At 43.2% G+C, this 144,179-nt stretch overlaps 2 protein-coding genes and 1 long non-coding RNA gene across 5 annotated transcripts in view; 2 read left to right on the forward strand and 1 right to left on the reverse strand.

The window, feature by feature from the left end:
- Positions 1-16,024: 16,024 nt before the first annotated feature.
- On the reverse strand, positions 16,025-56,496 carry Fgf9 (fibroblast growth factor 9). Its single transcript, XM_052733083.1, has 3 exons — positions 55,390-56,496; positions 45,232-45,335; positions 16,025-17,840 (listed from the first exon to the last, which is right to left on the reverse strand). Exons 1-3 carry the CDS (start codon positions 55,664-55,666, stop codon positions 17,595-17,597), a joined length of 627 nt encoding a protein of 208 aa, XP_052589043.1. The 5' UTR covers positions 55,667-56,496; the 3' UTR covers positions 16,025-17,594.
- Positions 51,883-78,452, forward strand: LOC128107326 (uncharacterized). Of its 2 annotated transcripts, XR_008217046.1 has the most exons (5): positions 51,883-52,405; positions 68,560-69,293; positions 71,184-71,462; positions 75,194-75,630; positions 76,892-78,452. It is a non-coding gene; the product is annotated as an uncharacterized LOC128107326 (long non-coding RNA). The 2 variants fall into 2 exon arrangements; XR_008217045.1 differs by having other exon boundaries at positions 75,194-78,452.
- Positions 78,453-118,807: 40,355 nt separating this feature from the next.
- Micu2 (mitochondrial calcium uptake 2) overlaps positions 118,808-144,179 on the forward strand; it is a 112,574-nt gene continuing 87,202 nt past the window's right edge. For both annotated transcript variants that reach the window (XM_052733086.1, XM_052733085.1), the window contains exon 1: positions 118,808-119,038. In XM_052733086.1, the coding sequence (XP_052589046.1) occupies positions 118,823-119,038 (216 nt within the window). In that variant the 5' untranslated portion in view covers positions 118,808-118,822. The remainder of the gene's footprint in view (positions 119,039-144,179) is intronic.

Consider the following 144,179-nt stretch of genomic DNA (forward strand, 5'->3'; position numbering starts at 1 on the left):
AGTTGAGGTTCCTCTTTGCAGATGACCTGAGCTCATGTCAAGTTGACAAAAAACTAACCAGCACAAGCCCTCATAAGGCTGCTAGATTGTATGTGAATATCTTTAAGTGGTGTGGTGTGATGTCACATGGTATATAAGCTGCAGAACCTACTCTCCCATCTCAAATAGGAAAAAAGGCTAAGAAGAAATAAAAAGAACTCAATAGTGTAATCTCACTATTAAGGATTTGTAGGAGGCATTATTTACTTGTTTGTATGGTGTGTGTCTGTGTCTGTGTGTGTGTGTGTGTGTGTGTGTGTGTGTGTGTGTGTGTGAATGTGGGTGTGGATGGGCCACAGTACATGTGGGTGGTCAGAAAGCAGGTGTTGAACCCTGCTTTCTATCTTGTTTGAGACAGACTTTCTCTGCTGTGGTTCTGCTGGGTATACCAGCTGTCCCTTGAGCTGCTGAGGATTCTGCTGCCTCTACCTCCCATCTCTCCAAATATCTAGGGTTACAGACACTCTAGATATAAGTCCAGCTTTTACATGGGTTCTAGGGATTTGAACTCAGACCCTCCCACTTGTGCAGCAAGCACGTTACCCACTGAGCCATTTTCCCTGACCCTTTATTTTTTTAATTGACAAATAAAAATCCGCATTGTAAAACATGTTATTGTTAACTGTATATACACTGCAGAACAGTTAAGTCAAGCTCATTAACATGTGCACGGCCTTGGTTATTCTGTGACAAGGACACTTACCTCTCCTGTAGTTTTCAAGTACACAATACATTGGCAACTACAGTCACCTCCCAAGAGATCTCCTGAACTGAAAGTTTGTGTCTTCCCACAACATCCCCCCCCAGTCCCTCCACCCTAACTCTTGGCAATCACATCCTGTGCCCTACTTCTGAATCTGCTGTCTTTGCCATTGTTTGTTTCTCTCCCCTTTGAGTCCAGAGCAGCTGGGCTGGATGCTCTACCACAGGTGGGCTCCCTCAAATACTCATTTAAGGATCTTCCTGCTCCTATCTCTACTGTCTCTGCAGCCCTTTGGACACTGGGCTTCACTTGCATGGACAAAGTAGAGTCTCAAAGGCCTTTTGTGCACCATGGCCTGGCTACCTAGCAGATGGAGAAAGGAAAGGCTGCCCCTAAGCCTGCAGTCTTTCCTTGGGGAGTCAAGTGATAAATTTTAACAGTTGGGAGTATCCTCAGGAGTCCTGAACTGTCTACCTGAGCATGCCTTCTCTGCATAGAAGAAAGAATAAGAAATAAATAAGAAAGGGAGCTGGAGAGATTTGGAATTGTGAGCAGAAGGGAGAGGAGAGCATGTTACTGGGACAAAACCAGTGTAGATTGAAAAGCCAGGCTTTGAAGGGGACTGTCTCTTATTCCAGTGTAAACTGAACTAAATTGAGTCACTTCTCTTGTCTAAATTATTTTTACAATTAAGAGAAAAAGAACTAGGTATGGTATTGCAAACCTTTCATCCCAACCTTAGGGAGGCAGGGGCAGGAGGATCTCTGTGAATTTGAGGCCAGCCACCCTGGTCAACACAGTGAGTTGACTCTGTCTCCAGAGAAGGAAAGGAAAGTGAAGGAGGCTAAGACTGAGACATTGCATCTCCTCTCTGGAATGGGATGAAGGTAAACAATACTGTGCCCACCCTAAGAGGCGATGCAGCTTACAAATGACCCCTGTACTCTACATTTGACTACCGGGCAATTGGGAGCGCCACCCAGAAATCCATGTTGATCCAGGTAAAATGCCAGATGGGACTTTCCCTGTGGAGGAGGCTTAGTGGGTAGCATGCCTCTGATACGGTAATACCTCATAAAAGAGAAAAGCTAGGGCCAGCTCGGGAAACCAACATAAAGCCAGATGTAGCATGAACTAGCTAGTTTATTATCTACAACTGAGAAAATCCGCTCCTTATGTCATTTCAAGGACTTGGGTGTCAGGTGTGTAAGATAACGGGCATCTGATGAGCAGTAATAACAAGCCAGGCACTATTCAAAACGCTTTGCACATCTTCATTTACTTGATCTGAAAAAAACAACCCCAACAGAAATAAGGAGGGAGGAGCAAGATGAGATTTTGAGGGAAGTAATTTCAACCCCAGCCTCAAAATTAGAAGAAGTGGTGGAGCTCAGATTCAAATCTAGGTGACCTGATTACACACCTGCTTTTCAAACACTGTGCCAAAAACACCTGGTGGAGAGAGGATGCTCCACAAATGGGCATGGATGACATTTTGTTACATGCACTATCCTTATACACTGCTGCCGGGTAGATCTTTACCAGTCAGCGTCCCAAAGGCAAATGGACATTCTCTGCCCAGATGTGAATTAGCACCAACACGAGTGATTCTTATCTTAATGACCTCAGATCTTTTAAGTAGCTCCAACATGCCTGAGCAGGTCATTAATAAAGCCTGTGGTCTCCAGTTGATAGTAAGTACAATACTACATACTTCACGGCAGGAAACAGCTCGGCTGATCCACTTGCCGCCTTTCCGTGAAGTTCTCTACTCCCCGTTGTAGAAGCGAAACTGAGGCTTTGGTCAGACCGCCTCACTTTTGCACATAACTTGTTGGGGGAGTGTTTTGAACTTTGAGTTTAGACCTCCAGTCCTAGATGTCTACCGAGTCACTGCGTCATCTACTGTACTAATTGTCACCACCCATCGACGCCACAGCAAGTGTCTGAATTCTTGCGTGTGCTTTAAATGTTTAGTGCCCAAGACTGGTTGGACGGTTTATAATTTGTTCCTACACTTGTTACATGGCCCTTAATATAGTTCCTTGAGTATGCTCAGAACCATGGGGTGTGGTTCCCAATTTAGCTTCCTGACTGTCCCGTGTTTCTGAGATATAAACAGCTAATGGGGCATTTTGAAGCTTCACTGCTGTTCTGAACTAAAAATATGGAACTATTACAAAGCATTTCGGAGAGATGCCCTACTTGATGTCTCTCGGGTGCTTTCCTTTCTTGTTAGATTTTTCTCCTACTTCCACGCATCTGTTATCCCGTGCTGTGTGTCAAGCCGCTTTGTCCTGTGAAAGGGCTGCGTTGGTTTTTCTGTTGCCAAGACCAAATACTTAACAAAAAGCAGCTCCAGGGAGGAAGGATTTAATTTGCCTCGAATTTTGAAAGGATACAGTCCAGTGTGGAGGGAAAGGCACCAAGTGTGCTGCTGGGATCCCTTACCTTCTCTGGTCTTAGTAGAACAGGAGGCAGTCTTGGGACAGGAAGTGGGGCCAGGCGCAAAGCCCACCCCTGTAGCAGGCTTTCTTTTTGGCCACCAACCACCTCCCAAATCCAGACACGGAGACTTAATATTAGTTATGAATGCTCGGCCTTATCTTATGCTTGTCCCACTAGCTCTTATAATTTAATTTAACCTGTTTCTCTTCATCTCCATTTTGCCTAGGGGTTTTTTATCTTTCTGTCATTCTGTATGTCCTACTCCGTGTCTGTCGGTCTGTCTGGCCCTAAGCGTCTCCCTCTCTTTCTCCCTCATTCTCTTCCTCTTCCTCTTCCTCTTCCTCTTCCTCTTCCTCTTCCTCTTCCTCTTCCTCCCTCCCTCCCTCCCTCCCCCTCTCTCTCTCTCTCTCTCTCTCTCTCTCTCTCTCTCTCTCTCTCTCTCTCTCCCCTAGATTCCTCCTCCTATTTATTCTCTCTGCCCAACTGCCCTGCCTACTGCCTAGCTATTGGCCATTTAGCATTTTATTAGACCAATCAGGTGCCTTAGGCAGGCAAGGTAAAACAGCAACACGTCTTTACATAGTTAAACAAATGCAGCATAAACAAATGCAACACACCTTTACATAGTTAAAGTAATAGTCTATTCTACAACACACCCCTACCGACTCATTTTCACCAGTGAGTCTCCACCTCTGAATGGGTCCGCAGCCATCTATAACACTGCAAGTTATGGAGCAAGTGTTCAAACCTGAGCCTATGGGGGATGTTCACATTTAAGCCATAATCCTCAGTTTCCCAGAAGGCAAATGGGACTGGAATCTGGGTGAGAGGCTGTCAGGAGAGACTTTCCCTTGGCCCTGTTCATCCTCGTCTTCTGGCAGACTTCTCTGGTCTGCAGAGGTAAAGTGCAGGAAAGAGTGCTCAGAGGTGTGCACCCCGATGCTGTGTCCCTTCTTCTGACTCCTCTCTTTCACTCCTACTTAGCAAACTTCAGTCCTCAACAGAAAACACTAGGCTGCAGCCCTTAGAAAATGGAGACCATTATCTATTTGGATTCCCTGACCCACCAGATCCCATGAGCATCCATTGCCTCATCCATGTCATGGCTCCAGATAGTTGATCTTGGTTGGTTTTGTTTTAATCACTTTATACCATATTTTCTGATTTGTTCTCAGGGAATAAACTAGTACTCAATAAACTGCGTGTGAGTGTGTACTTGATGGACATGATATATTTATGCACCTGATAAATCAAACATACACATCACCAGCAAGCTTCCCTCTCCCCTTGGGTGACCCTTTCTCCTACGTATCCTGCTTGCCCCCAGGAAACCACTGATCTTTTGGGAACTCTACATTGGCTTCCAAAACAGCCAGTGTCCACTCTTTTCTCTGGCTTCTTCCTTCACTACAATTGTCTAAAACGTCATCTTTGCCGAGCCGTGTCAAACTGTGCGGGTACACTGCGGTTCCCCATTCTTTCCCATGGAGTGTGCACTGGGTTCTTGCAGCTTCTGCCCATTACAAAGACAGGCGCATCTTTGTACGGTACAGGCTTTGGATTCGATTAGGTGCTTATGTAAGAGTGTTGTGGCCAAATCACTTGGGAGTCTTAAGACTCTGTCAGATGTCTTCTGAGGAAGTTGTATGTTTTCCATTCCCACCAGCTGTGTATGAGAGCTCCAGTTCCTGATCCGCACACTTAGTATAGTCAAGGATTTCAGCTTTAGCTGTTTTTCGGACTGTGCTTGGTTTGTATTCCCTGGTGAGGCTGAGTGGCGTTTTCAGTGCCTCAGGCCCTTGAATGCTCCTTGGAGAAGCATCTGTTCAAACTTCTGTCTCAGGTTTTCACGGAGCTGTTTGTTTTCTTGAGTTCAGAGAGCTTTGCCCACACTTTGAATATAAGCCTTTATCAGATTCCACACCTACTACAACTCTGTGACTTCTTTGGGGGACCTTGGGGGGTGGGGTTGGCTTCTGCTTAACTGGCTTTTGTTGGTGTTTTAGGCTATTCTAGATCTGCATTTTCTATGAATTCAAGAATCAGAATTTTTGTGGGAGGGGTTCCCTCATGCCACCACATTCCTGTGGAGGTCAAAGGACAACTTTCTGGAGTCAGTTCTCTCATCCACCGTGTGAGTCCTAGGGATCCAACTCAGGTCCTTAGGCGAGTTGGCAAGCCTTTGCCTACTGAGCCATCTTGCTGGCTCAGACCCGGTCTTTTTAAGCTCTACAGATTGAGATGGAGCAGAAGAGGAGGGAATAGGAGGGGTAGGAGGGGGTGGGATGGATGGGGTGGAAGAGGAGGGGGATGGAATGAGATGGGGTGGGAGAGGAGAGGAGGGGATGGGATGAAAACGGAATAAGCTGAAAAATCCTTGTGAGCATTAGCCTGGGCTTGCCTTGGGTCTTGGTTTGTGGGAAGTTAATATTACAGCCACCTGTGAGTGTAGTATATGCAGACATTGCTCTTGAATATCTTGTCACTTTTGTCCCTAAGTACTTCACATTTTTCATCTTTCTAAATGATGTTCTTACGTCAATATGTGATAATAAGATGTAGAAGTGAATCTTATTAACACAACAGTTTTGCACATTACTTTTGCACACTGCAACCTTGATGGACTCGTTTTTTTAATTATAGTAGCTTCTCTGTAGATTTGGTCGTGTTTTCTGTAGTCATTTCCCAGGACAGCTCCTCTTCAGACTTTCTGCAGTTTCCTTTGCCAGTGTCCCTACCCCACTAGACTGGATGGGGGTGTCTCCAGCTAAGCAGAAGTATTGAGAGTAGCCATCTTGTCTTGTTCCTGAGACTAGTGCACTCAGCATTTCCTAATTATAACGTAGCCATAGTCTGCCCTCAGAGGCCCTTTATGGGTGACAGAAGTTTCTTTCTATTCCTAATCTGTGGGAGTTTTATCAGAAATTAGTTAGATTATGTGAAATGCTTTTTACATCTTTGTTGTGATGATAATATGGTATTTGATAACAAAGCAAATTAACATTGCTTTGATTTGTTTTATAAAATCAATGGTAAATTCTTAATATAAACCCATCTGAAAATAAACCCCATTCGAATATATTTTCTCCTTTGTAAGTGATGTTGGACTTAACTTGTTAAAATTATGTACAGAATCTTTGTATATATGAATTTGAACTATGGTGGAATATGGTTTTCTGATTTGTATAGTGTCTCATTTAATTTCAAAAGTGATATTCCTGAGTGATATTTATTTTTATTTTTTTACTTCTATTTTATTTTATGTGTATGAATAGTTATGCCAGAACATGTATCTGTGTACCATGTACATGCCTGGTGCCTGAAGAGTCCAGAAAATGATGTCAGCTCCCCTGGAGGTGGAGTTACAGCTGCTATGTGTGTGCTGAGAATGGAACCCGGATCCTCTAAAAGAGCAGCCATTGCTCTTAACCACTGAGCCATCTCTCCAGTCAACCATTTCTTTTCTTTAAACTTTTAGAAAATGTTACCAATGTTGTCTTCTAAACTTAGAGGAGTTGGGGGGATTATTTTAATTAAAATTTGATTCTGTAATAAAAATACTTTGATATTTATATTACGTATTTCTCTTTGAATGAGCTTTGGTATTTGGTAGTTTGTGAGTTTTGAAGAATTCTCCATTTATACAACTTGTTGAATGTGCTAAATATGATACATTGGCGTCAATTATCCTTAATATCCCTTTATTCTTACATCTTACATCAGCTCGTCACCTCTGGCTTTATTTTGTATTTGTAATATGACTTCTTTCTTGTTTTCCTAATCAGTGTATGGGAATTACCCATCTACCTTTCTGATAAGTGAATTCTGTTGTCAAGACATGAATCCCTTTAAATGTGTTGCAAGGTGTGTTATGGCCCACAATATGTTGGCAAACGTTTTGCCTTCACTTGGCAGAACACTCTAGAAATGTGAGGTGGGTGATGTCTTTAACAGTGTTGTGCAAGCCTCCTGTGTTCTTAATGATTTGTTATTATCTCCTCATTCTAGCAATTACTGGAAGGTTATGGATTCTCAAATTTTACCTGTTTCTTCTTGAGTTTTTTCACATTCAACTCACATACGTGAAAGCTTCGTTTATTAGGTGTTTATTAGATTGTTAAATCTGCTGAACAAAACCATTACCATCACAAAATCACCTTACTTATCCCCGGTAATATTTTTCACCATAAAATCAACCATGTTTTGTATTAATGTAGCCACAACTGTTCTCCTTTGATGATGCTAGCGTGTTTTTTACTCTGAAACTATCAGTGTGTTTATATTTGAAGTGTCATCTCTTGTCACCTCTCTCCTCTCTCATTCTCTCCCTCTCTCTTCTTTCTTTTCCCGGGGGCTCAAATTACATCTACATTAAGCCACTTGAAGTTGACATTGCTTTTTGAGTTCTGTTCCATCCTATAGAAATTCCTTTTCTCTGTGTCTTTCATTTTACATAGTCCTCTGTTGGAATTTTGAGAATATTCTGCTTTCCTTTACTATATCTACTTTGCTGGTAATCTCTTCTAGTGTCTCTCACACACACACACACACACACACACACACACACACACACACACACACACACTGTTGTTTTCATCTCTGGAAATCTAATTTGCATCTTTTCCCATACTTTTGTATCTCTGATACTTTAGAAATGTGAAATGCAGTTGTACCTGTTTTTATGCCTTTTTTCTACTTATTTGAATGTCTTTGTAGTTGTAAGTCAGGTTGGATTGACTTCTGATTTTGTGTCTGTTCTTTATTGTGGCTTGTATTTTCTTGTCTCTTTGAATGGCTGGTGACTTTTTACTGGATGCCAGACTGTGTGTTTGTGTGTACCTCCTGGGTGCTGTGTATTTTTTTTATTTCTATAAATATTATTGAGCTTTGTTTGAAGATGAATATAAGTGACTTCAAAATAGTTTGATCTTTTTTAGTATTGCTTTAAAAATACCTTAGGTGAGACTGCCACAGGGCTTAGGCTAGGGCTGATGACACCCCACAGCTGAGGCATGACCTCCCCTCCTCTAGTACGCTGTGACTTTTGAAGTTTTCCAGCCTGTCTGGTAGGAACAGGAACTATTCCTGGATGGCGGTTCTGTCTCAATCCTCAGACACTTTTCCAATATTCATACACTAATCAGTATGCAGCCCCTTTCGAGAACGTAGTAAACTAATCAAACATATTTATAAATTGCCAGACATTTGTCACATGCTCCCTAATATAGCTCTTTGAGTATGCTTAGGGCTATTGGGTGTGGTTCCTGAATAAGACAGCCTCATGACAAGCTGTCACATGTTTCTGGGATAAAAACGGTCACACAGGAATTCTGAAACTTAACTGCTGTTCTGAACTAAAAATACAGAGCTAATCATTACAAATATCCAAAATGTAAAGTGCACCACGTTGACTTCATGGATGTTTCCTTTTTCAGAGAAATATTACAACTCAAAGTTCAACCAAGAAGTAACTTCTTGGGGGCAACAGTGCACGCTCAGTTGAATGGCAATCCAAAGAAGACTCCCAAAGGGCCCAGACCATCATTCACAATAGTCGTATGAATGGGATTGTTAGACTTTAAACTGTATTCCAGGCCAGGCCTCTGCCCAGGAGAGAAGTGGTATTTAGCATAAAAGAGACAGGAAACTCATGATGGTTAGTTCATGACACTTCCACAGGAGGTCGGCACAAGCAAATATCTGCGTGAGCACAAGTCTGTCGGCTCACGCAGATATTTACATTGCATTGAAAATAAATTTAATAGCTTTTTCTACTTTCATAATCCTGGAGTGTAAAATGTGTATATATGTGTATTTCTGGCTGAACAAAATAATAAATTTTAACAAAAACTTCTCTTTACTTGATTTTTGATCAAATATAAGTCACACATTGAATATAATATACATGTTGGGTAATGATCTAAAACTTAAGACTCAGTTATTGGTGAATTTCCATGTAATGTGTCAAATGTAATCAATGACTACAAATAATTATTTTTATTATCCAAGCTTCAGTAAAATGTTGTTTGTAGTATATTTGTTTATTATTATTAGTGTGTGTGTGAGAGAGACAGGGGAGAGAGAAAGAGGGAGAGATGGAGGGAGTGCGTGTGCCACTGTATAAATGTAAAGGTCAGAGGAAAATTGTGGGTAGTTGGTTCTCTCCTTCCAACTTTACATGGTGTGGTAGTCTGAATGAGAATGGCCCTCATAGGTTCTTAACTTGAATGCTTGGTCCCCAGTTGGTGGAACTGTTTGGGAAGGATAGGAGGTGTGTCCTTGTTGGAGGAGGTGTATCACTGGGGATGAGAGTTGAGGTTTCAATAGACTTCCATCATTCTCAGTGTGCTCTCTCTGCCTCCTACTTGCAGATCAAGATGTGAGCTCTCCGCTGTTCTACACCCATAACCACTGCTCAGCCATCATGGACTCCAACCTCCCAACTAAACACTTCCTTTAATAAGACACCTTGGTCACAGTGTTTTATCACAGCAATAAAGAAGTAACTAGGAAACATGAGTTCCAGAGATTGAACTCAGGTCACCAAGCTCGTGGAGTGAGCATCCTTACCTGCCAAGCCATCTCACCACTCTGTATTTTATTTTTTAATTTTTTTATAAGCTGAGATTCTTATGTTTGATTTTTTTATACATGGTCTGTTGAAACCAGCTCCTTAGGACACAAACAACAACAACAAAAACCAGAAGTCCATGTCGGCCATGTCTTGTGACCCACTTGAAACACATTTAGAACCACATGGCATACAGAGTAGGATCAAACACTGAAATGTCTTTGTGGGCATCTAGATATGGAATAGATGGGATTAGACTGTAGCTACAGTCATATCTGTTCATGTACTTCAACAGATAGTATTGCAGATATAGTTCTCCTATTCCGCAAATCTATCTCAGCAAGAATAAGAACTTTACATCTGCAACAAGAAGAAAGGAACTGAGATAAGAACAATAGAATTCAGCCTGCTTGTGTGGGAAATATATCAAGAGAAAGAAACACATTACACAAAATATGATTGTGTCTTTAAAGCCAATCACCAATAGTGGTCTGGCTTCTAATTATATACCCACTTACCAAAGGATCACCATAGTCCTTATCCATCCTTGGATGGCACTTCAGATTATGGTGTGCATGGTTTCATGAGTATTTTACACACACACACACACACACACACACACACACACACACACACACACACACACACTTGCCCAACCAGGCTCCGTCATGAAAGACACAAAAAGTTTCTTTTCTTGCCAGTATGCCCTTCCTTGATCACTGTTTTAATTCAATTAGCTCGCATCTCCTCAGCCAAATTCAAGATTCTAAAACTCTCCTGCAAGAATTACAGAAACTATCCATCAGACTATGCCCATTCTGCTAATTCTATAATAAACACCCAAACAGGTTTGCCTTTCAAAGTGGGATAGAAGGAAAAGAGCCCTAAGAGTGTGGGAATTCACAGTACCCCTTTAACTAGAAAAGAAAAGAAAAAGCTGATTAACTACAGAGTTGTATTTCTGATGAAGACAGACCAAATGAATGGTTTTGCTCCTGAAACCAAGATGTACAATCTCATCTCTCCGGTATTAGCGTCGTGTGTCTACCCATTTGTGTTCTAGTGAGACGAAGCCTGTTCAAGCTTTACCATTTCAGGTCAACAAGTGATGGAGCTCTAACATCCCCAGAGAGCATCACAAATCTACACTTAAGAAAATTCTGGAAGTCCATTGCCTTTTCCATCCGAGTCTTCCAAGGAGGGAAGGGTGGGGAACAGAATAGCCTCTATTCTGGTGATTTCTAAAGGAACTATCCTCTAAGAACGAATCCATCTACCCAACAATCTAGATCATTCCATTTGAGGACAGCATCTTCAAATGTTCAGGTTAAAGCAGCAGTGCTTGGACAGGGCTGCTCCCGAATCGCCATGTGTCAATGTAAATTAAATACATTGTTGAAGAGAATGAGTTTTGGAAAATTCCTGATGTTGCAATTGCCTCATCATGTGGGCATCCCAATCTAACAACGCCTTAAGTAGGCGCCATGTGTCTAATCACAAAGCAGAGTCCAGCTTGGCACTTGCGTATCTGCTCAGAATGCTGTTTGGCTGTTTTGTTGTTGGGGAATGTGTTAAGATTTTTTTTATTTTTATTTTCATTTTTATTTTTATTTTTATGTATGTCTCTATTTCTGCCTCTGTCTCTCTGTCTCTGCCCCCTCCACCTCTGTGTGTGTGTGTGTGTGTGTGTGTGTGTGTGTGTGTGTGTGTGTGTGTGTGTGTAGTTGCCTGCAGAGGCCAAAGACAATGTCATATCTCCTGGAGATGAAGTTACAGATAGCTGTGAACCACCCAACAAGGGTACTGGGAACCTAACCTGGGTCCTCTGGAAGAAGAGCAAAGACTCTTAACCACTGAGCCAATTCTCCAGCCCTTGGGGATTTTTTAATTACATTTATTAGTTTGTGTGTATGTATATGTATGTGTGTGGTCATGCACATGCCATAGCATACTTGTGGAGGTCAGATGACAACTGGTAGGAACTGGTTCTCTCTTTCCTCACTTCAGTCCCAGGGATCCAACTCCGGATTTCAGGCTTTGTGGTAACTGACTTTCCCCACCAAACCATCTCACTGACCCATGAAGTTTTCAGGTTTTTTCCTGTTTATTATTTGGTTTGTTTTTTTTAATAGATATTTTGTGGATTTGCTTTTTAGTTTGAGGATTTTGAGACAGAGTCTCATGATATAGCCAAGACTATCCTGGAACTCACCATGTAGCCCAGGCTGGCCTCTAATTCACAGAAATCCTCTTGCTGCAGCCTGGAGGGCACTAAAATCATGGGTAAAATCCAGCCACAACAGCCAGCTTGTTCTTATTATTTCATCCCCTGTACCACATAATGTCATTCAGCTATTACTCAATGAATATTTACTTAAAGAATGAACTGAGTATCTGAAAGACTGTGCTATATTTTCACCTCTTTAGTTTTAAGTTTTTGTTGTATTACAATACTTCCTGTGATATTAAGTCAACGTGACAGGAAATTTTAAATAAGCAGAATTGATCAGTATATTTGGAAGGACCACCTTTGTCTGGATAGAAACCAGAAGTAGCAAATTAACACCAAGAATGGGAGACACAGGTAAGTACCAGAGGTGGGGTGGTCAGAGGCCAACACTGGGGCCCTCTCGACCTCCAGGAACTCACGGTTCTCCATAAGGTTGATGAAACCCTGTGAGAGCCTCCAGCCCAGCCACTGTATATCAGGAAGAGATGTGACCAGCCCCGATTCCCCAACAGACAAGGTACCTTTGTAACACAAGACACGAGAGAACATGCAGCTACTTCTTCTGTAACTCCTGCTCAGCCCTCACGTTTCACTTTTGACCTTACCATCCTAGAGGCCTCTAATTCTGGATCATGTGCACTTTACAGTTCCAGTCCTGACTCGTCCTTCTTCCTGGACTCAGAACAGACACTGCACCATGATCTCTTCTTATTATCTGTGGACTCCATCAGTGACTGTGTCTTGTCACCAGAGCCACTCCACCGAATGGACAGAGAGGAGTGAGGGGGAAACGGAAGGGAAGAAAAAATAGAGGGAGAAAGCGTTATCAGCTGGGGAGTACAGGAACATTTGGAGTATTGCTTGCCTCTGAAAGAGTAGTACACCAGCCTCCCAGACTAGGAAAAGCCCCTAGTGGTAAGCAACAGAAATCACACAAAGCTGTCATTTACAGCCCTGTACATATGTCTGGGCTAGAAGCCAGAGGCAGTGGCCAGGTGGAGTCTACAGAATGTTTTGCAACATCCCAGAAAAATGGTTATGAAAAATCCTGCATAAATGCTCAAAAAAGATAGGTCTCTCCTACTTAAGCCATGAGCATTATCAATAAAGCTGCCCTTCCCTGTGTGGGAGGAAAAATCAATCCTTGAATTCTAGATACTCTCATTATACAACCTAATGTTTTAACTCCTCAGCTCCTGCTGGCTAATTTTCCTGCCTAAGTTCACATCTAGCAATGGGAACCAACCATAAAAACAAACATGACTTAAAGGATTTCAGGGGAGTACAAGGGACAAAGGCCAACTCCAACCACAATTTGCCACTGGCTTTTTCAGATATTCAGGTAAACCTTTTTCAGGTAAACCTATAAGCATTCCTAACTTAAATTTTAATAATTTTTTTTCACAGTGCAAACTGAGATGTATCTGGAGAACAAAGGGAATTCTTAGAATGCCCTTACTATTAACCAAAATAGCCAAGAAGGCTCACCAACACTTGCTGGACCTGAGAGCGGCACAGCTGTCCCACGACCTGACAGCCATGACAGTGGATGATAACTCGTTAGGATGCTTATTGCCACTTTCTTCCCAAGGAAAAATATGGCAGGATCTATATTTTTGTTTCTGTAGCTTCATTTCTCATGAAGATTAGGTTGCATCATCAAACATTTTTTTCTAAAGATCTAAGGGCAAGCACAGAAGTATATTAGGAAGTTTGTTGTTTTAATGTAATGTAAAAATCAGTTTTGAGATTGTGTTCACACATTTTTAACCAAACTTTCCATGATCAGGGTCTATTCTACAAGTCTGAATCACTGGATTTGGGGTTGTCTCCTGAAGAAGGCAGAGACAGTGAGTGTGTTGTTTTCATTCTCCCCCCTTCCACTTTCAGGAACACACTATCAGTCTCTGCAGGTATGTGGACTGCACAGGCACATACTCTGGAGGGGCCTTGGTGGCTCACACACCCTGGGGATTCAGCTGGCATTTTGCCCCCACCACCACCACTTCAGTGCTCTTCTGTGCATGTGACCACAGACAGTGCATCTAAATTTGGCACATTTCAAGGTCAAGTGATGCAGCAAACAGAATCTGACCTCCACCAAACGCCATTGTCCGTTCATCTGTCCACGAAACACCGTGCAAGCATGCTGCCTGTGCTCACTCCAAGTTCATAAATCTTCATCCCAGAAAATTGCTGGCTGCTTCATCAAATGCTCACACAGGGGTGGGGAGGAATGAATGTGCTTGTTCCTCCCCATCCTCCACACTCCCCCAACCCCTCAGTTCATTTTCACTACATGGGCAAGCTACAAAGGCAAAGAGACTGTTCTTAAATTTCCGCTGGTTCACGTAGGCAAAGAATCTGAAGCACCTCCAAAATGGACATCAAGTAAAAACTACCAGTTTTCCAAAGTCTGTAATTATGTATTTACACAGAGTACAGAATCCTGTATGTATTTACATACAATTACAGATTATCAAGTAAATAACACAATATTGCAGTGTTAATGAGATGAAATAGTGAAAATACCACCAACTGCAGCCATTCTTTTATCTACAAAACAGGACCTGGCAGGACAGGTTCCCCAATGCTGACCTGGCATGTCCTTCAGTACTGCTTAGGGACATTTGCATGACAGATGGGAAGGTGGTTCAGTCCACCCTGGCTAAGTCTTTGACCATGATGCCAGCGTTGGCACCAACAAGAGAGTCGTTTGGCTATCTGAGCATCTGTTTGTGGGCTGGAGTCACCCAGCCCACAGTGGCTTGGGGCTGCCATCCAACAGGCCTTGCACCTCTTACAGCAGGAACCGAACCGGATGCAAACCCAAGACGGGGATAATTTGTCTACTTCCCAGGGTGGTACTCACACAGAAGCCCTGAGCCATCTCAGCCAACTCTCCCAGAGTGCCTGTTTACATAAACTGCATACATCAATAGTTATTTATTTACAGACCATTACAGTTTATTGTACTGGTTACCAAAAGCACACATTTTGCTTAAAAAAAAAAAAAAGTACCAAAACAAAGTCCAAAAATAGACATTAAAGTAGCATTTTCTGGGAATGTATGGAAAATTTTTAGTTTTTGCACAATTGTTTTTCTTTCTTCTGGGCTAATTTTCTGGAACACTCGCTACTTTGTGACTATTATTGGCTGTCTTTTAAAATCGATCTCTTCAGATAATACAGCTATGATATCGTACGCACCTGATTATTTCCTGTGGTCAAATGTTGAATCTTTCTCGGTAAAAATAAAATAAATGCTTTCGGGGAAATGGAAGTCTAAATATGTCTACATCTTAGCAGCAAAGAGTTAAATAACAAATAGGAACACTGCTCAAAATTCAACACAGCGCCTGTTTAGAAAGTAGAAGGGAAGGATCCAAAGACCGTACATAAGGAGGACATTCCGATCTTTATCCTATCAACTATTTCACAGAGCTTCTGGTTCCTCTCTCTAAGACATCTTTCAATTCCAAATATGAGCCTTCAGCTCCTCCCTAGTGTTCATCAGCAGGGTACATCACCACGCGTTCCAGCTTGGACCATAGAGGGCTGTGTGGATTTGCTCACGACAGGAAGTCAGGCACTTCACGTTCACAACAGCTTTAGCTTGCCAGTGACATGCTTTCATTTCCCATCAAGAATGCGCATCCAAGCAAAACAAAGCCAGAATATTGCATCTTAAAATTAGCTGCGTAAATTCGAACACATTCTTTAACTGTCACTTTCAATTCCCCAATGTTAACTGGCTAGAAAGTGAGAATGTGTTATACATTCCTTTTTCTTAAATATTGCTTTAAGAATTTGGCTCATTTCACCTTAGTATATAGTGAGAAGTGGTCTCCCTTGCCCAACAGCAAGTTCTAGAATTTTTGCTCTCAAATAAATGTGTATTCTTAAGCTTTTCAGTATAGAATGTTATAAAAGATTTTGTAAACAGTGTTCTAGACAGTTACCTCCTCTCTGAGCACTCTTGAAGACGGATTCAGAAAAGAAAGCTCAGGCAATGAGTACAGTACCCCTCTAATGTCATTACTGATAAAGATTTATTGGTTTCATGTTGCAAGTTTTACTTGAAGGGTACTAGCCCCATGTAATTATGACAGTTCACACCAAACGCAATCTCCATAAAAGATGTTGTAATGAGCCCTAGGGTCCTTGTATAATTCCATATTCGATAGCCAAGACACAAATAAAAAGTTTACAAGAATGATTCTGTTCATCTGATTTTTGCCTCAAAAAGAGAGGAAGAAGAGGAGGAAGAGGAGGAGAGGGGAGGAGGAGGAAAAGAAGGAGGAGGAGGAGGAGGAAGAGGAGGGAAAGAAGAAGAAGAAGAAGAAGAAGAAGAAGAAGAAGAAGAAGAAGAAGAAGAAGAAGAAGAAGAAGAAGAAGAAGAAGAAAATCTGTACTACATAAATGTTTTTTCCTCTCCCTTGGTAATTTTAAATCAGTACCATGTTTGATGTTAGTCTTGTTGTCATGGAAGTGGTCTGAAATTAAAAGGCATAGTTATTGCTTAGCTTTGGTACACTCTGCAATAGATTAAAACAAGTAAGACATACACCAACCCTCATACGTTCCAGCCACCCAGTTACACTAAGTTACGAGAGAGGAAAATTACAGACACGGAATGAAGGGTTGAGACCCAGTTTATCTTTAATCCTCTGGGGTAAGCTATGAAACAAGCAGTCTGAAGAGTGAATACTCAGTGTCATGAGCGATGTGCAGAAGTTTACAATAATATGGGCACAAAATAGATTGTCGCCTTTAGTACATTAGGGCCATTAGAATCTCTTGTATACCTACTTGCATGAAGTTACCACAGGTTCATAGCAGACGCTGCCATTAAATGCCTACAGAGCCTAAAGCTTCCAAAATGCCTATCTGGCCTGTACATATTTCATTAAAAATAAACTCTATATAATAAATAAATATATAAAATAAATAAAATGTTGCCTTTGGAATTTCTATAAATAAATTTAACCTTTTTTCTTTTTTTCTTTTTTTTCTTTTTTCTTCTTTCTTTTTTTTTATTTTTATTTTTTTCCTTTTAAACTAAGAGGTCTTTGCTTTAAGTTCACTGGGCTATGATACCAGTGAGAATGAACTGACCGTCTTTTAAGTGAGACTGCACCCTCCACGGCTGTGGAAAGGCAGTGTTCCCTTGAGCAGGCCACCAGCCAAAAATCCTGATGAGTTGAAGTATGGCAGCTGTGCTGATATAGGATGAAGTTCAACTGATCAAAAATGTAAAAGCGTGTCTATTTCCCAGCATGCATCAGGCCGTTGTCCTCTTGGCGCGCCGCTCTCCCCCTCCACTCACCCACTCATGCACTCGCACCCTCTCACACAGCCTCTCTCCCCCGCTGTCACAATAAATCAAGCAAGTGGCCCCAGGCAGCCCTCCAGGAGGACCAGCCAGTAAGTGCAGAGCAAATCAGCAAGTCCCCATCCAAGCTTCCATCATACATATGCATGCGACAAAGTTAGGCAGCAGTGGAGCTGAGGTGATGGCCCTGCTAATCGTTAAGAACCCACCGCATGAAAGCATTGATAGTGGTTATGTTTTAAGGGCTCAAGTGAAGACACTGTCTTTGTCAACTTTGGCTTAGAATATCCTTATATAGTTCAGGTACTTTGTCAGGGTCCACTGGTCTAGGTAAAAAATGTGTAAATTTCTGGTGCCGTTTAGTCCTGGTCCCTTCTCTTGGAGTCCCATCCTTATTTAATGCAACATAGTATCTCCGTCCGGTGTCCACGTGTTTATACAGGTTGGACGAGTAGGTGTTGTACCAATTCTCTTCAAACTGTTCTCTGAATACACACTCTTGTGTTAATTTTTCCTGTCAAAAAAAAAAGAGAGAGGAAATAAATACATTGCAAAATATAGCTGCCTCATTAAAAAGCAATTACACACATATTGAGTCCCCTTTGTCCTAAAAGCTTTAGATTAGAATACTTTAAAACTTTTTTTTAATTTTGAAATATTTGCATATGCATAATGAGATATCTAGAATATGGGACCCATATCTAAACACAAAATTCACTTATGTTTCAAATACACCTTCTATGCATAGCCTGAAGGTAATCTTACATCATATGTTTTCATTAAAATTCTCACAATATGGAATTTTCCACTTGTGACATCCTGTTAGTGTTGAAAAAAAATGTTTAAATGTGGGGACATTTCAGGGTTCAAACTTCCAAGTCAAGGATGCGTGAACCATACAAGCCTAATAAGAAAATCATTTTTTTTATTTTAAACTTTATTATTTAAAAAAAGTTGCAAATAAGAAAAAGAATCACACATGGTAATGAACAACTCAAAAACTGCACAATTCAGTGACTGTCTAGACAGGAAGGCTCCCTGTCAGAACGGGAGCTGGGAGGCTTCACATTGGATTTTGCACTTTCACTATCAAGTAAATTTTACGTGCTTATCCACCACCAAAAATGAAAAATCCATTTTTTAAATACTTCATGCATTTTTTTCAAAAACTGTTTAACTCTATCAAGTTAATGACATTTGAATTTCTTATTCAAAATGGCTAAAGCACAAAAAATTCTAAACGTTTTGGGGAATGGAAGAAAATCATAATACTGAATTTTTTAGACAATATTCACATTAGTTTTTCAAAATTCGATGTAGAAATGTCAAGAACAAAGTCAAGAAAGAGGCAGCACCTTGATGACCATGAAAACATTCAGTCTGCTGACAAGGCCTAGACACGGGCTGGTGGGTCTCTTGCACACGTCAATCACTATATTCAAAGGACAACTGGCCCACTGGCCACTCTCAGGTTCACCACAGCACTTGGCCAGCAACCTCCCTGGGAGGGATTTGCCCAAGTGGAGACTCTGAAAACCACCTCACTGTCAACACATTTTTATAAAGTACTTGTTATAACACTGATGTCTGCAGTGGTAACAGTGAGCGGCCTCTTGGAGCATCCTGTTGCATGGATTATTCTCCAAAGCCTTCCCTCACACTCCAGCTCGAGTGGGCAGTACATTTGCCTGAGGCCCGTCTTCAACCTGTGGGTTATGGAAGCCTCTACCCCTTAAAATTCTGATCTCAAAATCTACAAAACGGCTGTTTTTAAAATCCCTGGGAGAGCCAGGCGGTGGTGGCGTATGCAGAAGCAAGTGAATCTCTGAGTTCAAGTCCAGCCTGGTCTACAGAGTGAGTTCCAGAACAGCCAGGGTGACACAGAGAAACCCTGTCTCAAAAATGAACAAACGAACAAATTCCTGGGAGAATTCTTTGTTTGTTTGTTTGTGTGTGTGTGTGTTTGTTTGAGACAGAGTTTCTCTGTGTAGCTTTGGTGCCTGTCCTGGATCTTTTTCTGTAGTCCAGACTGGCCTGGAACTCACAGAGATCCACCTGGCTCTGCCTCACGAATGCTGGAATTAAAGGTGTGTGCCACCGCTGCCTGACTTCCTGCGAGAATTCTAAGGCAGACCATTCTCAGTCCACATTTTAAGATATCCACTGTACCTTGATATACACAAAGGATTGGCTTCAAGATGTCTCACAAAAATCTGTGGCTGTTCAAGTCCCTTCCCATAAAAATGGTGTGCTCGCCTAGACGCTACCACATCCTCGCTGACTCGACACTATCTCTAGATAACTACAGATACCTAATAGAGAGGAAATGCCGTGTAAGTAGTTGCATGGTGTCTTTGAAGACACAGCTTCTTAAACTTCAGGGTGTGGCCCCCTTGGGATTGTGGGACTGAACATGGGGGTCACAAAAAGAACTGGCAATCAGACAAGATCTCGAAATGTGTAACAACCAAAACTAATGGAAACTCAAGTTCAAAATAAATCTGCTCGCTTCTGCCAGCGCTCTCCCACGCCGCATCATGGGACTTCACTGCAGCCTTGTTCTGAACAACACATCATGCATGCTCTGTACTGCTCGTGCTGTGGGCCACACAGGGCCAACCAGCATGGCCTGAAGTACCTTGGCTCAGCCTTGAGGCTGTTAAGTACGATGAATTGTAATGTTTTCACCATACATAAAAACTTTTCTGCTCTTGTAAAAACAACACCATTTAATCATGAGAAACAAAGACTGTTCATATTTTCCACCTCAATGTGTTAAGTAAGTTCTTCAAATTAGAACATCTTTGGATTGTATTCTATTAGAACGTTTGATTTTAAAAATTGTGTGAGTTTCATAAAACCTGAGTCGATGACTTAAGTCTTATTAAAAATTTTGGCTTGAGATTAGAATAGAATTTCCAACAATTTGTGAAATGCTCTAAACATACTTCTGACATTTTGTACTATGTATTTATGCAAAGCAGCATTCTCAGCGTAGACGATTAGAAAACCAAAATCTTGGTCAGCTCTGAAAAGCACTGAAAGTCCTCTGTGTCTGCACAAATATTCGGCCAAAATTTAATTCTTCGTGTAAACACAAACAAGCACATCCACTTCACTAACACACAAGTTGATTTCATCTTCACATATAGGCCAAAGATGTGTTTCAAAATTTCTTTGTGATTTATTATTAGCAAGTGTTTGTGTGCCTATTTTATATACCTATACACTCGGGAGCACAAAGCATTCATGAGTGGGGACAGTTTAAAGCCCTGGTTCAGGGAATAAAGACAACAGAAACATGTGGAGTGTTTTCAGTCCACGGTGGTTGCATCTGCAGAAGTTGGGGGTGGGGGTGTCAGGAGGGATAGGCATAATGCTTTCTTTCTCGATTGGCAGAATATTTCCAAACACAGCAGAGTAAAAACACATCGGGCGCAACGAGGCCAAGATGAGAGCTAGTCTCCGCTTTCCACTCCCACTGCAAGAAAATCTCTCTGCCTTCTTAAAAGTCTTCCCCTTCCTCTCTCCCTGAGCTCCATGACCTTACAGTGTGGAGATCGTCATGTCAGCCATGATCAGAAATGATACATCCATCACATCCTACCTACATCATGACCACACTCTGGGCTGAAGTGTGTGTGCTGAGGCTGTTCCTAGGGGAGGGAGGAAAAGGGACTTCCCACCTCTGGCTCCTATCACCACACAACTGGAACCTTTAAAATCAATACCTTTCTAGTTAGTTGTTTTAAAATTAAGAGTGCTCTTACATCCTTTCTGCTGGGCACCTGCTGGTTGCTGTCCAAATAGGAAAGTTCATGAAACCAGAAGTGGTGCTGGTGCTGGTCCTGGCTGGATGCTACCCCAGAGGCAACACTATCCTCATGAAGAACACAGGTGACAGCACCTTGGACTCTCCCTATAACCATAACTGGAACTAACGGCTACCCTCATCAAATTCACAGGTACATAGGCAAGAAGGAAATCACCAATAGGCTAAAGATCAAGCCTTTCATCCAAGTGTATAACCACAATCACCTCATACCTCCCCCAAAGTACCGCGTGAATATCTCCTTGGACAAAATTCTTATCATAAGGATGTCTTCAGAGACCAGCTCTGAAACTCAAGACCAGATGGGAGGCCAGGGTCAACTCTGAGACATGACACAAGATGGGCGGGAACAATCGGCTCTTCTAGAAGCCTAAGTTTTAGGTGTATTTTTGTTTCCATCATTAAAAATAGGGAAAAGTGACTTTTAAAAAATAATTGCTTTGCTCTTACCCACTTGACACCTTGGATAAGTGAGAAAAGAAGTCAGCCAGGCGCATAGACTCCGCAGCCACAGATCTAACCAGTGACGGACTGAAGCTATTTGGAGCGTCGGTTGCATGAGGACCAAACATGCACTGTCATTCTTGTCACTGTTTCCAAAACATGTTGCAACAGGTGTTTCTAGAGTGTGGACACTGATTTCAGGATTCTGAGTTATGCAGAGATGATGTGCAGGAAGCATGTGTAGCTGCTAGGCAGTACTATGGCATTTCACAAACGAGAAGAGCATGGGCAGATCTGGGTATATCAAGGGGGTCCTACAGCTAATCCCTTACAGATACGGAGGGACAACCGTCATCAGAAACAATAAGGGCATATACTTCTTTTTTTTTTTTTTTTGGTTTTTCAAGACAGGGTCTCTCTGTGTAGCTTTGCGCCTTTCCTGGAACTCGCTTTGGAGACCAGGCTGGCCTCGAACTCACAGAGATCCACCTGACTCTGCCTCCCGAGTGCTGGGATTAAAGGCGTGCGCTACCACCGCCCGGCAAGGGCATATACTTCTGTTCCTGTCATTCAGAACCGAGGGCACACAATATACTCTCCATATTATCACCAAAACTCCGATGCCCTTTGATAGTCATATATTAAGCATATGACTTAATACACTAAGTTTAGGAAAAGCCAGCTGGATAGATTCACCTTCTCCCATTGTCAAAAAGTCAAGAGGGCTGAAGAGAAAAGGACAGAATTTTACAAAATCAACCAATTTTTTTTATTTACATTTCTTTAGGGGGCGGGGCTCACGTCATGGCCCATGTGTGGAGGTCAGAAAACAATTTGCATTCTCACTCACCCTGTAGGTCCAGGAGACTAACTCAGGCAGTCAGCCTTGGGAGCAAGTGCCTTTCCCCACTGAGCCCATCTTACTGGCCCCTTGTCTCTTTCTTAACCCAAAGGCCTGAAACATCATCGAATAGCTTCTACCGGCTTCTTCATAGTACTCTTCCAAGTGGCCAAAAAAGCATGAGCAAGGTTTTTGATGTTGTTTTGGTTTGGTTAATGGGTTTCATGACGTTGGAGATCAAGTGCCGGGCCTTGCACACACTAGACAAGGGTTCTCCCACTGCGCCCCACCCAGTCCTGAGGTTTTTAACCAAGGATCACCTCATCAGACAAACATGTCCTGTGTAAGTTGAAAGAAGGAAAAGGTCAGCCCACTCACACAGGATTCAGAGGGACAAAATGGACGCGGGACGTGAGCCACCATCCGCCACCATAGTACCACCTGTAGCTGGACTCTCCCACTAGTGAAGCTGAGGAATCCGGGGTGGGGGTGCACAGCAAAAGGCAATCCTCCACTCTCTCTGCCAGTGAATCTAGAAGGGGCTTCTGGAAAAATGCAGTCCCTCTCCTGCACTGAGGAGACGGCCTGAGCCTGATGATCCCCCTCTCATCTCTATGAAAGTCCTTGAGACAAACAAAAGGGTGTGGTCCAGCCATCAGTCAATATTTCAGGCCTCACCATCTGTGGGACAGTGTCCTCACGAGCAAGTATGGATTCAGATGAAGGGTTCTTTCTCTCCACTGGAAATTATATCATCAGACAAATATTGCAAAAATAAATCTTTATGTTAAAAGTACAGGATGATTTCTCCTTGTTGGGAGCCAGGATTCTGGAGCAGTTCCTGCTCCTTTGCCCTTGGGCGCACAGGCTGCAGGGAGGCCTTCCTTTCTTACAGCAGAGAGGGGTCAGCTACTGAGAGCGGTTCACACCCTGGGAGAAGGCTTGCCTCACACCTCGGCTTCACCCCTCACTCACTAAGGAAACACTGGTAGCCATTTAGGTCCTTCCCCAAGTCTCAACAGCCTTATCTTTAAAAGGTTAGGTCAAGACAGGCAGCCCTAACTGAAAATCTAAAAAATCTAAAAAAATCTAAAAAGCTTCTAGTGTCTGAATTTGGGGGACATGGTGTTGGCCCTCATGAAGTTTCATATTTCAGAGTGGTTCATACTTTTTCATTAGGAATGCTCAGCTGGCTAGGTATGGTGACATGAGCCTTTAATCCCAGCATGGAAGGAGGCAGATGCAGGCAGATCTCTGTGAGTTCAAGGCCAGCCTGGTCTACAGGTTGAGTTCCAGGACAGCTGGGCTACACAGAGAAACCCTGTCTTGACGACAAAAAAAAAAAAAGAGAGAGAAGAAGAAACCAAAAGAGGGCTGGGGGGGGAGGGGAGCTCAACTGGTCACATCTCTACAAATACTCTAAAAACTTTTGGCCCTCAAGAATTTCCAACACTTATTACCGATGCTCCATCTGTAGTAAGGACCCTTGAGACCAACAGCATCCCTGATGCTATGAGGGACCTCTCACCAGAACCTCTCAGAAATGGAGCAAATGGAACGCAGCTTGTGTCATTTTCCAGTTAAATATGTGGGGGCAGGAAGCCCAAAGGTGAGGTGATATACCCCTTCAGGACCATGGCCTCTCATCATCACAGCGATGAAGGCAGGGGCACAGGACATTTCCAGAAGCCCTACTCAGCCACTGCCCCCTCAGGACCTGACTCTGCTTCTGACTGACAGCCCTGAAGCTTTGTTCACCTGTGGGACATGGGCTGCCATCTCCCAAAGGGCCACCAACCACTAGGGTGGTCACCTGACGAAGGAGCTAGTGGCAGCAGGCAGAGTTGCACGTGCTTCCTCTTGGCCCCACCGCCGTGTGTAACTTTAAACACACACCATTAGTTTTTCAGGAGAAAGAGGGAGAGAAGAAAAGAGAGCGCATGAACAAATTTCTGCATGGCCAGAAGAGTCTCACTGCACGTTTTTCAAGCTATGAAAAAGTCCTTAAACATAGAAGAAAAGCTAAGGAGTAGAACTACCGTCTGCACAGCTCAAGATGGCGGGGCTCTCTCCCTCACAGGCTGTCCAGCATTGTTTATATGCACATAGACTTTCTGGGCAACCCAGAAAACATGGAGTTTGTTCAACTTTAATACAGTCTAACCCTCAGACATGTCCTGGTGGTCAGATCAGTGGTGTCATACAGCAGAGGACTCTGTAACTTCAGGTAAGTGACAGAGGTTATGCTGACCCTGGACTGTAAAACCAACAGTACACCACGACTTCCGTAGTCACACTTACTATACCGCTCTGACGAGCAGCTTTCCATCAAAATTAAGATTTTTATTGAAAATAAAAGACTCCGGTACTTTCCTATGCCAGGTACATATCACAAATGACTTCTCCCTCCCACTAGGGATTATGTCAATGTGCGATCTTTGTTTTAGACAGACTAGCAAGATTTATAGTCCATTTCTTTATGAGCCCACTTCAGTTCTAAGTGATGAATACTTAGCTGAGGTAAATATTTTAAGTTATGTGTTTCTATTCCAAAATTATCTTTAATTAAAAATAGATAAACAAATGCAAATTGGAACACTAGGAAAAAAAATGTATTAACCTGTCTTTTTACTTGTGTGCAGAAGGGGAGCGTGGGCCTTCAAATAAACTACACACTTTTTAGAATTATAGAACGCAGATGTTTTAAAACTCACCACATGTTTCCAATGCAGACAGTTTATAGAGTATTCCACTATAAAGTGATCAATTCTTGTTTTATTGTATTTCCATGTTTTAAATTTTTTTTAGATTATTTAACTATAGCTGTTTATGGCATACCTATCTTTGAACTATTGGATTTTATCACTAGACTTGGGTGGAGAATGTGGATTTAATTCAAAAGTCTACTAAAGTCCATGCTTTGGAACAAAATCTGGTGAATGTTAGCAGCTATGGAAACCTCTTTTCATTTTATGTCATCAAATTCTGAGCAATGGGAAAAACTAAAATTAAAACTTCAAAACTTTTACCATTGCTGTTTAAAGCAAAGTATGAGATAATATAGTGAAAAGTATAGTGTAGCACAGAGAATGCCCAAGCCCCCTCTCAGACACAGACTTATCTAGACACCAATTTAAAAAATTAGACAGCACGGAACTAGGTGATCCACACAGGCATTACTGTGCTCAATTTGAATCTATGCTGCTTGAGAGAGAGAGAGAGAGAGAGAGAGAGAGAGAGAGAGGTTACAACGTTTGAAACAGAATAACAGCTCTTGTTGCAAACATACAGCCTTGCGGTGTGCTATTTTAAAAGATGATTTCCACATGAATGTATGGCATAGCTTTAACCACGCTATGTAAATGACTGCATTTACTCAACTCGATGGTCCCTTAAACAGCTGGCTACTACAATATAAACCACCAGAGCAGGGAAATGCATGACAATGACTTAATTGCAAAGCTCCTGAACGTTTCCGGAGTTAATGACTTTGCTGCAGTCATTCATTCTCATATCTACTGTTTGTTACAGTCGAGGTATTTAAACCTCCCTTAACCACAATGACTCTTTCTCATTAATAATACAGCAGTAAAGCCTTAATGGGAGCTGTTGCAAGGACCAGGGTGATTAAATATAATGACAAAAGGACCATTAATAAGAAGCCAGGTCTTTTAACTGTCCTCTCCGGGGAGAAGTCCCCAACTAGACAGAAAGCAACACACAGAAAGAGGAGTGGGAGAGCACCTCCTCTTATGTTGTTAGATGCTCCAACTCAGGTCCAACCCTGTGCCCACAACACGCCTCACCTTAAGTCCTGTTTCTCAAAACCTCTTTAAATCCCCACCATTCTGGATGGACCTGCCTGGATTCCATATTCCTGACCATCTCTATTACCTCTGGAATTATGGGAACAATGGAGTTGGTTGCATGCAAGTCAACACAAATAGCCTTTTGCCTTATCAAAATATATCAGAAATGCATGAGAAGGGGGAAGAATGGGGAGATTGTTGACCAATGAGTGTAAGTCACAGATAGGTAGGAGGAAGGCTCTGTACAGTCAAGTGATTAGATAGTCAGAATACATTGTTGATTTCAAAAAGCAAGAAGCAAGGATCTTGATGCTTTACCATCAGAAATGATACACGCTTGAGCTACATGTTTGTTTTACCTGACTTAAACATTGCACAACAGTCTAGATAGAAAACACAGTGGGAGAGTGCTTACTTAGCATGTACAAAGCCCTGGGCTTAACTTCAGTTACACACACAAAAATAATAAAATAGATAGCACACAATATATTCATGGTACTCCCTAAATATGTACAAATTTTATGTTCTTATGTGTTGATTAAAACATAAATTCAAGCCAGGCACTGTGGTCTATACCTACAATGACAGCCACTTGGAAAACAACTGAGTTAAAGCATGGCTTATGTCTAAGAGTTCTAGATCAGCCCGGACAACACAATGAGATTCCCATCTCAGAAAAAGGTTTTAATTAATTGATGCTTAATTAAGTAATAAATTTAAATAAAACTTTTAAGTGTTTTCATGTATTTTTAATTTTATAAGATACATAGAAAATTAAGAATTACTATAATCTTTGCATTCTTCCCATAGCTAAAAAAACATGAAAGAAAGGAAACCAAAACTTGCATTTTCCAGTTTAAAACTTTCCAGAAAATCAAAGTCCCATCCCTGACCAAGAAGCTATTTGTAACTGGTACCTGCTGGGAGAGGGACAATCAGTTTCACCAATGGAGGGACACTGGGTATCTCAACACACTCCAGGGCAGGTCCCATGGCCATGAGTGGTTTTTCAACACAAAACAGACTCCATGATTTTTGTGCACTTATTTCTTTTTCTTTTTTTTTTCTTTCTTTTTTTTTTTTTGCTATGGTTTGGTGTATTTTGTCTTGTGGGGTTTGTTTTGCTTTGCTTTCTGTTGTTTTTTTTTTTTTCTGGGAGGAGTTGAGAGAGAAAGAAAGAGGTAAGGAGGTCTGTAGAATCTAGAAAGATTGGGGGAGAGGAAAGAAAACAAACAAAATATATTTTATGAAATTTTCTAAAAATAATTTTTAAAATGTAATTTTTAAAAAAACAAAAAAAATACCTTCTCCTCAGAATCAAGTTACTTTAGTATTTAGGAAGCAATCAAGGACCTAGTCTGAATCTGGATACAAGCACACATGTATACAGAGACACTGAACGCACATACGCACACAAACACACACACACACACACACACACACACACACACACACACACACACATCTTCCATGTGTCGGGCTCGCTCACCATGTGGCAATAAATAAGCTGCCAAGGACAGATCTGCTCTGCCAAATAGGACGAGTGAGATGGTTCAGGGGCCTTCCTTAGAAGCTGCTTATAAAAATGAATCTTTGTTTAGCAAATCACACAGCTCATAAACTTCCTGCACATTCTCAAAGAGGCATTCGCACAGAGAAAGCCTTGCTCCGTGCAGAAAAGAATATGCATTTAGAAAGCCTAGCTTTTGCTCTCAGGAGCATTTAGACTTGTGCTAAGGCCCAGCGGATGTGATTCTAATTCTTCTATAAACACACCTAGAGAAAGAAAGTTGATAACGTTCTTTTTAAGATCTTAGAACACTAAGTTGAAAAACAAATCATAGGAGGACACATTTTTCACTGGAGACTACACCTGGTATGAGCAATGACATCATTCAATGACCACTTAAAACACACACAAAAGCTACATAAAAGCTATAAACACATCAATGAAATGTTCTTTGGTGAGAACTGAGCACAGGTGCCCTGGAAGGGCCAGGGTGATGGACAATGAAGAGAAACCAGGCTAAGAGGCTGTGAGGTCAGTGAAAGAAAGATGCAAGGAGGACACCCAACCGAGACAGAGGAGCCCAACAACCACGTGGTTTCTGTGATAACCATCAGGTAGTTTGCTGGGGGGTGGACTCAAAAAATGAAAAATGAAGAGGCTTTCCAAGATAAACAAAGCCGTTTAAACTCAGCACACAGTTTGCAGAAATAAAAGGAAAGGGCTTGAAAGATCAGCAGATTTAATGACAACGTAAGCCCAAAGATAAATTCTGAAGATCTAAAAAATACACAGAATTTCCCCCAGTAGAGGCGTGCACCTTCCAGAAACATGCCATCATGACCAATGAGGCTTCCATTTATTTCTCTGTAGAAGGAGGGCATTGTACAGAGAGAGTTCTAAGGCCCAGTCTGGCGGGGTGGGGGTGGGGGTGGGAGATGGAAGCCAGTACCTCCCAGAATTATAGGTGCAAACTCTACACCCCAGACCTGAAAGATCCCTCTGAGTCTAAGACTCTAATGATTGAGCCTTAGGACCATCAGAATGCTTTTACAATAACTCTGAAAGGACGTAATGAATAGGAAATGAAGAGAAATGTCCAAGGGGCTGGAAAAATAGACAAACCAAATGAAATGTGCTGTTTCAGGTGTCCACTGGAGGGGGAGGGGCTGCAGCCCAGAAGTGCTGGCTGAAAGTAGCCTGGAGAATGGGGCTGCTACTTCAGAGATGAGTCAAGGGCAGAGAAGGAAGCAGCCACTTTGTCACAAGGAACATCCCAGATTTCTCCCTGGGAAGCTCCTTGGAGGATAAGCACCTCAAGGAACATGGCTCCCGTAAGGACCAGTGAACCTCCCTGTAACATGAACTGCCTAAAAGAACGTAAACCCACAAGAGAGTAAAAAGTTAGCAATCTGTAAATGTGGGATGTGTGCACAAGACATAGAAAAGACAGCACCAAGGAGATCTGATGATACCAAGGACCCCATGTCGTTCTGCACTATCCCCACAGGACTCTTGGATTTTCCAGCTCCTCTAACCAGAGACTGGGCACCTCTGGCACCCCCATCCCACCCATACCCACAAAGAATCCTCCTCAGACTGGGAGGGAAGGGAGCCTGTCCCTGGCATTCTCTCTGTTCCTTGAATCCCCAACTCCTGGTTTCCATAGTGCTCAGGTCAGTCCAGATTACTTTGGAACCAAATCCTTGCACCTAGCCTTGTTTTGTAGTATATAAATGACTGTCCTCATCTCCACACTTGCAGAACTGTGTCTGATTCTCATGGGACCCCTCTGTCTTCTACAGTATAACTAAACTTACTTCCAGATCTAATAGGGACCCTTTTACTTTTTGGCGGGGGGGGGGGCAAGATTTATTCCCTTACAGTTCCATATGACAATTCATCATCAAAGGCCGGCAGGACAGGAACTCAAGCGAGACAGGAAGCTGGAGAGAGGAACTGATGCAGAGGTCATGAAGGAAGGAGCGTTGGTCACTGGCTTGCTCCTCGTGGCTTTCTCAGACTGCTTTCTTTCTTTTCTTTTCTTCTTTTTTTTTAATTTATTCTTCTGTCATAGACTATATCCCAACCACAGTTTCCCCTCCCTCCACTCCTCCCAATTTCCCCACCACACACCTCACCTCTCCCCCAGATCCACTCCTCTGTTTCCCTTCAGAAAAGAGCAGGTCTCCCAGGGATTTCAGCCGAACACAGCATAACAAGTTACAAATAAGACTAGGCACAAACTCTCATATTAATGTTGGACAAGGCAACCCAGTGGGAGGAAAGGGGTCCTGATAACAGGCAAAAGAGTCAGGAACATCCTCATCCCACTATTAGGAATTCACGGAGGCCTTTCTTAAATGTGCTGTGCTGAGCAATGTTGTGAGATATTTGATTACACTGTGTAAAGACATGTCGCTCTGATTGGTTTAATTAAAAAGCTGAATGGCCAATAGCTAGGCAGAATTTCCAGGCACAGAGGACACTGGGAAGAAGGGCGGAGACACAGAGGAAGCAGCATGGACAATGCAGAGTAAAGGCAACTGAGCCATGTAAAAGAATGTAGATTAAAAGATATGGGTTAATTTAAGTTATAAGAGCTAGCTAGAAACAAGCCTAAGCTATTGGCCGAGCTTTCATAATTAATAATAAGTCTCTGTGTCAATTTTTGTGAGCTGGTGGCCCCAAAAAAAGTCCATCTACAGAGAAAGGTAGCTCATGCCTATAATTCCAGCACTTGAGAGGCAGGAAGACTGTCATGTGTTTGAAGCTAACCTGTCTCAAAACAAACAAGCAAGCAAATAAACAAATAAAGTTTTCACATAAATTAAAAAGTACTTTATCCCCCCCCAAAAAAATTATTCTGGTAGTTATTCTGGTTACTGTGGGAACCTGGCAAATTCATCAACATGTAAATTTTTTTTTTAAACCTGGCAAAAAAATTACAAAGTAAATGAAATTCCTAATAAAAGAAATTTCTTTTATTTAAGTAGATAAAATAATAATAGCTACATATGAGAGTAACTCTTGAGCAGGGGAGATGACTCAGTTGGTAAATGTACTTGCCATGTAAGAACTTGAGTTCAGTCCCCAGCATCACGTGACAGTCAGCCATGGCACATGCCTATAACTCTAGCACTGAAAGTCAGAAGCAGAAGGATCCCTGAGGCTTGCTGGGTCTAGCCAAATCAGTGACGCACAAGGTCAATGAAAGACCCTGTCTAAAAAGCTAAAATGAGAATCAATAGAAGAAGACACCAGATGTCAAACTCTGGAGTGTGTGTGTGTGTGTGTGTGTGTGTGTGTGTGTGTGTGTGTGTGTGTGTGTGTATGTGTGTGTTTTCACATTAATAAACTAACATTATTCTTTAAAAATGGGTCTTTAGAAAATCTTTAAACATTGGCATTATGGCTGACATTTAAAGAATAATTTGACTAAGCCGTGAATCTTAACTTCAGAATTCAACTTTCGAGAAACACCATGTCTCCCATGCAGCGAGAAGCACCAGAGGGCACAGACACAGCACTGCCACATGGGTTCTTGAGGACATGGCGAACACCAGGGAACACGTGCTAAGCTGGTCACATCACAGACATTGTCTCCTCCCGTGGTCAAAACTGCTAGACAGCCACTATCATCATCCCTTGTCCTAGGCCTCAGCTCAGAAGGTTAAGAACATTTAGAGTTAATGGGCAGTTAACAGTTGCTGGGCCAGGGGGAGTCATTTTCTCCAGGGGTACAGCCACTGGGAAGAGGCCATGCTCCAGTAAATAATGCCCCATCCATGCTCATACAACTAACTCTACTAAACTCAGGAGGTCACATAAAATATGGGTGTAAGAAGGAGACTTGTTGGGGAAAAGAAAGGGTTCAGGAGAGTGGAAGAGGAACAAGAGAGGATGATGGGATGAACATGACCAAATATGTTACATGCATGCATGAAACTGTCAAAGAGTGAATGGATGGAGGAGTGAATGAATGAATGAATGAATGAATGACAGAATAGGACTCATATTTGCACAGCTGGTGAGCAGCAGAACTAAGACTCTAAGCCTTAGATTCCTACTCCTCCATGCTTAGCATCCACGTTCTAGATGCTCATAAAGGAAAGCAAAGACCAGAATCTCCCATAAAGCACGGAAAACAGAAATCAGTTCCAAAGACAGAAAGGAAAAAGATACAAGCCCACTTCCCACAACTGGGACACGGTATCTGCAACACTGTAAGGGGGAAATGAAAGAATAGTGGGAACCGGAAGGAAGAGAGCAAGACAAGGAAGGTGGGAGTGAGAGGAGAAACCCAGAGCTTCCTTCAGGTGGCTGTGGGTGACACGAGGAAGGCCAACGCCACAGGCCAGCCAGGCAGGCTACAGTCACCTGGCACTCCCAAGGCAATCACATTATGCACCACGAGGAGAGCGACGTCCTTGGAATGGCCTTGGCCAGCCAGTTCTTTGAATACTGTATTGCGGTTCCAGCACTTCCTTGCAAAGGACACACACACTTCGATGCACAGTTCAATGGATAACTTTTTAAAAACTGGCTAAGAGGGACTCCGCGGCCGTCTGGATTTTAAGCATTTATAGAAAGCAAGACAGATGAGAGCTCTGAGTGTGCCCCTTCCAGTTAACGCCGTAACCCTGCAATCCCGGGAAAGCCCTCTGCTGCACGGGCTGTCAAGAAGGCAGGCTTTTTTTTTTCTCAGTTGGTTGTCACAGTGCCTCTGAGGCTCACCAGGCCAGCAGGCTGACAAATGATGTTTCCTCACAACTTCAAGGTGGTTCCTCGTGGAGGCACAGCAGGGACACACGAGGCCCAGCACTTCAGAGGCCGCCCCAGGGCAATGGCTCCCACTTAACTCTAGTGGAGTTAGTTTTTTGTGAGGCTTGAAGGCATCTCCTAGATGGGTCACAGGATCCCACAGAGGCAGCATCCTTCAAGTAGCTATGATGCTGACAGGGGAGGACCCTCCAAAAGTCAGCCTGGAAGCCTCTGGCATCAGCTCAGGGCGAAGTTGGCAGCCACTGTCTCCAAGTACTACAGCTAAGTCCCTTAGCCTCTGCTAGGAACACCTGCCTCTTTCTCTCAACCTCCTCGACCACATCCCCTACAGCCAAGCTTCCTCCTGCAAAATCGCAAGAGTTTTTACATCTAACTGTAGTAGGCCACTTATTATACCAAAAAAAAATATGACTCTTTTTGTTACAGTTTTATTTAGTTATTTTGTGATCCAGGGCCTGACAGACATACATGTGCCGTGGCATGGATGCAGAGGTCAGAGAACAACCTACGGGAATCAGTTATCTCCTGCCCCGTGGGCTCCAGGGCTCAGATGCAATACGCAAGGCTTGGCAGCAAGTGCTTTTCCCAGCTGCCTCTCACCGGCCAGGTAACTCTTGGTCTACACGTCTGATGCCTGAGCAAAACCTGTAGGTTCCTCCTATCACCCACACGACAAAGCAAATATGGCCACACTTGTGTATCCGGCCAACGCTCATTCCTCACAGGAATTAGCGTCTCCCAGAACACTGAACCCCTGCTCCTGGGGGAAACAGGGGGTGAGGTTCCCATGAGCTTGCGGCCACAGCATTTTTGTGAATGTACCAGCACATTTTATGTGTGTTTCTATTTAAAGACACTTACTTAATAAGCACTGTAGCTTCGTGACCACCTGACCCACAGCCAATGTCACCAAAATCAAGCCTCAAGAAAGTTGGCTTCACAGAACATATCATACATACCCTTGGGGGCTTTTATTAGCACTAGGCAGCCCTTCAGCACTTGCTAAGGACATTTTAATGAGGCAAAATCATCAACAAAAGGCACAGAATAAAAAATGCACAACACTAAACAGATGCCCTGAAGAGAGGTCTGAGACAAGAAGGCAGGGCTTGACCTTTGACCTCAGCTGGGACTGTGAGGCTGGAGGAGACTCGCTGCTTTTCCTTCTTTTCTGCGTATGTCTGCAAACGGGCATGAAAGTGACACAAATGTAGATTTGGGGGTTATAAGCAAAATTTAGCAATTATGCAAATTCCACTGAAGTAGCAGGCATGCATGTATCAGCCGTGGTAGGCAGTCAATAATGTTTACTGGGTTTTGAAAGAAAGCCAGGAGTGAGTGTGAGACAGTGTATCCGAATGTGTGTGAATGTGTATGAGCAAAGGGAAGCGTGTGAATGGGAGAGAGAGCATGGGAGTGAGTGAGGGAGTGAGTGAATGAGTGTGGACTGCGAATGCAATACTTAGGCAATACGTGTTTATTGACGGAGTGCACAAGTGAGCAGCAGACCGAGCCCTAACTCTGAACCACACTATCTCACTGCATCAAGAACGATGAACGATGTTCTGTGGTTCAAAGCAATTTAAGAAACGGGCTCCAACCGAAGGGTAGTTTGGTCTGATGAAGAGCGACAAGGAGTGTCTGGATTTGTAAGGAAAGCAGGGTGGGGGAAGCAGAAGGACATGAAGGCCACAGGCCTGTGCTGCTACGGTCCCTAACCCTGCTGTCACCTGCTTGACCACCCCAACTCACACACTAATTGGACTTCCCTTATATACATCAAGACTCCATACTGGGGGGGAGGGGGGGAGCAGGAGGCAGCCAGTAAAGCGCAGGAATGAAACACAGACCCACTGTGCTTTTCAAATGTATACAGGAACTACTCAGAAATCAGTCCTTTTGTTTGTTTGGATTTTGTTTTTTTGAGACAGATTTTTCTCTGTGTAATAGCCCTGGCCATCCTGGAACTTGCTCTGCAGTCCAGGCTGGCCTCGAACTCACAGAGAGATCTGCCTGCCTCTGCCTTGTGAGTGCTGGGATTAAAGGCATGTGCCACTGCCCAGCAACCAGTTCATTTTTAATTCCTAGGGGTTGTCATCAAATGTCGTCTTTCAATCAAATATCACTTACAAATATACTCACTATAAAGTTCTCTAACAGGAACTATCCAGAAGAGACTCTTGCATTCAAATGTTGTATCAACTCTTTTAGCTCCAAATAGCTACTTAGAAATTAAATGTCAGAAGGAAGGGAGGAAGTGCAGGAAGGTAGGGAGAAGAGAGAGAGAAAAATGTTCAGTAATATGTGCCTAAGCTTCCTGCATTTCTTTTCATAGCTTAAAAGCTCATCTATTTTTATTGCTGAATAATATTCCATTATCTAGATGTACCAGAACATTCTCAGGACATCCCAAAGCTTACTTATCCATTTATCTGCTGAAGTATATCTTCATTGCTTCCAAGTATGAAAAATTATGAATAAAAACTACTGTAAACAAAAAAGAAAAAGAGAGATTTGGAATCTCATTGGAAATACATTCATCTAATATTTAATTAGGTACCAACTACATTCAAGACTTTGTTTTAAATATTGGCAGTAATTTGGGACACTAAAGTAACTGAGTGACTTGACTTCCCAGAACTTGGGTTTAGGCAGTGATGGTTTTAACAAGCTTCCCAAAACCACTCTCTCAGGCCTTCCCCAGCTAGTATCTGACAGGGCATGGAGCAGAGGAACTTTGAGGATGGGACTAATACAGAACAGGAAATGCCAGCGAAATACAAGGTAGGTAGAGGCAGTAGTCAAGCCCATATGAAAGAGAACCTGTTCCTGGAAGGCTCCTGAACCTGTAGAAAAGCCATTCCTTAGCCTGCTCCCTGGACCCAGAGCCTCTGTCCTCCAGCCTTTCAGAAGCAGCTCATGAGTAAGTCTGTCTCCAGCTGGGATGTGGCTTGGTGGCAGAACTCTTGCCCAGCATGGGTGAAGCCAGCATTCAGTCTCCAGCAGCACGAACAGGAAGAAAACCCTTCACAACACTTGGGGAAACCCCAGGTCAGGTGCACCTACTCAGCAGCAACTTGACATGTACCTCATAAGTGTACCTCAGTCAAGTTGCTACTCTACCATGCTCAAGAAAGTCACCCTAACTAAAACTAAATCCCCAAACTACAAGCTCAAAAGATGATTTTTCGCACCTAAAGGCCAGAAGTCTGGTTACAAAAGAAACAGAGGAAGTCATGAAATAAAAACTAGGTACTAGAAAAACATTCTTCCCAAGTCCTACCTATGGAAGGAGTACTACAACCTTTCTCTACCATGTGGCTAACTCTAGTTAAAATAGTTTTGGTTCACAAAAACAGTGGCCATATTTTTGAGCCATCCTTTAACTCTGCTTAGCCACCGAAGATGACTTAGAACCCCTCCGTTCTGTGTACTGTATAACAAGCAGGTACTACCACACCCCATTCATGGGGTGCTGAGGGTTGAACCTAGGGCCTTGTACATATCTAGCAATTATTCCACCAACTGAGCTACATCCCCATGAATGGACACTCCTAATGTATATGTGTGAGATGAGATTTCCTGATTTACCTGATCTGTCGCTTGCTATCTTGTGTGATCTTAAGTCAGCAATCCGTTAAAACCTTACTCCTGGCCTCTGAAATAAGAATACTGTGAGCTCAGATGATCTTCCAAAGCAGTGCCCTTGATCAGCTAAGAATTATTACTAAATCTTTTGAAAACTGACCACACACTTAGAAACCATGAGATAACGCTTTATCACTCAAAACATCGGCTGAAAGCCAACCATTCCCAGAGTATGCCTGATATTTGTTGATCATTCAACCAATGAACCTCTTCATTTCCTTCCTCTGAACTGCAGTCTTCGGAGATTCTGAATGGAACATGTCTGAACACTTCCCATCAACGGAATTTGGAACAAACCACCAGAAAAACAAATCAATAGATTCAGTGGCACCTTGCCATTTGCTAGGCTATACAATTCCAAGTATAGACACAAGACTGACTTGCTTATTCAAAAGTTGCCCCAGTATATGAAGCGTCAGGGCAGAGAGCACAGTCCAACATAACCTGACCCTTCCTCTGGCCAGCCCTTCATATCTGCAGCCACGTAGGCATGGAAAGATTTCAAGAGACAATCTCTAGAAGGGCTTCTTCATTTCAGTGAAAAATGAAGAGGCAGGAAAGAGAACACTCGGCATCCCTGAGCTAACCTCATAACCATCCAGGAACATAGATAGACCTCCTTCCACTCCTGTGGGTCCTGCATCTGTTCATTTAATCAACCACAGAACAAAAACATGCAGGGAAAAATGTTCTGTGTACTGACCTCATACAGTCATTTTTCTTGCCATTATTCCTTAAACAATAGTAGCACAGCAACTATTTCCATAATATGTACACTGCAGTATTTATCACAAGTCATCTAGAGATGGCTTAAAATTACAATGTATGTAGGTCCTGTTCAAATACTATGCCATTGTATATAAAGGACCTGAACATCCAAGGATGCTGGCATCCAGGAGGGTCCTGGAACCAATCCCTGACAAAAGAGATGGAGGACTGTATTTGGGTCCAAAATGACCTTTAGTACTAAGTGATGTTGTTTCCCATGTCAGGACAAATAAGAAAAGAAAAAGACCTACTTGGTGCACCATGATGGGTTTGCATCAAGTGAACACTAGAGAACATCATGGGGTCTCACAATAACTCAAATAGGAAAATGCTGGGAGGAAAACCAAGGTATCTCCCATCTCCATAACCTCAAGTAAAACAGCAAGGCTAGGCTGAACCAGGGCTGACAAGGACTTAGTCACAGTGAGAAGACGTCACTGAAGTAATATCAGCCATCACATTAAACCAAACATACCAGTTTGGACCCTCCTGTTCTTACAGTCTATTTTAACAAAGATATCTTAGATTTCAGCTGTCAAAGAAGTGTAAATATAAGGGATTCATACCGAGTTTCATGATTGTATGTGTATACATAGTAAAAAAAAAAGTCAATATGGGTCTGTTTGGATCTGAGATACAGTCATTCCTCAGTATGTAAGTTTCATATCTGTAGTCGAGCAACCACAGATCATTTTTTAAGCCTGTATCTGTACCAAATATACACAAACATTTTTTTCTTGTCATTGTTCACTAACTACAATATAAAAATTATTTCCATAGAAGTTTCCACTGTGTTTATTATTATGAACAGTTGTACTTTTGTATACCATATCAAGTACAATAAGCCATCTTAAAATGACTGAAAGTCTACAGGAGCGTGTGCACAGGTTCAAGACAGGTATTATGCTATTTTATATACGGAGACTTGAGCAAATAAAGATACCATTATCTGTGGGTGTCCTGGAAACAGTTCCTCCACATGAAACAACATACTTCATGGCCTTTTGTGGTGTGTTGCTGTTGTTCTCTTTTAAAGAGATTGATCTATTCCTCAGTTCTGGGACAGATGTGACCACAGGGTTCTCTACAATGACCCTACAATATGAAACATCATGCAACAAATTATCTGGCCCACACCTATTCAGAATCAACAAGCCCCCCCCCCAACCTGGAATGTATTCAATTAAAAGAACATTTATGTTCATTGAAATCCATCATACCTTGGTTACAGATTGTACAGATTCTAAGTAACCAAGGTCCAACTGTATCCTTGGAAATATAACCAAAGGCACTAGCAAACACCTGTCTCAACAAGCTCCTTTGTCAGGATGCTGTAAGAATGGCCTCCAGGTGCTGGCCTGAGGCTGCAAAAGCTAGACCTGAGTCCTCACTGCACCTACAAATTCTGGACCTCAGAGCAAGTGAGGTATATTCTCTTGATTTTAGTTTGGTACTTAAAAGAGACAGCTGCCATGGAAAACCTGCCTATTATACGTGCACGGCCCACAGCATGGAGTGCAATCCCCGCCTGATGCTCCAGCATACTAGGCTCTGTGTCTGAGGCTGGAGCAGGCTGAGAAATTGGGTCAGTGAACATTCACCACATGCCAACTGCACACACTGTGCGTGGCTGAGCCTCTGGGAAACAGAATGCTTACAGAGAGACTCTGACTCCAAAATCCTCATCTAGTAAAAGACCAATGAGAATGAAATGCAAGGCCAGATATAACCCAGAAATGCCACCACTTCTCAGTCTGGTGCTGTCCCCTGGCTCACCATCGCACGCCCACACTCTAAGTTCCTACATCCGTAGTTTAGGGAGTGCTACCTTTCTCTACATGAGAAGATCGGACACTTACAGGCTCCTTGAAGCAGACCCATTGTTTTCAGAGCATTCTTTTTAAATAGACTCCATTATTCTTAATGTTTAAAGCACCTTGATAATAACTAGATAATTTAGATTAAACCACCAAAAGTAACTATGTGAACCATAGAGTTAGTCTCTTTGAGATAAATAAAAGTGACAAATGCAAACCAATACTCCTAGCTGTCTAGTCATATGGGGGCACATGCATGCACATGCATGAAATCTAATGTTCTCTCTAAATTTCAACCAGACAGGATTTTCTATTCTCAAGTGTCACATGCCCTAACCTGTCTTCCCACCCTTTGTTGAGACTTCTATCCATCCCTCAAAATCCACTTTAAATGCTACAAAACACATTTCCAAAGTAGTTCTTTAAACACTCCTCTGTGACTCCCAGGACATTTGAGCATTCTTCAATTACAGCAAATCTCACATTGCACCAAACTATTCACAAAGATGTCTGTCTGGCCAGGTTCTGAGAGTCGTTTCATGGTTGTGCACTTTATCACAGGGCTAGACACCGAGCTGATCTGAATGTCTATGAAGACATGAATGAAAGGGGCACACATAAATGGAGACTTAAGTACAATATCCAAACCATACCCAGAATGAGAATTATTTAAATTCCCCTTTTAATTAAATTGTGACACATTAGCAATACAGTTTTTCTGGTTTTTTTCTGGTTTCTAAATTAGCATAATAGCATCCTTTCTATTTTTCTAAGAAGTTTCACCCATTCACGTCTGTCTCCTTTAATCTAGCCCTAGGGTGAGCCTAAAACCAGAAAGAGAGAGAGAGGAAAACAGCAATTAACCCCCAAATACAAAAGTACATCACTCCATATCACGGTAATTTGTTTAACAAAAGTAACTCCTGTTTCCCAAACCCATTTACCATCTTTCACAATGATACCCACCTTTTCAAAGATCTTCTAACAGCATCATTACCTGTTTCTTTTCTTTCCTTCCTTCAGTCTCCTGCCAATCTGAATAAGCTATTTTGGTCCCTCTTCATTCCCATGGACATAGGGGTCAGAATAACCACAAAACCTCGTGGAATTCATGGGAGGGCCCACAGGGAGCAGGCCTCTCACCCTCACTCTCCAAATCTCCCATCTGAGGTACAAGGGAAAACCCTGCTGCCCAGGGAGGTTCCCTCCCAGCTCTGCCCAGTGGAGGAGAAAAGATCTTGCTGCATAAACATTTTGTGGAGGGAAAAAAAGCATCAGAGGCAAGGCAGAGAAGGCCTGGGAAGTACAAACTCCAGAATTCTGGTGGTCCACCTAGACAGCAAGTCTTAGCCCAGGTGTCAAGCTCACGTTCTTCTTCTTAGAGAAGAGGTAAACAAGGGCTGCTTCTGCTCAGGAGCAGAGGCAGAAAAGGAGCCTGGCCATGGCTGTGCCTCTAGCTTTGCTCCAGCCGCAGCTGCATCCCCTTTGGGCTACACACTCCAGGGACAACACAGGCACATTCCAATGAGGCATGGGAATGAGGGAAAGCTTCCTCCTACAGCGAGACTCCTGAGTGCATGCTGGCCACACAGGTCAGATGCTGGCCACACAGGTCAGATGCTGACCACACAGGTCAGATGCTGGCCATTTAGGTCAGATGCTGGCCATTCAGGTCAGATGCTGGCCATACAGGTCAAATGCTGGCCATACAGGTGGAGAAACATCAAGATCTCTACCTGCACAGCTTGTAGAAGAGATAGAAACCAATCCCAAGGCTACTCACTTCACTCTGAGAAGCATTTCCTAGGCACCTCCCACCTCAAGGGCCACTGCTATGCACTAGGTAACACCAGGAAGTAAAACGTGGGTTGTTTAGGCTCTTTGGATCCACTGTAAGAAGCACACTGAACCATCCTACAGGTTGTACTGTTGCTTGTGTGATGATGGAATTATAAACTTGTATTGTTGAGGCGCCAAGAAAAAAAAAAAAACAAGACATTCAGCCAGAACAAGCAGAACTACCCTTGGGAGTGTGAGGAAGGCTCTACATAAGAGGAAATATTTCTATTGGACCCTCCTTAAAGAGTGCTATTTCATCAAGCAGAGGAGGTGAGCAAAAGGTATCCCGGAGAGGAATTAACCTGCCCACGTGCACAAGTGACACTTCATGACACGTTTGGGGAACTGGATAGATTCAAATGACAGGCAGAAACTGATACAAAAGATGGCACCAGAGATGCAGACCCAGGCAAAGTCCTCAGTGAAAAGTGCAGAAAGTTACACAGCAAAAGGCACAGGCTTGCAGGCAAGCACTGGACAGATCTCAGTGAAGTCACCCTCAGATCGAGGTGCTGAAGGTAATTCTGCCATCACTGTGGAGAAGGGTCGATCCTGGGAGGTGCTGGGACGGGGGAATGTCTGAAAGCATGTTTCTGCAGGGAGATCACAGCACATGTGTGTCTCTGTAGCACTCTGCCCTAAGAGAAATCTCCAGCCCTGAAGATACTTGACCCAGGAGATGGTATGTGTCCCTTGCTATTCCCTCCCTGGGACTCATAATTGGGACTGTCGGCTGACTGTGGCCACAGGGAAGGTGAGTAGAAGTCTACCATTTAGTTTGTTTAGATTCTGGTTGGGGTTCTTGTTGTTGTTTTGAGACAGAGTCTCACTGTGTAGACCTGTCTAGCCTAGAACTGCAAACCTCAAACTCACAGCCTGAGTGTTGGGATTAAAGACATGGGCCATCACACCCAGCTAGTGCTTGGGGTTTGTTTTGGTTGGTTTTGGTTTTTTGGTTTTATGTTTCAGGGGACTGTTTGTTTGTTTTTAATAAAGGAAGTGTTTAATTGTGCTTACAGCTCCAGAAGGTTGGAGTCCATGATGGTGGACCAAAGGTATCTGAGCAGGAACAGCTGAGAATTCACAACTCAAGCAACACAACCTGTCTATGTAGACCAGGTTGGCCTCCAATTGGCAGCAACCCTCCTGCTTCACCCTTCTGAGTGTTGGGATTATAGGCATATGCTACCACATCCAACAAATGTACTCCTAACCACATACTATATGTCTGCGAAAAGCCCTAGAGGAGGTAGTTGGGATTGACAGCGCTAATGTTAATACAGTCTGGGTTCAACTTCCTGCAATATTGTCCCAGGCATTTTTGGGATCAACATTCGGTATACTTTCCACCCTGTTCCAGGCATGTTCTAGCACTGGGGTGCTTACAAGCAAGGAGACAACCATCACGACAGAGAGATGACTCCAGAGAAAGAGAAATGACTCCAGAAGCCACTGAAAACATCCAGATGAGAAAAACTCAAGCCAGTGCAAAATCCTGCAGACAACATTGCTGAACATGGAGTTGGATGTGCTCTCCTTGTCAGCCAATAAACCTCAGGAGTGAGAATCAAACCAGCAATGTCATACTCAGTCTAATCATTGGTCAGCTGGGCAGAAGATTCCAAAGGGGCATGCAAGGCAGTCCTTGGAGCAGAGGTCAAATGGTACAGCCTAGACGTGAGTTAATTCAATCACTACATTCCGCAGAAACATACTTGGATGCATATTTTGTGTCAGGGTATATATGAGCTATAATTTCTACATATAACCTAAAATAACTTAAAATTCATATCTTGAAATAAATACTTATTGAAAAAAAAAAGCTACCTTTTTAGGTAGGAATTTGTTTGGAGACGGTTGTGATAACACAGTCCCTGCCAGGTGTTCTGCTTCAGCCTATAATCTCAGCACTCAAGACAACAATACAGGACTGTCATGTGTCTGAGGCTATCCTGGACTACATAATGAGACCCTGTCTCTAAATAAAAAACTAACAATAAAGAAATAAATAAACTTACAGTTCCCTCAACCCACTTAAGGGCAGAATTTCTGTGCTATATACAAAAAAATGCATTGTGTTGTATTCAACTGGAATTGACTTAATTAAATCCACTTACATGTCTAAAATGAAAAAAAAAGAGTATGTCAAATAAAGAACGTCATTTTATAACTTTTTATTTTAAAACTTTTTATATCTACATCTTACATATATATATATATATATATATATATATATATATATATATATATCTTTGCACTTAAAAGTACTAGCAAAACTCATTTAGAAAATAAGTAAGTTTACCTATACCATGAGCTGGATTTCAAAAGCTAACTTAAATTGTATACCTAACAAACATTTTTAAATAATTTAGTTTCTTTCTCAAAAAGCACTTCTAAAAGGTATTCAAATATCTAACCAATTAACCTGCAGTGGAAAATTCTTCCAAAATAGAAAAATCACATCCTATGACATTAAAAATAGTGTGTTACCAGTAGCCAACATATGGAACCAGCCTCACCAACCCATGCATGGACAAAGAAAATGAGGCACATGTTCACAATGGAGTTTTATTTAGCTATAAAGAAGAATTGATGTATCATCTGCAGGAAAATAGCTAGACCTGAAAATCATGCTAAACAAAATAAGCCAAACTTAGACAAAGATCATATTTTCTTATATGCAGAACACAGTGTGTATGTGCATGAGTGCATGTATGAGTGCATGTGCGTGTATGTGTTGTGTACATGCATGCATGTGTGTACATATGTTTGCTGTGTGTATGCTTGCATGTGTGCATGTGTATATGCATGCATGTGCATATGTGTGTGCATGTGTATGTGTTGTGTGTATGCGTGAGTCTATGTGTATATGTGTATGTGTGTGTATGTATGCATACATGGGCATGAGTGTGAGTGTGTGTGTATGTGAGTGTGTGTGAGGTGTGTGTTTGAGTGTGTGTTTGGTGTGTGTGTGTGTGTGTGTGTGTGTGTGTGTGTATGATGTCTGTCATGAAACTAGAAGAGATCTAAAGGGAAAGAGATAATGTAGAGGAAAAAGGACAAATAGCGCATGCTTTCTCTCACATACAGAATCTAGAGTTAACATTTATTACAAGTTTAAGGTTTATGATACACACACATGTGTAGGACAAGAGAACTACGTAAGGGAAGAGAGGGAATGAGAAGGAAGGGGAGAGACAAGGAAGAGTAATGAAGGGGGAAATATAAGCAAAGTTCAACGCATGTATAAAAATATAAGGAAACATTCTTTTGTACACTAAAATATTAATTTAAAAAAGCATTTAAATGTGTAATATAGTCAGATTACGCAGGATATAATCTTGTCATTTGTAATAGTGGGGTAAAACTTTGCACTACATGTGTGTATACACATTTTAAAAACAGGCTATGGGGGCTGGAGAGATGGCTCAGCAGTTAAGAACACTTGCTGGTTTTGTCCCTGGCACACACATGGTGCTTCACAACTATCTGTAACTTCAGTTCCAGGGGATCTGATGCCCTTTTCAGACCCCTGAGTCGCTGCATACCTGTGCACGGTATACATACACACATGCAGACAAAACACTCATACCAAAAAGTAAAAAATACCTAAGAAGTAGGACATAGACAGTCAAGAAGTATATCTAGGAAAAGGTTGTCTTTCAATGGTATCAGCTGAGAATTTCAGAACTTTTCCTACTCTGAGTTTCCTCTAAGTCTCAACTTTTTGTAAGCACTAATCCAGGTTTTCATAGTTCAAGTAACTTGAATTAAATGATCATTTGACCACCAACAACTATAATAAAAAAAAAAACTCAAGGTTATTTTATTCAAAACTTTACTGTTGAACTCTAGGTCCACACTGTAGCTACAACCCATTCACCACAGTCACATGTTCAGCAAAGAATACTAAACCCCGACGGTGTTCGGTGCACTGTGATGTGCTTGCTCCTGGGCTAGGAGAACTGAAGAGAGCAAGAGGGTAACTCCACCCCCACTCCTGTGGAGCAGACCCTCCAGTCGTACCTAGGACTAGGCACCGTTCCCAACAACTGGCACATCACAACAAATACTCCATCACCACCAGGACCTTCCAAGCTAGTAAGGATGGAGAGTGAGAGTAGGGGGAAAGAAATTCATAATGCTTGTAAATAATTACAACGCGGCTGGATCCTACTCACATACAAGACTATCTGACAATAATTTCCACCTCCATCTACCCTGCATAATGAAAATCTTATGTTATTCAGAGAAAGGGTTTAGACTCTCACTGCACGGCCTGTTTCTAGTTTTAATTACAATGCTTGGCAAAGCTTGGGGATCATTTCAATTCATTTCAAAAATAACTCCCCATTCAATACAAGAAGATGGATTTTTCACACTTGTGAATTTTTATTTACTTGATAATGAAGATGGCTTGGCATATAAATAAAGCGTTTTCTTGGCAAATTTGGTCTAGTGGAGATGCAGAATTGTAATGAAACAGCCAGCCTCAGAGAGTAAAAACTCCCATTTGACTTCCAGACTCGGTTTCTCTTCTTATTCAGCCTAGCAAGCATACAGCTCACATCAAAGGTGGGTCATGGGGATTAGCAAAGTGCCTGCTGCTACTTACTGATCCGTACAGTTCCCCCTTCTCGTTCATGCCGAGGTAGAGTCCACTGTCCACGCCACGAATGCTGACCAGGCCAACTGCTATACTGATAAATTCCAGAATGCCTGTGAGATAAACAGCAAATAGAGGAGAGTTAGAGCCCAGAGAGTGTCCCCAGAGTCACAGCATTCCCAGGGGCTCCAGAGAGGAAACTGGGCCCAGCTTCCGACTTGGAGCCCTTCATACAAGACTCCTGCCCTAAAGAGCTGATGCTCCAACTAAATTCTGTCTTATCATCTTCAGAGACTAAATTATCATAGCAGGACATGACTTACATAATAACTGACATAACTGAAAAATTTTAGAATTAATAACGACATAAACATTCTAAATGACAGGTCTGATGAAAACAATGCAATGAGCTAAGGGTATACTTGGAGGGGAAGTGACATATTTCCATTTTATATATGGGAAATTAAGTATTTATGTATGGTTATCTTGAATTTGTACTCACCGTCCTCTGGGCCTGGGAGAAAGAAACACATATACAATATGCATATTGTATATGTCAGTGTGTGTGTGAGAGAGAGAGAGAGAGAATATGTACATGTAAACATATATATGCACATTTTTTTAATTCTATTCAGAGAACTGTCTTATATCTCTAAAAATAATAGTGTGGGGTGCTAAGTAAGCCTTCACTGGCTTATGCAGAGAATGATCTATCTCTCAACTGTATAACCTTATTGAGCTCCATTTGAAAAACTAAAGGATCATACACACACACCTCAAAAGCCTCTGCCTAAACAGAGTATTGATTCTTTTTCTGTTGTTGTCTAAACCTCAAAGAAATAGTTCAACAATTAAAATAGCCTAATATTCTGGAAGGAGACATGCTGGTTTAAAAAAAATTGCTCCTGATTAAAATAGGCATGGAATACTCTATCCCCAAAGTAAATCAATATAATGATCTCGTTCACTTCCTTCTTTCGCCTTGCTTACCTCACTAAAAATAACACCACCTAAGCTGGGCATCCGTCCAGAGTTTTACGGCCACACAGCAGCAGCTTCAGTCTTCCTGAGTCTACTGTTGCTTTAAGACGCTCATCCCACAGGATACACAGATGCTGCTAATCATCTCTGTACTTGGCCATGCTCCCACTTTGGTTATAAATTAAAGTACTACACTTTGTGTAGATCTTGTATCGGGACATACCAAATAACGAGCTCTTATTTTGAAAATATCTTCAATTATTGACAAAGTGTACTTACATCTAGGAGTGCAGAAGGAAGGAAAAAAGCCCACAGAAACTGTAATTTGTGTGTGTGTGTGTGTATCTGTATATATGGAGAGAGAGAGAGAGAGAGAGAGAGAGAGAGAGAGAGAGAGAGAGAGAGAGAGCTAAAGTTAGTCTCCTGTGACTAATGAAAAAGCACTTATATGGATTTTTAAACAATTAATTTTCCATCTCTTATGGACTAGACCGGGCTGCCATCAAATGCAGACCCTGACTCCATAAATCTAATAAAGTAAAGGATTAAGTCAGAAGGAAACTCAGTTGCAAGGTGATCACTCACTCTCATAGACAGTTTCACTCATTCTTGTAGACTCACGAAATGTTACAAAGATCCTCATGTTTATGTCTCACAGAATATCTGCCCACATACAAAAACTTATTCTAACAGAATGTGAGATCATGAATGATAACAGGCAAAATTACAGATTACATCTGAGCTACTAACCTGTAACTTTCATAGACCATCCACTTGACACAAGCCAGTGTGTGACTAGGCTGCCCTCCTTCACAAAGCCAATGAGGAGATCAGAGAGGCTGTATCTCCTCGAGATACACCTCCTTTTCCATGCAGTCATTTTATTTCATGGTACCATTTCTAACCCTTATGACTCAAAATAATCAAAATTGGAACACTTTATCCTTATTAGGGGTCACCTACCTATACAAGACTCTCTTCTTGGTACCAAGAAAGTACACCCTAACCAAAGTCATAGAAATCCTGAAATTAGCATAAGGACTTTCTTTGAGGCTACTTTCACTAAAAAATGAAAAACAGGAAACACCTCACCCACCTTGAAGTCTGTGCCATTTAATTTACCAGGTCAGTGAGGAAAGGGTTAACCATAAAACTAAAATCCACTCATATCCTCTGAGAGGCCACCTGATGATCTATTTCCTCTACCTAGGAGGCAGCTCTGACAACTACCAACCACCTACAGTTCTTCCTAATCCAAGAGAGTATGAGTTCACGAAACTACCTGACAAGCTGCTCTCAAGAATTGCAGGAATAATAGTAATGACCGCAAGGGTCATGGAACAGCCAGAATACTTAAGCATTCGAGGCCTTCTCTTCTCCAGTCTACAGGACAATCCTAGGCACTGCAGCATTCAGCCCCAATGTATAACAGAGCAACTGAAATTTCAATTGTCCAAGTCAATCAGAATGTAAGGCCTGCCTCCTTGAATATTCCACACGCTGCGCAGCTGGCTCTAACTTTTTGGGGTTTGTGTCTGTAATTTCTTGCCACTTAATACACTTAACTTCTGAGACTATTGTTATATAATATGGGAATTAAAGTATTAATATATTTATCTTGTTTTTTCTGGTTATTAGTAAAATATCTAAAATCCATATACATTCACTTATTCCATCAATGAACTATTATTGAGGGACTATATTAACCAAGCACCATAACACTTATTAAATATAAAAATATGGCAGAAATATACAGCCTAGGCACCACCTCCTGCTCAGCAGTAGTCCTTCGTTATCTATGGAGAGACATTCCTTCCATGCCTGAAGCCACAGCACCCCAAGCCCTATTCATATTGTTTTATAAACTCAAGACAAAATTTAACTTACAAATTAGGCTCCCTAATAGGTTAATAATAACCAATAACAAACTGCAACTAGTATAGGATAGTGTAAATACTAAGTGTGTGAAACTTTTGAATCATTTCTGGAACATTGCATTTAACATTTTCAGACACAGTCAAAAGTAAAGCCAATGGGGCAAGGGGCTACTGTAATAGGAAGGACAAATAAGCAGAGAACTATGGTAACAGTGTGGCACACATAGATGTGTAGGGAACAAGTGTATCCAAAGATGGACCGTTTGTTCAGTTACAGAAAAGCAAGTCAGGGGAGCAGCACGGAAAAAAAACAAAAATCCGAGATGAGTCTGGGGAGCTCTCCCAGCAAGAAGCAGGACCCAGTGACCCCCGGTGGAAATATTTCATCACCTCAAACCCTCATCCATATCCCGGAAATTCCTTAAGAGTAGAGACCTTTAAAAAAAAAAAAAAAACACACAGTCCAGATTTTTATGAGGTCCCCCATGACCCATGGGCAAGCAAAACACACAAATGTGTGAGTCACAGCCCTTCACTCACACCTTGAAAACACCAATGTGCTAAGGTCAGGGAGACCCGGCCACACAGTAGCCAGACACCACCCCATGTAGACCAGGATCTTTCCCATTCCTGGTACCACCTTGTCCACGGGGAACTCTACAACCTCCACCAGATCAACCAAGCCCTCTGTGGGCCAGAGCTGGTGCCAAGAGAGTGCCTCCAGCTGTCTTCCTGGAGGACAGAGCACACCTCACGCTAATCTGTTTCCCTGTGCAGAGCTGAGTAACCAACATGGACAGCCCAGAAGATACAAGTCCGTGACAATCCAGGAAGAGACTGTTCTACGATGGGATGTCTTGTGATCAAGGGAAGAAGAAAGGGAGGAATAAAAAGAAGAGAAGAGGAAAGAGAGAACAATGCGTTGGCCTAAAACTGACATTGTGACCTACCTCTCCTAGCACACACCACCTAGATAACATCGGTTCAGAAAGGCCACAGTGGGGACCGGTAACTGGGCAGCAAGCAGACCAGTGACATTCGTCAACTCTCTCCACCACAGACAACCATTTCTATAAGGACCCACTCGGAGCCTCACAGAAGCTGATAAGGCCAAAGATCTGGTCACAGACTTCCAGACTAGTCCCAGACTAGCTTCCTCTTCCCAGTCTCACTGACTACTAGTGATTGGAGTTATGTTCAGTTGTGTGTCACTAACCCCAAGACAGCCCACCCTCCTAGAGTCCACTTGCTCTGCCTCACCTCTAAAGCCAGCCACAGGAAATGAGGGGCTGGCAGACAGCGGCTGGCACACTTCACCTGTGCCCTCTTCAAACAACAAAAACCTATGAAAGCAGTTTTTGTCAGCTTCGTTGACCACCATAACAAGATGATAAAACCCTTTTGTCACACCATGTGGCTGCAGGACTTAGAGAAATCATTCTCACACTAACCAGGAGACTTGCTCTCTGCTGGCTAGTTTTCACAGTACCAGAAGGTGGAACGCAGACCACTGGAGAAGAGCTATCAATGGTATTGCTCTGCATGCTACAATACAGACCTGCCAGGGAAGATGTGCCCACCGGTGATATAGCGGTACGACTGTTACATGGGTAACCAACCACTTTCTGATTGGAGGTGAGGCATAATCCACAGGGGAGAATTCATACCTGGTACTGTACACCCAGTCAAAAGCCTGTGGCTGGCAGTCCCCCAGGCCCGAGTGTAGAATCTGCCATTGTGATTTTGCTAAACGATCATATTGCCTTCTAAATATTTGTCAAGCTGCCTTCTAAATATTTATGTTTTATACTCAAAGATCTATGCTTCTCTCAACTTTGTTTTTCTAACCAAAGTTTCATTTTGCAATGGGCAGCTGTTAATGCAAAGGCTCCTAATTAGTTAAAGTGCTTACAATAAGTGACAGAGAGTCCTCGGCCCTAACTGGGACATCTGCATCACCACCACCCTCTCCCAGGCTCAGCGAACACCTGGGAAGAGAGGGTAGAAAGAATATAAAGAGTCAGAAGACAGGGAGGAGTGTTATGAGATGCTATCTTCCGGACAATGGCATGGCTGGCACACTCATCAATTCACAACAACTGGGGTCACCTGCACAAGACCCGAACAAGATCAAGCCGGTCAACATTCCAGCACGCATGGGAAGGGGGTCTAAGCAGCTCCCAACCCTAGCTGAAGAGCTTTGGGCAGCTGACAGCTACTAGTGGAGGAAGAGCCGTTTTTTCTGTGGGGGTGTGGCTATCGATAGATAGCCATGCTCTGGTAGATGGTCCCACACCCATATGCATGTACGGGCCGCCCTAACTGGACTCAGTGGGAATAGTAAAAGGAGGAGGAAACAGCAGCCATGAAGTTAAGGGAGCTGTGGGAGGTGTCCAGGGGCAATTGGAGGGGGGAAATAAGGGGCAGATAAGATCAGGATTCATTGTATAAATATATGCAGTTCTCCAAGACTATAATATACAACAGACAGTGGAGTAGCCAGTGGCCCCAACTACTCCAGAAACTGAGGCAGAAGGATTGCTTGAGCCCAAGAATTCCTGGCCAGCCTGGGCATCATAGTGACCCTGGTGACTATGTTAAAGAAGAAAGAGGCCGGGCGGTGGTGGTGCACGCCTTTAATCCCAGCACTCGGGAGGCAGAGCCAGGCGGATCTCTGTGAGTTCGAGGCCAGCCTGGGCTACCAAGTGAGTTCCAGGAAAGGCGCAAAGCTACACAGAGAAACCCTGTCTCGAAAAAAAAGAAGAAAAAAAAAAAAAGAAGAAGAAGAAAGAGGAGACTGGGGAGGAAGGCCAGTGAAGAGAAAATAGAGAGGTAAGGGAGAAAAGAAGGTTCCAATTTTACAGAGAAACATGACAAGTTGTCAAATGTGAAAGGTTAAACGAGCCCTGGTGACAGAGGCCTGTAATCCCAGCACTTGGGAGGTGTGGGCAGGAAGATCAGCAGTTCAAGGCCAGCCTGTACTACTTAAGACCCTGTCTCAAAAGGGGGTGAAGGGGGTGGTTAAGCCCCTTCTCTTTCACAGCTTCCTGATCATGCGCAGTAGCCACATGAGGTTCCAGAGGATCGCAGAGCCTGAATCTAGGAATCTCTGCACCAGGTGAACAAAACTGAGTTCCCTCAGGAAATGGCAGCTGAGTGGATATCCAAGCTTTCGGCCGCAGCAAGCCACATGGCAGCCCTTAGGAAGGCTTTCCCCTGGAAGGTACCGAAAAGCAGGGCACAAAGAGTTGAATTTTGCTTTTTCTGCAAAACCCTACAAATAAGTTTTTAACTTGGTCTTATTAAATTTTTTTATCACATTATTATCTTTCTCCCACCTAGTATCACCACCTTCTGACAGAACTCCCTTTAACAGAGCAGGCCCTGCCCCTCAAATGGCTCACCAGTAGGGGTATCCATCTAAGGTTCTAATGACATGGGGGTCACTACCCCCACGCCAGGAGGTAGGCCAGCTTCAGCTTCCACGGGCCCAGCGTTCACTTTTTCGTTTGCCTACTTAATTTTTTGCTCACTGTCTAGCAAAACCAGAAAGCCCTTCCAAGTGGGGGGAAAAAAAAAAGCCGCACTCTTGATTCCTAGCCCATCACTCAAAGACCCGACCCCCAGCTCCCCTCCTCCCAGCTCCCATCACCCCTATGGAAAAACAAAGGGCTCCTTAAGGTCCCACCTTCAACTCCCTGGCCGGGCCGCAGCCCCTGCCGCACTGAGATTCCCTCACCCCCACGTCCCCTGCACCGCCCCGGCCTTGCCCCCGCCGAGCTGGCCGGCAGCTGCAGTCACCTGCGGCGGCTCGGGGGTGGCAGAAAGCATTTGCCCAGCACGTTTCCTTCTGCCGTTCTTTTGCAGGTAGAAAAGGCACCTTCTATTTTAATCGAGGTGTAAACCCACCCCACCTACAGCTACTCTGAAACCCAGGGAGAAGATGAAGTCCCCTGGGAGGAGCTAAGGAGGCGCGGAGGCCTCGGCTGCGGGGTGGGGGTGGAAGGTGAAGCCGCGGTGGCCCGGACGCCAGGTGCGCCCCGCAGCCCCTCCGCCCCGCCCGGGCCCGCGCCGCCGGGTCCTAGCGCCGATGCGACTCCCAGCGGGCGGGGCTGGGGAGGCTGGGCGCCGAGGCTCCCGGCACACGCACAGCGCTGCAGAGGTTGCTAATATTGGGACCTGCCGCAGCAGCAGCAGCGGGAGACCGCGGCACTGCTGTCACCCCGGGGGCCTGCTTCTCACTGCAACCGGATGAAAGACTTAAATAACCCTCCTTCCCCACCCCCACTGCGCACAACCGCCCACTCAGCTCCATCCGAAAGAGGGTGAGTGGCACCGGCAAGAGCCAAGCGCGCCCTTCCCCCCGCGGTACACCCGGCCGACCTGCTATACTCGCACCCGGGGTCCCCAGCAAGGGCCGGGTCTTCCGCTTCCCTCCTATCAACACCCCCTCACACCCAAGCGCGCGCGCGCGCGCGCACACACACACACACACACACACACACACACACACACACACACACACACACACACACAGTGCGGAACCAGAGAGTAGAGATGTCACTTCCTTGGCGACACCTTCTCCAACCTCTAGGATCGAGGCGGGGTGAGGAGATGGGGCTTTTTGTTTGATAATCTCGGTTCAGCCGCTGTACCTGCAGTCCTTGTCCGCTGACCCCTGAACGCGCGCGCTCCCTGGCCCTGCATCCTAGCACAGATATCTGATGTCTCTCTCAAGTGCGCGTGGCAAACGTCCTATCTTAAAGGTGACTGCATTTTTTAAAAAGAAAGAAAGAACGCCGTGGGGGCGGGGGAAGGTACGTGGAAGGGCCCGGAATGTGAGGGCCATCCAGTGACCTGGGCCCAGTTGTGGAGCACCCAGGGTTGGGACCGGGAAATTCACACAATGAAGGTGGCCCTAGCTGGCCGCAGCGCCCCTGCAGCCCTGCGCTCTGTCTGCAGCCGGCCTTCTGCTCCAGCGAGGCCAGCTCCAGAGCCCTTCCAGGGCCAGCAGTTAACAATAGCATGCCACCCCCTGCACCGCCTGCGCAGCCCTTTGTCACCCCCACCCCCACCCCTTCCCCTGCCGCTGTGGCCTCGCCAAGCTGTGGGCCCCCGACCCACCTCCCAGACCCGGCGGAGCCCCACGACTCTCCCAAATCCCGCTGCGCGCTTCTGAAACAAGGGGAGGGCGGGGGGACCCTGCGTGAGACCGCGAAGCCCAGTTCCGACCTCTAGTCTGTCCTCAGACCCCGCCACCAACTCTCCGACTGCGGTGCGCACCTCCGGCGGTTCCCACACCGCACACCACCACCGCGCTGCCTCGGGCGGCGGCTGTCAGCACCACCAGACCCCGCACTCACACACAAAGAGAAAGCTAAGGGACTGGACACGGGCAAAAAGGAAAAGTCGGACACCCTTCGCGCGGCCAGAAGGGTGTCGGCCCCTGTCCCTCCCCTTAGACCTAAGCGGTCCCCGCAGCACCGAGGGACGCAGTGGAGCAGGGTGGAAAGGGAGTGAGAACCCGAGCGCGCTTAGGACCGCGCGGAGCGAAAGCAGCGCGGGGCCGGGGGCTGAGCCCGCACCTGCCAGCCCCGAGCGCGGGAGGACCCGGCTCCCGCTGCCCCGAGCATCAGGCGGACTGCCCGGCGCCCTGGGACACTCAATCCCCGCCACCGCCCGCCGCCCGCCGCCTGACTTGCTCCGAAAGCCGGACTCGGTAGCAACCCTTAAGGTGGCCAGCTAGACAAGCACTCTAGAAAAAGTTTAGTCTTCCCTCCGCGACAGCCAGCAGCGACGTTTACTTCTAGGGTGATGAGAAGATAGTTAGGTTTCAAAGGAATAATCGCGGCCACCGGCTACGCTTTCCGTTTTTCAGCAGCGAGGGGAACACAAGTCAGTAGGAGAAATTGACTGGGTTCAGTTTTGAGCCCAGCCTCTGTAGTGAGCCAAAGGGAAAACCCTGGGCCTCGAGAATCTGAACTATCCCCACCCAGGCCTGAACCCTCATCACCTTGGGGCAACATCCACAGTCCACAGAGCTAAACACGTAGTTTAGATTGAGTCCAACATCTGGCATTAAGGCATGAGGAAGAAAAATCACCACAGGACTTGGTTTTACGACCTAGTCTAAGTGTCCTCAGGTGGGTTCACTCAGGAGTTAACTCCTTCCAACAGTCTTGTTGCCCACATTGTCGATTTTTTTTTTTTTAAGTAAGGACGGGGGGAAACCGTGATTCCACACACCCCGCCCCCTCCCCAACCCCAGGCAGTGCTCATTCGCTGACTTAGCACTGCACCACTGAAGGTGCCCCGCCGGGCACGTGTGTGAGAGCATGAAAGTGGGCAGAGTCCCCACCTGAGTCTGCAGCCTTCGATGCTGAGTCACAAGTCCTCTGCTCGGAGCACGAAATCCTCGGAAGGGCCTTTAAAATGAGCCTGCAGCTTTTGCAAGCGCACGCAAACCCTCACCCCAGAAAGCCACTCGGGAAACCCACACAAGGCTGCACACGGTGGAAATTAAAAGGCAGAGGTATAGAGAGTCGATGGCTGGAAGATCCAGCACTCCTAGTGAGATGTCGGCCCCTTCCCAGGTCATCTTCCCCAGGCGCTCCTGCTCTGGATGCTTCAGATCTGAAACACGACTTTAGTACTCCCCACAGAACAGCCAGCAATCATAGCCTGAGAGACTTTCAGACTGGCCCCAGGAAAAGAAAAAAGAAAAAAAACGACACGCTTAATTTACAATTCAAGCAGAATACTTATTAGAGGGAAAGGGAAGGGGGAAAAACTTAATCGGAGCAAGATACCGACTACCTACATCAAACTGGGTGCTTTTTAAAGTTCTTAGTGATTAAAGCTTTAAACTCGTGGAATAGATCCATTAAAAAGAAACTTCTTAAGCCTGATTTTCTCCCGTATCTGATGAAAAAAAAAAACTTGGAATTTGGGTTATATTCATAACTCATCCCCACCTTAAAAGAGGAAGAAAAAGAAGAAGAAGAAGAAGAAGAAGAAGAAGAAGAAGAAGAAGAAGAAGAAGAAGAAGAAGAAGAAGAAGAAGAAGAAGAAGAAGAAGAGCGGCCTTTCAGTGTAGACCTGCACCAGTGCCAGCCACAGATCTGCAATTCCGGAGGCTTTTTCCCTCCCTGGGCTGGCAAGACACGCACAGAGACCGGGGTGGGGGGGAGGGGGTATGAATATGAGAATATATCCCTTCCAGCATCCCCGCCTAGCCACCGCCTATCCTGGTAGTTAACAATCTGAACATGTCACCGCGTGGACACTGAAGGGTTAAAGGCATACCTACCGAATCGGCTGTGGTCTTTCCTGGTTCCCTGGATAGTACCGTTGGGGAAGATTTCTAAGTGAAATCCAGTCCTGCAGTACAGCTGCCTCCGCCTGAGAATCCCCTTTAAATGATCCAAGTCCGTGACTGCGGGTCCCCGGGGCAGCCCCCCTGCTTCAGACTGACCCAGGTGGTCACTTAGCAACACCGGACTGTCCACCGGCAACACCGGTACGTTCCCGAACGGTACCGCGTCCTGCACACCGAAATAGCTCCCAACTTCACCTAAGGGAGCCATCAGAGGACTCGGCTTTTAAGCACAAGAATAAACAATAATGATGGTATCAACCAGGAGACACTAGGCGAGGTATATCCAACTGCCCTCCCTTGCTGTAGTTGCAGAGAGAGGGGAAAAAAGGGTTCTTTTCTTCAATCCATCCAATGCATAAATAAAAGTAATCTGCTGTTTTTCTGGCACAGGTTCAAGGTCAAACCACTGATAGTCTAAGAAGCCACCACTTTATACTCACACACTGACACTGATCAACACAGCTATGCATCGCTACATATGGAGCCTCCGCTCTCAGCAGGCAGGAAGGTCTTCATCCCATCCGACCGTAATAAGGGAAAAAAATCCGTAGTTTCTCCATTTGCTTAGAGATCAGAATGACCATAGCAACGTAAGTGCTTGGGCGATATTACAGGGATTTTTAAGATGCTCGGGCTACGTCAGAATTTACGGATCCTGACTCCAGAAAGGCATGCGCCGTTTTTACTCTCTCTAACCGACTCTGCAGACATCAGCATGAATCCTTCAAGGAGGAGGAAAAAAAAAAAAAAATCTCACGTTGGCGGCGGCGACAAATCTCTCCTCCCAGTCCCTCCTCCAAAAAATAAGGATAATATAACAAAAAGAAGAAAAAAACTTTCGGCGTCCAAAGCTAGTATCCAGAACGCTGCAGAGGCTCTGCGGAGGTCCAGCGGCTTGCAATGAGGCGAGCGGCGAGCGGCGGGCGAGGACCGCGTCCCGGAGCTCGCGTGCTGCCCGGGCTGCCGCGAACAGGTGTCGCCGCGCGGGCCGCGCAGCGCCGTGGCCGCGGAGCGCTCCTCCTGCGCAGCCCCCGCCGGCGCGCAGAGTGGCGCAGGCGGCGGCATTGGGCCGGGTTTAAGGTAGCGCGGCGGCCGCCCCGCTCCGCCCGGTCCTAGCGCCCGCCCTGACGCCCGAGCCGCTCTGCCGCAGGCCGGGCACAGGCGGCCAGAGCGCGGGACTTCTCGGGGCGGACGACCTAGGAAACCGGGCTTTAGAGACGAGCAAGCCGGAGATGCGGTGGCCAGAGGCGGGAAGCAGCAGCCGGGGAGACCTTCGGTCACCTGAAATCTAGCTCGCTCGAGACGCGGGGCCAGAGGGGAACTGGGAAAGCAGTTTTCGCGTGGACTCTGTAACCTTGCGTCGCGTTATAAAATAGCCTTGGAGGGAAGGGTTGGTGTAGGGAGCTTGGTTGGACAGGGCAGTTTCTCTTTCATTCTTCAGGCAGACTCAGAGAAGCGCAAACTATATTGCAGGTAAGACAGTTGGATGTAGAGTCAGATCTCTCTCTCTCTCTCTCTCTCTCTCTCTCTCTCTCTCTCTCTCTCTCTCTCTCTCTCTCTCTCTCTCTCTCTCTCACACACACACACACACACACACACACACACACACACACACACACACTTGGGTTTGTTAGGAGCCTTCTGACTTGCATCTTTGGGTTGTTTAGGTCCTGCCTCCGCCTCCCAGGTTCCCGCGGCTAGGAGCAAAGGGCACCCGGGGCTCCTCTGTCCTTGAGTTCGACTCACGCCCCAGATCTGAGTGTGCGTCTTCGGGGAGAAGATTCCACTGAGTTCCCTCTAGCTCCCAAGCCAAGCTACTCAGGACGGTCTTTGCCACCCTGAGCTCTACTTTGCCTGGGAGAAAGGGAAGGCACGCGTTCCAGGGTCTCCCTCCATGGCCCGAAGCTCTCTGCATAGCCTGAGCAGGGCGGGAGCCGCCGGCCGGGCACCCGCGCAGCACGCTGCTCAGGGCTCGCTCGCTGCCGCCGGTGCACTTGGAAGCCGGAGCTCTGGTTCCGGGCCAGGGCTTTTGCTCGCGGCCAGCGGCCTTCGAGCCCAGCCCCAGGCAGGGACAAAGAAACGCACTGCCCAGGGCGGCCAGGGGCAGCGCCCGCCGGTGGCGCTGTCCGCGCCCTGCCACCCACCAGCGCCCGGGTCAGCGAGCGTGGCGTCCCCAACACAAGCACTGCCCCCGCAGCCCGCCCAAAGGCCCGTTCCTTCTCCCCCCTGCTCCTCTTTGTTCACATTGTCTTAGACTCTTGGGTCAAGATGGTGAAAGTTGCTAAGACTTGAGCGCAGCTCCTGATGGCGTGCGAGACAGAAGCAAAGTCCAAAGACCGAAGCCCTGCCGGAGGGAAGCAAATAAAAGGCTTTTTCTGTGAGAGAAGTCAGCCTAAGGCGGCGAAGCCCTGGGGCTGGCCCTACTCAAACCAGAGGGTTTCGCCCCAAAGACGAAGGTAGCAATGAATTTGCAGATTTCGCGGGTGTTGGAGGTGCCTGTCCCTGGAGCGACCTTCCCCTGCCCCCGGGGAGAAGGCGTGCTCCCGCCCGGCCCCGAGGGAGAAGAGAGGGGCCAGGTGACCCTCCCTCTGTCCACTCCCACACCTCTTTGCCGCAGTCCGGGATCATCCGGAGTCCAGGCACTGACTTCGTGCGTCTGGCTTTCAAGTTTCCACTGCAGAAGAACCCTGCGGTGTGGTATTTAAAGCAGTCTCATCCCCGGTGTTAGGGAGCTGACTGTAACGTTAACTGCTCGGTGGCAGATACAAGAAGCTGGGAGGAAGTGACACTTCTCATAAACCATCAGAGTAGCTTGCATTAATCACCCCCAGATCTCCAACAGCCTTGGGTTAAGCAGGAACGCTGCTAGACCCCTTGGGTACAAAGTGCCAGGTTGATTTAAAAAAAAAAAAAAATGGTAGAGGAGATAGAATGAAATGCAGGAAGGTGCTGTGTAAAGGGCTGGGGAACAGGGCGCAGACATTTCCACCAGCTGTCTCCAACCCCCTTCTTTCGGTCTGAATTTAGCCTGCTATCCTATGAGCAAAGACCATTTCCGCCTCTGGATCCTGAAGCATCCTGTCCCTTTAAAAGTGATGCAGCACTGAGAAAGAGTAAAGTAGCTGAGCCAGCACTTTTGCAGATAGAAACAGCAGTCTGCTCTTCCCTTCTCATTCCCACTGCAGTCAGTTTGGTCCGCCTTTCATCTGCATCCCTAACTCCTGCTGCAAGCTCCTTCTTGACTCCCTGCCTCCTTGCTTGCCCATCAGGTTTCTCTGCTGCTTACATTTGGTCCTTTCCCTGCATAGTAATAGAAACAATGACCTTGCAATCTCCCTGACCTTATCACATTTTTTTCCAGGCACTAACCCCACTCCCACTAACCTAACTAACACTAATACCCCACTAACCTCTTCAAGGTTGCTTCGGAGTTACACCGTAACTACATATGGACTCCCACATTCCGTTTCGAGAATGTTTTACCAGTATTCTTCAACCATTGCAATAAGATGGTGGCTGGCTTAATAACACCTGCCTGGGCAACTGGCCTTAATAATAAAAGAAAAATGCACATGCAGCAGGCACAGACGATACTCAAGACAGGTGCCCTCATTCTAGTCCTCAGACATAGCCCTCCGTGCATTTCTGCAATGGCGCATCAGTACATTCTCCTCAGTCCTGATCCCCAAACTCTCAGATGCTCGCTCTCCTCCAGCTGCCCTAACCCCTCTTGCTTGTCATTTCCCCTTATTTATGTATTCTATCAGGTTTGACAAATGTCCTTCCTGCTATCACTGTAGTACATGGGCCCAGATGGAGTAAGTGACCAGAAGTCAGGGAGACTACGACAAGGAAAGAACACCCCCGAGAGTCCAAGATCTGTAACAGGGCACCCAACATTCCACCTCCTCCCACTGTTGCTGTGCAGCCTGGTTTAGATACCTGCATGTAGACATGGCCTATATGCTGTCAGTTCTCCACACATTGGAAGTGGCCGTTTGTTCTCTTCACCTGCCCTCGTTTTGTTCACACACACACACACACACACACACACACACACACACACACACACTCAGCACAGAATCCTTCCATTCCCTTCCAGTAACCATGACTGCACAGCCAGGCCACAACCCTACCCTTTCTTTCCATTTCCTCCATTCCCTAGCCCCAGCCTACAACCCTGCAATCTAGTCATGGCATGGGGTGAAAGGCAGGTGGTTTGGGTTCCCAGGCTGACCTCATGGAAAAGTTTGAACTTGGTAGGGCATGGAACCATTGCAACAAGCACTGGCTTGCTTCCAGTGGGCAGACACTCCAAGTACTTCTTGCTTTAGCCATTTTCTTCTCCAGATTGACTGTGTGATGTGAATGCTATTTTGTTTCATCTTTTTTTCTTTTCTTTTTTCTTTTTTTTTTTGGTTTTTCGAGAACTCTATTTGTAGACCAGGCCAGCCTCTAACTCACAAAGATCCAGCTGCCTTTGCCTCCCAGGTGCTGGGATTAAAGACATGTGCCACTCCGCTCTGCCCGGTCTCCACATCTGGCTTTGTCGAATTTTTTCTAATGAGGAGATTGTAGCTTATGAAGATTAAGTAATGCATCCCTTCCTAATCTGTCCCCCCATTGCTAACAAATGATAGAGCCAAGTTTATACACCTCAGAGCCCCATGGCACAACAATACCATGTATTTTAAGAGACATACCCTTACTGGGCATAATGGTGCATACCTATAATCCCAGCACTCAGGAGGCTGAGGCTAGAGCATTGCAAGTTCAAAGCCACCCTGCGTGAGACCTATCTCAAAAACAACCAAAAATAAACCTTGTGAGTATGCTTTTACAAAGTAAATATACAGGTATAAATAATGAATATATATACTTAACAACCTGTTTTTCTGATTATATGTAACACACTTAGATAAATTATAAAGAACCCAGTTACAGCTGGGTGTGGTGGCACACACCTTTAATCCCAGCACTCAGGAAGAAGAGGCAGGCAGATCTCTGAGTTCGAGTTCGAGGCCAGCCTGGTCTAGAGTGAGTTCCAGGACAGCCAGGGTTACACAGAGGGAAAAAAAGAGAGAACCCAGTTACTACAGAAGGGAAGGGATAAGAGAAAGAAGAGCCCCAGAACAACTTTTTTTAAAACCTGCAGGAACCTTATAAAGAAATGCTTTCAAATCTCCCTATGGACAGAAAAGATTGGAGCAAATAAAAGGGCATGTGGTATTTCTAAATAGAAAAAAAAAGTCTCACTTTTGAAAATACATAATCCCTTCTAGATTAATCTAAAAGCTTACCATGATTCCAATACAAGTAGCAACAAAGTGTTTTATCAGCCACATTGATGCTAAAGATAATATTGAAAACTCAACTGACAAATTTTGACAAGAACAAAGATGAGAGGTTAACTGAGGTTAACTAGTCATACAATAATTTCAAGTGTTTTTAAATTCCAGTAACTAAAACACAGCATTATCATAAAATAACTGGATGGAGCAGTGATAGTCTATAAATTTCTTAAAAAGCTGAGAACACGTTAGAATTTAACATAAGAGCATTAATGAGGAGAATAAACTAGTTATAACTGGTTCTAAGAGAACGGAAGAGAAAACCGGGGACAAGAGAGTTTTCCTTCACACTGGACATGAGCTTAGTGCTCAAATGGAGCAGAGACTTAAGTGTAAACTGAAATTGTAACAAGTGCTAACAGAAACAATGGAGCAATTCCTCTACACTCTGAGTGGGAAAAGCCTTTCTCATTGGGTTGCAGAATTCAAATGTCTGAAAAAGAATGTTGAAAAATGTAGCCACTCACAAAATATAGCTGCACCCGAGGAAACACATTCCAAAGTTTAAAAGGTAGAGGAAAACAAACTGGGCTTATCAAGTTGAAGGACTAATTTTCCTGTCTATGAACAACCTACAAGTGATTAAGAAGCATACAGCCTCTGCTAGGCACAGTGGCACACGCCTGGAATCCCAGCACTCAGGAGGTAGAGGTAGGGGGATCAGGAGTTCAAGGCCGGGCATAGCCAATTCAAGACCAGCTGGCCAGATGAGACCCTTTCTCAAAATGCCAAGCTAATAATAGTAATGGTGATGATGATGATGGTGGTGGTGGTAATAATAACAATAGCAATAACGGTCTGGTGTCTGGTCTGATATGTGAGTCTGGAAGTCATCACCCCCAACTATAGAGAAAAAAAAAAGAACAGACTGAAAATCAAGAAGTCATCTTAGGAGAATTGAGGTCATGAGAGGAACTGCTGGGGAACCCGGCAGACATAAAGTCAACACTTCCAAAGCAGAGGAGAGGGGAAGCAGCTTACACCTAGAGCCAAGGTAGGTATAGCTACTTCCAACTATAGTTCCCGAAGGCTCAGTGTGAACAAGTGTGAGAGTTAAAAATTGTAAGGGACATAGTCTCAGAGGACCCTCCCCCCTTATTTCCAGATGCTCTCTCCCGTTCCCACCGTGAAGATTTGAAGAAGAATCCTTCCTACTTGCCTTGGAGGAGAGAGTGCCCATTTTGGAATACACCCAGAGCTCCATTTTCCTGATCCTGAGGAAACTGTTTTACCCCAGCCTTCCTCAGATGAGAAGGGAGACACCCAACTCTAACATACCCTACCCTCAAATCTCCACATCAGGCTCGTTAACAGACAGGCCTAACCGTAGTACTATTGAACACACCCCTCCTCCACGCCTGTGGTGGTAGTTTTAATTATCGGTTTGGTACAATCTAGAACCACCTAGAAAGGAGTCTCGACGAAGGATTGTCTCCAGTAGATTGGCCGGCCTGTGGGGATTGTCTTGATCACATGAATTGATGTGGGAAAACCTAACCTAATATTGGAAGACATGATTCCCCTGGCTCGGGTCCCCAACTGTATAAAACAGAGAGGAAGCAAGCTGGGCACTGTCATGCATGCCCTCCCTCTCTGCCCCTGTCTCTGTGTGTGAGTAATTGCTTCAAGGCCAGCTGCCTTCACTCTCCTGCCATGAGGGACTGGGACCCGGTACCCAAGCTAAAATCAACCTTTCTCCCCTAAGCAGCCTTTGTCCCAGTGTTTAATCCCAGGAAGAGAAATGAAACTGGAACAGTGCTTTTCCACCCCCACATCGACAAGGATTGGAGCAGAGAGAACGGCAAGATTCAGCCCTATACTGAATGATTTCTAGAGGATATGGATTAACTTTGAAGACGTAAGAAGAAACCCCATAGTCCTCACAATGCAGTTACTTCACTTCTCAAACCCAGCAAATGCTGAGCAGGATTTAGTAACAACTGTGGAGCCCTCAGTCTGAAATTCTAGCAACTCATTAGAATAATAGATTTTTACCCTTCTTAATGCTTTCTTCCAGTAATTAATTACCCTTCTCAAAGAAAATTCTCCATTCCTGTTTCCTCCATTCTCACTTTCACCACAAATGATCATTAATCTCCTCTCAGGCCCCACTGACATATTTAATAGTATTTTATTCATTTGCTTCCAACTCTGAGTGTTGTTAACATTGGTAATGAAGTCTTAAGCTTATTGACACTTCAGTCGGAATCTGAAATGCCCCCCTCTACACCAGGACAAATTTCACAGCTGGAAGTGCTGTTGTGGGGAGGCCATGAAATATGGAAGAGGTGGGGCCTGGGTAGGACAAGCATGTTAGCAGGGGCAGTCTTTAAAGATTCCTATGTTGGGTCTTGGCTTTCTGATCCATGGCTCTGTGAACACATGCACAGCCACAGCCCGATGTCACTCCAGCATTTCTGTGTACTAAAACCTTAGCAGGTCCTTGAAACTAGAGGGTATATCTTCATGGTACAGTGTTTGCCCATCATGCACATGGCCCTTGGTTCAATCACCAGGATAATGACAAAAAGAAGTCTTTCTTCTAACTTTTCCAAATGTGTTGTGTATTGTCCTCTACAATCGGCCTCCTCCGCCATTTTACAGTGGTGCTTTGGTGTTTAAAGGGCTTGCACTCGGTTCTCTATTGAATCTGTTCCATGCCCTGCAAGTGGTTTGGGTGAACTGGGGCACCTGGATCAGCAGAAACTCCCTGACATGAAGCCATCTGAACATTATGTGCTCCAGAGAGCTGGGAGGGCCCTTCTGAGTTCTCCCAGGGCCTGATATGTCTCCACGTTTCCCCAAATTTAAAGACATAAAAATAAATAGGAAGTTATTCATCAGGCCAGATAACACAGGCACACTTGCATGCACCAGCATGAACTTAGAGAAATGCGTGAATGTGGATCCAAGTTGAGATGTAAAGTTACAGTGGGATAACCATTTTAGATTGTGACAAAGACAAATTCACAACACCTCATGCACCATTTTGTACTGGGTGGCTGCTTAGAAAAAGTATATTATCAGAATTAGCATTTCAAATTTTCCTAGGCTATATATTATAGCAAAAAAGAACACATTAATTCTATCAATCATGCCATCGTGGAAACTCAGTAACTATCCTAGCCTCTCAGTGTCACGGAACTATTATACAGTTTACCAAGGTGATCTTTTAAAAAGACTATGCAACTTTCTTTTGTTTGTTGCTTGGGTTGGGTTGGGTTGTTTTTTTGTTGTTGTTGTTTTGTTTTGTTTTTTTGACACAGAGTCTCACTATGCAGCTCAGGCTCACCTGGAATTCTTTCTTGAAACCTCTGCATCCTGATTACTGGGAGGTATGAATTTCCAGCACACACCACACCCCACTATGCCGTGGGATGTCCTGTATACTGTGAATATATGTTGCTATGATTGATTGATAAATAAAACGCTGATTGGCCAGTAGCCAGGCAGGAAGGATTGGGACAAGGAGAAGGAGAAGTCTTGGAGGTGGAAGGCTGAGGCAGAGAGACGCTGCCAGTCGCCGCCATGAAAAACGAGATGTTAAGTACTGGTAAGCCACGAGCCATGTGGCAACTTACAGACTAATAGATATGGGTTATTTAAGATATAAGAACTAGATAGCAAGAAGCCTGAGCCATTAGGCCAAACAGTTTAAATAATGTAAGCATCTGTGTGTTTATTTTATAAGTGGGCTGCGGGACTGCAGGGGCTTGGTGGGACCCGGAGAGAAACTCTGCAGCTACACCACTAAGAACATACAACATCTTTATGTATCTTTTTTCCAAATAGCTTTTATAATTTAGCACATCCCATTTGGCTGGAGAAAAGCAGTTGCTATCTGTCCTGCTTGGTCTTTATTATGGTGGTCAGCCATGAGAAGAGATCTAGAACACGACTACCCTCCAAACTCCCCTCATTTGACTGCAATTCAAAGAAAGGAAAACAGAGCCAAGGGAAAGGGAGTCCACTCATGAGCTCGACAGACCCAGGAGGTAGTCAGTCAGGGAGTATTGAACAGCATAGGCTCAAAGACAAGTGAGAAAACATGGCCATGCCCAGCATACAACACCACAGCAGACAGATGTCAACCGGGATATTACTATTTTCATTGCACAGGACTCACTGGAAGGCTAAGGAAGTGAAGTGAGGTTTTAAAACGCCAACAGTGATGACCCTTCTCTACTGTTCTCCACAGTACTGAAGTCTGGTCATCCAGGATTTAAATGGGTCTGTCATTCTGTTGACTTTAGTGTGACATGGTTTGCTTCTGTGTGCTGACTACACAGTGCAAGGCAATGACATTCTTGGTGCTCCTGCGTCTATCCAAATGTGAAGAAACGTGTGCATTTTCAGTCATTTGTCCCCTCAAAAGCCGTGAGATCCAAGAGGCCACGCGCATTCTTGTCCTTAAGTATTTCCCTAATGATGGCTCAGCTGCATGCATGGATGTATCTTTCTACTTGGACTGGGTCACCTGTGTCACTCCTCTGCTTATTCTAAGTACTCACTCCTGCAGATTTCAAATGGTACAGTAGCCAATGACCAGACCAAAGCCCTGAACTCCATGACCTTTTCCTCAACAAAAATTATTGTCATCTGAAATCAATGGAAAGCCATTAAACAGGCATGAAATGTCAATTAAGGTGTACCTACGGAGAAAAAAAAGACATGCTTCACTGTGCTGAGCTGAAAAACACTGGCAACAAAACAAGATAAAATAGAATGGCTTCCACAATCTTTCACCAAGAAAGGAAAGAGCCTGGATCCAGGAGTGGTGGGGCACACCTGTGACTCTAACCCTTGGGGGGCTGAAGCAGGACAGTTTGAGACAGCCTAGGCTTCAGAGTGAAATCCTGTCTCAAAAGAAAAACACACAAAGAAAGAGCGGAGGAGGAAGAGGAAGAAGATGGAGAAGAAGAGGAAGATAATGGAGGGAAGGGAGAGAAATCAGTAAAAAGAGGAGAGTAAAGGAGAATCTAGTCTTCAGAAAGCCTCCCATCAGGCAGACTGAGCTAGCTCCTTCGGAATGCAGAAACCAGGGCTAGAGTAGAGATGCACTCAAACCCTGAGCTCCATCCCCAGCAACGCAAAAAATTTAAGTAAATGAAAATAGTCCCCAAACCATTTCCCCACCAGTTTAACAGGCTGTTTCCAGGATTTATAAAATAAATAAATAAATAAATAAATAAATAAATATAAAATAAAATGGATTGCCCCAAATTTTTTCCAAAAAAGAGCTTTGTGAAGATACAACTTAGTAATATGCATATATTAATTTTACCAAAACAGTAAACTATTTTTAGTAGAAAAAAGAGAGAATGATGTTTATGAAGGTGAAATAATAACAGGAAAGAAGGTAGAGAAATAATTTAAATGCAGCACGAATAACACTACACAGACTCCACTGAAGCCTGGGGTACAGTTCAGGAGGTAAACCCAAAGGGGACATCAGCATGCACACACCAGGATCATGAATTTATTGATGCATTTGTCCCCTACCTCTTAGATTTTCAACAGGGCGATAATGCTTTTTCTGAAGCTAAACAGTGCCTTTTTTCATAATAATTTACCCACTTCCTAGCGGAAAGATACTGTTTCATATCCTCTAGAGCTGTTTGTAATGATCACAAACAATGATTTTATTCAACTCATCGTTTATGGAGAGCCATGTGCCAGGCTCCACGAGGAAAACAAAATAAATGAGAGGGTCCTGCCCTCATTATGCCCTGGGACAATAACCATAGCGGAAGCGCTCCCATTGTAAGCCCCTTTGAATATTTAGGGTTTCTGTATCGGGGCTTCTACCAGGGTAGCAGGGAGAGGGCAAGGGGAGGGCAAATGAGAGAGATTTGCTGAAGGCCTGGCTAGGTAAGTCTGATATCCGTGGGGTCAGCCTGTGGGTTGGCAGCTGGAGACAGGAGCCTATCCTACCATCCACAGATGGAATCTCTCCTTCCTCAGAAAATTTTCTACTCTCTTTTTAAAGCCTTTTTGTTATCATTTGAATGCAGACTATTCCCCCCAACAACTTATCAATTAAAGTCTTGCTCCTCAGCTGGGGATACAATTACAGGTGATGAAAGTTGTATTTGTTGTTTTTCGGTTGCTGAAATAAAATACCATGACCAAGACAACTAACAACCAAGGACATATAGAAAAGGAAGTTTATTTTCAGCATAAGGGTCCAGAGGGCTAGGAGTCCAGCATGGAAAGAAAGCATGACAGCCAGCAGGAGTCATAGCAACCAGAGCAGGACGCCAGGAGCTCACAGCTCGACCAAGGGTGGTAAACAGAAAGAAGTGAAAGTTGTCCCCAGGTTTTAACTCTCAAAGTCCACCCCCAGTGACATAACTCCTCCAGCAAGGCCATACCACCTAAGCCTCCCCAAACAGCACCACAAACTGGGGACCATGCATTCAAACTACCTGAGCCTGTGGAGGGACATTCTTAACTCAAAACACCACAGAAGGCTAGTTGGAAGAAGTGGGTCACTGAATGCCCTTGAAAAGGAGTAGCAGGCTATCAGGATTCCAAGCCCCATCCTTTCCCTGACCCTGAGATAACCAGACTGCTTGCTCTCTGCCACCATGTTCTGCCTCACCATAGGCTCAGATACAAGTTAGCCCGATGACCATGAACTGAAAAGTCTGAAGCCATGAGCCAACCATAAATATTTGTTACTTGGAGCTGATTTTCTTAGGTATTTTATGTCCATGAAAGAAAGCTAACCAGAATATCTTTCAACTATGTGGATATGCCCAAAAGATTATCTAGAACAGTGGTTCTCAACCTGTGTGGGTCTCGAGCCCTGTGGGGAGGGTAAATGACCCTTTCCCAGGGGTCGCCTAAGACCATCAGAAAAACAGATACTTGTATTACAATTCATAATAGCAGCAAAATTATAGTTATAAAGTATCAATGAAAATAATTTTATGGTCAGGGACCACCACAACATGAAGACCTGTATTAAAGGGTCAAGCTTTAGGAGTGCTGAGAACCACTAATCCAGAATGATCCACCTTACTTAAAGCCAATTGGTTACCCATGTTAATAGCAACTACCTAAGCATGAGTTTAATTGGATCACTGGGACTATCATTTTGCTGGAAGACACATCAAATAGATCCTCATAGTTACTCAATGTCTCTTCATTATTTTCTCCTGTTTTCTGGTTTATCTGAAGTCAGAAATGGTAGCATAAACCTCTAAGCCTAGTACTCAGGAGGCTGAGGCAAGAATATGGTGAACTGGGGCTCAGCCAGGGCTGCATAGCAAGACCCTAACTCAAAAGATCAGAAAATATCAACGAAAGCCACTGATGTCTCATCTCATTTTGGACCACACTGAATACAGTCCTCTCAGGAAATACGCCATGCTTACTTACCCTTTTCTTCCTTTGCAAGGTCAGCCTGACACAATGCTCTATCACTAAAAAAAAAAAAATCAACCACAACAGCCACCACCACACAAACCTCTGCTTAAATCCTGGTTTTAGAAAGATAGAATCCATAATGAAGAGATGCCGGAAAAGATGAGGCTGGAGACAAACTTTGCATCCTCTTGACTGTACCTCAAGTGGGAGGAGGTAAAGTGTGGAGAGTGGCCTTGATTTTCACACTGTGGATTCCAAACCCTTTGTGATTGATGCCTTTTGTCAACCCTTGTTTGCAATTAATCCACCTCTTGTTTAAAGTTATTTTAACTACAACCCGTCCTAATTTACTTAACTGACCTTATTTGTGCCACAGGTGTTGGTTTTAAATAAGCAGAGCGGTTAGTGGCGCTGGTTACCGTGCGAGGAAAGGTCATGAGCCACAACAAAACCCAGTATCAGAGCTTTATTGGAACTGGGGACAGAAAAGAGCAAAGAGTGTGGTCAGCCCCGGGAAGAGGCACGAGCGGGAGGGAGTCTGAGTCTGGCTTTTTAAGGATTCCCCTGCACATGCGCAGGTAGGCTTACGGAGCTACAACACGCATGCACTGATTCCGTGACCACACTGCATGCATTTGCACTGATGACGTAATACATAAGACCCCTTGCTTAGCTACTGAACTGCACATGTGCGGTCATATAGCGGAAGTGGCAGAATCCTAACAACAGACTGTTTGCCAGTGTTCTTAACCAGGGTTATTTGCCCCCAAGAAAGTCCAGCCACTGTCCAGAAGGCACATTTGGTCAATACAACTGGGGGCACCACGAGGCTAGAGGCCAGCGGTGACACCAGGACAGGCCACTGTTCCCTAAAATGTCTGTAGTGCTGATCCTGAGACACTCTGATATAGATCGTGCTACTGTGACATCTGTCACAAATTTCAATCTACTCTCTTAAAATCTGTGTCTAGGAAGGAAAGAAGAAGAAGAAGAAGAAGAAGAAGAAGAAGAAGAAGAAGAAGAAGAAGAAGAAGAAGAAGAAGAAGAAGAAGAAGAAGAAGAAGAAGAAGAAGAAGAAGAAGAAGAAGAAGAAGAAAGGCTGGAAATATAGTGAGCATCATGGGGGTTTTTACCTATTACTCACTGGTTTTTCTACATAAACAGAATCAATAAGATATATAATACATATTAAATATATATATATATTAGATATATATGCACAACTATGAGAAGAGAGAGAGAGAGATTTACTACAAGGAACAGGCCTAAAATCACAGAGGTTGATAAATCCAAAATCTACAGAGCCAGGGTCCCAGTTCAAGAGTAAGGCAAGAAGCAATTGTAGAGCCAGGAAGAGTCTGAGTCCCACTCCAAAGGTCATCAGGTAGGTGCAAAGGTCACCAGGCAGGTGTAAAGGTCACCAGACAGGAAAATTTGCTCATACCTCAAGTCAGCCTTTTATTATCATTTTTTTTAAACAAAGAAACCCATGGTAGGAAGTCATTAGACAATGATGGGATCCTGTGAGATAGGCTGCCTTTCATTCTCTTCGATTGATTGGATGAAGCTCACTCACATTCAAGAAAACAATCTGTTTTTCTCAATCTGTAGTTTTAAATGTTAATTTCATCCAAAACATTCTCTCAGAAATACCCAGAGTAATATTTGACCAAATACCTGGGCACCTCATGGAACAGTCGAACTGAACATAAAGCATCACACACCTGAGGACAGTAGGAAGCATCAAGAAGCTCAGGAGGTTATGTTTGATCCAGGGATGGTGGCGAATGCATGCCTGTAACCCCAGCACATGAGAGCCTGCCCGAGCTGCACAGTAAGTGCCAAGTCAACCAAGGCTACACAATATGAGCTGCCTCAATTCTCCTAAGTGTTTAATAAGTAAGGGATTGAAAGACTGATACACACTAACACAGCATCAATTATTATTTTTATACTGGAAGATCAGTTAATGCTACAGAAGGTTTCTGGCCAAGGTTCTGCGATTGTATGCAACCACTTAGGGCACTTAGACCCTTCTTTGCCAGAATCATGAAGCTAATTCAAGTGTTGGAAAGTAACCGTCTTGGCCATAACAACCAAAGACCCTAAGAATGAAAACTTAGACAGGGCTGGATATGGAGCTCAGTGGCAGAGTATTTGCCTAACATGCATGAGTCCATGGGTTTGAGGCCATGGAGTTGGGAGAGGATCAGCTTGTGAAATTTACAATTGAAAACTACATATCCTCTAGGAAAAAATATGACAATGATTTAGATTTGTCTCAAATTATTGAAGAAATCTTCATTTTATTCAGACACTCAAAATGTTGAGCAATTAAACAGAAAACTAGGATTTCACGTCAACCACTAAAAGCAACGGAGAAAGACCAAGCCTATGGTAGTAAAATGATGGTCCACTTCTGCTGTTTTTACTGAAAGTCAAGGGTGCTTAGGAAAGACTGATTGATTGATGTTCTTATTGTCATTATCAACTGGAGCCCTCAGAAGAGGGATTGGTCCTGGCTGTACTTGAGAATTATATGTTGACTGACATAATAGAGTTGCTTAGGATTATATCTCAAGAGTTATTACCAGAATTTCCTTCTCTTTTGGTTAAAAATGCTAATCCAGCTGTCCCATCTAGGGCTAAGCACTTCACAGTCTTGTATTCTCTGTCCTCTGGCCAGTTATGAATCTCTGAATCAATTATTTTCCACCTACTATGAAAAGATCTTCTCCAGTGAGAGTTGAGAGCTGTATTAATCTATGAGTGTAAAGATAAGTATTTAGAGGGCAGTTTGCTATCATGTCTGATTAGAAAATAATAGTAGGTTTACCTCAAGGGCTTGCTACCTACCCATCCATGGACTCTTGACCCAGTTAACAGTACTGGGCATGAGTTCTGCCTTATAGAGCAGACCTTAAATCCAATCAGAGTGATTGGTTATCCTTTCCTCCCAATGAGGATAACTATTCATTTCCTTAACTATTTCCTCTCAAGGTGCAGGGATTATCTCAGAAGAGAGGACAAAAGAAAATGTAAGAGCCAGTTTACAGAAGACTGCCTCAAAACAGTGTGTTCCAGATGTAACAGTGCCATTGCACATGAACTTATTCCACTAAGGTTGACTGCACAAGACCTGAGCGCAATCAAGCCAGCAAAAATTACAGCATGAGTGGGGGAAGAGATCATGAAGTCCCATCCATATGTGATGAGCTCTTGGAAGCTGATGTCTACTAGTAGAGGGGAAATCAATTTTCTTCAGGGATGCAGCCCCTGGTAGGTTGCCCATGCTCCGGTGAACAGCCTTACCCCCATAAACATGCTGGCAGCGTTGAAAGGACTCGGTGGGTCGGTAAAAGAGTGCAATGATTTGGGAAGGAGAAATGGTGGAGAATACAAGAGTTGGAAGAGAAGGAACAGAGGTTGGCTTTGACCAAAGCATGTGTATAAGATTCTCAAATAGTAAGTTAAAATGCTGACCTAGACTTTTACTCAAACTGTTGGCTTGCTTTATTTAAACAGTCCCAAAGTAAACAGTAAAAAAAAAAAAAAAAGTACTAGACATATAAAGTATGGTTAATTAATAATAATAATAATGCTACAATTTCAGAGGCAAGGTTTCCAAAACTATTTTCTCTGAACTTTATTTTATTTTAAAATAAAGTTTTGGATCAAACAAAGTCTTATACTAATGTTATTTTTCAAGGTAATCATCAAGCAAAAAATGTAGTAAGGCCGGGCGGTGGTGGCGCACGCCTTTAATCCCAGCACTCGGGAGGCAGAGCCAGGCGGATCTCTGTGAGTTCGAGGCCAGCCTGGGCTACCAAGTGAGTTCCAGGAAAAGGCACAAAGCTACACAGAGAAACCCTGTCTCGAAAAACCAAAAAAAAAAAAAATGTAGTAATTATTTTAATTTGATCAGTGTCTAGGAGAAAATTTTCAGAATTTGGTTATGCATTTACAATCCATCTATCTGCTAATGATACAAACATTCTTAAATGCTGGTTCATTGGAGCTTATCCCTCTGATATTAATGACATTTTTGTCATTATATACTTTAACATATATGTATCACATGTAATGTGTGACCTGCTACAAAGTTTAAGAAATATTGAATATTTTCAGGATCTGACTGCTTTGGAATAATGCTTTTTACACTGGTTTAATAAAATGCTGATTGACCCGTAGCCAGGCAGGAAGGAAGTATAGGTGGGATAAGCAGACAAGGAGAATTCTGGGGAAAGGAAGGCTGAGTCGGGAGATGTCAGCCTGCTGTCCAGGGAGCAGCATGTAATGGCACACAGGTAAATCCACAGAATACGTGGTGACATATAGATTAACAGAAATGGGCTGAGTTTAAGTGTAAGAGGTAGTCAATAATAAGCCTGAGCTAATGGCCAAGCAGTTATAGTTAATATAAGTCTCTGTGTATTTACTTGGGTTTGAGCAGCTGCAGACCAGGCAGGACACAGGAAAATTCAGCTACATCTGAGCTTTGATTATGAAGCTGTCCCTGTTCTAGTCTAGAGACTGAGGCCAGTACAAACTCCAACAGAGCCGCTGTAAGAGGAGCACCTGCAAAATAGGTTAAAATTCCTAGGCAGAAGAAACCACTAGCAATCCCAGCACTTAGGAGCTTGAGGCAGGAGAAACACCAAGAGTTCAAGACCATCATGGGATAAATAGTGTGACCCTGGCTCAACCCACTGCCACACAAAAAAGAAAGAAAGAAACCAAATACAAACCAAAAAACCCTGAAGACACTGCATTACCACAGCTGGAGGAAGTCAGCACTGGTGCAATCATTGTTGTTTAGTTTTGCAAACCCAGTTACCCAAAGACATGTCTATGGGGTCAAGTGAATAAATTCATTCTTCTTCAACCTAAAATTATTGAACAAGGACCATCCTTCCTAACACACACACACACACACACACACACACACACACACACACACACACACACAAACCACCTCCATAACTAACTACCAGGCAAATGTGCTGCTGCTACTGGACCACTTACCCGTTGGCAAGAAATTCTGGAGCCTCACTGAGCTCTCTGGGCACCCACCTGTAATCTTTATTTAAAATGCACATTCTAGGTCCAGAGAAAAGCTCCATGGTTAAGAGCACTGGCTGCTCTCCCAGAGGAGCCCGGTTCAATTCCCAGCACCCACATCATGGCTCACAACCACCTGAAACTCCAGTTCTGGGGAACCCAACATCCTCTTCTGGCCTTTGTGGGTACCAGGCACACACATGGTGCACAGACGTATATGAAGGGGAAATATCCATACACATAAAATAAACAAAAATCTCAAAAAAATTAAAATACACATTTGCCAGTGCAGCAGGGAGACTCCAGTTCAGAATAACTTCTACATTTTATAAAGAACTAGAAGAATTTGAAGGCCTCCGACACAAATGATGTGTGAGGCGACATTTGTACTAATTACATCAATGTTTCGCTGTCTGATCAGGGTTGGTCTTCTCTTCTTAGCCCAGGGGATTTCAAATTTCCCCAAGCTTGAGTTATCTGGTAACCAGATACCATTCTCAAAGATACTGTGTAGACTGGTTCAGGGGCAACCCGCCTTCCCAGGTGACCACTGGTTTAAGTCAACTGTAGGTGGCCTCCCACCCACTCAGCTACTTCACCACCGCCTTTGGAACCCATGGCCAGATTTCCAACTCCAGAGGACAAGGAGGTCCTAGAGATTAAGAACTTTAGTGTTAACCAGAGGAAGTCCTTCTGAACTGAAGCCTCCACATCCTGTGCATGATCTCAGAGAAGCTCTTTGGGAAAACTGTCCCTTACTCCCTATGATGATTTGAACAAAAATGGCCCCCATAAGCCCATAGGGAGTGGCACTGTTAGGAGGTGTGGCCTTGTTGGAGTAGGTGTGGCTTTGTTGGAGGAGGTGTGTCACTAGGGGGTGGGCTTTGAGGTCTCAGAAGCTCAAGCCTGGCCCAGTTTGTCACTGCCACTTCCCTGCTGCCTGAGGATCCAGATGTAGAACTCTCAACTACCTCTCCAGTACCATGTCTGCCTACATGCCGCCATGTTTCCCAACATGGCAATAACGGACTAAACTTCTGAACTGTAAGCCAGCCTCAATTAAATGCTTTCCTTTATAAGAGTTGTCATGGTCATGACATCTATTCATAGCAATTCCACAACCTTCCAAAACAGTCCAACTGGCTGGAGTCCGAGTGTTCCAACACCTGAGTCTGTGCGGTACATTTAATGCTTAAGCCACAAAGAATATCTGAGATGCTCTTTTCCTTATATTTACCATTTTACTATTGGCTACTTGAAGCAGAACAGTTCTTATGATGGAAAGGGACTCCCCTTTTTTTAAATTAATACGCACAGAAAAACACACACACACACACACACACACACACACACGAAATATTTTTTTAAAGCAATGCAATCTTATTGAACAACACCCCAACAATCAGAAGTATAGAAAGTAAAAGCAGCATTCTTAAAAAATCAGCACTTCATCCTGAAGACTCTTCTCTGTCCAAGATGCCATGCCTCACTCTCATTCTTTGTTAAGACCACTTTTTTGCCCATAGTACAAATGCGCCATACATTCTCAGTTTTCTCCTCAATCACCAACTGCTTTTCACTGTTCTCAACAATGCCACAAAGAACAACCTTCCACTGAGCACTGTCCCGGGTAGCAGGCCACAGAGAAGGCAACAATACAACCTGGAATTGAGCTGAAAGGTCTGGGGCTGGGGGTGGGGGAGGGCTTGTTGTACTTTGCATGGAGCTGTGGCTCTTACCATTTGTGTTAGTTATTGTCCTGACCAAAGACCTGGTGAAATAAGTCAAGCAAAAAAAAAAGGTTTGCTTGGGCTCACAGTCTGAGGATGTGGTCCTTCATGGCTGGGAAGGCAGATAACAGGCAGCTGGTCACATTGAGACTACAATCGGGAAACAAGGAGTGATGAACGCTGTTGCTTGGCTCACATTCTCCTTGTTATTCATTCTAGGACCCATACTATGGAACGGTGACACTCACATTCAAGGATGGTCTTCCCTACTCAACTGAACCTTTCCGAAAACACCCTCATAGACACACCCAGAAGTATATATCTGTGATGATTCTAAATCAGGCACCTGGACAATGAAGGCTGATCACGGCCAGAGGGACTCAGTGCTGCCTGGGGTAGAGTCGCTGCCCTCAGCTGGCTCACCCTAAGATTGTATGGCGAGTATCGATCATCAGGGAAAGTGACAAGTGTGGATTCAGGTGGGCGGAATGCCTCTCTAAGCCGTGCTGTGAGCCTATGCTTCTGCTCTCACCAGGTGCGTCCCTAACCAACGTGGCTGCTCTCTCAAGACCTGCCTAACTTTTCAAAGATAATGCTAGGACAGTCAAGAGCATTTCTTCTGGAAAAATACATTGGCTATATATCTGGAAAATATTGTAAGTACACGCAAACATTTTGTGTATGCACATGTGCAACATACCTAGAAGTTATGAACCAGTATCATGAATGAATGTTAAATCAATTAATATCAGACAACAAAAAATACTTCTATATAAGCCCCCCATCAACCTACAAGTCAGAGACATGCGTCTGTTTCCTAGATACCCAAAGCTATGTGCTAGTCTACACGTATCTCACTAAGACAATGACTTACTATTTACTTATGTTAAATACATTCATGGCTGCTTCAAGTTTTAAAGATACTCTCCATAACTATGAAGATGAATTTTATGTATTAATTTGACTGAGCCATGAAGTGCCTAGATATTTGGTCAGACACTTTTCCTGCATATGTTTTAAGGGTGTTTCTGGATAAGATTGACATTTTAATTGGTGTTCAGAAGAAAACAGATTGCCCTCCCTAACGTGGGTGGGCTTCATCTATTGAAGGAAGGCCCAGACGGAACAAAAAGCTGAAAAAGAAAGAATTCCCTCTGCCTGACTGACGACCAGCCTTTGAGTTGGCGTTGGTCTCCTGCCTTGGAACTCAGATGTGAGCATGCTCAGTCCGCCTAGTCCTCAGGCCTAGACACCAGCTCCCTCGAACCACTACCCCACATGCAAATTTTCAGACTGTTCAGACTCCATAATCACACAAGCCAACGTTATACAGCAAATAATATGGTGTAAAGGATGGGGAGGAGCAAGCATCCCTAATCTGAAAAGCTAAAATCCAAAGTGTTCCAAAATCTGAAATTTTCTGACCAGAAAATGATGCCCGAGTAGAAAACCTTACACTGTGAAACCTTATTTTCTGTATAAGATTGTTTTAAATATGGTTTTTAAATTACCTTCAAGATATTTGTACAAGACATGTATGAAACATAGATGACTTTATTGTTTATACTTGGGTACCACCCCCAAGACAGACAGACAGACAAACAGACAGAGAGACATTCTGTACATATGAAATATATATGATATATACTATATAGTACATAAATACTAATTTTATATAAATGTATATTAATACTGTATATATGTATATATATTGAAATACTATACTTATATGTATTACATATACATATATATGTAAAACATCTATGCTATATCTATCTATACCATATGTTTATGTATAGTAGATATCATATACTATATATATGAAATATGAACTATATATTATATAAGTACTATATTTTTTCATATATACATGAAAATACTACAAAATCCATAACATTTCTACCCCCCAAATTTCAGGTATCGGGAATATTGACAGACAATCTTGACTGTCCACAGGATTTAGCACCAAGAAGCAGTCAAGCTTTCTGGGAACGTCAGTGAGGGATGTTCTAGGTTCGGTAAACTGAGATGGGAAGACCCATTCTAAGAGGTAGACCATACACAGGAGAAAGCAACTGAGCACTGGTGTCCACGGCTCTCAGTGGATACCCTGTGGCCATCCGATACCATGACTGCCCTGCTGTGGCGGACAGCATCCTTTAAGTCTGAGCCAGGCCCTTCTTCTCCTCGGCTGCATTGGTCGAGTGTCCAGTCACGGCAATGAGAAGAGTAACTGACGTACACACCAGCCCTGCTAACTTCAGTTCTCTGAGGAAGACAGCCCTCTGCCATTTTCAGACATGACAATAATTCATCAAACTGATTTTTCTCCCATCAACACTGCATCCTGGTTCCCACTGTTGCCCTGCCACCTCTTTAAACCTAGATCCTCCCCGCTACACACCCACCCATACTTGGCTTGGTTGATTCTGTACTTTCCTCAAGTGGGTAAGAACTCTTCTTCAAATACCTGAGTGTCACCAATGAATGTCATTTCAACTGTCTCCTCAAGCAGAGTGACACAGAGCTCCTTGTTTCAGCTTAATTTTCATCACCTTTCAAGCTCCACTGTACAGCAGATTTCCTGTCACGTTACACCCAGCAGGGTGTGCTCTTCACGTGACTGAAGTGTAGGCCCTGCTGCCAGGACTTGGGCTTTGTCCTGCTCACTGAGACATCCAGGTCTCTAGGAGAGGAAGTGGTCCTGGTTAAGTGCTCGGTGAGGGTTTGTTGATAGGCTAAATGAATGTCCTTGTATCGCCTTTTGATGTCTCAAATCAGATCACCTGACAAGTATACCAGTTAAGGTGAAAAGCCAGAAAACGAATCACGATTTCGATGGTTATCAGGATGTGTGACTGCACCTCATAGTTTTCTGCTGGAGTACAAGGAGAAAAACTTCAAGTTCTATAAAACAATTTGTGTGGCTACTTTCCAAATTTTTCTCACTCTCAAGACATTTTATATTCATGAGCCTTGATGTTATGGCAATAACTCTGCCTTCAACCACATTTCATTTCTGGTTTCTAAAAACCTAGGCACTGTTTTTGTGCCAAGTCCCAGCTGGGCTATTATTGATGAGTAAGCGTACTATTTGGCTTCATAGGTCAATGACTATTAAGTCTTGGATCAGAGACCAATTTTTGAACGAAAGGCTAAGCTAACGTGTTTTATTTTTCATGGTGAGTGGTTATCTTCTGGTCAACTTTGTTCTACAGCACTGAGATCCCTAGAAGAATGTGCTTGGCTTGGAGAGGCTAGAGGAGATTGACTCTTAGATAAGGTAAATGTCACCTCTTCCATTTTCTCTGGATCCTGGGTAAGTTTCCCATTGTTCTTTAAATTATGCAAAAATGAGAGAAACCTGAAAGAGAAATCCGAACAACTAGGAAGGCTCCATTAGACGTTGGCAGAGGCCCAAAGAGACCACCAAGCTTGCTCATAAATGTGCGGTGTCTAATAAAAATGTGCTGGTTATTATTATTATACATTTATTGAGTAGCAAAAATGCACTAAATTAAAAAATGTATACTCTCTGGTTTTCATATCTCCTGATGGGGGATAGAAACTGCTGGCTGTTTGCTTGTCCCAGTGACTGGCACGACGTTCTCATAGATGGTGGCTGCCAGGAGTCACTATCCAATTCAAAGGCTGAAGTTTCCAATGGACCATGGTCCACACCTCCCTGCCTCACGTCACTCTGGTGCCATTAAATTACAGATCAATTCTATCCTCTGAGTGGAGGTGGCTTAGGAATTTCTACCAAATCCATTGAATTTTCCTGTATTTTTCCAAAAGAAAGGCTTCCATTTGAGGTTTCAAAGTGAGCAATTTGCTTCATTTTAAAAACTATTTATTTTTATTTATGCGTCTGAGTGTTTTGCCTGCATGTATGTAGATGTACCATGTGCATGCAGGGTCCTTGGAAGCCAGAAGAGAGCATCAGATTCCCTGGAATTGAATTAGACAGTTGTGAGCTGCCATGTGGGTGCTGAGAACTGAACCCAGGTCCTCCGAAAGAGCAGCCAATGTTCTTAACCACTGAGCCATCTCTGCAGCCGCCCCACAATTTGCTTCTTAACCTAGAAGTCATGCAAAAGGACAGACTTGGCTCCCTGCATCTACTTGTGATTGATGTATCACCGAAGGCATCCTTGACCATTAAGCAAACTCTCATTCAAGATGGAAAACCAACAACAACAACAAAAAAAATAGTTCCACGTAATAAATAAATAAATAAATAAATAAATAAATAAATAAATAACTCCCTAAACAAGCATTTCCCAACTCTTAGGCAACTGGTCTTAAAGATATACACAGCAAATGTGCAGAAAATTACAACCCACACCTGACACCTGAAATGGATACCTCAGGAACTGCTTGCTGTCTCTAAACGAAGACACAAGAGTAACACACAGTTGGGGAGAGCTCTTAGTGAGAGGCTGATGTCGTCCTGTCCTCCTCTTAAAGCTCCACACCACAGTGAGGGCAGCCGAAGCAGAGGGCAAGTGTGACAGGACCCAACTTGACTGGGCACTGTTAGCCCAGCACACCTAAGGCAGCTACTGAAAAGGAAGACTCCCTTTTGACACCTACAATTATTTTCATGCACTAATAATATACATTAAATTGGTCATTTGTGAGCTGAATTCAGCACTGGCTCCTCATTTTGACCAAATAAGGGATCATTTTCTGGTGAAATTATATTTTACAAGCAATTTCTGTGTCTGCATACCTCAGCTGAGACAAACTCTAAGTGCAGCAAATGACAGCAAAAGCATCCTTTAACGCTCCACACAGTAGGATCGGGGCTCTAGCCCAGCAGCAGAGTGCTTGCCTGAGACGTACAAAGACCTAGGTTGGACCCTTGCACTGTGGAAAAACCAAAGCAAATCAAGAACACTCAATGCATCTAATTCTTCACCTTCCATTTTGGATCTTTCCTCTCCCAAGACCATACATCAACAGCAGTCATGTACATATGCAGATTCCAAACAGTTCTTCTTGTGTCTTCTTCCAACTCCAAATCGGTTGAGTCAAACAATTATTCTCAAAGAAAAGCACAATCGTGATGAACAAGGCTTGGTTTGCCCTCATCAAAGAAGCTCCTTTTTGCAACAGAGGCGGCCCTTCCAGAGATTCACAACTGGTCAAAATGAAGAGAATAAATGGCCGTGGAGTGCCCAGCTCCATCTGGTACATCTGCAATGCAACCCCAACACCCAAGGCTGTGAGAGCATCGCACAGAGGGAGTAGAAAGATCAGAAGAGCCCACGAGATGCCTGCGGCAATATAGTGTCTTCTGGATATGACAGGGACGCTGCACCCATGAAATCTAAAAGATACGGTTGCTTAAACCAGACTTGTATAAGACACCAGTCAATATGCCAGCATAGATGTGGGAAATTTCCCACAAGTCCCCAGCCCAGATGACAAGCTACAGGCAATCAATGGGTACCAAGAGAAAGAGAATCAGTCTTCTGGGATGAGTCCCCGATAAACTGTCCAATCCCAATTGGTCAGCCCTAAACACACATGTACATATGAGTAAGACTAAGTTATCTCAGTAGGTGTGTTACGATAATAATTATAGAAGAAGAGCTATTGGAAGAATTTGGAAGTGAGTTGGGGAGAGCACAGGAGTGGTTGAAGAGGGGAGAGTGAGGAGTGGAAATGATGTAAATACAGTATGAAAATATCAAAACTAAAAATAATAATTAAAATACTTACCTTATTTTTGAATCTACCTAATTTTCTTAACTCGTGTTTCCTTATGTAATTTTATACTCAGAAATATTTGGCATGCCTGGGTACTCAGTAGCAGAACACTTGCTTGGCATTCAAAAGACCCTTGGATCAATCCTGGCACAGAAAGAAAACACACACACACACATACACACACACACACACACACACACACACACAAATGTATTCACACAGATAAATACACTTGTAGGCTTTGCAATTCATTCATCACCTCTGTCTTTCCATGCAGAAGACAGTCTGTGCGTCCATATGATGCTAAGTTTAGTAGTATGTTAAATTCAGTGAAAAATAATTTAAACACATCATTAAGGAAATGGTTCGGGTGGATAAATAATGCAAGATTATTCTCAGTGTGAAGACTAGGATGAGGCGAGTGAACTGTCAAGGTGCAGGATCTGAGAGGCCCCCTCTCAGGAACTCATCGTGTGTATATGATCTCTAAGAGAGCCCCTCACTCTGTGCCCATGGATTGCCTCTCCAGTCACCTGAGTCATGCCCTTCTGGGGTCCAGTCACTGTTGCCAGGAGTGATCGGGACTGGTCACTCTAACACATGGAATAAAGTCAAGTCCTACCGCACGGGTCACCAGGAGCCCTCCTGTCACTTCAAAATAGTGAGGTTTTCTAGGCAAGGGCTGACCACACCCACGTTGCCACACGTGTGTTGAGACCTGTGGTGACAAAACGGTTATTTTAAAGTATTTATATTTTTAATTGGTTCATAATAATTGTGCATAGTTAAGAGGATACAGTGTGACCTTTCAATACACGCATACAATGTATAAAGATCAGATCAAGGTCGTTGGCCTACCCATCACTTCCTCAAGATTTCTTCAGTCTCTTTTTATTTCTGTAGTACTGGGAATGGAATCTGGGGCACTGGGCATGCTGGGCAAACACTCGAACACTGAGATACACCTCCAGACCCAAGAATTGTGTTTAGGTCTTACTCACCAACTTTCCATGGATTCCCAACTCTTGGATGTTCTTCTGTCTTTTGTCCCTCCTCAAGTATTTGTAGATTGTAAGTGGGAAGTCAGAAGCCCCAAAGGACCACGGCTACCCTGGGCTGTCTGCTTGGATGTTCATTCACTTGCCATCCCAAACTCGGTTTCTGCAGCCAGGCACATCACGTCTCCCTCTGCATCTTTCTGCTTCCACAAGATGTGAAAACGACATCCAGCCAACCACGCTGAGGCACTGGTCACTCCGATGGACATTACTGGGAGACCTGTCGCTGCTCAAATGAGATTAGTCCCTAACTGATGCACACGGTCTCACTGAAAGGGCCGTTCTGTAATTGTTGCCATTAGTGCCGTGACCTTGAGGTAGTCACAGACCCTTCCTGGAGGGACTGGGAAGCTCCAGAGGCCAGGGCACTCATGTAGAACAGAAGGCTCTGTGCTAATTTCCAGGCTCCTGGCCATTAGGGGACAGAAGCAGCTCGTTAGAGGTCCTACCCTCTCAACGCCAATTACCCCAGGATAATGACCCAACGTGGAGCACCCTGGGAACTCTTGGGACTTCACACATCCCTCTCATTCATGATCTCTGCTGATGACAGCTACAGACATAAATAAACCAGGCCCTCACATCTTCTCACAGCCAGGTTGGGTGACACAGCCAGTCATGTGGACATGGGGTCATGTTCATTTAAAGACTGATCACAGTTTTTAGTTACCTGTGTCTTAGAGAAAATGCTTACACTTCACATAAGAGGGTAGCCTAAAACACTGTTCTTTTGTGCTACACACACACACACACACACACACACACACACACACACACAATTCCTGTTCCTCTGATAAGGAAACAATTTTGCAGCAACGCAAGGCAAAAATTAGTAGTTTTTGAAGTGCTAATATCCCTAATCGTCCTTTCCTTGTGTGTGTGTATGTGTGTGTGTGTGTGTGTGTGTGTGTGTGTGTGTGTGTGTGTGTACATATTCAAGCATGCATGTGTGTGTGTACTCATGTGTGTGCTTTTAGAAGCCAGGAGCCAACGACAAGTGTCTTTCTTAAAGAGACAGAGTACCTCACTGGATCTGAAGATCACCAGTTTGGCCAGATTGCTAGCCAGAGAACTGCAGAGATCTCCCAGTCTCTGCACTGGGATTTCAGGCATGCACTGCCGTGCCTGGATTTTCTTGTGCACACTGAGGATCAGAACTTGCCTCCTCACACGTGTAACCTCGTCCCTCACCAATTGAGCCATCCTCTCGGAACCCATTATCTCTAATCTTTGCAGGAAGCTATACAGAATTGGAAAAGTAACCTGGATGTCCTCTCAGCCTGTGGCATATTTATTTGGTTGAAAAGGTTTTGTTAGGAGAGAGTTTGGTAGGAAGATATGGAATTTTCTAGAAAAGCAGAAAATGAAAAAAAAAATTGCTTTGTGCACCAGTGTATTTCACCCTCAAGTATCACAGAGCCCTGGCCTCAGGGCCTGACTTTTGATGACTTTAATCCAACGACATTAGAGTTTCTCCTCTTCTTTGCTCTTCGGCCTCGTTCGTTATTTATTTTGCAATTTTACACCAAACCCAGAAACCACCGTTTGGGGGAGTTTCCACTTCCTTCTCCCACTCAGCATACCCACCCCCACCCCACATAGGCCCTCCTCTTGGATAGACACTCCCTCTCATACTCCGAAGTGACATCTGAAAAAAGGAGCCAAGTTACTCAGGTCCCAGCTTGTTGCCAGCGAGGTCTCCAAAGTGCTGTCATAAGAAAACGTACCACACAATTGTTTCATGACTTTAAATGAATCAAGGAGTTGTTTTCTGTGTTATGTAAATATTCTTCCAAATATGCAGAGGCATATTTTGGAGACGGTTTCACTGACAGATCTTGTTCGTAGGCACTAATGAAGAAGATGTTTTTGCAGATAATCCAAATAGCATCAGGCTCGTAAAAGGAGACTGTTAGCAGAAACACTGCCCGTGTTTTTCTAGCGTCTTAAGCTGGCATCCTAAAATCCCAAAGGAAAAAGATGTAACTGTTTGGAACATCGTTGAACCATCAAAACTACATGAAATAAAACCTGCAATGATAAAACAGAAGTCACACGTGTTTAATTTGTGGCAGAATGAAAATACAATTTGTGTTCTCAGACAGAAAACACAAACGAGGAATCTAGGCTCCCTCTTGTGGAGAGAGCCGGTACTACCCGTCCTAAATCGCCATCTTTCTCTGAACCGGTGTCCCAAATCCTGTGAATGTGTTGAAGGTCACTATTGCTCAAGTGAGTGCATGTCCTTCTAGACAGTAGCATGATGATTTCTTTCAGCCTATAGTCAGAGGTACTTTCTCCAAATTTCAAGTTCCTGGGCTAGGTAGGCAGACCCATCTGCAGGTTACCCTTGTAGAAATTTCCTGCGTCGGGACCTCTGTGGGTTATAGAGATGCCAAGTCAGCTCCCTTTGGGAAGATACTGAAGCCACCATAGCCTTATTCATCCACATCTAATGAATTACTTCCTGCCTTTTTCAACGTTAGCTTATGGGAAAGTAGGTCTGTGACCATGTGATCCTCAGAGCAGCCATACTGCTGTTCTTAGGTCTTGAAGACAGGCCAGGGCAAGAACTCCTCCACAGCAACCAATGTGATGCATTTGAACTGCTCCTGCCTCATCTGAAGCTTCTTCTGCTCTCAGCGCTGGGAGGCTGGGGACCGTCCTCTCAGCTGCGACATCTTGCAGTTTCTGACATGCAAGGCGTGCTTTATAACAAGGGGTTGCATACATATCAATTCTACCCACACATATGACTTGCTAGAAGTAGCAACCAAGATAGATATACAAGTATTAGCTTGCGTACTGGAGCAGCAAGTGGCAAGGGGAATTGTGGCTGTGGTGGTAAAAGCCGCTCCCTTTTGCCAGGTGAGTGAGAGCAGAGGACAGAGAGAGGGAAGGTCCAGGCAACCAAACCTCTTAGGCACAGAATGCTCATCTGCCTAATGCACCTTTGCCCAAGCTTCAGCAGGCATGAGATTCACCCGGGGTGGTGGTTAAATGCTGGTTTCCGGGATCCACTGTAGAGACTCTGAGCCTGGGGCTCTGGAGCCCTGGGGCTTGCACCTCTCCCATGCCACCAAGCATTGTTGAGGCTGTTGGTCGAGGGTCACACTTTGGAAGCAGTTGATGCAAAGCAATGGTTTAATTCTCACCCAGTCTACATTCAGAAACCACCAGCAGACTCAGACATGTTGGGTTTTCCAGAACACACCCAACACAACCAAAGTCAGTGAGATCCTAGCAGCGGCCTTTAAAGGCCTCCCAGGCAGAAGACCTGCGTGAAGAACTTTGACAAGGTACCGGCCACACGTGACTCTGTAAGCGACAGAAACATGCACTAAAATGCATGCCTCTGACTACAAGGAGTTCCCTCCTTGACTCCATGGATCTTCAAACAATCCTAAGAGGAAGAAAAAGAAGAAAAAAGAAGCTTCCTTTTTAAAAAAGAGAAGTCACACATCAAGTGTGAGTTCTTGGGATTGAGTCAGATTTTTTTTTTTTTTTTTTTTTTTTTTTGGTCAATATCAGCTTTTAAGTAAAACATGGAATAGATGCAAGATCCAATTGGAAAAGCAGAGACATCTTGAAAAACAAAATGGATCACCTGGTGATAGAAGCTATAGCAGAGTAGCATGAACAACCAACAGAAAACTGCCACCACCCTGAACCAAAAGGGAGGCAGTGTTCCTGGAGCCAGGGTCCAATTGAATTGTGGTAGAAGCTATGGTGAACCGTGGGCTTGGCCATGGAGAAGAGCAAGGCAGAGCAGGGTGGTAGGAGACAGGGAGGAGGAGGAGAGAAGGAAGAGGTAAACAAGAGATGGAAGGCATAAGAAGGAGAGAGAGAGAGAGAGAGAGAGAGAGAGAGAGAGAGAGAGAGAGAGAGATCCTGTCTTCTCTTCCCAGCAAGATCCAACCAGAGCCTTCTTCTGGTTGGATGCAGAAGCCACGTGACCTGAGAGCTTGGGGACTTGCACAGCTCAGCAGCACAGTGGGAATCGGAAAACAACATAAAGATCTGAAACCAACCACATGGAGTGAATCCTGGACCTGTCTGTGTAAGCTGAGTAACCTTAGGCAAGTCAGCCCACTTCTTACAAATGGAATGTTCCAGTCTAGCAAATGGAAATCACAGGTTTGAACTCAGTGGCTGAGTAAGGTGATATTCCAGTCTCTGATTGTCATTGTGTTGAGTAAGCACCTCACAAACACTCGTTCCTTCCTGTCGCTGGTCCTCCGCTATCAAGCAGTGTGGCCTTTCCACTATCCTAGAAGTGATAAACGTCCAGGAAATGATGGATCCATGCATTAGCAATGCCACCACTCCCGTGACCGGGGCTAGGCCTTTTCCCATGAGGCCTTGCTGCTGCCGTTGCTAAAGATATGATCAGATCCTAGGGACAGCATTTTCTAGGGTGAGCATTGGTCAGTGCAGAGCCTGTTGCACAAATGCAATGCCACTGCTGTAGATGTTGACACAGAGGTGTGAGGTGCAAACAGGCCCCCAAAACACAGTGTCCATATGCTGTAGGATCCGGCAGTTTCTGACTTCCAATAGAATGTGGAAAAGGTAAAACATTTTCCCAGGGTGTTTTCAGATACATGTGGAGCATTTTGTTTGGTTGGTTGGTTTTGGTTTTGTTTTTACATCATTATTTTTTATACTCAATCAGAAGCAGTATATTCATCCTCTGATCACCTCCACTTAAAAGCAACCGGATGCATCTCATACAAGAATTAATCCATTAAGAGAAAAAATACAACAGAAAGGAGGAAGAGGAAAGAATCAGTCGGATCTGGTGGCACCAACCTGCAATCCCAGCTACTAGCGGGGCTGAAGCAAGAGAACCACAAGTTCAAGGCCAGCCTGGGTTACAGAGTGAGTTCAAAAACAGCCTGGGTAACTCAGCAAAACCCTGTCTCAAAAAAGTCAAAAGAAACGGCTAGTGAGGTAACTCAGTGGATAACAGTGCTTGCTGGGTGACCCTGGTGGCCTGAGCTGGACCTTGGATGTAGTGACGGAAGGGAAGAACAGACTCCCAGAAGTTAACCTCTGACCTCCATCATTGCGATGCGCCTCATGGGCCACGTGTGCATCCATCTGCACACACAAAATAATAATAAACATAGGCACTTTTTAAAAGTAAAATGAGGGTAGGGGCTATAGTTAGGGAGGGAGTACATGGATAGCATTGTGGGGCCTTCGGTTCCACTCCCAGAACTACAAACCATGAGAGAGGAGACAGGGGAAGGGCTAGGTAAGAAAAAAGAAAAGTATAAAATATCATTTTGTGATGACTTGGTAAGAAGTTAGCAAGACTTCACAATAGCCTAGTGTGGCAGGATTTGTTTCTTATTAAACCATTCGATAGGAAGCAAAATTCTTGAGGCCCAATAACCAGTGCAGGGAGCGGGGACAGCTAGAAAGATGACTCGGTGGTTAAGAGCACTGGCTGCTCTTTCAAGGGACCTGGGTTCAATTCCCAGTACCTACATGGAAGCCCATAACCATGTGTAACTCCAATTTCGGGGGATCCAACATCCTTATCCAGCCTCCACAGGCATGTGGTGCAGGCAAAACACACTGTCTTAGTTAAGGTTACTATGGTTGTGAAGAGACACCATGACCACGGTAACTCTTACCAAGGAAACATTTAATTGTGGTGGCAGCTTACAGTTCTGAGGTTCAGTCCATCATGTTGGGAAGCATGGCAGCATGCAGACAGGCATGGTGCTGGAGAAATAGCCGAGTGTCCTACACCTTTCGGGCAACAAGAAGTCAACTGACTATCACACTGAGGGAAGTTTGACCAAAAGAGAACTCAAAGCCCGCCTCGACAGTGACACACTTCCTTCAACAAGCCACACCTCCTAAGAGTGCCACTCCCTTTGGGGGCCATTTTCTTTCAAACCACCACACACTCATACACATTTTAAAAAAAATTTAATAAAAATAAAATTTTTTGAAAAATAAAGTCTCTAGAAGAAAATACTTGACTCAGTTCTGCTGGATTAAATGTGAGTCTCTAGATTTGTTTTATTTCCTTCTTAAACTCAGAGTTAGCAAATAACTTCAAAGGTTTCTTCCAGACCTACAATTATAAAGATTTTTTTTTTCTGGAAAGGAATTGAGTTGAAAAAGAAATTACAAATTATATATTTTATCCTACTGAAAATTCATTAGTTGGATTTTGGGGTCTGGCTTTTTTCTGTCTTTCTTTCTTTCTTTCTTTCTTTCTTTCTTTCTTTCTTTCTTTCTTTCTTTATTTATTTTTGGTTTGTTTATTTTGTTTTGTTTTGTTTTGTTTTTTCAAGACAGGGTTTCTCTTTGTAGACCTAACTGTCCTGGAACTTACTCTGTAGACCAGGCTGGCCTCGAACTCACAGATATCCACCCGCCTCTGCCTCCTAAGTGCTGGGATTAAAGGCACATATCACCACTGCCCAACTGGGGTCTGGCTTTGTAGCTGGAGAGCTTTTCTCTCCGGGTCCCACCAAGACCTGCCAGCCCCAGAGCCCATTTATAAAATAAACACACAGATGCTTACATTATTTAAACTGTTTGGCCATTAGCTCAGGCCTATCATTGTCTAGCTCTTACTCTTATATTTAGCCCATTTTTATTAATCTATACTTTGCCACGTGGCTCGTGGCTTATTGGTACCTTACATCTTGCTTGTCCTGGTGGTGGCTCCAGGCAGTCTCCCCTTTCCTTCTTCCTTCCTCAATTCTCCTCTCTGTTAGTCCCGCCTATACTTCCTGTCTGGCTATTGGCCAATCAGTGTTTATTTATATAGAGCGATATCCACAGCACTTCCCCTTTTCTTCTTTTTTAAAAAGGAAGGTTTTAACTTTAATATAGTAAAATTACATATAACAAAACAATTATCGAGCAAGAATTACAGTTACAATATTAAAGAAGATATCCTATCTATTTTATATTTGTGAGTTAAAGTTTTATATCTAACTTATCTTTTATCATAACTAAGGAAGATTGTAAGTATCTAGTCTTCAACCACATCAAAGACCTCAGAAGGATATAATACTCCCTGAGAAATGGGAGAAGGATGCAAGCAACTTTTGGGAGTCTTGCAGGGTAGACAGAGACAGCTGACAGCCTGGACAGTCATCCAAAGTTCTCTTGTATAGTTGGGGCATCTTTTTTCAGTCCACAGGCCTAGAGTCTCTCAGTCATTTTCTTCTGTGTCCTGTAGAATGTCTGGCAGTTTTCTCTGCAAAGCAGGAACCTGAAGGACCATTTTACCAAGCAAAGTTCAATGGTCACCTTTCTATGGGTCCTACATGTCTAGTTGATCAAGCAGTCCAGGCAAGAACAGTTTCTTGCCCAAATGGCTATTTTTGCCAAGGTGAAGATAAACTCCATATGGAGTGTCTTCTATGCCCATCCTCCTCTCTGAAGTAAATCGGTGCTGCCAGGAGCAGACATGTCTCACTGTCCAGAAAGTCTAAATTTTTAAAACATTTTAAATGCCATATTCTGTAGGTCTTTGAAGTGTTTGAAGATTACCTATCTATCTGAAATATATCTATGTATGCCTAGAAGACTTAACTAACATGGCTACAAATATGATTATCATAGATGACTAATTATTAATCTATTTTTAATTATCCATTACAATTTTAAATGAATTACATAAACATAATACCTTAAACAAGAATAGAAATATATATACAGTATAACAAAATTAAGTTTAAACTTGTATCAATAAACTAAAATCTATACCAATGTAAAACATTTTAAACATAAACTAAAATCTATACCAAATGTAAAACATTTTAAACAAGTTGTTGTTCTTTAATAGTAGGTTCATTAATCTATCCTTTTATCTTATCATATCTATATCCTATATATCTATATCATGGCTTTTTAACAGAAACATAGATTAAAATATGACCCCGTGACTCCCTCCCTGAGAAGGAACAACACTATGATCAAGAGCTGGGTCTGGGCTTGAAGTCCATGGAAGAGTGACTAGGTAGTATGAATGATGGATGCCCTGGTTTCCAACTCCCAGCAACACACACATACACACAGGTACACAGAAGCGAGCCTGAGCACACATAGCAACATACACGTGTGTGTCATTGGAATGCCATTTCCATAACTCTTCTGAACGAACCCCTGTAGTTAAACAAGATGACTCCCTGGCATGAATATTGGGGAGACTGAATGAGCCCCGTGCATCGCTCACCATACAGTACCAGTGCTGGACATGTGCGTGGCATCGCTTAAGTTAGCTCTCCTATTTTTATTACATAGTTAAGTGCTAAGGGGGAAAAAGTTTCTTTTTCTTGGTCAGTATTTCAGAACTTTGCAGAATACTATGCCAAAATTTATGACCGAAAAAGTATTTTAAAATTCTGAGGTCAACTAAATAGTCATTCCAAAGTAAAATGAACTCCTAGTGAAGGCAAAGATTCATCCTGAGGCACGAGATGGGCAAGCAGGCTTGCTTGCTTGTTTGTTAACAATGCCCGCATTAGAACAGCAAGAACAGCCCTCTACTCAGGTAACACTTATCCCTAAAGTTTGGGTATATTTTTTTTTTCAGAGCTATTTTCTTTAACTATCTTGGCTAGAGGAAATAATACCAGTTAAAATAAGTTGTGTTTTGTAGGAAATAATAATTACGATTTTTTTTTACAACCTGAAACTTTATTGAGGGGGAAAAAATGATATACGCTCTGTCATCTTCAGTAGTATTTTTAAAAGCATCACATCTTAAAACAGGCTTTCTTATTAATTATTATTATTAACAATAATAACACTAATTATAATCATCAGCCTCTGGCAGCTGCTCAGACAGAGGAATGAGAGGTTCAATAAGCCTGTTCAAGTTTAAGGTTTTCATGCAACATATAATTTTAAAATACTGAAAATAGATTTAAACACAAGTAACTCTATATTTGTTTCCTTAATAGTGTTGTGACATAAGAGACTCCTTCTTATTGAACCTGTTCCTTCCAGCTGCACAGGTAACAGCTCTTCACACCCCTGTAGCATCCATTCAACAGAGACAGAACCATAATAAACTTCACTAGGGTCTGGAGGAAAACAACTGATTGACTTTCTTCATCTCGAGGTGGCAGGAGACTCCATGGGTAAATTTGCTCGCTGTCAAGCCTAGAAACCTGAGTTTGATCCCCAGGACTCACACAGTGGTAGTGTGTTGACTCCCATGATTGTCCTCTGACTGCCACAAGGGTGATATGACAAGTGTGTGCATTAACACACACTAGTAAGTAATAATAAGTAAATGCAACTGGAATTTCAAAACCAATAAATAAAAGAAGTTAAAAAATAATAATCATTTTAGTCAGAACTTAGGAGAGCTAATTCCACTGATGTTACACATCCTAAATTATGCAGAAGTAATGACTTCATCCACGCATGACTATGGATATTTCTCGGAAAAGAATCTGAGGAGGTTCAGCTACTTCAAAGGACAAGTGGTGAGTGACAGTGGACATGCTTGTGCAACTTCCCCAACATTGTTCCAGTCCCCAATCTTATCTGACTGCACTGATTTCAAATGGCTTCCCTTATGTCATACACACTGTGGTATGCTCTCTCTGTTCATGTCCACTCTATTCTAGCCCATTAAACTCAAAGAAAGTAAAAACACTTGCGATTATCTCCTTACTCCCAAGAGAGCATAAAAAGTAGTTGCTCAAGTTTTTAAGGACTCAAAGCAGCCTGTGTGACGTTTATTGGTTCTCAAATCCCAGTGCAATATTAGGTAGTTATCTGGAACCTTCTGGTGCAGCAGTACACACTAGACAGTTGAGCCTTGGCACTGGGCTTTTGGTAGTTAGCCATGTTGGGCATTACTAGGACTCACCAAAGCCTGCTTCTCCTCTCCTTCCTGGGAATACAGAAGGCTGAATGTCCCAGCTTTATCACAGCTGCAGAGGTCAAGAATACTTCTGGCCAGTTAGTAAACAGGATGACAAGGATCAGACTTGAGTGGGGAGAGTAAGGATTGAGTGTGCTTTCCACCACACTCTCCTAAATATTGACATACTAGAAGCTTAGCTGTAGATGGACTGCTGGTGTGTGTAGTTGCTGTGGCCTAGAGCAAGGCCTTGCATGGGTTGAGATTCCAACTTCTACTATTTTAGACCCTTAGACTAAAATCGTGGGACTTGGCCTATTCTAATTGGTTCATGGTGGAAACCCTCAAGGAGGAAAAATAAGCAGCAAGCTCTCAGTACAGGTGAGAGGGGAGGCATTGCTCTGGAGATAAATGTCAACATCAAACTAGACAGGACTAAGGAACGGGTGTTAAGCTAAGAGGCAAGAAGTTGACCAGAGACTACAAAAGTGCAGTGAAAACTATGGCTTCCTACATCTACACGTGCCTTTAGTTAATAGTTCTTCCTACATCTACACGTGCCTTTAGTTAATAGTTCTTCCTACATCTACACATGCCTTTAGTTAATAGTTCTTCCTACATCTACACGTACCTTTAGTTAATAGTTCTTCCTACATCTACACGTACCTTTAGTTAATAGTTCTCCAGGTTTTCCAGACATTAAGATCAACCAATATGAGGTTCCAGTCAAAACTTACAAAATCAAAACAGAAAAATGACCGTGAGCAAGAACCAGCAGAAACAAACAGAACTGGACACTCAGATTTCTCAGATATTTACATTTCCACCTACAGCCTACAAAATACTCGTGTATCATGTACAAACTGAATCACAAACATTAGCAGTCAACAGGAAATTATCAAAAGTAAAACACACATAATCTATAAATGAAAAGCAGCAATTCATAAATTAAAGACCAAAGATTGAAAATCAGAAAACAGAGGTAAAACTAAAATCATCATATTGGAAGTCTGATCTGAGGAAATTATTCAATATTCAGAAGAGAGGGACAAGAAAACTAAAAGATTAACTGGTAAATATAGTGGGAAGTACAACTCTTAATAATAGGCCAAGAGTGGTGGCACATGCCTTTAATCCCAGCACTCAAGGTGAAGAGGCTGGTGGATCGCTGGGAGGTCAAGGCCAGTGTGGCCTATAGAGTGAGTTCCAGGACCGCCAGAGTTACATAGTGAGACCCTGTCTCAAAAACAAAGAAATGAAACCTCTAAAATGAAATGGATTGGAGGCAACTGTTGAAAAGATAGTGGCACAATTTTACAGATCTAAACACATGAATTCTCAGATATTAGATGCAGCACATTATTTGGGCAGGCAATCTTTTACACTGCCTTATGAAAAATTCAGTTGTTCCACAGTGAGAGGACCTACCTAGTCTGTCATTTTGCTTAGTCAGAAGCTCCTAGGTAGTTCTGAAGTACTAGATTCGAGAACCAATAGGTATTCCGAATATGCACTAATCAGGGCTGGTGAGAAGGCTTGTAGGTAAAGCACTTCTGCTAAGCTTGATGACCTGTGTCTGAGCCCCAGGACCTACATAGTAGAAAGCAAGAAGTGACTCCCAGTTGTCCTCTGATCTTTGCAAGTGTGTTATGGAATGTGTAAAACTGCCACACACACACACACACACACACACACACACACACACACAAATTATTTATTTGTTTGTTTATTTATTAAGTGTAAATAATTAATTGGTTTTTTAGAGATGTATTTATTTATTTATTTATTTATTTATTTATTTATTTATTTATTTATTTATTTATTATGTACACAGAAGAGGGTGCCACTCTTAACCTCTGAGCCATCTCTCCAAGCCAATTAATTGGTTTTTTTTTTTAAGAGTTAAAGGATGCTTTACTTCCCGACTGCACATCTAGATGTATTTTAAACTGCTGTTTATAAATTTTAAAAAGATTGTTGAAACTTAAAAGACAGATCACAAACCAGCAATGGTATTGTGAGTCACGTCTCCGTTTTGCTGCGTGGTAACCTCAGTGCCTCACAGGAACAACCAAGGGAGTAAGGGTTTATTTTCACTCATAATTTCAGAGGGTTTCAGTCCATCATGGTGGGGAAGCCGTGGTTCCCACCTACCCCATGCTCCATTTCCCTTCTCTCCATCATGGTGGGGAAGCCGTGGTTCCCACCTACCCCATGCTCCATTTCCCCTCTCTCCATCATAACGGGGAAGCCGTGGTTCCCACCTACCCCATGTTCCATTTCCCCTCTCTCCATCATAACGGGGAAGCCGTGGTTCCCACCTACCCCATGCTCCATTTCCCCTCTCCATCAAAACGGGGAAGCCGTGGTTCCCACCTACCCCATGCTCCATTTCCCCTCTCTCCATCATAACGGGGAAGCCGTGGTTCCCACCTACCCCATGCTCCATTTCCCCTCTCTCCATCATAACGGGGAAGCCGTGGTTCCCACCTACCCCATGCTCCATTTCCCTTCTCTGGCCACCCACCTCCACTTGCCTTTTGTCCTTTATGTTGTGTGTTTAATTACCCTCCCTGGTTTCCCCATCCCCTCCCCTTAGACATCCCCTGTTTTAGACCCTTTTGGACTTTCATATAACGTATATACATGTGTATATAAATCTATATCTCAGTCCTACAAATGAGAGAAGACATGGACTATTTATCTTTACGAGTCTGGGTTATTTCTGGAATACCCTGGAAAGTCAGAGCCGGGTCAAGGGGTGGCTCCCATTTGACTTCCTGGAAACTGCCGTTCTGATTTCTGTATTGCTGTACCAGTTTGCATTTCCACAGGGCTCTTCTTCTACCTACATTCTTGCTAGCATTTGTTGTTTGTTCTCTTGATAAGCCATTCTGAATGGTGTGAAGTAGACTGACTCCCAATGTACTTTTAATTCACATTTTCCTAATGGCTACAGATATTGAGCATTTTAAAAAATATTTGTTGGCTGTTTGTATTCTTCCTTTTGAGAACTCTGTACTCAATTCATTATCCCATTTACTGCCTGGATGATTTAAGGGGGGTGGTTTAATTTTCTAGTTACTTATAAGTTGTAGATATTAATTCCTTGTCAGATACACAGTTGTCCAAGATTTTTTTCCTTAGACTGCCTCTTCAGTCTTCTGACTATGAAATCCAATTTTACTTCATAGAAAAGGGAAAAAATTAAGATGAAGATTTAATTTTATATTTAAGAAGTTAATACGAGAAAAGAAAACAAAGAACTATAAGAGGGAAAGAATAAACAGTAGGATATAAATTAGCATAAAGACAAAGAGGAAATAAAGGAGATGGTGTTCTGAGGATGTCCAGTTATCTAAGCTGATAACTCTTAACCTTCATCTTTTTTAAAATAATATTTCTACTGATTTGTTGAAGATTGCATATTTATACAATGTATTTGATCATCTCCATCCACCATTCCTCCCTCTGCTCCCTCTAGTGTTCCCCACCCTGTCTCCTCCCCAACTCCATGTCTTCTTTGTTGTTGTTGTTATTAATAAACCTGACTCCAATGACTGCTTCCCATTTGCACTTAGGTGTTGTTTCACCCACTGGGGCATTGGTAATCAACTAGTATCCATGTCCCCAAAGGATAGTGACTCTCCCTCCTTCAACCATCAATTGCCAATAGCTCCTCCACCAAGGGTGAGGCCTTGGGGTCCCCTCCCCCCATTCATGCTGGAATTTTGACCGGCTTGATCTTGTACAGGCCTTCCGCATGCAAAACCACAGCTAGTGTGGGTCGGTGTGCCAAACAGCCATGTCATGTCCAGAAGTCAGCATTTCATAGCCCTCTTTCCAGTTCACCAGCTCCTACATTCCTTCTGCCTGCTCTTCCATCATGTTCCCTGAGCTTTGGATGGCAGGATTCATCCACACTCACCATTAATTGTACTTGACACCTTGACCAGCTACGGGTTTCTGCATTAACTGCTGTCCACTGCAAAAAGAAGCTCATCTGACAAAAATTGAAAGCCACACAAATCTATGAGTGTAAATATTTAGAAGGTGGCTTGATAACATGATCATTTCATATAACAACAACATGTTCCCCCACCCACCCACTGAAGTCTATGATCTCCCCAATCATGGGTTTTTTGCCAGGTTTATAGTACTAGGCATGAAATCGCTCCTGGGAAGCAGGCCTCAGAGCCAATCAGGGAGTGGTTGGTTGTCCCTTAACTGTCATGCCACTACTGCACCAGTGGACACATTTTGCCACACGGGTCAGTTAAGCTTTCTTTTTCAGAGAAGCACCCGGAGGGAGTAAAGTGTGGGCTGGCTGCCTCTACCCCAAAAGTCTCTGGTTCAGTAGGTGTAAGGTGTACCTAAGGTTTTGCATTTATAACTCACCCTAGGTGCTACTGCTGCTGGTGGTAGTCTCAGGTCCAAATTTTAAGAATCACTAATCTAAGTTAATGTTTTAAAATTCTAACCAAAATAATCATAGAGGCCCTTTTTACTTCAAGTTGCAGAAAGCAGAGTACATATGTGCATTTAACTTCTTTCCTTTCCTACACCCATGAATGTAAACCTATGTAAAAACAAGAAAACTGGAGGAAATCCATCAGCAGGTGAACACTACAATAAAGCTTTGGAAGAAAGCCGTGGGACTAAGGTAGCAGCAGACAAGGTGAAGGACAAATACAGCTTTCTTCAAGACTAGAAGGGTACTGGATTTCTGTTGATAGAACCCACACAGGATCAAGGCCAATAAAGGATGTGTTCATAGACTAGAGGAAGTTAATGAAGGAGAAAGAGAAAAAGCAGCAAAAAGTTATCAGCAAAATACACAAGAAAACAATTTGGCTTCAAGTGTCCTCAGGTCTTCTGGGAGAGAACTATACAAAGACCTAAGTATCAAGCTCAGTCAAACTGGATGATCAGGAATGGCGAGAGGGATTCTACAAAAGAAGTAGAATTTGACCTGGTCCTTTAAACCGCCATATGTTATGAGAGTTGTATGTGTTTCTTGAAGCTATTTTTTAATGCTTTCTCTTCCAATGCATTTTATATTATCAATAGGGGTTAAGCCATTACCAAGCCTATTAAATTGCTAAGGGGAATTACTAATTTTAAGTGCCTTGTTTTTTAAAAAAAATAGCATTTTACATATATCTACAGCTTCAGTGGGCAAACAGAAATGGGTAACTGTATGGAGTTGTAGCTCAGTTGGTGAGTACTTGCCTAGCATGCTCGAAGCCCTGGGTTTGATCCCCATCATGAAAATGGAGGAGGAGAAGACAGATAACCATAAATTTCATTAGAAAAGATATTTAAAAGTATATAATACATATATACATGTTCAAGGGAATATAGTTTTACTCCAAAGACCATGAAGTCCAGAAACACTTGATCTTTAATCTAGCCTCCAGTAATGTTTGATATTAGGACAGAGTCAAAAGTAGAAAGGAAATTTTAAACAATTGCCTTTAAAACAATAAGATAGTTATAATTCAAAGCATTTGTGGGTCTTTAAATGCTCTAGACCAATATAGGGATATTTTGAATATTCTATCTTTTATATTTTGTAAACAAGGTAAAGGAGAATCAGTGATATTAAATTAATCCATTAATTGGGCTTTTCCTTTTTGTCCATCTATGGGCATGGGCATACATGTACATGTGGGTGTACATACGGAGATCAGACAACAGCACTGGGCCCTGGTCCTCGCTTTCTGTCTTGTTTGAGACAAGGTTTCCAGTGGTTTTCCAGTGTGCAGTAGACTAGCCTGCCAGCAAACTCTGGGGTGTTCTCTTGTCTCCACCTCTCATCTCCCATAGGAACACGGGGGCTACAGGTGTCCTCAGCTCTACGTGGGTCCTGGGGCTCTGAGCTCAATTCCTCATGCTTACACAGCAAATGCTTTACCCACTGAGCCATTTCTTCAGCCTTCTGCTCTTCTAATAAAGGTTTCTAGTTTAAAGAGAACACTTAACAGCAATTAGATTTTTATGTGGTGGTATAAAATTAGACTTGGCTTATTTAGAAAGAAGTCTTTGTTTGATTGTAATTGGCACCAATCTGGGGACAAACACGCAATTTGCAGTGCTCCTTAAATAGACTTTAATGAGAGGAACTTTCCACCTGTGCGAGCTTTGCAGACTTGGAGCTGTGAGTGACTGCCAGTATCATATGGTAATATCACCCATTCTTCATCTTTATGGGTGGTGTTCTCCCCAGAGGACATTTTCTTAGACATCTAATGTGAACATGTCACTTTCTATACTTCTTAGAAAGAAATAGGGAGTGCCAGGCACCTTTTAGTGATGTTTCAAATGTCCAAGCCATTCAGTTATTGTCCAAACCCCCTCTTATTCCTTCCCAGACACTTCCACATCGCCTTCTGCCAAGGGATTGCAGCCGACTTCACAGGCACAATCTAGTATTCTTTTACTGCTAACTACAACAAGCTATGTTGTGTATCTTAGTAGTGTAAGCACATGGATCGTCTTCTTGCCCCAGAACAACCTTCATGTCACATGGCTCCCCCACATATCTAGGCATCAGAACAAATTCCCTGAGTTCAAGCAACTTGAGTTTCTGACACCTCCCTGCCACCTGGGAGCACTGCTGATGTATCCATGGGGATGAGAGGCTGTGTGCTAGCGCCACCTGTTGCTGAAAAGCTGACATGACTGTGACTTGAGACGACAAATTGGACTGAGGGGTGTTGGCTTTAAGACTATCAAATGATGGAACTACCATTTTGCTTTCACCTACGGCAGAAGCACCATGGCACTAAGGCATGCCAAGCAGTTGTACTTTTCCTTCAACTTGATTTATGATTTACAAAGACTCTTTTCCCTTTTGTGCTATCCCACTGGACTAATTTTATGAAAAAAAGGTGAGCATCAAGACAAATTCCCAACACAGAGAGACTGACATTCAAATGTTAGAGGGATGTTAAACAGTGAATGGTACCAAAAATACAGACAAAAGTGTCAGTTCTTTCAATTCAAAAGTTTAAGATATAAAATTGGGTGTGGTCATGCACTTGTAATCCCAGCATTTGGGAGGTGGAAGCTGAAGGATCAAGAGTTCAAGGTCATCCTCAGCTATACAGTAAGTTAAGAAGAGCCTGGATGGACAACATGAGCCCCTATCTCAAAGCACACACAAAATGAGGATGCATATGTACACATATGGAAGCATTATGCGGTACCCATTGATATGTTTATGCCTTGTGTTTTATGATTCGGTTGAAAATAAGCTTTTAAATTAATGTGGGATCTAAAAGAGCCAGGCTCACAGAATCAGAGAGAACAGTGGTTGCCAGCACTGAGGAGATGGGAGAAATGGAAAGATATTGGTCAAAGGGTATAAAGTTCAATTATGAAGAAAAACTTGTATCAGTGGTTCTCAACCTTCCTAATGCTGTGACCCTGTAATGCAGTTTCTCGAGTTGTGGTGACCACCCAACCATTAAATTATTTCATTGCTACTTCATAAGTGTAATTTCCCAACTGTTTTAAATCATAATGTAAACATCTTTGTTTCCATGGTCTTAGGTGACCCCCAGAGGGGTCACAACTCACAGGTTGAGAACCACTGCTCTAAAGGATGCTATTACCAATCATTAATAAACTTGTGTGTGGTGTGTGCATGTGTGTGCATGTGTATGTGCACATGGAGGTCAGAAGACAACTTTATGGAGTTGTGAGCTCTGGGGATAGAACTCAGGTGGCCAGCCTTTCTGGGCAGGTGCTCGGATGCTGAGCCATCTTGTCTACCCTAGTGTTGGTCATTTGTAAATCAAATTTATAAATTAAAATCTTCAATTTTGCTCAAAAAGATTTATTTAATTTTTGGTGTGTCTGTGTGTCTGTATGTGGGTTTGTGCACAGGAATGCAGGGGCCTACAGCAGTCAGAAGAGGGCACTGGATCTCCTGAAGCTGGAGTTACAGAGGCTTGTGAGGAGCCAGATTTGCTAGGACCCAAACTTGAGTTCTCTGGAAGAGCAGAAGGCTCTCCTCACTGCTGAGCCATCTCTGCAGCCCCCTCAGTCACCCAACAAGACTTCTTCCAACCAACAAGCATAGCTGTCCCTCCATAGCCACAGGGATTGCTTCCAGGACACACTCATCTCCCGATCCTTGGAGTCTAAAACCTATGGATCCTCAGGTGCCCTCAGAGCCTTTCAATGACAGAATATCTAATAGAATGTAAATGCTCTGTAGACAGTTATCTGTACTGCTGGGAATCATGACAGTGTGAGTCTGTAAACTTTCAGTTCTGACACAGTAATTTTCAATAGCTTTGATTCACTAACGGGGAATCCACTGATATGGAGAGCTGTGTAACTCTTTAAATAAATCAGTTCTAAGGGAGACATATTCTCCTCTTCCTAGAATGCTTAAGCCTTTTCTTAACCTATTGTTCTTTCTGTTTATACCCATGTACCTGTAGAAAATGATGCTTTTGTGTGTAGTTTTCCAATCATGATGCATTTACTTTAAAGGTGGACAAAATAATATTTCTACTACCGAAAAAGGGCTGAGTACCCTTTCCTCTCTCGAATTCATGCTGTGGTTAATGATCTTCACTTTATCTGAGTTCAATCACTTAGGCCTGCCTGCTCTCTAATTCTATACATGTACCTCCACTCTCTGTTGGACTGTAGAGACCACAAGCCCCATTCTGCCGTCCAGCTCATCTCCCTGAAGATCTCCCTCCCCCGCCTTGGCCTGCCCTGCCCTTTTCATGATGGTGCCAAGACTTTAGTTGCTTCCTGCTCACCAGCTGCAGCGATCTCTCATCTGCCAGATTCTTTTGAGTCTACCTTGAACTTCAAGCCCCTAGCTCTCTGCTTTTTTTTTTGTCTTATTTCCCAAGTACTGGGCCTTTCTAAGAGTTTATGAGCTAGCCTTCTGCTGTTCCGACAGTTAGAAATGCTGATGACTCCCCTATTAAGCACAAGATGAAGACCAAACATTACCACCTAGAAGCTGAAGTGAACCCCATTTTCTCGGATTCAAAAGCTTTCCTGCCTCATCTTCCACCATATTCCCCATGTCCTGCCTATATGGGTATTCTTCCCAATTGCGCCCCACTGGATCAAATGACAATACCTTGGTTCAAGTATCTGGATGGTGAATCCTTCACGGGAAAGCTGCTAGTGAGTACAGTTTCCATTCCTGAATTCCCAGAACTGGTCTGCCTCTTCTAACAACACTCCTATCATGACTGCTACTCCACCAAGCACAGTAAACCTCTTCTGGGGCATTTGTAGCATATATCATAGTTAGTGTATACAGTCTTTCTCCCCCTAAATTATAAGCTTCTCAAAAGCAAGAACTATGAGTCTGAATCATTTCTACACATTCTAGCAAGACCCTTCATTCCCAGTGGCCACTTTATAAATACTTGCAATAGAAATGACCAAACATTTCCTTAAAGTCAAAATGGATTAACCCACAGTGTGAGGAAACTCTTGAGGATACTGAGATGCCCTCCTGCTCTCTTCACTTGCTATACCTCTCCTCGCCGATAGAAACATGTTGGACATTCTACTGTGTGCTGTGGGAATGAATGAGACAGGATGGAAGGATCTGAGGACATTGAACAGAAGGGACTTTGCAGACCCTGCCCCTCGGCTGGTGTTCAGAGTGCTGCATGGATGTTGTCCTGATCATGAACAATAACATTTCATAAAGTACTGATAACCTAATGGGAACATGCCAATGGCCTTTGGAAGTCCTTTGATCACATTAATATATTTCTTCTTGCTTTGGGGCTCAGAGAAGGAGGATGACAGAGAAGACAGAGAAGAAGCAAGTGGCAGAAAAGAGTGGTTCAAGAAAAATGAAAGGTCCAAGGAGCAAGTTAAAAGGGCTAGAGGTGATTGATAACCTTCGGGGTGTCTGACTGGTACCTCACTCTGCCCGCGGCCCCTGCTGGTCTTTGATCTTCCTCTCAGCTCATCCCATCTGCCTCCTGGTTGGGAGGACCAAGAGTGGGGATGCTGCTACTTCTTCCTTTGCTGAACTACAGGCTCCATCTGCAGTCTTGCTTCCATGTGGCTGGAGTGGATACAGACATGTATCTAGACTTGAAGGGACTCAGCTAAGGCTAGAGCTTAATGTCAGAGCACTTGCCTAGCATGAACAAAGCCTCAGGCTCTGGACTAGATTGGAGGGGCATTATTGTGGGTCAAATTATGTTCCCCAAATGGTATGTTCGAATAATGGCCCCTAAGATACCAATAAGTGTGACCTTGTGTGAAAATGGGTCAGATATCATTGAGTTTGCAGATGTAATTAAGTGAACATAGGTCATACTAGAATAAAGCAAGATTCAATCCCACAGTACCTTTAAAAGAAAAGGGGGATGATTGCAACATAACACATACACACACACACACACACACACACACACACACACACACACACACACACACACAGGAGTGCATGTGTACCAACAGCAGCAACAGCAACTTTGTGACAGTGGAAACAGGGACCAGAACAGTGCAGTAGAGAGCAATGGAACAGGGACACCAGCTCCCACCAGAAGCTAGAAGAGGCAAGGAGGGATTCTTTCCAGAGCCCTCAGAACAAGCAGGGCTCTGCTGGGGCCCCCATGCCTGTGAGAGAATGTGCTTCTGTCGTTTTGAGCCATCCAGCTTGTGGGCATTTGCACAGCACCCCTAAGAAACTGATACAGTGACTAAGGATATTGAGTAATCAGAGACCTCAGAGCAAGAAGAAAGCTATGAAAGTTCTCCCTTCCTGAGGCGGAAGCTAATCCGTTTGACTCATGTCACTAAACAATGCGGTCTGCGCTACTTAGAAAATATTTTGTAACATTAAGTTCTGGCCGGACAATTTCATTTTATTAAGGTTTGAAATCTCAACCAGAACAAAGAAGCTGCCACTGAAGAGAAAACACGAGAGTCGGCTAACTCTTGGCATCCAGTAGTTGTTTAATAAATACTTGTTGAATGAATACATGGAAATGGAATTATCAGAAAATATCATAAGACATAAAAGCAGAATTTCTAATCTTGAACCCCAGAAGATGGAGCTTCCATGGTCTGAGCTGAGGAACTCAAGAGCCTCAGGGGAGCCCCGAAGTTCAAGAGCCTGGCATAAAATGTGTATAAAGCAATATGCTGAAGCATTGCAGAAAGAGCTGTAGAATCGGGTAAACAGAGTGGATGGCTTCTAGGATGGATCTGAGAGGTAATGGAGCATGTACTCATGGCTCATAAAACATGTAGTGAGGCAAAATAATTGATCATGGTGCAGGCAAAGAACGCCTCATCTTTCTTTGTTACCACAGTTTCCTCCTCAGCATCTACGTATTGTCTCTTGAAGAAAGCAGGAGCAGTTGTCAAAAAGCTCTATGTGAGATCAGCATCTCATGTTTCCTGTCCCTAACAGTCCATGGGACTGTCTCCTTCCACAGCACCCAAAGACCCACAGCACCCCGGCTGCACCAGCATCCTCCATCCCTTTCCTTCAGTTCAAATGCAGTCCTCAGAGCAACTGCTGTCTAGCTCCGTCCGTCTTGAAGACTTCCAGCCACCCCAGGAACCAAGCTTTCATTTGCTCTGTGTTCTTTGAGTGGCACTGCCCAAGTGAGCTTCTGAAGTGGTGAGGTATTCTAGCTGTCCAGACATCTACTAACTTGAACTGTAGTGACTGTAATTGCAGAACTTGCTTTAAACTTTTGACTTGATTAATTTAAATTTAAACAGTTGTTCATGGTTGGTACCCACTGTATCGATAAGCCAGCGTTAGACAATTTTTAAGAATACTAGCAATTTTCATTGTATCTCTCTTCATCTACCTCCTAACCCCTGAATCTGAGTGACCAGAGACAGCTCATGAGCATCCTGCCCCTGTTCTGCCCGTGGAGTGACAAATATTTAGGGGACTGGTGAAGTTGCAAAGGACACCACCATCCAGCCACTTGGATAACCCATCACTGAAAGGAATTTCATCACAGGAATGAATTAACCCAGCTCTACTTGGATTTCCATCCGATGGTTCAAGTGGCCTGTATGTCAGCCACTCGACATTTCTTCACAGCCACTGTGGATGGAGTGACTTTCTAGAGAGTAACACTGCTCAGGAGGGGCTTCCCTCTAACTGGGGAAAATCCATCATTCATAATGAAATACAATTCATATTAAAATGAGATATTCAGGATATATGTGTCTGATGTCTAACTTTTGCTTACTTATTTCATGTCCTGGTGCAAAGTAAACACTTTTTTTTTTTTTGAAAGATTCCTCTTTTTGGCCGGGCGGTAGTGGTGGCACACGCCTTTAATCCCAGCACTCGGAAGGTAGAGCCAGGCGGATCTCTGTGAGTTCGAGGCCAGCCTGGTCTACAAAGTGAGTTCCAGGAAAGGCGCAAAACTACACAGAGAAACCCTGTCTCAAAAAATCAAAAAAAAAATTCCTCTTTTTATTTTATATGTTTGGGTGTTTTTCACCCACCCCCCTCAGTGTGTGTGTGTGTGTGTGTGCACTCACAACTCACTTAAGCATTCATGCACTATGTAAGTGCCTGGTGACCTTGGAGACCAAAGAGGATGATCTGCCATGTGGGCACTAGGAACTGAATCCCAGTCCTCTGCAAAAACAGCAAGTGCTCTTAACCACTGAGCCATCTTTCCAGCTCCCAAACTCTAGGTTTCTTACAGGAAGATACTGTGCCTTTTCTAGGGCACAAAGACTCTTTCATCTCAGTCTGAACTCTTGCTACTTAATGTGGTTCTCACTGAGTTACATCAGGGACTCTTGGGAAATCTTAGAAACAGTCCCCACCTAGTTCCTACCAAACCTGAACTTATCTTTGAACAAGCATCCCTGGTCATGTGTTTACATGCTCATAGTGTTGAAAAGCACTAATCTAAATAGAGTTGTCCACGCTAACTTCAGTGAAAGATATAATAGGCTGGTCTTTGACTGATGTTATATTTTATGGGATATTTAGATTATTTGCAGAAAGCTCACCAATTATCTAATTAACTGTTAGGGTCTGCAAGAAGCAAAGGGATGAGAAGGATGTGAGAGGAGGCTACTCAAATCTTTCATATGTTAACGTTTTAGGAAGCGGTCGACAAATTGCTTGTCACTACTTGGTGAGATAATGAGCCAGAAGAGCAGTTTGCGGCCCTAAACTGCCCACAAATCTAAAGGGTAAACTTATGACGGTCATTATAATTATCTATGTTTTCCTGGCCCAAAGCTAACAAAAAGTCAGCTCACAATATTACACTCAGGTTAGCTGCCTCCCATCTCAAATGTCCATCTTGGGTTTAGGAGAAACACAAAACAGAGTGACTGCAGAGGTAAACCATCAGAAATGAATGGGGTTCATTCTTTTTTTCCCTCAGTTGGCCCAAGGAGACAGAGGACAGGCCTGTGCCCAGGCTCACATCATCCCAAGCAAAATGCAATTTTCACTCCAACCTCAATAAAAGCTTTAATAGACAAGGACTCCATGAGCCTGTTTGTTTGTTTGTTTGTTTGTTTGTTTGTTTGTTGCAGGTTTGCCCACCCCACCCCCTTTTTCAAGGAGAGGCATCCACAATCTTAGGCTACCTCCTTAGAGGACCAAGGTGACTTTCCTGTTCTCCGGTGGTTTACATTTAAGAAATTCTTTAGTATTGCAGAAAGACATTGAAATTAAAAACCTGCCTTTTCTACTATTGTTTCCACCTAAACAATCAGAATTATCCACTTAACCACAAAAAGACTACACAGAATGTTCTCTTTAGCTACCGTGTCTTTGTTTTGTCCCCAGATTAAAGTGGAAGACTAAACTGTCTCAAGCATAGTGAAAGTCTTCCCATAACTTCCGAAATTAACGTGGAACTGATACTTAGCAGTCTTCACTGAAAACTGAACCTAAATCCTCCATCTTTAGGCTGTAGTTCGAACCTAAGCCCTCATCGTCTGGGGGCTTAAGGACAGCAAGTCACCATTTTCTGAAAAGAGAATTGTCTGTAGACTCCGCAGAGATTGGCAGGCAAAGTCGCCCCAGGAATGTGCCGGCAGCGGGATGGAGTCCAGAAGGAAGCATCATTTCACAGGTGACCCGCCTCCCAGTCTAAGGCCAAAGGCCTTTCGGGTCAGAGGCAGAAAAAAGGTGACTCCTGTGCGCGCATTTCTGTTCAGCTTCCTTCTTTGGGTCCACTAAGAAGATGACGCTTGCGCTTTTTTCAATTCTGGAAACTGAACCCCAGGTCTTAAGTTCTACTCTGTATCACCCCATGCCCCAGCTTCATTTTCTATTTGCCTTGAGAGACTTCAGACAGTCACTGCTTTGTAAAAATCAAGAGCAAATCCGTCCTTATGAGGGACACCTGAGAATTTTCCAGTCTCTGAACATCCTGGGGACTTAGTAAAGACTGTTTAAATACCACACCGTGTCTTAGGGAAAATCTGATTCCTCTTTAAGAGCTCGTCCCCACATCCCCTGCTTACACCAAACAGACTTTCGTGTATTATAAATGCTCTACTAGCCACAGAAGCAGACCTGGCTGCAATTAACCGAGGAGACACTTTATACGAGAAAATGTGTTCTTTGGTTAAAGCACAAATATGAAATCCACAAAAGGAGATGACAAGATACAATCTGCGTTATCATTTATTTATTTCTGTTTTAACCATGAACTCACTGCATTCTAATACTCTTTCGGTGTTACACATGGTAACTACAGTGAAGCCTGTAAAAATGACTTGAAATCCCCATGTCAAGTGGAGCGTGAAGATTTGGTTTCATTTTCAAAACTGCTCCGTGGAGACATAGGCCCTACAAAGCAACTCTCATTTTACTCCATGATAACTCCAACAGCTGTGGGATGAATTATAAAATGTATTTAACCCAATCTGAAATTTAGAATTTTGATCTCTGAAGAAAGCATTTAGAAAGTATATTTTGGAAGAGTCTCACACCTGCTTTTTTAAAAAAAAGGGGTGGGGGGGGACGTAAAACTTTGATAAAGCATCAACAAACATGGTTGATTTTAAACATTGTGAAATTTTAACAAAGGCCGACCCCCATAAGAATGCTTTAGATCTACAGTATGCAGTCTACTTTGCATATCTATCTGGATTAGCAGCATTTTCTTCCTACATTCTCCCAGGCACATCATATTACCACAGACAAAAAGAAACCTTATACAGACTCAAGTGAACACTTCTTTTTTTGTTTTCACATATAAGGAAATATTACACATATCGACATACTTGGTCAGATACATTTGTGTTTTCTGACTAGTCACTCATAATAGCCAGGTTTGTAAACTCAGTGTATCTTTCTCAAGTTGCATCCACCCCTTTGATGTGTTAGCTAATCAGGACCCAGTGTCACAGTGATTTTTAAGTCCATTCCATCACAGGTAGCCACAGGAGTATGCAAATAGTCCATTCTGTGGAGCTGCATGTCTGTACTGATGGCCCATAGGACATATACTTGCCTTCCCTTCTACCAAAAGCAAGCTTCAGCTAGGGCTAACACCACAGTTTTATCTGCACTTTTGTTGAGGGGTAATTCATCACTGCCATCACCTCTGAAGAAAATTACAATATAGAATGTGGGATTTTTTTTCTGCAGCCTTGATAATCTTGTTATCTTCATTAGAGAAAAAATAATTCTGACTCTGTGGGTGATACATGAATGTGGATATGTAGGTGTGTGTGCCCTGTGCATACATGCAGAAGCCAGGGGAGGATGTCAGGAGACTGTTTGGACTAGGCTGGCTGGCCAGCAAGCTCCCGAGATCCTCCTGTCAATCTACCTCTCAATGCTGAGGTTACAGGTATGTACATCTATGGCCAGCTTTTTACATGGGTGCTAGAGATTCTAAGTGAAGTCCTCAAGCTTGTCCACTAAGCCATCTCCTCAGACCCCAAACAAATATTCTTATATTTATTTTTTAGGTCTCATGTGCTATCTCACTGATTTTTTTATTTTAAATTCATTGTAAGACTTTCACTGAAATTAATAAACACTCTACAATCACCCACAATGGAGTGGTTCCAGGTCTTCATTTCACCATGGGTACCACACTCTGAAGTTGCTAAGTCTCCTGTAAAAATGGTGCAGTATTTTCATAGAATCTGTACACATCCTCCCATATACTTTAAATTATCTCTGAATTACGTATAATGCTTGACACAATATAAATTCTCTCTATACATGATGGTCATATTGTGGCATTAAGGAACAATATCCCCTAAAGTCCGTACATGTTCAGTACAGATACAACTTTTTCCAAATATTTTCTTGAGGTGTGTGTGTATATGTGTACATACACGTGTGTGTGGAGATATGTGTGTATGCATGTGAGGGCCAGAAGTCAACATCAGGTGACTTATTTAATAGCTCTCTACCTTGGTTTTAGACACAGGGTCTCTCAGTGAACCTGGGGCTCACTCACAGGACAAGCTGGACTTACATAGGTACTTAAATAGTACAAACCTGGGTCCTCATACTTGCACATTAAATGATTTACTGGATGAGCCAATTCCCCAGCTCCTCAAATATTTTGGACGTGTGTGTGTATGTGTGTGTGTGTGTCTGTGTGCAAGTAATATGCTATAGATATATAGATATTCAGAACCAAGACAGAGAGCACTAATTGTATTCTGCCTAAAATAATCAGTTGTTATAATTCTCCATATCTACATTTAAATGAAAACCAAAATCTTCTTGTAGTTTGTTTATAGCCGAATGTAGTAGTGCATGCCTATAGTCCCAGTTGCCTGCAAGGCTGAGGCTAGAGAATCACTTGAGCCCAGGAGTTAGAAGCCAGCCTGGACAACAGAGTGGAAACTTGTTTTTTTTTTTTTTTTTTTTTTATTTTATTTATTACGTATACAGCGTTCTGCCTGCTTGCAGGCCAGAAGAAGGCACTCTTTATAGATGGTTGTGAGCCATCATGTGGTGCTGGGAATTGAACTCAGGACCTCTGGAAGAACAGTCAATGCTCTTAACCTCTGAGCCATCTCTCCAGCCCCGGAAACTTGTTTTTTAAAAAGAGTGTTTCTGGCCAAACAGTCACACATAAAATAAAATAAATGAATCTAATTTTAAACGAAGTTTTAAAGAAGGGGCTGGAGAGCTGGCTCAGTGGTTAAGAGCACTCATTACTCTCGCAGAGGACCTAGGTTTGGTTCCCGGCACCCACATGGTGGCTCACAAACATCTGTAACTCCAGTACCACGATCCAATACTTTTGACCTCCAAGGACACTATAATAACAATTTTCAAGAAGTTTACTTGAGAAATAAATGTTTTAGCTGAGCTGGTATTGCATGCCTGTGATGAACTTCATGACGACATCGCCATCTCCTCTGAGGTGTGCGACCAAATCACAAAGACAAAGCTTCAACCCCTTGCTCTTTCTTGTCATAATAAAAATTATGAAGATGATGCTCCTCAGCTCGTTCATCTATTTGCTTATTCATTTAAGAAGGAGCTATTGAGCCAGGTGGTACTGGCACACACCTTTAATCCCAGCACTTGGGAGGTAAAGACAGGCAGAACTCTGAGTTTGAGACCGGCCTGCTCTACAAAGCAAGTTCCAGGACAGCCAAGGCTATACAGAGAAACCCTATCTCAAAAAAACAAGGAGGAGGAGGAGGAGGAGGAGGAGGAGGAGGAGGAGGTATGTATGAGTGTGCACACATGTGTGTAGGGGCATGTATGTATGTGTGTTCATGAATGTGGAGGCCAAAGGTTGGCATTGAGTGTCTTCCTCAGTCCCCCTACACTTTACCCTTTGAAGACTGTGTACACTGTGTGAAGATGTGTTGCTGTGATTGGTGTAATAAAAAGCTGAATGGCCAATAGCTAGGCAGGAGAGATAGGCGGGACTTCCAGGCAGAGAGAGGAAGATCAAGATGCTAAAGGAGTCAGACACACAAAATGGGAGAGAGGTAAAAGTCTGTGATAGAACATAGATTAATAAAAATTAATAAAATATGGGTTAATTTAAGTTATAAAAGCTAGTGGAACAAGCCTAAGCTAATGGCCAAGCTTTCATAATGAATAAGTCTCCATGTTGTTATTTGTGAGCTGATAACAAAGCTTGCCACATAGAGCATCCAATGTTGAGTCTCAAATATCCAAACATGGGGTCTGAGAAAGCTAAGAAAAGTTCAGGACAAGTTGCTGGACATGGCTTCCTGGTCCCACAGTCTCTCAGGCTGGCTGATGCTCATTGCATAGAGAGGCACGGCTCCCAGCCACTGCCTGTGGGCGTAAAGAGTCGGCTCTCCTGAACCAAGTGGGGCATAGCCAGCCACCAGAGCAGTGCTGCAGAGTGCCTAGCCGCTGCCTAACAGTTTAAGATTTGTCTCACACAGAGAATGCTGCAGGGACTTAGTAAAGCCAGGTTCAGACACAGAAGACCTCTAGAAAAGTACAGTATGCTTAAAAAGGTGCTTAGGTGCTGAAGAAAAGAAAATAGGTGTAGACAGACATAGAAAAATAGTTTAAAAATAATAGTCTTAAAAAAAGAGTAAAGTAATATAAAAAGAATGAGCCACATAAAGATGGGAAATACACAAGGCATCTAGATCCTGTATGGTGTTTTGTTAACTTTGGATTTTTTTAAATGTTGATGAGCAAACAGCAGTTGCTGAGACATAGTGGATTGTGGAAGGGACTTCTGAATTAAACCAGCCTATATACTTTAGGGATATCTTGGCTTCAGAGTGGAAATCAGGAAACGTGTTATGTGGGGGAAGAGGTTGTACTTTTCCACAGGAAATGAAAAGTTATGGATTCCTTCAAAGTTAAACAAGATCAGATGTGACCAGGGGAGACCTCCTGAGGCTCTTGGCTACAGACATGAAGGGAAAAGCCAGGAAAGACTACAAGTTAGGTGATGATTCCTCAACATGGGAACGGCTCTGAGACTGGATGACACATGATAAATCTTGTTGGCTACAGAATCCTCATGACTCATTATTACATGTCATCTTTTCATATGGCATGGATAGAGGTTTGGTTATAAAGTCCAAATGAACTTATAAAGTTGACAGATGCCTTTTCCTGTTCAAACATGAAACACAAAAATCATCTTTAACTGACTTGTACACACTGCACATTCCATACTTGTGTTAATGCAAATACATGTTACCTTTAAAAGTTTGTGTGTTTTCAGAAAAGGACAGACACCAATAAAGACAAGTAGCCCAGGTGATCCAGCTTCTCAGAGCACCTCTGTTGCAGTTTCCTCAAAATTCTGCATCTAGAACAACTTCAAAACTGCTATCTGAGATGGTCCAGCTTCACAGACTACTCTAGTCAGGACTTTAGATAATCTCTGCACTTTCCCATCACACAGAGACTGAACAACAAATGTTACAGTTAGTTTTCCCAGGACTTGACCATTATCTCAGTTTTCTCAGGGACTACTCTAGTCAGGACTTTAGATAATCTCTGCACTTTCCCATCACACAGAGACTGGACAACAAATGTTACAGTTAGTTTTCCCAGGACTTGACCATTATCTCAATTTTCTCAGGGACTGCTAAGGATACTGTTGCCCCCAGACAACAGGAAGTAATTTTTAGAACACAACGCCCATATTCCCAAGACGTGGGGTGGGTGGTTTTTGGTCATTTGGTGGATTATGGATATTTATCTTCATTTAGCAGGGGTTGGTTGCAAGTTGCTATTGGTCATAGTCAGGAAGGAAACTAAGCAAAGGAGATTAGATTCAGATATCTAGTTCCAAAAAGAAAAAGGGGGATCTAGGAATGATAGGATAAAAGGGTAGATTATTGAATCTACTTTTAAACTAAAAAAACAACTACTAGTCTTAAATATTTTACATTGGTATGGATTTTTGTATAATGATACAAATTTAAGGTATTTTTGTTATATTGTATATATGTTTCTACTCTTGTTTAAGGTATTGTACCTATGCAGCTCATTTTAAAATGTAATTTAAAGTTCTAGTCCTTAAAGGCTATTATTATAAACTGTTTAAGACAATTAAGAACTGTAGGTTAGTAGTCAGTCATCTATAACAGTGAAATCTGTGGCCATGTTAGGTATGCTTTTCATGTTAAATAAAGATATATTTTAGATAGATGGTCTTCAAACACTTCAGAGACCTACTGAATATGTCATTTAAGATGTTTTAATAACATAAGGCTTTTTATGACAGTGAGACATGTCTGTTCCTGGCAGCATCTATTTACTTCAAAAAAGGATGATGGGCATCAAAGAACCTCCATATGGAGTTTTCTCTGTGACAAAGTTAACCACTGGGCAAGAAACTGCCCTTCCCTCAACTGCTGACAGTATGCTATCCAAACTGGACAAGCAGAATACAAAAGAAAGTGACTGCCGAACTTTGTCAAGACAATGTAGGACAGTCCTTCAAAATTCCTGCTTCACAGAAAAGTCTGTCAGATATTCTAGGCCTGTAGGTCAAAGAGGATGTCCTAACATTGCAGAGGATCCTTGGGTGACTATCTAGGCAGCCAGATATCTCTGTTGTTTTCTATAGTTTTGGAAGTTGTTTGCCCTACACTTCCTGTATATAACATTATATCATTCTCAGGTCTCTGATGGAGTTGAGGATGAGATAGTTATAGTTTTACTTGTTACCAAATTCAGAAAAGAAACTCACAAAAGAGGTGTAAAATGTATAAGGTTGAGAGACATGAAAGCTTAAATTGTTTATCTAAGAATGTTTTGAGGTCTAAAAAGGTAGTTTGAGGTTGGTAATACAAATTAGGATAGAAAGTAAATTAGGTATAAAACTTTGAACTCACCAAGATAAGATAGATAATGGAGGCCAGGCAGTAGTGGCGCACGCCTTTAATTCCAGCACTCGGGAGGCAGAGGCAGGTAGATCTCTGTGAGTTCAAGGCCAGCCTGGTCTCCAAAGTGAGTTCCAGGAAAGGCGAAAAGCTACACAGAGAAACCCTGTCTCCAAAAAAAACCAAAAAAAAAAAAAAAAAGATAGATAATGGAGTATTTTCTCTGAATTTGCCAAATTCAAATGGATTGGACATTGTGAATGTAATTCTTACCTAATAATTGCTCTTATTGTATGTAGTTTTACTGTGTTAGAGTTAAAACCTTCCCTTTTTATTAAGACACAAAGCGGGGAACGTTGTGTGATATTCTGATTGCACTCTGACACTCCAGGGACAGACAGTAAAGTTTACTTTGAATCAGAGGGCAGAGCTAGCCACTAGCAGACCACAATTCTTACCCCGATATCTGACTCCCGAATTTCTATTTATGAAGAATAATTAGATAAACACTTCAGACAGGGTGTCTCACTGAACCCAGAGGTCACTGACTGGCTAGGCTGGCTGGCCAATAAGCTTCAGGGCTCTGCTCCCTAAAGCCTATTGTGCTGGCAGAGTTGCATGCCGCAGTGAAAATACAGGTTCTGGGTACCAAACTCAAGTCCTCGTGCTTGTCCAGCAGGCACTTTCCCAATTCAGTGTCCTCCCTCAGCACCCAAATTTACATTGTTAGTGTGTATTTTTAAACGTTTAGTTAGAAATGTGTAGAGTTGAGAAATCAATAAACACACATAGATGGAGATCACATGTTGTAAAGCCTTAAGCCCAGAAGGTGCGGACTACTGTGAGAGATCTGGGCACCACGCAGGGAGCTCAATCTGAAATCTCTTTTCACACACACACACACCCCGGGGCATGGTACCATGCCTGGCACATATTTCACACTCCATACAACTTGTCAAATGAAAAACAAATACCACTTTGGAGTAGCACAGAACACAAATTTTAGAACTGGGAAAATAAACTGAAACCCATCTTCTCGTTTTCTGACAAGGAGATGGGGGCCTAGGAGGTTAAAGCACCCGGCTAATGGACGCGTGCTGAAAGAAATGTTTTAGGAAGACTGAGCTGACATCCAGCTATGGAATGCTGGGGAGGAGGAAAAGACGGGAAGCAAAGGCATGCGTTAAGAGACGCTCGCAATCATCACAGCGCGAGGTAATGAGAGTGTAAGCTGGGATGATGGGGATGGAATGAGAACCAGGGGAGGACCTGAAAGACAGAGAAAAGGCTCCTCTTGGCAGGGCTGTCTTGCTGTCAGTGAGATTTCATCTTGACCTATTTCTACACATGCTGGTATCAATCATGATCCCCAGATATTTTTACCCATGCCCCAAACTGCACAGAAAGACATAATTAGCAATCCTTTTGACTCATCTAAGGCCTCTGAGAGTGAATCATACCCTCCACCACCCAATTATCTACCATAAACATAGTTCAACCTCCAACTATTCTAAGCAATGGTTCTTTATAACGTCCGTTCAAGGGCTGGTTTCTCCATTAACACTGGACTAAGCCCAACCTCTTTAACTTATCTTTTAAGAATCCCCCGTATTTTTCTCCTCCACCAAAGATAATCAATCTTAATGCACATTCTTCTGTAATGTAACAGTAAACAGCCTTGCAGAATCAGATCACAATCTTTATTTATCCCACGCATGCTAAGATCAAAGTAGCATTTGACTTCATAGCATCTTTTAAGATGTTACAGAAGTACAATGTCCTCCTCAGTTAGAAGAACTGGTTGATTTCTTTGTTCAAGACCAGCAATTTATAAGAAACTATATTACTGTATGTCAGGAGTTAGGATAATTTGCAGAAAGCCATTGGTGAGAAAAGTCAAAGTGGTCTGGGCAGGCAAGAGACAGGCATGGGGTAGAAAGTGTGAGGTGCAGAGGTCAGCTTCAGGGCAGATGAGAATGCAGGAGATGAGACATGAAGCCACAGGGAAATGTGTGGAAGGTCAAGGGGGCTGACAACTGTTCCCTAGACAGCCAGCAAGAGGGCACTGTAGACAGTAACAGGCCACATATACAGCCATGGTCCTATAAACTTATAATGACATTGAGCATGGTAGCACAATTAAAATAATCCCAGTATTCTGGAGGCTGAGACAGTAGGATTGTCTTTTGGGATGTGTCATATTTTTAATTTGTTTTTGTTTTTTGTTTTTATGTTTATGGGTGTTTTGCCTGTATGTCTGTCTGTGTACGACGAGGCCAGAAGAGGGAATCAGATACCTTGGAATTGGCATTATAGAAAGGTGTGAATCATCATGTAGGTGCTGCTAATCGAACCCAGTCCCTTTGCAAGAGTATCCAGAGCTCTTAATCACTGCTCTCTCTCTCCAGTCGCCAGATGTGTCAACTTTTGAAGCAGCACATGAATGCACATACTGTGAAAGACGTTGCATCCTCCCACCCCACCCCAGCCACTATGACATTCAAGGTCAACTCCAACCCAGCATTTCTGCTCCAAGCCTCATAAACACACATTGTATACATTCAAGGTCAACTCCAACCCAGCATTTCTGCTCCAAGCCTCATAAACACACATTGTATACATTCAAGGTCAACTCCAACCCAGCATTTCTGCTCCAAGCCTCATAAACACACATTGTATACATCGTATACAGAATGTCCTCTCTACATTCTACCCCTGACCCTCTTCCTGTGCCTGCTTCTCTTCCCTGTATGCTTCTCACCCACTGCTCTAGCCCACTGCATCCTTCCCCTTCTGTGCAGCCCCATGGTGAAGGACCACCTGGCACTGTTGCTGAATCTAGCCTAGTCTTGCCACCAGTAGGGGGGAAAGACCCCTGTGATCATTTTTTTCTGCCATATCACATTTGTCCCTCCTCCAGAGAAAGAGCCCTGAGTAAGTGAATTAAGAACAATATTTTGAAACCATCCGTGGTACCATTCTGTTTCTCTCCAATTACCATTTAAAACAGACTGGGTGTTACAGCTGAAGAAGCAGCAGTTCCTTATTTGGGGATTGGTTTATAAACTGCATGGTTGAAAATACATCCCAGCTCAGGGCTTTTTCTATAGCTGGGAATGAAGGAATGAACAAAGCCAGGGCCCCAAAAGACCAATATAGTCGGCAGCTGCCAGGGACAATTTCATACTTAGCATGGTTAGCTGGCTAGAGATTGGTTCTATTAAAAGACTTTGTTTCCTCTGCAAAAGAAAAGTTTGAATACATTAATTCTTAACTGAGTGCTCGAGGGGGCTGGACACGGAACATGAAAACAAGCAAATTACAAAGCAGTTTTCCAAGCAAGGTCAAAGATTTCCACCTTAAAAAAAAATTGCAAATCTAACATGAGGCTTTTGTTCTGAAGAGTAATTGTAGCAAAGCATGTCTATCACCCCAGACACGGGGTGCCCCAATGTTTCATCAGTGCCATGGATTCATTCACTTATTCCTATGTCTGTTAAGTGGATGTCTAGTGTGTGCTGGACACTGTGTTTGCTTGGTGCTGAGAAAACAAAGAAAACGAAGACATTCTCACCCAAGAGGATGTCAAAATGTGGGGGAAACAGTGTTTTAAATATGTTGAGTGATGTGGCGAGATTCTGCACCTCTCTTGGGCTCAGGGCCATGACTGAGCGGTAGGTGTTAACTCCATTAAGTAGGTGATGGAGCTGTGCAAGTTAGACCGCTTGAAGCAGATAAAGAGGTGGTTTCTGGAAACTGAGGGTAAGCTACAAGATAAGATATCCACTGTGTCTCAGCATGCCCTAGAATCCATTGAATCACCAAGAGTCAGAAACAAGCCATGCATCAGTAATTCAGAAGAACAGGATACATGTCGAGAATTAAGAAATCTAGCAGAGAGGTAAATAAACCCGAGGACGCACATCAGGTGAGACACGAAGGGGCAGAAGTCTCGGGTTAATGCGGGTTAGTGATCTGGAATCATGGACATCCAGTCAGGCTCATGTGTGATGACAGAGCTCCCGCAAGATCTTAAGACTAACTCCCATCTGTCATGAGTGCACCATGTGCCAGGCATTTGGCTAATCACTTCCTATAAATTATCCCATTTCATTTCCCATCTGAAACTGTGAGAGGGTTGTTTATGGATGAGAAAATTGAGACTTGGTGCCCTTAATCACAGTGATGTTCCTGGTAGAGCCAGAACGCAAACACTGAGGCCTGGCTTACAAGGTTATACAGAGTGAGTCTACTTACTTCCCTGTTAGGAAGGCACGTTGCTAGGGTTTCGGCACCGGGGAGGAAGTGAGGAAGCTATGGTTACAGATTAGAACAAACTGGCTAGGTAAAGGGAGTGAAGATTAGGCATGGAAAATAACTCAAGTGGGCTTCCATGAACTTGTCAAATTAGATTTGGAATGGCAGCTTTCGCTGTCTTTATTATCTTGGAGCACTTCAAAATGGCAGATATACATCAGGAATTCTGGCACCTCTGACTTGGGCATCACAGCCTTGCTACACCACACTTGCTACACACCCACATAAAGATTTTAATGACTGAGGCCATTTCAGACATTGAACAAGAACATATTAAGTTTACTCAGTGGTGAAGAACAGAGGAGCCCAGGCTACAAAATTAAGCCAAATTTTCTTCAAGGATGAAACCTTTCTACCACAAAAGCACAACCAGGACTGAGGTGCTGGTCTACATCTGGTCTAGGGAAGACAAGTGGGGCCCCGGTGACAGGGACATGGCATAGTGTGCACCTGCTGTTAGTCCCAGGTGGGATCATAGCTATCAGTCAATGTTTTGTAAGAACAAAATTTAAATGGAACATTCAGTAAATAGCAATTGTTTAAAATACAGTGGCTTTGTCTGGAAGTTCTGAAGAAAATCTTTGTCACAAGTCTGAATCAGATATTACTTAATAGAAATGAAAGACCAGGAACTCATGAGGAGGGGACAAACAGGGGAAGACCCTTGAGAAGTGTTAGTCAGTTTTGCAAGATGAAAAAAACTCCAGAGATGGATGATAGATTTTGTATAACAAGTGTATAAGACTTAATGCCACTGACCTTTACACTCAAATGTGTAAAATACTAGCATCGTGTACATTTAACTGCAATTAAAAACCAAATTTTGGAGACTGAGGCTCATCAGCTAAGAGTTCTTGCTGCTCTTTCAGGGAACCAGGGTTCCATTCCCAACATCAGGTTGATTACAACTGCCTCTATCTCCAGTTACAGGGGATCCAACACCCTCTTCTGGACTCTGAGGGCACCCACCCATATGTGCCATATATACCACACATGCACATACATACATAAATAAAAAAGTAAGTCTTAAAAAATAAAATTTAAAGTTTGCTTAGGTGCAAAAATGTAAATCTGTAAGAGTGAGCATGCACACACACTCCTTATTTTCTTTTGACACAGGATTTCACTATGTAGCCATGGGTGGCCTGGAACTGTGCATAGACCAGAAAGTTGGAAAACTAACTTGTAGGAGTCTCTTGTCTCCTTCCACCATGTATGTCCTGAGGATCCAACTCAGGTAGTCAGGCTTGGCACGATGTGCCTTTACCCACTGAACCAACTTTCTGGCTCAAGTAACTCTTAATATAGCCAGACATGTGCCATTTAGGGCAAATATAATGCAGAAAATGCAGAACTTTTCAGCCCAGACCCCAGGCACTTTTGAGGATGGGATTCTACTGTCGCGATCATGCTCACAGTGATACTTTATTAACACTCTTTACCGCTTATTGTTAGAAGTGTTTCCCTCTACAGACCCAAAAGTACCCACTTAACAATGACATCCACTTTCCAGAGAAGTCTGGCAAATGAAAAGTCATGCTAAAACGAATTTGTCTCCGTATTTATCATCAAACACCCTTCCGACTTATTCCCTTTTACTTCCCACCCCCCTTTTAAAATCTAGCTTGTCTGATATATACATAGTCATAGCCTTCCACCCTACTTCCCTTCTTTTTTAATTTTAATTTTATTTTTATGGGGGGGGGCGGTGTTAAGAGGCCAGAAGAGGGCGCTGGATCCCCTGGAGCTGGGGTTACATGTGGCTTTAAGTCTGGAATCGAACTCTGGTCCTCTGGAAGGGCAGTAAGTCCTCTCACCTCCGACCCATCCCTCCAGCCTTGTCTTGGATTGGGATGGTGCCCCCGACTTGTTTGTACAACCTTCCAGTTAACTCATGTCCTTTGCCTGGGAACCTGTCACCCGAACGGGAGGGTCACCTCCAACCACTCTTAAACGTCGAGGGGACAACCACACCTAGCTCACACGCGGAAGGGCCGGCCCTACCCCCACCCCGGGCCGAGATCTCGCGAGAGCCAAGCCACTCGTGAATTCCCCGGCCACGGGAGGTGGGGCGGCGGGGCGCGGCGCGCAGGCGCTTCCGCAAAGATGGCGGCGGCGGCGGCGGCGGGGAGAAGCGCTCGGCTGGCGGCTTGGGGCGGAAGGCTGCGGCGCGGGCTCGCGGCCGGCCGACGAGCTGTCCCGAGTCCCGGCCCCCTGGCAGCGGCTGTGGCCGGCGTGGCCCTGGCAGGGGCAGGAGCGGTGTGGCACCACGGCCGCGTGCAAGCAGCCGCGCGCGAGGGCAGCCTTCAGGTGCTGGCGCAGGTACGGGACGGGCTCGGCACAGCTCCGCCCTCAGGCGCCCCTGGGCGGGAGGCCCCGGAGACCCCAGAGCGCTGCGCGTGCCCGGAGGGCCCGGGAGGAGGAGGGTGGCAGCCCCTCCCCGCCCCCCCCCGCCCCCGCCCCCGCTCCCGCTGGGGAGCGTGTGGGCGTGGCTCGGGGCGGGCGTTTGCCTCGCCACGCCCCTGCCCACCTGGTGGAGAAGGGGCGTTCTGATCTGCGGGTGCTGGGCGACCCCTGCCTCCCCAGGAGGGACCCTCGTTAACCTTTTTTTCGTTTTTTTTTTTTTTTTTTTTTTTTTTTTTCGAGACAGGGTTTCTCTGTGTAGCTTTGCGCCTTTCCTGGAACTCACTTGGTAGCCCAGGCTGGCCTCAAACTCACAGAGATCCACCTGGCTCTGCCTCCCGAGTGCTGGGATTAAAGGCGTCAAGACTTTTTCCAGTCTTGAAAATATCAACTATAAAAGTTGGAACAGTTGGTAGTTACAGATTTTAGATGTTCTAATGACTACTAAGTCTTAAGCCTTAATGTTTTAGGGGGTCACCCGCCTACTCGGCAAGACAATTTTTCTTAACGCCTGGGCTGTTAGGGTGCAAATGTTAATTATCTTACTTCAAGATAAGTATCGCCGTGTAAAAACATTGGGAAGTTTGAATGTACTACCTAAAATAGAGACATTTCAGTGTTTTTGTTTTGTTTTAATTTTCTTAGAATTAAAGGTACTATTTTATTTCTTTATTTGTTAGGTTTCTATTATCTAGTTCTAATGAAAAACTCAGGAAACATTAAAATACAACAAAAAGAGCAGAAAACCTTACAAATTAAAGGTTGGTAAATGTTGTTAGTATGAAGATACAATATAGTTTATACATGCATTGACTCCAGCCTCGCACCACATCTGATTTGAGGTGGAGAAAACTTCTTATGCTATATAGCCTTTTTGTTAAGTTTTTCTAAGATTTATTTTTATTTTATGTGTATGAATATTTTGCCTGCATGTATGTGTGTACCCTGCACGCAGGCACGGTGCCCAGTTGCCAGAAGAGGGCGTTGGGCCCCTGGAACTAGAGTGACAGGCGCTTGTAAACCACCACAGGAGTGCTGGGAACTGAGCTCAGGCCCCTTGCAAGAGCAGCAAGTGCTCGTAACCACTGAGCCATCTCACCAGCCCTGACATTTTTGTTAATCTTATGTCAAACAAATTTATTTTTCATTATTGGTTTTTCTGCTTGCATATTCGATTCCATCCTATTCAGAACCTTAGGTTAATTCCCCACGTGGTGTTATTTTAACTTAGAAACTACTAGTGCCTTGAATAATAAATTCACCTTTTTTTTCCTATTGCTGAGTGTGCAGTATACCGTGCAAGTGCTCTACCACTGAACTACATCCCCAGCCCTCCACACTTTCAAACTTTGCAATTCACAGCCTTTGTAGTCACATTCCCTGACCTGTTATTAACTCAAAACGCTTCCAGCCAGTGACTCACTCACTGTCTAGGAACCAAGTTTAATTCCCACCCACAAGCCCTCAGCAATTTGTAAGATGATTTCACTTCAACCTCCTTTGAATTTTAAGGTGTTTTTTTTTTTTTCTGGTTTTGTTTGTTTTCTGGCTCCCTTCTATCCTATTTCCACTTTAAATTACTACCTTCACCTTACAGTTCACACCAGTGTAGTATTTTGGATTCTTTCTCCAACTCTTATCCTCTTCATTCTCTGCCATTCCGTAACCTTCAGCCTAGCTAAAGTAACCCAGAATCATATTATCAGTGGCTTTCTAAGGTCTGTTGATACAAGTCGGCTTGGTCTGCTCTTTGGACGAACTGAAAATGGGTTTTTTATGCTTTTACTCTCACAGTGGACATTCCTTCCTCAACAGTGGCTGAAAACTAGTGTGTTCAGTGTAGCTGGGGCTTGAGAACTCTCCCCTAAGGTGGGGATTTGTGTGCCTTTTCCTATAAAGGGACCTGTTAATCCCCCTCCACCATTTGGGGCACATGTGTGCACACAGTTTTCTTTTGTTTCTTTTACTCAGTACCACTTGTGGATCTGGGTTAATATCGAGAATAGCCTTCATTCTCGTTCATCACACTGAATGATTTTTCCAGTAAAAGTGGAGAAATTGTGTTCGTGGCATCCTACTCTTTTCTGTTTTCCTTGGTGACCAACAGCTTGTGGTTTGTGTGGGATCAACAGGAGTAAGTGTAGCTGTCCAGGTCATGAAGCAGCAGACAGTTTGGAACCCTTCTTTCTCTCCTCTCATAACTATTGAAATCCTTTGTACCAAGGGTGTGTGCAAGGAGTCGGGTTAGAAAGACAGCTTCTGTCCTTAAAGTATGACAGCAGGGGCAATTTTAATGCACTGTTGTAAATGCTGGCTGCCCATTGCAGGGTCCCAGAAGAGCACCCAGCACACTCCTGGTTTCCTGAAGGGATGATAAAGAAATGGTCGTCCTCCGGCTGCTTGGGAATTCATTTGGCAAAAAAAAGGAGGGGGGTTTAGGTAAAGGGAATACCTACCTGCTCAGGAAGCTACAAGAAAGTTGGACTCAGCAAAAGAGTGAGCTATGAGATGGGTGTGTGCAGTGACCTGGAACATCATCAAGTCACACAAGCCATGTGGCAGGACTTTATCTTAAGGACTGTAGGAAGCCATTGCAGGAGTTCTAAAGTCTCATGGGGATGGGTGCGCGCGCGCGCGCGCACACACACACACACACACACACACACACACACACACACACACACACACGCACGCACGCGCACACACGCTCCTACCCCCACAGAAAGCATCTTACAGTGAAGAGGTTACTTTGTTTTCAGTGGCCTGTGATTTAAACTTGTCTAATTAGGAATGCAAACAAGGCACACTGGACCAACTACTTAACTGTGGGTGACACCCTCATACAGGCTTGCATATGGAGCCATAACTGGCTGGGGGATTGTTTAAAAAAAAAAAAACAAAAAAAAAAAAAAAAAAAAAAAAAAACAAAAAAAACCTGCTAAGAATAAAAGGTTTCTATTTTCCAGGAAAAAAACCCATGGCCAAAAAAATTCAAACATAAAATACACAGTGAATCTCAGGTGTTTCTAGCAGTGCTTGCCAGTGTTAGAACATATGACTTCACCGGAACCTTGTTCTGAACACACAACTTTGGCTCAGATTCCAGACTATTGTGTGTTATGAACTGCAGTATTTTTTGCTGTATGTACAGTTTTCTACTCTTACAGAAACATAGTGGTTTGATAACAGAAAAGAGACATTCAGTATGTTTCTACCATCATTCCTGTGTGTATCAAATTATTATATAATATGTAATTGTATTGTGTGTAAATATTTGCTTTGAAAAATTTAGGTTACTGATTTTGAAAAGTCATTACATGAATTTTGATTTGGGATTAAGACCTAACTTCCAACAGTTTCTGAAGTGCTCCTAAATGCTCATGTGTCTTTATGCATATTGTGTATTTGCATAACTAGAAAAGCAAAGTGTCAATCAAGTCCAAAAACAAAACAAAACAAAAAAACATTGGGTTTTTTTTTAATTCTTTTTTTTTAATGTATGTGTGTAGAGTGTGTGCTTGTGTGTAAATATGGGTATGGGTACAAGTGGAGGTCTGAAGTGATGTCAGGAATCTTCCTAGAGCTTGCAGATTCTGGGCGGTCTTGCTAGTCAGATTGCTCTGAGAAACCCGTGTCTGCTTTCTTTCCTAACTGGAACTGCAGGCAGGCCACCACACCCGGCTCACCTGGCCTTTAAGGTGTCTGCATGAGCTCTGGGGTCTGAACTGTGGTCCCCTAACTTGCTGCAAGTTCTTGTAACAGCTGAGCCATCTTCCCATCCCTACCCCAAAATGTGTTTTCCTCTTTAATAAATGGTAGAAGTGTATGTATAAAAAGCAGTGGTTGACAGATAGCTTGATAGTTTACTGTCAGCAAATGGTTTGGATACCTATTTTGCATATCTCTATTCCTAGGGTCTTATCAAAAAAGTTCGGTGAAAAAGGGATCAGGACGGGAAAATTTAAGAAGCCTGGCACTAGCGTTCTAAATTCTGTCTTGAATAGAAATGTTACTTTCCTATTACAGCATCTCAGTATCATTTTGCAATCCCTGAGAAGCCTGCCATCTTATCAAGCTATATAATATTTGCTTTGCTCTGTGGGAAAATGTCAAGGCCTTAGAAAAATGAGTGAATTAAAAACGAGTTACAGAGTTGTCACAGTAATCAGGAAATGGTGGCACCTTATCAGGGGACTGGTTTACAAGATAAGCTGTACAGATCTAAATTGCACATGTCTTATGTAAATGTGACTGTACTGTTTCAGAATGTATAATGAGTACAACAGGGTAACACAATACTGCCTCCTGCCAGAGTTTGTAGTAGAACTTGTTTATGGTTCATTAGTAAGTGAATTGTTTCTAAATTTTGTCAAGTTATATAGAATATTGGATACTAGCAGTTTCCCTGGCTTCATTTCAGATTTATTTTCTTTGCTTCTCAGTGACAGATTTGTCTTCTACTATTTAAATAGTAAAGTTATTTGGCCTAACAGTAGACATTACTGCATTTCTCTATTCTAAGTAAAAGTGAGGAGTTAGTCCACACTTATTATATAAATTCATTCATATTTTATTCCCCTTAGTAGGTTTAGTTGCATTTGTATTTATAAATTCTTAAAAACTTCTGCTCCACTAATCAGGTTCTTCTTTTCTTCCCTTTTGGAATTATTTTATTTACTTATTTTGCCTTCTGCTGGAATGGGCATTTGTCTGTCTGTTTTATCTCTGCATTTTGTGCATACAACAGTGATGGAATGAACTGAACTGCACTGCTTAATAAAGTGGCTTTGGTTTAGCTGGCATTTATAGAAAGGTTAGACAGAAGCATAGAGCAATTCCCCATTGTCCCAAATCAACTCTGATACTCTTGGAACCCTAGAGGCATGTCATGCCATGTTCCCAGTAGAAAAAAGTGAAGATGAGACTATACTCTTTTCTTCTGTGTTCAACAAGTGTATTGTGACTGGCATATAAATGCAATAAATATTAACTAAATGAGTAAATAAATTGATATAGCCATAATTCTAATAATAATTATGTTATTTTCTCAAAAGTGTAAAACTTCATCTCCTTTACCTATCCATATGAAATTGAGATTTTAATATTACTAGCATTTATATGTGTCTCTATACAGCAAGATTTTGTCTTTTGCTATTACATTTAATAGCGCAAATGTCAATTTTAGAATTTATGTAAAATCAATGATTTTATTCCAACTAAATTGTGAGGCTTCCACTAATTAACCTCAAACTAATTATTTTTAATTTAAATAGTCCTGGCATATGACAAAAGCCAACTGAATAATATATTTGGGTGTTATAGGATGGTTAGATGCTGGGGATTGGCAAGATGGATCTGTGGGTAAAGGAGCATTTGCCAAACCTGACAACCTGAGTTGTCCCTAGACCTCCATGGCAAAGGGGAGAACTAATTCCTGCAAGTTCCTCTCTGACCTCCACAAACATGTGCATGTGTATGCATACAACATGAATCAGCAAATAAATGTTTTAATCTTTCGTTAAATGCGTGCATTGTGTAATACTGCTCACCTCAACTGAAGGTTATAGAATAATGTCTGCATCTTGTGTGAGACTCAAGACCCCTCTGGAATTGCCATGGAAGCTGCTTGGTAGAGCTTCTTGGAAATGCTGTGGTGTGAAGGATTTTTTCCTGAAGGTGCAGCCAAAACCATTGTACCTACCGGCTGGAAGTGACCTTAACCTTTGATGTGGGCCTTTGGGGTCCATCTCTGAACAAATAAGACAGACTGGGACATAGGAACAAATGCCTTTCTCTTTCTGGTGTCTTACAGTCTTAGTCCACTGTCCTCTGTTGTCAGGCTGAAGTTGTTCCAGCTGGCAAAGGAGAAGAATTAACAAATTCCAGCCCCAGAGTCATAGAACAGACCTGAGAACAGTGGCTGAGGGGTTGAGAAACAATACACGGGTAACTGGTGTAGAGTGAAGACAGTTCCGCCAGGTTTCAGGGACAAGGAAACTCTAGGTTGACTAGTGATAGCAAGGATTTGATATGTGAACTTTGAAGAGATGTGAACAAGTACCTAGTCACCCTAGACAGAGCACTGGTAGACCAAAGGAAGAGTTCATCAGTGCAGCCTAGTGAACTAGTAAGTTTGTTTTGCTTCGTTGCAGGAGCATGGGTGATGATAAAACAGCTATGTCACTGAAATGTCCTACCTTGGCATGGGTGTCAACCTCCCCCAAACTGCAAAGATGGAGTCTCCCACTTCATTAACTTCCTGCCTCCTACATATACTCTAGCATCTTGCAAGGCCAGGTACAGCAGGGACCCAATCACACATAGCTGAGAGTGTGGGGTGTAGGTGGGAGGGAGTGGCTGAAGTCTTCGAGGAGGGTCTGATGGTCTTCCTTTCCTGTGAGAGAACTCAACAGACCCAATCTTATGAGGGCCTCTGGCAGGTCATCACAGCTGCTTAAGATGGCAGTGGCTGAACTATGGGGCCTGTACTGAAAGTGTAGTTGATAGACCAGGTGTCATGCTGTCTTAGGATTTCTGTTGCTGTGAAGAGACACCATGACCATGGCAACTCTTATAAAGAGAAACATTTAATTGGGTGGCTTACAGTTCAGAGATTCGGTCCATTATCATCATGGTGGAACATGGCAGCTTGCAGGCAGACATGGTGCTGGAGAAGGAACTGAGAGTTCTACATCTTGCATAGACAACAGGAAGTGAACAGAGACACTGTGCAGTGTCTTGAGCATAGGAGACCTCAAAGCCCTCCCCCACAGTGACCCTTCCTCCAACCAGGCCATACCTCTAACAGTGCCACTACCTGTGAGCTTATGGGAGCCAATTACATTCAGATTACCGGGGTTGGGGATTTAGCTCAGTGGTAGAGCGCTTGCTAGGCAAAGCGCTAGGCCCTGGGTTCGGTCCTCAGCTCTGGAAAAAAAAAAAAAAAAAGACAAAACATTCAGATTACCACACACACCATTAAAGAAAACTGATAGTTGCCAGGAATGGTGGCGCACACCTTTAATCCTAACACTCAGGAGGCAGAGGCAGGTGGATCTCTGTGAGTTCTGGGACAACATGGAATACATAGTAAGTTCCAGGATAGCCAAGGCAGTGTAGAAAGACTCTCTCAAAAACAAACCGGGAGAGGGAGAGGGAGAAGAAGAAAAGAAAAGAAGGAAGGAAGGAGGAGGAAGAGGAAGAAAAGAAAACTGACTCTCAGCCTTCCAGCAGCAGTCAGATGCCTAGCTCCCTCCATACCTCTCTCCCTCCATGCTGGGATTTCTTCTGACTTGAGCTCGCCCAGCTCTTGTGCACACTGGAGCAGTCGCTGTAAGTTCATATGTACACTTGCCCTCTTATGTCCTGCAACAAATGCTTTAAGGTAGATCTTTATAAATATTTGGTAGGCATAATAAAATTAATAATAAATGTCAGCATACCTTAGAAATAATGCATTAGTATGATTTTTGCATCTATGTCCCCTATAATCACCTCCATGACCCGTATCTTTAGACATATATTTTGCCTTTCAATATCACCTCATTTTTTTACTATGATTGAGCATTTCAGGGACATCAAGACAGACTGCAGAAGTATTAGGAAGCTAGGATTAGTCTTCAGTTTTAAAATGTTAACACCTACAGTGACACTTAGTTTCTGTTGGTATCAGTTATTCTCACTGTATATCTCCTCCTGCTCATCCTGATTCTATCCACAGAGATGCTATTCATGCTATTAGCATTTGCATTTCTTATAAGAATCTAATGTCTATAACAATATTACTAGTTGTGAAGCTCAGACTGTTTTTATAGTGTGATCTAGCTCACTGTTTAAATATTACTTATCAGAATACCAAATAACTTTTAAAAAAATCACTTTAAGAATAGATTTGAGTATCCTAGCACCTCTATACTTATATTTTAACCTATTCAAGAACACCTCCCAACACACATTTTAACATGTCTGAAACCTGTATACATCTTAGAATAACCCCATGGTGCTTTACAAAACCTTTGTTTTCGCCTGGTGGCAGACATGCCTTATCATTGCATAAGAATTTGAGAACTCAGACATGACTTCTTCACTTCAGTTAAGATATGTTCATTGTTTAACAGATTATCATCCTTAGGAAAAAGGAAATCATGAGTACAGAAAAGACTCTTAAAACAAAAACATGTTATTGAAAGGCAGAAGCAAGTGTGTCTCTGAGTTCAAGGAGGCCAACCTGCACTACACAGGGAGACTTCATCTCAAAAATGTGTGTGCCAGGGCTGGAGAGATGACTCAGAGGTTAAGAGCACTGGCTTCTCTTACAGAGGTCCTGAGTTTAATTCCCAGCAACCACATAGTGGCTCACAACCATCTGTAATGAGATCTGGCGCCCTCTTCTGGTGTGCAGGCATAAATGCAGTACAGAGCACTGTATATATAATCAGTAAATAAATCTTTTTTTAAAAAATGTGTGCCTTTAATCCCAACACTTGGGAGGTAGAAGCAGGCAGATCTCTAAATTTGAGGCCAGCCTAGTCTACAGGATGAGTTCCGTGATAGCCAAGGCTACACAGAGAAGCCCTGTTTCAAAAAAACGTGTATGTGGTACATACCTTTAATTCCAGCACTGGGGAATTGGAGAGTTGGATCTCTGTGAATTCAAGGTCAGCCTGGTCTACAAAGTGAGTTCCAGGATAGCTATACACACAAACCCTGTCTCAAAAAACCAAAGGGGTTGGGGGAGGGGTACGCGGGGGAGGAGGAAAGAAAGAAAAAGAACAAAAGGCTACACTTAATTCAGAATCAGGGGGCCTTTCCTCTTAGCTTCAGTCCATCTCCATTCTCCAAGCATTTCTCCTGTCACTGAGTGGTGGCTAGTTGCTTTGTAGACTGTCCCTTAAAAGAATTGGTTGCTGTTTCCTTATGGTTTATGTACTTTGGTTAGGACTCCTACTAACCGCACTGTGTCCTTACAGTGCTTTAGATCAGAAGGTGAGGTAGGGGACAGTTTCCTCCTGGTAATAGTTTATCATATGGTGAGGAAGTGTTTGTCAGATTTCTTCACTGTAGACTTAAAAAGTATTACGTCATCACTGGATAATAAAAGTTCTGTGGGGAGCTACTTCAAGGCTTCATTGGGCATTCAAATAAGAGAAAGTTCAATTTCTTTCTGTCATAAATCAAATGTTCCAGGGTATCTAGGAAGATAAAAGTAAGCCTCACCCCGCCGGTTCTGCTGCTGCCCTTCTGCTGAGTTCAGATGTTTGCTTATGCTGACCAGATACTGGAAAGATCTGTGGTGCCTTCGAAAAGTGCTGTTGCTGGGTACAGGCTTCTAGTAGAGAGGGAATGGTGGTAACGAGTCATACAGGCTGTGGCAGTGAAAATGCCGTGAGGTCTGCGTTGCGCTTCAAGTGAGTCATGCATTTGACTGAAACTCAGCGAGTTTGGAGAGGAGCAGGCCCATTATATGCTTCATGCAGAAGCATAGCTGATCCCGTGACGGAAATAGTGTTTCCTCCTGTTTCCTGGAGTTTCCTGTCGGGTTCGGGTAGTGAATATAGCAAAGTCCTCTGTGTGGCCGTTTCCCATCCTCTAAAGCAGAATGCTCGTCTAACCAAAAAGTGTTGGGTAAGTGGCAGCAGACATGTGCACATCACAGAGTCACAGGACAGCATTAGGAGTAAATGGTGCTTTTATATTTGTGGTGTGTATTGGGGGGCAAAGGAGTAAAAAGATGGTAACATATTACCAGTGAGTAAAACAGACTTGCTGGCCTGTACTGAGTGTATTTGTGTTCATTTAAATTGATATGCCCGGGTAATGAACTTTGCAGCAAAATATAAAAGAAAGTGTGATAACCATGAAACTCTATAAGACCAATGCGAATGTAAAGCTTTCTCATAGAATGCAGAGAAGGTTGGGGCATTTTTTGTTTTTTTCATTTTTAATCTTACTGCCTCAGGTAAAAATGCCTGAAAACAGATAAATGCTGACAAACTTTGATGTTAATAAACCCAAATGGAAGTTAAAAAAAAAATCAAAGTGTATAAATGGCTAGATTATGAAAAGAAAGATGCCACAGCTATCCCCTGTAATTAGAGATAATTTGTGATTTGGCATAGCTATTTATAGGACGGGAATAAGAGCCTGTCTTCCCGTCCTCGTAACAGAACATACTTTGTCTGTCTTATTGTACATCTGGGGAGGAGATTTCCTGCAGGGCCAGGGACGAAAGAAAAACCACTGACAGTGAGAAAAGCAGGAGGTAGTTCATCTCTCCTTCCCCAGCTCTAGTTAGTTCACTAAGCCCAAGTAAGAAGTTGTTCCTGCCCACGCTGTGTGCGTGAGGCTGCCGTGTGTGTGTGTGTGTGTGTGTGTGTGTGTGTGTGTGTGTGTGTGTGTGTGTGTGTGTGTCTGAGGGCTGCTGTGGTCTGTGCTGTGTCTGTGAGGGCTGCTGTGGCCTGTGCTGCATGCATGAGGGCTGCTGTGGCCTGTGCTGCATGCATGAGGGCTGCTGTGACCTGTGCTGCATGCATGAGGGCTGCTGTGGCCTGTGCTGCATGCATGAGGGCTGCTGTGACCTGTGCTGTGTGTGTGTGTGTGTCTGAGGGCTGCTGTGTGTGTGTGAGGGCTGCTGTGGCCTGTGCTGTGTGTGTGAGGGCTGCTGTGGCCTGTGCTGCATGCATGAGGGCTGCTGTGGCTTGGCCCTCTTAACATTTTGAGAATGACACCAGTGCATATTCTGAACTACTCTTGGTAACAATGTATGAGCTTAAAGATCAAGTGCATGCTATAATAGGAGTAACAAATCTGTAATAACCTAATTCCACAGATAACCATATTATTTAATGTTTCTGGATTTCAATGCAACTTAAATCTAAAGTAATATTTCATGAATCATCAAAATGTTCATCCATGAAAGTCCCATGAATATATGATATGTAGAGTAAAAGTTGTAATTACTGTGAATAAGGCCTTATCCGATCTTAGCTTTACCCACATTCAGTGTTCCATATGTCGTATACTAGGAGCCTCATACTTTAAGATCCCAGGAATCTTTTGTTGCTGTTGTTTTGTTTTTTTTGTTTTTCAAGACAAGGTTTCTCCGTGTAGTTTTGGTGCCTGTCCTGGATCTCGCTCTGTAGACCAGGCTGGCCTCGAACTCGCAGAGATCCGCCTGCCTCTGCCTCCCGAGTGCTGGGATTACAGGCGTACGCCACCACCGCCCGACGATCCCAGGTATCTTTGTCCTCAGTCCCTTAGCTGCTATGCACCTGGGAAATGAAAATCGCTTTTTAAGTTAGGTAGAATGAAATTTTGAAAGCACAGGCATATGTCACCAAACTGCTCCAGGTATGGCAGGCTTGTTGTAAAGGGCTTGGCTGTCTCCTGGGGTTATGTACAAGAAGCTGTACATGAGTTGCTTTCTGTGGTTTGTGTATGCAGTATGGATGTTAAGAGATTAAATCACATCCTTGTGTTTTTAAAACAAAGTCTTTTTCAGTTTCATTTAGCTATAATCACCCAATTAAGAAACCAGCTTAAATCAAAAGCAGACCCCTAGGAAGGCTTCTCTGCCTGTTTAAACTCACAGTCCTGGAGTTTGCGGGATACGAGGAATTGCTCCAAGATGGAAGTCCAGGCCAGAGCACCACTGTGGTTGTGTGGCAGCGCTCCTTTGTCTATATGTGGCTTAGTAGGTGCCCCAAAGGTGGAGCTGTGACTGCCATACTGCCAAGGGAAAGCAATAAACTGCTGAGTGCCTGAAGGCTCATCTGATCATTACATGTTTAGCTGAGCCAGCATCCTACCTGCATGGAAAGGCAAGCTTACTTAGCCCTCCTGGTAGTTCTCACTCAGATGTACTAAATATAAAAGATAGTTTAGTGACAACCAGACAAAGTAAGAAGGAAGCTGTGGAATTTGGCCACAAACCACTGTGATCAAGGAGAACCGTCAAGGGGCTGGAGAGGTGACTTAGCAGTTTAGAGCATTCACTGCTGTTACAGAGGTCCTGGGCTTGGTTCCCAGCACCCACATGGCCGCTCATAGCTGCCTGTAACTCCAGTTCCAGTGGACACAGGCCTTCTTCCTGGCCTCCCAGGGCACCAAGCATGCACAAGTGGACGGATGTCCATAAGGCACTCTTACCCATAAAATAAACAACATGGGGTGGAGATGACAAAACAATCAGTATAGTAGTATTTTCTAGAAAGACACTTTCTCAAAAATTCCTTTCTGATTAATCATGTCTTATCAGTGATTGAAACTTGCATATTTAACACTCCAGCGCTTTTTCTTTTTAAATTAGGACTTCATGTTTTGCCAGTAGATTTGATATCAGCAGTAATTAGATAAATTTATGTTATAGCCATGACAGTTATTTCTTGAAACACTAAAATAATATATAATTACTGAAACTCCTTGAAATATGTTAGGAAAAGATCTGGAGATGTTTGTTTCTTAAAAATTACTTATCTTTCCTCTTTTTTTTTTTGTTTGTTTGTTTTTTGAGACAGGGTTTCTCTGTATAGCTCTGGCTGTCCTGGAACTCACTCTGTAAACCAGGCTGACCTTGAACTCACAGAGATTCACCTCCCTCTGCCTCCCAAGTACTGGTATTAAAGGTGTGTACCACCACCACCTGGCTCATATTTCCTCTTTTTGGAGTATTTATATATTATAGAAAATTTAGGGTGAAGTAAAAAAAGAAATGTAAAAAATTCTGCCTCCTGGCATAACTTGAAAAGACTAGTTACTCTTGAACTTTGGAAGCTATACCTTAAATAGAAAGGTTTCTTTAAACTTACTTAAAACTTTACAATGCTTTAAGACCCAGGAAGGGACAAATATATATATCCTAAAGCTTCAGGTCAGAGGCCTTGAACTTCTAGTATGTGACTGGACACTGCAGACTGGACCATGTTCTAAGTTCATGAAATTATATAGGAAGTGTCTGTGCATTTTTTTTTCAGAGACTTAACAGATAGTCAAAGGATTATGAAAGTGAATGAATTATTGCCCATTCATATTGTAGAAGAAAGCCAGACATAGTGGTGCAGCCCTGTACTCCCAGCAGTTAGGAAACAGACCAATAATTCAAGATCATCCTTCTTTACATACCAAATTGAAGGCCAACTCAAGCAACATATAGCTCTGCGCGCAAGCGCGCACACACACACACACACACACACACACATACACACACACACACACACACACACACACCTAAGTTCTATTATAAAACTAAACCTTTTAGCTCTGAAGGTAATAATTATGGTGGTTCCAAACACTCTGACCGTAGCAGAGTGAGGTGCTTTGGCCCTTCTGGAAAAGCACCTTTCCCTGTGTCCTGGTAAAGGTGTATTTTTTTGCTTATTTGGACATCTGCTTGCGTGTAGAGAGCAGTGAGGAAGGCATCCACAAAGGAAGACATCCACAGTGGCTTTGTTACAGTGTTAAGGAAACAACAGAGTGAAAACAAAATCAGAATTCTACAGATATCCATGTGAGACTACATCAAGACAAGCTTTGGTTGGATCTCTCTTTCTTAGGTGCCGTCTCTGAAAAGGTACACATTTCCTATTAGGTTTCATGGACGAGAACTCGGAATGTTTTTCCATACAGGGTAAAGTAAAAGGACTATGTTTCCAGTTTTTAGGATCTGTCTTTGTGCCTTTCTGGTTCTTAACATTTGGAAGTCTTCACAGTATGTCTCCAATGTCTGCAAGAAAGAATGGCCTCTCTGCTCCAAGTGCACAGGTGGGATTGCCGTGAGGTCGTGTGCTTTATGGCCTTTCCTCTCGTCCCTCACCACTTAGTTCTTTGGGCCTTTTATTTCCGTTCCAGTATGCTCTGTGAGCCCCGTTTTACTATCTTATCCCTTTACAACTTTACAAATGGGAACAGACACCTTTGTCTGTTGTTCATTATCTATGGACTTGAAGATTATTCTGTTCCCTCTCTAGCCTGTGAGTGAGTTGAGTAATTCAAGTTTTCACAGCCTAGCGGGTCTACTTATAAATTTATAGGTACATTATTAATACTAGTAAAATATAAAAATTACTGTTTCTTGTATATATTTATATGTATATCAGTGATGAACATATATAAATTCTTAAAGAAGAGCTTACAAAAATTTAAATTGAGAGACTATACAAACAATAAATAGCCTATAAATATTCAGAAACTAATTTAAACAAAGTTCCAAAATCTACCCAAATTTTCGAAAACTCGAAGTTACACTTTGCTACTTCACTAGCAAGGCAGGGAGAACGAGTCTGGGCAGATCTGGTGCCTAAACCATTTCAGAGCTTCAGGCTCTGTCTACTCGGGGCTGCAAGTGTGTGTTCCACTCTCTCCCCAAGCCTAGCATTATCTATTAATTATCACCAGTATAGGAGTAGATTTACCAGGCACATTTTGAAAGAGAAAGATTGGCCAGCAAGAACAACCAGAGTTCAGACCCTGAGACCCAGACTATGGCAGGAAAAACATGACGCTTGAAAGTTGACCTTTGACCTCCACACACATACCACTGCATCATGTACAGGGGTGTGCACTCACACTTTCTCACTCAAACACAAGTATAGCTAATATATAAATAAGGGGGAAAAAACTTAAGTGAAAGATGACCCAAATGCTGGCTCCATCCACATTCTACCCTCCAAGTTTGTAACAACTTACAAAATTGCATATTTTCTCTGGGTTTTGTTTCTTTCTGCTGGTGGTGATAGTCATTTTTTGAGACAAAGTGTCTCTGCCTGTCTGTCTGTCTGTCTGTCTACATGGCTTATGTGGACCACAAACATTCCAGTGCCTGTGAAGACCAGAAGAGGGCACCTGATCCCCTGGAGCTGGATTCCAGGTGGTTGGGAGCCGACCAGCATGGTTCTAAGAACTAAACCCGGGTCCTCTGGATGAGTCATAAGAGCTCTTAACCATTGAGCCATCTTTCTACCCCACTGGTTTATGTTCCTTATAGAAGATTTTTAGGGGTATTCAAGTTACATATACCCTCACACCCACACAGAGACACACATGCATACGTGTAATTAAAAATAAATTGTAAAAATAATTTTAAATTCGCTGGCATTTCCAGGGTTTGTTTTTGTTGTTTCTTTCTTTGCTTTACATACCTCTGAAGAGCGTCATTGGGTACAGGCTGCCTGACTCGTGTTACCAGCTCTGCACACTTGACTCACTGGCAGGTTGTTTTGGTTGTTGTGTGTGTGTGTGTGTGTGTGTGTGTGTGTGTGTGTGTGTGTTGTTCAGGTGTAGTTCGAATTACTAAATGGTCTTTTGATTAAAAACCCAGAGCCAAATATTGGGGTAAATGCTGAAAGATCAGGGAGACAAAGGAACAAGCCACTGCCGTGTCTTACCTCTAGGACTCCTCAGCCTGAAAAAGCTGTAACCGAAAGGGCCTTAGTTCCTGTCTCCTCACACCTTATACGCCTTTCTCCGCCCAGCCATGTCACTTCCTTCCTAGTGCTGGGATTAAAGGTGTGTGTGCTTCCCACATAGTGGGATTAAAGGTGTGAGATCTCAAGTGCTGGGATTAAAGGTGTGTGTGCTTCCCACATAGTGGGATTAAAGGTGTGAGATCTCAAGTGCTGGGATTAAAGACGTGTGTGCTTCCCACATAGTGGGATTAAAGGTGTGAGATCTCAAGTGCTGGGATTAAAGGTGTGTGTGCTTCCCACATAGTGGGATTAAAGGTGTGAGATCTCAAGTGCTGGGATTAAAGGTGTGTGTGCTTCCCACATAGTGGGATTAAAGGTGTGAGATCTCAAGTGCTGGGATTAAAGGCGTGTGCCTCCACTGCCTGGCTCTGTTTCTCTCCTAGACTGAGACAATCTCATGTAGTCCAGGGTGGCTTTGAACTCACAGAGATCCAGACAGATCTCTGCCTCTCGAGTGTTAGGATTAAAGGTGTGTGCCACCTCTGCCTAGCCTCTATGTTTGATCTAGTGGCTTGTTCTGTCCTCTGATCTTCAGACAAATTTTATTAGGGTACACAATGTATCACCACATTTCAGGTTAGTTTGGTTTAGTTGTTTGAAACAGGGTCTCTCTGTAGCCCAGACTGGTCTGGAATTCATGGCTGACCTTGCTGCTTCAGTATTCCAAGTACTAGAATTGCAGGTGTGAGCAAGCACACCCACCTGGCTTCTCTGGCAGTTTCACACTGCTGCTTTCTTGTTCTTCAGATTAAGGTAAAGAACTCACATTCCCCATTTGACCCCATTTGCCATAAAAGCTGCGGAAACTAAAGAAGAGTAATGCTGGATACTGGTAGTGGTAGCGCCTGTTAAAGAAACTGGTTCACTTTCTTACTAGTTGTTTTATTTTTATTTTTGGTTTTTCAGGAATTACACATCAAATCCAGTACAGAGTTTTTAAAAAAAATCATTATCAAAGTATCTTCAAAAACTGATAAGAGCATACATATATCATCATGAACTCTGTTGAAAAGAGTGATGTAAAAGTGGAATGAAAGTGTTGGCAAACCCCAGGTCTTAGATGATTTTACTACCTTTGTGCACAGCGGCTCCTGAGCAGTCTTTCCCTGAACTATGAAATCCTGTGTTTGCTCTTTGTATTGCACACTTACAGCCTGTGGTTCATTTATTGTTTGAGTTGCTGGTGACTTGTTATGAGCTTGCAAAATGTGGACAGCATCTCGGTGCCCTCACCAGTGCGACTGCCTGTTCATTGGCTTTCTGCTCATTTCCTGCAGATACATTCTAATAGCAGAACTGTTTCAGAAATACAATATTTCAGGCTGTCGATGGACTCAAAGATGAAGCACAGGGAAAAAGCCATTGAGATGTAAACCAACCGTGTAGAAAGCCTGAAATCCATCAGATCATTCAATTAGATTTAGGGAGTGTGAGACAGCTAGCTGGTGTAATCCAGGTTCAGAGCATCCTGTTTCTGAGAGATTCCATGGCTTCTGTGCTGAGCAGAACCAAAGCAGTACCCTCTGGTGTAGTTAACACAGCCAGTACCTGTCAATGGCTTCTTTTCTTCTTTTCCCTTTAGGAGAGAGAGCATTTGAAAATCTATAGTAATAAATATGCATAATTTGCGTTTGTAATATAATGAGTACAAAGAGCTTTTCTTTCTGGTCATGTGTGTGGCTCTTTTATGAAATTGCATGTCGCAGAGCACACACCAAGGTATCTAAAACTTTTAATACGTTGTTAATGCTTTGAGATATATGCGTAAAGCAGATTTTTGTATATTGAATCTAAGACTAAACTCTTTTAAGTTTTTTTTATAATAGCACACCTTAAATTTTACTGGTTCCCTTGTCATGGTATGTATCTTCAAAGCACTAACCGTGTTCGCTGTGTCCTGGGCACTGGGGTACATTTCCTGTTGTTGAGTACTCCAGTCAGGTCCCAGTATAGAGCATGGAGCTCTGACAAGTGTTCTCACAGGGAGGACACCTACCCCCACATGGCTGCTCCAGGAAGGGCTCTTGGAGAAGGTAATTAATTCTTTACAAAGAAGCTGCCCAGTGAGGAGGAGGAGGAACACCTGACCATGTTGTTTCTCGTTGTAAGCACACTTAGCTTTGTCACACCGTTGCTTTGCAGTCAGAAGCAAATAAGTGGTCGATCCGTCTTCTGGAAAGGTTCACTGAAGTCAATCAAAGGCAGCAGAATGAATGCTAAAGCGAAGGACACCCCAGCAGCCCAGATGGATTATAAAGCAGTCCTGACAGCAATCATAAGAACTATGATTGACAGTTTAAGTTAATGGGTTTGCTTCTTACAGAGGCCATTCATGAAAGAACAAGACTATCAATGAAAATATGGTTTTTGATGAGAAATTGCTAATCTGCCCCTTTGTTTTCTTTAGTTTTGTTCATGTGTACTTCTTTAGTGAAACTTATGACCAAATACATTTAAGCTTTCAGAATCTTGCCATTTACCTAAGAGTTTTCTGAAACTTCTGTTCTTTCTTTGTTCTGAATAAGTCCTCATTTGTACGCAGTCAGCATGCATGCCAGGTGTTTATTTTTTTAAGAATTTCATGTTTTTATAGAATTAAGATGTGGGGACTGAGAGACTGCTGTCACTAGTCAGCAGTGAGCTTTGGAAAGCCGCCTCACTGTTTTCCACTTAAACTGAGGGAGCAACTGAAGCCTGTGCCGAGGGTCAGGATGGAGGGTGCAGGAGTACTATGGCTGGGGGAGGGGGGCACGGGGAAAGCGTGGCAAAGTCATCTCTGAATGAATCCCTCTCCTTCATAGCTGGACTGCAGCTGTTCTCAGGAAGGGGTGGGGGAGGAAGGGAATCCCTTAATCCAGCCCTTCCTGCTCCACTCTGTGTCACACACTGCAGGACACTATCCTGGGCGCTGGGTCCCTGTGGCAGCTTCTGTTCAGGACTCCGCCCCCACAGTATTCCAGGCTTCTCTGAAACTCCGTTTCTCAAGAGCTTTTTTGCATGGGTGCCTTTGGTCCCTCCATTAGATCAGAATGTCTGTCACAAAAGTTCCCTCTTAACTGCTCAGCATCTCAACTGCCTAGGAAGGAGCATTCACACCCCAAACGAATGGTCTGGTACCAAAGCTCTTACTAGTTTATGCATAAGTTTAATTACAAAATCTTTAAAGATACTAGTCTGGTGCATATTTCATAAAAAATAGAAATCTGCCAGGTGGTGGTAGTAGTACACACCTTTAATCCCAGCACTTGGGAGGCAGAGGCAGGAGGATCTCTTGAGTTCAAAGCCAGCCTGGTCTATATAGTGAGTTCCAGGACAGCCAGGGCTACACAGAAAAACCTGTCTTTGGGGGTGGGGGGAGGAAAAAGAAAAATCCTTGAAAAATAGAAAACCAAAATGCCATGATTTATACCCTTCAAAATAATGGTGGGAGCTTAACTGTTACTCTTATAGAACATACATACTGGCTAACTGCTGCTCACTTCTTTCCTGTCTGGTCCAATACCACCTTCTGGAATGTCCCTCCACTGGGAAGCAGATAGTCTTTCTATCTCTGCTTGGTGCTTTGTCAGAGGAGGTGTGTACTGTTTGTTAAGTACTGATATTAGTAATGGTTGAAAAGTTCACACAGTGCTGTCTACCTTCTGCTGTGTAGGGAATAAGCCAAAGTAACTCAACTGTTTCTTAAGAAAAACACTATTTAATTAAAGTGGAGTGGAGGAGACTGGTGCTATTTTAGGATGATGTTGAGCTTTTAGCTGAAGACCCTAGAGTGTGTGTGTGTGTGTGTGTGTGTGTGTGTGTGTGTGTGTGTGTGTGTGTGATCACTTGAGTTCTAAGTTAAACTTGTTTAGATCACAGAAGTTATGATGTGGTTCTTAGAAGGCAGTAGTGGAGAAGGAAAAATGAATATTGTGCTAAGTAATCTAGTTAGGAAGAAAAAAAAAAACAGAGAAGATGTGTGTTTCACTTCCTGACAGCCTTTCTGCCCTAGACACAAGTTGTGTGGTGGGGATGAAATGCGTCAGAGTCTGTGTGTTAAATAGAAATAAAACATAACAGTATATAATACACACGAGCACACGCGCGCGCGCACACACACACACACACACACACACACACACACACACACACGCCATTTCCTCTTGCTGTGCTCTTCTAAGCAAAGCCCCCTTCACTCCCCTAGCTTCAAAAGAAGGCTGGAGTATCATCACTAGAGAATCAGTACTGAAGCGCCAGGGAGGTGTTCCCAGTGCCCGGGTTTTCTGGGAATAGCTTTTGTCTCCTTGGCTAAGGCCCCGTCATTCTGTAGAACTTATCATGAGACATCGCTTACCCAGTGAAGATTTCTAATTTAGTCTGGGGTGTTTTGTTTCATATACAATAAAATCTCCTTCATCCGGAACAAAGTAGAAAATGTGTAATGAGTGAAAATTTCCAATCGTAAAGTTTTCTTTAAGAGAAAGCATTCAGTCGTGGCACAGAGTGTTCAGAAGCAAAGCAATTTATTTCATCCAGATTATTACCAATTCCAAAATAAAGGCCCCAGATGACTAGGTCTTACTTACTATATTTTGTCTAATGCAATGTGTGTGTATTAGACGTTCTGAAAGCTGTAATACTGTAAGAAAGGCCCTTTCTGTTCCCACTTTATTCTTGAGAAATTTGGACACCAAGGAATGCTCAACAAAGAACAGAGAACTTACTTTTTGTAATTTGTCACTTCATGGATAAAAAGTAGAGACAGAAGGGTGAAGCACCTGTTGCTTTAAAGGCAATAAATGAGTGAAATGTTTTAACAGAAGTCATCAGCTTTCAAAGATCTCTTTTATCCAGTTCCCATCACTCACTGCTCTTAATTCCTTTGTCACATTTTTTACTGCATTACAAGTAATCCTTGAAATCCATGGAGCATTTTATATATAACTAGAACCATGTGGATGGTTCTCACATGCTCATATAGCCCCAAATCCCAGCAGTTTTTTTCTGTTCCTCCTTTCCCGCATATTTAGTCTTAGATGCAGGTTTGAGGAGCAGTCATGGGGTAATGGAAGGAATTCCACCCCCACTCACCAGCTTCCACCTAGCAAGTCTCTGAATAGTCTCCCTAGGTTTAGGGTAACAGAGCCTCCAGCAGGCCTGAGCCTTTGATCTCAGCCCAGCATTCTAACCCTCCCTCTTCCCTAGGAGCTGGCTCCTCAGGCAGCTGCTTTGCAGTCAAGCTCTCGTTATTTATATGTAACTGTATACACTGGCCAACAGAGTCGATTTGTAGAAGTACCTTATGAAATCTCGTTCAGATAAAGAGTAAGATTAATAGTGTTTATTCCATTCCTCTGGAATAGTTCTGTTTATAACAAACAGGTTGGAGTAAGAAGGGACAAAAAATTCCAAACTCCCAGGTTAATTAAGTTCAGTGCTGATATATAGGTGGATGTGTGGACACAGCCCACATCTGCTGCCGTCATTTCTCCACATTACGGCACAAGGAAATATGGCTCTGGTTTGGTTTTTTTTGGTTTTGGGTTTTTGTTTTGTTTTTTTTTTTTAACATTTTGTTTTATGGTGCTTGAGAAGGACATACTTCTCATGGAAGCCAGAGGACAGCTAGTAGGAGTCAGCTTTCTCCCTCTCCATGTGTGTTCTGCAGATTTAATTCAGGTTAGAGTTGGCAGCAAGTACTTTTGCCTGCTGAGCCATAGTGCTGGCCATTTTAAGAATCATCTTAGAGCTAATTCTAACCCCGCACTGTAGCTTTTTGAGTGAGTGTGTGTGTGTGTGTGTATGTGTGTGTGTGTGTGTGTGTGTGTGTTTTAACAAGTTTTAAAAGATTGAATCCAGCAATAAAGATACCATATTGGAAAGCCTATTTTAGAAAATGAAAATTGATACCAGTCTTTTTTGAGGTATTGTAAAATTATTGAAACATAGAATGCACACATACAGGGGCAGTGAAAAATGGTGTTTTCCTTTTTGATTTATAACGGTCTTTTTCTGTGTTTTACTTAGCTAGATCCCTTTCCAGGGAGAGCCGTGTCTTCCCTGTGCTCTCCTGACAATCCGTTGCCTCACTGATTTCCTGATCTTCCCGTTCTCTTTCAGATCATGGTTCCATTATCTCCTACTGCTGCTCTTGCCTTCATTGTTCCCACAGAATTTTGCATAGGTACTACCTTAGATTTTAAGGAGACATTCTAGCCAGTTATGCCATTTGCAAAAATTATGTGAATACATTTCCTGACCCTGTCCATCTTGAGCCAAGGCTCTTTTATCTTTGCATTAAAATATCAGCTGAAGAACACAACAGTCCTAGTAGCCTCTGCTATACAGTACTTGAGCAGTAGAAGATTTGAGAGGTGGCTGACTGAGCTAGGGACATACCTGTGACCTAAATGTGCTTGGAAGTTCTCCCTGTGCTCAGGTTGGAGCTGATCATATCTGGTGGGCGTGTGCTTTTCAATTTCATTTGTTCTCTCATTTTGGGGTACCCACCAGTTTAGCTTCATAGTTCCTAGATCAGTTCCACAAATATAGTATGTTCCTCTCCCAGCAAAGTCACAACTTGATGATGCTGGCCCTTCCCTGAACAGGACATGGGAGGAAAGGGCTGACATTGGGCCTTCACTAGGCACAGAGTGATGGGAACGTGAAGTAGGAGTTCTGCTCTTTTCTTGCCTTTGTCCAGCCCTGACAACAATGGTGCAGGCCCATTGTACACACCAGAAGCAGACACTCCTTCATCTGCACCTTACTGCCCACAAACCCAAGCTGCAGTAGAGTGCCCCTTGGAGTCATGCAGTTAATGGCCTGTGCCTGGCAGCCCCACCACCTGAGGTGGCTCAGGAGTTCACTGGCGCAGACACTGCGTTGTTCTCCCTGGAAGAAGACACTGCTTCTGCCTGGGTTGTCCTGGAGTTTCAGACACATTTTTACTGTCTGGAAGGAAGGTCCTTTAAGTCACGTTTAAAAATCTTTAATTTTAATGTCGCTGTTTACTTTTGGGTTTTTGGTGTTTTGGTAACAGTCAAGAACTTACTGATCTCATTAGTTTGTAAATTTTTTAAATGGCCTTTTGCTTTAAGTAAGAGTTGTCATCAGAAAGATATATTGTGCTGGGTTTTTTTGTTTTTTGTTTTGTTTGGGTTGAAGAAAACTAGCGTATAGATCTGATGACCCCAGATTTTATTTCCTGGATTTGTCTATAAAATGAGAGTAAATCACAAAGGCCAAAGTGCATAGGAAAGGGAGCCAGTAACACCTGGAGCTTCCCACTCCCTCCAGATGCGGATCAGGGTCCAGTACAAGGATTTTAGGCATGAGCAGCAACATCAGTACTGAAATTTATATACAAAGTACAGTGCTTAAAGTTAAGAGTTTGCTTTCTGATAGTTACTATTTTTGTAAGCAGTTGATTTAACCCTAGGATATAATTTCAGTCACATTTTTCTTGGTTTCCTGAAATCCCAAATCTGTGTGTCAGCACACTGAATTTTTGCTCAAAGGTTCTTTTCCTGGTGCCTCGTTATGACAAAGAATGAACTAATAGTGAGCTCTTAAAAAGTGTGTGTTGACATTATTGGGAAGATGAAAGCATGTGTGCCTTGTGATTTAGTTTTATTTGACGTGTAACAGTTATTCATGACAGTGTAGAACTCTGTCTACTTGTACTTTTCCGAAAGACGTTCTGTTTTCACTCATAGCTCTAATCATTTGCAGTTTATATAAGCAAAGCCCTGCTTTGTCTATAGCGTGCACTCTATAGAGTACTGTGGCCGTCTGGGGAGTCAGGGAGTAATGCTGATTTCATACAGCACAGTAGAGTGTGAGGTCTGTCATGTCAGTGAATCTTCCAGATAATTCCAGCTCATTTGTTAGAAGGTATTTTTCTCATAAAAGATTTACATTAAATGCTTTTAAGCTGTACTTCTCATCTTCCTACATTTTAGCAACATTTTCTGTGTGTGAGTGGCTTCTGAGGGTTACTCGTGTGTGTGCATTGGGGCCGTGGTTGACTCTGGTAACCTTGGCTGGCCCAAACCTTTGCAGCCATGTGTGTTTATCTCTCCTGTCTCACTGCCTCCCTGCAGCAGTTTAGTGGACTGGACTCCAGCATTTATATAGTTTTTCAGTGTGAAATACACAGTTTGTTATTTAAAAAACAAACATTTGAGATGATCCATTCAAAGACACATTGTGCTCAGTAAAAATGAACTGTATCGTGAAGATAGTGAAGGCTGTGACCCAGCAGATATTTGTGTGGTGTTTACACTTACATTGTTTAGTCTTTGGGACTGGTTAATTTCAGTATGTGGGGTTTTTTTATTTGCAGTGTTTTTATAATAAAATTTAAAAACAAAATTAGCAAAAGATTAAAATGGAGTATGTGATAGAAAACATTAATGAGAAATGCTTTACAGATGGTTCAGACGTAGTATGTAAGAAATTTAAGTATTCTACACTTCTAGTTTGGATTCAGAAGTTCAAAGAAATTTATAACCATGTCACACCCTTATCAAAATAAAAGTGTGGAGTTGGACTTTGTATAAAATCTGAACAATTAAGAATTCCCACTGGTTCCTTATCTACCACAGATATGTCATACCATCACTCTGGCTTAGTCCATTTTTTGTTTGTAAAATTAACAGTGTCTCAATACCACTCTGCCTTTTATCTTCCCAGGTCCCTACTTCTGGGAGCTTCGTAAAGACTGAAAATATTTGTCCAAGTACACACACACACACACACACACACACACACACACACACACACACACATATATATAAATATATATATATATATATATATATTTATATATATATATAAACAACCTGAATTCAGAATAGCACAAAACTAGAAATTTGGAGCATTTTTAATCAATACAGACTTAATGGTGAGAATTTACTTTTTCCCATTACTACACACACACACACACACACACACACACACACACACACACACGCACGCACGCACGCACGCATGCAAGCTTGACTGAGGTAGTGGCCAAAGAGGGAACAGGCAGATGGAATGCCAACTGTTTATCACTAATTTTGCTTACCACTTTGGAAAATCATTGTGGAGAGCTTTGTGTGGCTCAGAAACTATGGACCTGCTCCCCCATGGGATTTGAGAGAGAGGGAGAGAGGGAGCGAGCGAGCGAGCATAGCTGAATTCACTGTGCCTGACCATTCTTTGTGTACGCATAGTTGCAAGCATTCATTTTCTTGCATGGCTTCTTATCCCTAAGACAGAACTCGTAGCCTGTGTCAGCCTCCCTACAGCAGGGATTACAGGCATATGCCACCATTCCTTGCTTGAGACAGGCTTTTTAAACCAGCCAAAGCAGACCTCAGCTGATCAAGAAGCGAAAGGAAGAAATCATAACTGCTTACAAATTGGTTGATTTGGTTTGGTTTGCTTTTGTTTTTGCAGCTAGCCTTTCGGTCTGGAGGACGAGCTTCTTGTGAGATTCTGGCCCTGAGTATCAGTGACAGGACACTTAAAACATTTGTCCTGTCTCCTTTTTCCTTCAGAGAACCCGGGGGAGGGGGCTATGGGAGGGTTTAGAGGAAGGAAATATACTATAATCTCACAGATAAAATAAG

Source organism: Peromyscus californicus, unplaced genomic scaffold, assembly GCF_007827085.1.
Source record: "Peromyscus californicus insignis strain IS unplaced genomic scaffold, ASM782708v3 Scaffold_12__1_contigs__length_115047231, whole genome shotgun sequence".
Classification (NCBI taxonomy): domain Eukaryota; kingdom Metazoa; phylum Chordata; class Mammalia; order Rodentia; family Cricetidae; genus Peromyscus; species Peromyscus californicus.

Coding starts and splice junctions, on each gene's coding strand:
- Fgf9 (XM_052733083.1), bottom strand. CDS start 55,666: ATGGCTCCCTTAGGTGAAGTTGGGAGCTATTTCGGTGTGCAGGACGCG. Junction 45,336..55,389: donor GAAAGACCACAGCCGATTCG/GTAGGTATGCCT, acceptor TTTATCTCACAG/GCATTCTGGAATTTATCAGT. Junction 17,841..45,231: donor AGGGGGAACTGTACGGATCA/GTAAGTAGCAGC, acceptor TTTTTTTGACAG/GAAAAATTAACACAAGAGTG.